The sequence below is a fragment of the Oryzias latipes genome, chromosome 7, assembly GCF_053564925.1.
Source record: "Oryzias latipes strain Hd-rR chromosome 7, Olatipes_Hd-rR_3.1".
Classification (NCBI taxonomy): Eukaryota; Metazoa; Chordata; class Actinopteri; order Beloniformes; family Adrianichthyidae; genus Oryzias; species Oryzias latipes.
The window spans coordinates 17904439-18047032 of record NC_136243.1 but is presented as its reverse complement, the minus strand read 5'-3'; the positions used below and the strand labels follow the sequence as shown (position 1 = coordinate 18047032).

Below are 142594 nucleotides of genomic sequence, written 5' to 3'. Positions count from 1 at the left end.
AGATGAGAACTGAGGGCCTCTTGTGTTGGACATATTTTACTTTAACAACAGGGGTTATGAATCTTCTGACAAACCAGAGGTATGTCTGAATAAACCCCTTTTGTAATCGAGGCCAGCCTTTTTTTCATTTTAATTATTTTTGAAATTCTTTTGTGTTGGACCGAACGGAAAAGGAAAGAAGGGAAGAAGAGAGAGGGATGTTAGAGAGAGAGGGGGGATAGGAGGGTGATCACAGGAGGGGGGGGGGTAAAACCATGAAGCAGCATAAAGCAACAAGCTACTGGATGTTTATCATTACGGTAAGGAACAGATAGAACACAAATCTCAAAGGGGCGTGGCCTGTCCACACACACACTCAAATGTTATAAACACACCTGTTAGCTGCAAAAATGTCCACATGTCAACACGTACACAATACAGATAGTGTTCACACACACATACTTATGCCTACAAGCCAACTAGTGTGAGATATTTCATTCATTCACGCAATTTGTTAGTGCAAAGGTGAGCTAACACCTGTGCTCAGTTGAGTGTTTATGTTCTTCTAAAATGGATGATGGAATGTGGAAAGAAGGAGGGGGGAGCAACCAGCCACCCCCACACCCAGTGCAAAATACTTCTTCATCAGCGGGATGAGGAAGACATCTTTAAGCTGGAAACAGACCCAATAACAAATGAGGATATTTTAAGCATCATTAAGGTAACTCCATTTGCTCTCACCAAATCTGGATGTTATTAAAATGATCTACACAAATGTTCAGAAAATGAAACCCAAAAGGTTCATTTTTGATTATTCTTGATTTGAGTCTCATTTGCAGGAAAAGAATTATGAAAAGAAACAGTTTGGTCAACTTGCAGATTGGGGTGGAAAACATTGAACCCTTTTCTAAGTGTGAAAACGGGAAATTGATTAAACAGGGAAGCAAACTTTATCCTCCAGACTCAGTCAGTGTCAAAGTTATAATGATTGATAGCAATGACCCTCCAGAGTTTCAGAAAACTAAAGTAGATGTGATTGAGAAAGAAGAGTCTGAAACAGGAAAGGTTCTCTTCACCCCAGAGGTTCATGATCCAGACTCTACTTCCTTCAGGTAAAGTGTCTGCATTCTGTCCATAGACGGAGCATCTTGCTTGTCTGCATAAAGTTTGAACACTAATTTATCCAATTGTTTCCAGGTTTGTACTTCTGGAAGATCCAGCTAACTGGGTGTCTGTTGATGAAAAAACTGGAGAAATTAGAGCAACTAAGAAGATGGACAGAGAATCACCCTTCGTGGATGCTGACAATGTTTACAAAGTCGTCATTGCTGCCATAGATGATGGTACTGAAACAAACCTGAAACAAAATCTAAAATCCTTTGTTTATCTGATTCTGTTTTTGTTTCTTGTTGTCATGGCTTTGAAGGTGATCCTCCAGCCTCAAGTTATTGCACCATCAGTATCCACCTGAGGGACACCAATGAACACAAGCCACAGCTGGTCAACAACAGCATCATCATGTGTGGAAATATGAGCAATAAAGTGATGCTTTCTGTGTATGCTGATCCACATAGTGGACCTTTTCATTTCTCACTTGATAACGATGAAGATAAGCAGCATTGGACACTAGATCCTGCTTATGGTGCGTCCACATCTGTCAATTCCCAAGACTAGTGCATAAAGCAGCTACATATCTGTCTTTGCATGTTTCACCTGGTCAGCAGGGTGGCCTTGTCAGCCTGAAGAAGCTACCCTATGGAAAATGTTCTATACCACTGGTGATTGAAGACCAACAGAACAATATTGGACGTGAGACCTTGGAAGTGGTTGTGTGTGACTGCGAGGAGAACAATACAGGTAATGTGAAAAAGGCACTTTCTTTTTCATCCTGGACAGTTCGCCAGTCGGTCACCCTGCGACAGTGGCCGGATAGGCTCCGGCAACCCAGTGACTCCGGAAGGGGAATGAATGAATGAATGAATGAATGAATGAATGAATGAATGAATGAATGAATGAATGAATGAATGAATGAATGAATGAATATTTTTAACAATGTATTGTTTACAAAATGAGACAAAATATATGAATGAGGTGATTAAACCACCTATTTAATTTATGTGAGGATTGAGTGCTTTTGTTTTTTTGTTTTTTGTTTTTTTATAATATTCTGTTTTCCTTGTCAGTATTACCAGGTTATGGTTGATTCTCCATAGTTGTCTTCATTTAGTTAATTACCTTCAGTGTATTCAAATGTCTAGTGTTCATTTCTGGTGTTCATTTCTTCATTGTCAGGTTATATGTTGTCATCGTTTTTCTTTTTTGTGTTTGTTTCACTCTCTCTCTCCCTATGGGTTTTTTCAAGGTTATTTATTAAATGTCAAAGTTTCTGTCACTAAGCCTGTCTCCTGCTTATTGGGTCCTAAATCACCAGTTCCTGACAAGTTATCCTATTGTCGGCAGGATTGTTGCTGTTTAACCTCCCAATTCTTACTCCAATTCTTACTCCAATACTGAAATTCACAATTAAAAAGCAGAAAATACACAAACATGTGGGCAGCCATTAGGAAACCTGTACAACCTGTTAAAGTGTTTACATTTGGTGAAACAATCCGCTTCTTTCACAGCCTCAGAAAAAAACAAATCAATGTAGTCACTGCTATGTGGTTATCATTTGTGACTGTCGTTAAATCACCACTAGCTGTACCTCTATGTGTTTCTGCTAATGATAAAAAGTGGATCACTGAACTCTCTTAATATGCAATCCTGCTAAATTGCTATTATTATTTCTATAATAGGCATTTAACATACATATTAGATGTCTGCTTTGTTAGATTGGAGCCTAAAAGTAAAATTTGAAGACAAATTGGCATCATTGCAAAATAATGCAACAGTTTTTAGTATTACATCATCTTACCGGCCTACTGGCCATCTAATAATAATAGAAGGTTTTTTTGTCTTATCAAAATAAAAATGTCTTATTGTGAAATAAAAACCAATAATTATATTAAAGCAGCTTGGCCAGAATCAGTTCTAGGAGACAAATAAAAAGACCAAAAGGAACCAAGAACTACTTTTAAAATGTTCTCAGGCTGCTAGATGAGATGAAACATCAACAACTCTAATGAAAAGGTTTCTCTAATATCTGCTTAAATAAAGTTTATCGCATCCGCAAATATGCAGCTGAGTATCATCATTCAGTAACACCAACATAATCTTGATAATATAATTATAATCTTCAAAAAATCTTTTGACTATTGCCAAACTGAAAGACACCATAAAAATGGCTCAGTGGTCTTATGGTAGTGTCCACCCTGAGATTGGAAGGTTATGAGTTCAAATCCACAGCCGAGTCATACCAAAGACTAAAAATTCCCTCCCTGGGAGGGTTAAATCACCAAATGGTTCCTGAGCTGTGTCTGCAGCTCACTGCTCCCCCAGGAGATGGGTCAAATGTGGAGAACAAAGTTCACACACCTATAGTTACTGAAGGAATTTATATTTTTGGTAATTTCATTAGGGTTGTCAGTCTTAAATTTTATTACATTGAAGATAAGTCATTTGCTGAAGTGTGTGCTTTAAAATCCTTTGAACCTTGAAGAAGCTTCCTTAAGTTGCATATGTGAGAAGGCAGCTCCACGTCCATCCCCCGTCAGGGGAAGAAACAGTCTTTGATCTTCTAAGGCCATTTGGTTGTAGGTCTGACATGGGCCATAAATTAACTATCTCTATACGGATTGTAGCTGTGGGAACAACTCCAGGCGTCCGCTCACGTGTGGAGGACCACGGGAAGCAGAGACCAGATGCTGTGATGGACTGAAGGAAGTAGGCGGGCTCCTCTGTCAGCCAATCTCTAGCGTCCAGAGGTGGAGATTCAGCGGCCATCATGCTGCATGAGGAGGGACTCTGACCACATGTTTAAAAGAGCCATGCTTTGGAAAAAGTTGTGTGTCCAGACAAGCTGCATGTGAATTGGATTGTAATGTCTTACGTATTGCAGGCCTTGATTTTGGACACCCAGATCGATCTGCTTTATTCTGTTTTATTTTTGTTTAGAGCTCTTTGTTAGGGAAATAAAACCTCTTAATCTTATTCCGTTCGCATTTTCTGGTCATTCTCCCGACATACGAACACGCATGGAAGAAATCTCAAAGCGACAGATTTCTCATTTTTCTTCAGTACGTAACAACTAATGGGACTTTATGAATTTGGGGAAGTTTACGAGAGCATTTGTGCCTTTTCGGTAAAATTATGGTGAATTGTTAAATAGTCATAATATTAAATACATTGAGTCTCCTTTGGTGAGCCATCATTCTTTTGCTTATTATTGCTTCTCATCTGATCCCAAACACTTGTGCAGCATAAAATAACATGTGCTTTAAATCTTTTATTTTTTGGTTTTAAAAAACAGATCTTGAAGAGAATCTCACTTTTTACCAATAATTTGCTCTGCAGGATTCACAGATCTCACACAGACCTGATGATTTAATGTCACCAGATAAACTTTACTGTTTCAGGAGATCCCCAGCCATAAATTCACAAATCTGACTTAATAAAAATTAACCAATGTTAAAAAAAGAATGAAAGTATGAATTATTGTTACAATTACAAAAAAATGAAAATGTCTTTGTGGGATCTTGAATTTGAGAAGATTGTGTTTCAATATTGTATTGTAAATGAGTGACCAGCAGAGGGCAGACCTGCAAGTTTAGTTGAGTTGTGGCATTGTGTGTTGAACAAGAGGAAGTTGAAAAAGACATGATGTCAGGCTGTGCAGAGAGGTTCGGTTATGCAAATTAAAAACTGTTGCACCCACTTATATGTTTGAGACCTTCTTTTTTGGATGAAGATGCAACAGTCAACCAAAGTTGCAAAGTTCATCCAAAAAGGCAAATTGAGGGTAAAAAGAGCTGGTTCGGTTTCTGTGCCTCGGTAGCTGACACCATGTTAGATAAATATGGCAATTTGATTGGTTAGGATCTAGACCAATCAGCAGCTGTTTGATGGCAGCTTTGTCACGTCAAATTGAAACTTAACTCAAAGATAAGAAAAAAAAGTGAGATAACAAACAACGCATGCGAAAACTTTGTCGTGGCAGTTGTGACGTATGCCAGTTTTTTGTCATCGTGAGATACACACTAGGAGGCGGTGTTGTACATGTGGCTGAAGTACAAGGTTAATGGCGAGTCTGTGTTATAATTAAAGCCTGTTCCAACAACGGAGGGCGTCCGGACTCATCAATATTACATGGTGTCAGAAGAAAAGCATTCTGAAAGAAGAGGAAATGGCGCAGTTTCAACCACCACCGAATCTAAGTTTGCAAGGAAACTTGACGGAAAACTGGAGGAACTGGAGTCAGCGTTTTGAGCTCTTCTGTACAGCCAGCGGCATCACGGAAAAGTCCGAGAAGGTGCAAGTGCAAATTTTCTTCACGTCGCGGGAGTTGAGGCGGTAAAAGTATACAATACTTAATTTGTAATTATATAATTTGGAGACGACGAGAAAGACAAAATTGAAGTGCTAAAAGAGAAGTTTAAGGACCATTGTGAACCTAGAAAAAACTTAACTTACATACGGCACATGTTTTTCACAAGAGCGCAGAAACAGGAAGAAACCATTGATGCATATGTCACAGATTTAAAAAAAAAAGCCAAGGACTGTGAATTCAAAGATTTACACGATTCCCTGGTATGTGACAGAATTGTGTGTGGAATTACGAATGACCAAGTGAGAGGCAGATTACTCAGAGAAGCAGATCTGACATTAGAAAAGGCCATTAATATTTGCAGTGCCAGTGAAATAACGACCATCCAGGTGAAAGCTCTCCCTGAAGAAGCAGAAGTGAGTAAACTGATGACAAAAGAAAATAAACGAACATTTAAACCTGTGAAAGCAGAGCTGAAAGAAATAAACTGCAATAGATGTGGACTCAACCATGCAGTTAAAGAAAAATTATCGTTTTGCTAAAATCTGCAGATCACAAGTCCAAAGGAAGCAGCAAGGAAAGAGTGCATACAGTGGAGCAGAGAAAAAGGGAAAATGACATGTTTCTGGGAGCAGTAAACACAGAGGAAAAGGCCATTGCTGTCATAGATTCTGGAGATACAAACACTGAGATTTGGACAGAAAACTTCAAGATCAACAAAAAACAGGTGACATGTAAGCTGGACACAGGAGCAGATTGTAACGTTATGTCTGTGAAAACTCTCACTGCACTTGAAGCTGCAGGATCATTGAAAGAAAGCAAAACAAAACTAGTCCCCTGTTTTGGTCACAAGGTGGCACCAATAGGCAAGAAACAACTGATCTGTAAGTTCAAAGGAAAAAGCACAAGATTGAGTTTGAAATCACTCAGGAAGATGAGAGCACTATAGCTGGAGGTGCTACATGCTTAAAAATACACTTAGTTCAGAGAGTATATGCAGTTGGAAGAGAACAAGACATTCTCAAAGACTATAATGATTTGTTTGACGGTCTTGGTTGTTTGCCAGGTCAGCATCTAATCGAAATAGACCACTCAGTCTCACCAGTTGTACACGCACCCAGAAGGATTTCTGTACCCTAAGAGACAGAGTAATTAAAGAACTGCAGAAAATGGAAAACATGGGAGTTATTATAAGACAGACAGAGGCGACCGGGTGGGTCAACAGCATGGTGACTGCGGTTACACCCAAGATAATTCGGATATGCATGGATCCAAAAGACTTGAACAGAGCAATAAAACGAGAACATTATCCATTGCTCACTGTGGAAGAAGTTGTGTCTCTTATGCCAAACGGCAAATACTTCTCTGTGTTAGACGCTAACCAGGGGTTTTGGCAGATCAAGCTGGCTGATGAAAGCTCAAGGCCTCTGTACATTTAACACACCCATCGGTCGTTACAGGTTTCTACGGCTGCCTTTCGGCATCTCATCAGCACCCGAAGTGTTCCAGAGAGGGGTAGCACAAATGATTGAGGATCTGGATGGTGTTGTAAACATCATAGACGATATGCTAGTATGGGGCGACTCGAAAGAGGAACACGATCACAGACTGAGAAACCTGCTGGACAGAGCAAGACAATACAACCTGAAACTGAACAGAAACAAATGTTTCATCAAAAGTAATGAAATCAAATATGTTGGACACACACTCAAAGATTAAGGACTGAAACCAGATAAAAAAAAGTAAGAGCAGTGACGCAGCCACCCCCACCTCAGGACAAACAAGAACTACAGAGGTTTTTAGGGACGGTCCAGTACTTGACCAAATTCATACCAAAACTGTCAGACATCAGTGCACCACTGAGAGAGCTGCTTGACGGAGACATAGAGTGGCACTGGGAAGAAGCACAGAAAAAGAGCTTGGAACATCTTAAACAGCTCGTCACCAAGGCTCCAACTCTGAAGTTTTATGATGTCAACAAGCCAGTGACACTCTCAGTCGATGCAAGTTCAAAAGGCTTGGGATCAGTTTTACTGCAAGATGGACTACCTGTAGCCTACGGGTCACGAGCACTAACAGATTGTCAGCAAAGATATGCTCAGATAGAAAAGAGCTGCTAGCAATTGTGTATGGCTGTGACAGGTTTCACCAGTACGTTTATGGAAAAGACATTCAGGTTGAAAGTGATCACAAGCCACTGGAGAGCATCTTCAAGAAATCTCTGCACCAAGCCCCCATGAGATTACAGAGAATGCTCCTGAGATTGCAAAGATACAGCTTGAAAGTGACTTACAAACCCGGCAAAGAACTCCATATTGCAGACACACTGAACCGAGTATTCTTAAAAGAGAAAGAAGATTTGATGAGAAAAGAGCTGGAGGTAAACATGATTACACCTCAACTTCCAATGTCAGAGGAAAAGCTGAACAAGTTTAAGAAAGCTGCAGCAGAAAATCCAGAACTACAACACCTAAAAGAGAGAGTTCAGAGAGGATGGACAAAAAAGCGGCATGCTGTTTCACAAAGAAATTCAGCCATATTGGACATTCAAGTAAGAGATCAAATACACAGCTGGACTGATGTTCAAGGGATCAAAGCTCATAGTACCACAAAGGTTGAGACAAGAAATGCTTGAAAAAATTCACGAATCACACTTGGGAATTGTCAAGTACAAAGAAAGAGCCAGATACATTTAAATTGGCCAAACATGTCCAAACACATTGAAGAGACAGTGTCAAAGTGTGCAGTCTGTAATGAGAACAAGAACAGTCACAAGTTCTTCTGCTCCAGGGATCCACTCCTTCACCAGATTGACATACAGAACACAACTTCTGTGGCTGTGATCTGGAACAGAGATTTTGTAAGTGGTGGGACCCAATTTTTGAATAACTTCAAAGGGCCCTTGCCACTTAGCCAGTAGCTTGCTCTCCACTGTTGGCAGCATCACCAACACTATCTGACCTGGGCAAAAACTTCTGGTGCGAGCAGCTTTGTCACACCAGGTTTTCTGGTTTGCTTGAGAGATCACCATGTGCTCCTGACCAAGGGCAGACATCTTCTCCAACTTTTCTCTCATCTTGATGACATAAGACACAATGTTAATTGGTTCTCTACCTTTTCCATCCTCCCAGGTTTCCCTCAACAGCGCTAGAGGTCCCCTCACTTCATGTCCAAACAGAAACTCAAATGGGGAATAACCGGTGGAGGCTTGTGGAACTTCCCTGTAAGCGAAAAGCAGATAGTGGAGCCACTGGTCCCAGTCAGAACCTGTGTCATTGATGAACTTGCGTAACATTTGCTTCAGTGTTTGATTGAACCTTTCCGTTAAACCATCCGTTTGTGGATGGTAAGGTGTAATCCTCAGGCCTTTGATGCCAAGTAACTTATACACATCCTTCAGCAGTTTAGACATGAAATTTGTCCCCTGGCCAGTCAGGATTTCCTTTGGAAAACCAACCCTTGAAAAAAACTGAACCAGGCAAAAAGCAACCGTCTTGGCTTTTACTGACTTAAGAGCAAATACTTCAGGGTGCTTTGTTGCGTAGTCTGTAATGACGAGCATAAACTGGTTACCACACTTGCTTCTCTCCACTGGGCCCACAATGTCCATTCCAAGGCGTTCAAAGGGGGTGCTGATGAGTGGCAAAAGGCTGCAGAGGAGCTTTAGGTGGGTATCTGCTTGAAGTCTTCTTGCACTGCGGGCAACTTTTACAGAAGTTAGTGACATCTTTCTGTAGACTGGGCCAGTGAAACCACCTCTGGATTCGAGCCAAGGTTTTGTTCTTCCCCAGGTGGCCAGCCCAAGGAATTGAATGGCCCAGAGATAAAATGGTGTCTCTGACGTCACGAGGAACCATTAGTTGTTTCACTGCTCCGTGCTGTTGGTAGAGGATGCCACTTTCAATGCAGAGGTCAGTCATGGCACTTCTGCAGTTGTTCAGCTTTTTAAAACACTCTGCTAAGGTCTCATCCTGGTGCTGGAACTCACCAATATTACCAGGGATTTGGTAACCAAGCAAAGTGTCAGGTTCTGGCAGTGCTGCAGTTGACTATGTTGTGCAGAAACTTCTCTCGCTTTTGCCGTTTGTGTGATTTATGCTCTTTAGTCTCCCCAACTTCTATGTCTGCATCATAGAATGGCACTGAGTTCAACATTTTGACAGTCTCATCTTTTTGTTTAGCTTGGGCCCGAGTTACACCAACATTATCCTGGAGTAACATGCAATGAGTCCAGTAGTACAGGTAGATCATGCCCCAACACCACTGGTGCAATGCAAACTGTCTGCAATAAAGCAGATAGATCTGTCCCTTCACTTTAAGGTAAACATTAGCAGTTGGATACTGCTTCTCATCCCCATGCACGCAGCAGATCGAGAGGGCCTTGGTAGGAGAGATGGTGTGAGGTGAGACATACCTTCTCTGAACTAATGTTTGTGTACTTCCAGTGTCTATGAGAGCTTTCAACATTTGACCATTTATTTCCACAGCGGTCTCCTTTAGAGGGCTCGTCACATGGGTTGGTTCAGGTGTTGCTCTGGGCACAAAACACATCTGCGTAAACTGTGCAATAGCTTGGGGGCACTTGGGCTTTGTGTGGCCCTCCTGTCCACACAAATAGCAAATGGACTTTCTAATAAAAGATTTAGAATGGTGTGCAGATGTTACTTTTTCAGTCAATGGTGGCTCACTCACACCCGAAAAAGCTGCTGAATCTTTTTGGGTAGTAGTCTGCCCACTCCTCTTGTGGCTACTGTAAGCTTATGATTGCTTCTTCCATCGAGCAGCCACGAATGCATCAGCTAAGGAAGCAGCTTCAGATGCCGTTTTTGGATCCCTTTCCTTAATCCACACTTGAAGTTCTGGTGACAACATTCGAAGATACTGCTACAGTATAATCATGACCCTAATTTCTTCACCAGTTTTACCTTTGGGTCGAATCCATTTCCCATACAATCCCATCCAATCCTACAGACTCGTGTACAGTTCCTTTGGTGTTTCATCTGGCTTCACATAGAGGGCGCGAAATCTCTGATGATAAGTTTCACAGTTGATGTCATATTTCTGGAGAATAGCACACTTAACTTCATCATAATTCATAGAATCATCAACATCCATATGAACATATGCGCTTCTGGCTTTGCCAGTCAGTAATGGGATGATATGGAATGCCCACTCTGACTTTGGCCATCTGCAAGCTGCTGCTATTCTCTCAAAAGTTATCAGGAAGTGCTCAATGTCATCATCTTCATTTAAAGGATGTAGCTTTGGTTGTTGCTTAAAATGTGAAGGAAGATTAAACACATCATCTGAGCCAAGGTCCCTTTGCGGAGATGAAGCTTCTGAGTGGGAGCCACTGGATGCATTCGTTTTTTGACACCTGGGTGGTGTAGTAGGCTCTTGGTCTGTAGTGTGGGATTGGACCTCACGTTGAAGAAGGCTGAACTGGTGTTGAAGAGCCTTAAACCTCTGATCTTGTCTGGCAACTTCTTTATCCCACATGGCCTGTTGGGCCCTTTGCTGTCCAATGTGGGTTTGCAGAATGTTTGCAAGGTCATATAAGCTGGGCTCCTTACCTTCTTCACCCGCAGTGCCACCTACAGCTCCACTCTCCTCAGTGTCAAAGTCCTTTTATATAATCTTTGTCTGGTGACAGGTTTGAAGCTTTGGCTCTGGCTCCTCGCATGACTTAAACTAATGTCCAATTGACTATCCTACTTCTGACACCAATTGAGAAGGTTCACAATTAGTCAATGGACCAATGGGGATTTTTTGCAAGATCTTTTAATATGTTTGTTTTTTTTGGTAGAGTTTTTTTTAAAAGAAGATAAAAAGGTACAAAAACAGAATAGTTTCAAAACTAAAGTAATTTGGGCCCAACTAAAAACATAACTAAATGAAACAAAACAATTGATAATCAACTGAAAAGGCCTGACCAGACTCCGCCCTGCACTGACACACTGGGGAAGCTTTATAGACAGGGACAAACCATACTGGAGACATAAGAGAGGAGAAACAAGCTAATCAAACATTCCAACCAATTAATCTAATTACAAAACAGGAAAACATAAACCAAACAAAATTCATACAATACAAAAATAGTCTTCAACAAAAAGTTAACGGAATAATTTCCTTTAAATAAGCAAAACTAAAGTCCATGAGGAGTTGTTAATCCCTGCAGTTCCTCAGTGGAATTTCCCAATCTCCTCTGCTGATTACTATGGATGGGCTCACCTGGGATGGAAACTCAGAAAACAAAAAAAAGTGAATAAACTATTTTTTCACTTAAAACAAATCAATCAAACGTGTGCACCCATTGTTAATTTATTTTAAGTAAACAAAGTAAAAATGATCGTTTTAATTTAAAGAAAAATAAAGAAATACTAACACCTATGTGGTGGTTTGAGGTTCAACCACCACACTCGTTTTGTATGTAAAGCCTGGAAATGGTCGTAGAGATTTGCTTGTTAACACGAAAGTTTTAAACATGGAAGCCAAAAACGCACATATACATTTAAACGCACATTTAGAAGTGATGGCTGGAGCAAGCATTTCAGAGGTCAGTGTGTCAATCTTTTGCTTTAGTAAGTCGGTGCTCTTTCACAAAGGTTTAAGTGGATAAAGAAAACAGAGACAGAAAGGCAAACAGAGAAAAAAGAAGGCAAAGTTATGCGAATCCCTTCGTTAAACACGATTGCTATGCATGATTTAGTCTGACAATAATGAAATGATTTTTGACTAAATATGTAACAGTAAGTGACATTTGGGATATGGGATAAGTCGTCTGAATGCATTCTTATAACAAAAAAAGAATTAGAAATTGGTTTTAGAAAGTAGATATATAAAAGAAGCTGCATTAATCCACTACAAATTAATTGTTTGATTCTTAGACATCTCATGATAAATGTCCCGCCTGTACATATCCATTTCATCTGGGCATTTTTTTAGGCTAGTTAACATATATTCGTGTTTTTTTCCACAAATCTTGCACCAGGTCAAACTGAATTATTTCAGTGTGATCCGTTACATTTTTTAAACACTGAATGTAACTTTTATTAAACTTTACATTTGAAAACGGAGAAATCACAACCGAAAATCAACTTTATGACTCATAATTACGTTGATCGGACACAATAATCCAGTTATTACAGCTTCAAGTGAACATAGAAACATATATTCACATAATGAAGTAATCGATTTTACCTGCTCCACCCTTGAAATTTAAGAATAACATCTTTGTTCAGACTGAAAAAATTTTATTCTGTAGTGTTATTCTGTTTTGTCTTGATATATGGTTTTTAATAATTATTATCACCTAGATTATTTTTATTTTTGAATTTTTGGCACTTTTAGATACAACAAGATTTAAAATTTATGTAATATATCAAATGTTACCAATAAAACTGTACAAATGTTTAAACATTTTGGATGACATACTATTCCTACAGACTGAAACAACAGACAACACCCTACAAAACCTAAATAATGAGTTTTTAAAAATTGTGATTGACAGAACCCAGAACTAGAGGAGCCTCTGGCATTATTCAAGAAATAAGTTGTCATTAAAAAAAAAAAAAAGACTACAAATTTACACTTCTCACGAAGTCACAATTTAGGAGTTGATGAAAAATGAAGACTTGCTTTGAACTTGCTCTCTGTGAAGGAATTTGTTTTATTATTATCATTGCTTAAATGTATTTGGTTAAATGTATGTTTAAATGTTAACTCAGATTGACCTTTTTACCTCTTCTGAAAACAGTTGTGTGTTTGTTCATCTGCTTCTCATCCCCCACCCAGGATGAGGGGTTTACGACACACTGTCCTGAGCTCATAAGGGATACTGTTTGAAGTTAGAATCCAACCAAAAGGGTCATTTGACGACACCCCCTAATGAACTTTTTGTCTTTGTCTTGAAAATGTTACCTCCTTCTTGTGTTCTTAATAAAAGCAGCACGGGGAGAGGCAGACTTTTGAGAAGAGAAACGTGGTGGACCTTTTCCAACACATTTGCTCCTCTCCCTCGTGCATGAGAAACTTGATTCTTGTTGTGGTTTGTTGTTTATAATTGTGTTTTTCTTTAATGTCTAGATGCATTTATCTGACATTTTTTGGTCCATTCGAGCCGGATGACAACATATCTGCGTCCTTGGGGGAGGACCATGCCGATTGAAGTCTGTGCACAGCCCGTGAGACTAGGTCTCCGGAGGAAAGTCCGTCGTAGTGAATTCTACGCCGGCCAATCGACTGGTCTGATCCCTGGGTCCGGATTGACGTTATTCGTTAACCAGTCAGACCACAACGACAAGGCAAGTACAGCGCTTTTTCAGGGGTTCAAGTCCCCGAAGTGGCCCAGAATTCTGAGGGACAGGTTCAAGTCCTGTTGCCTAAAACACGTGTGGGTTTGGAGTCCCGGAAAAGTCCAGAATTCTAAATAAAGGTGTAGGTTCGAGTCCTGCAGCCTAAAACGCGTTAGAGGGTTCAAGTCCCTAAAAGGCCTATTAAAATTTAAAAATAAATAAAAATAAAAACGTTTTTTTTGGTGTGAATGTGTGTGCGTGTGTGAAAGGAGTGAACTTGTTCGAAGCAGTGAGCAGCTGGAAACCTTGCGGTGTTAACACAAGGCTGCTTGTTGGAGTAGAACAAGATTTCATCTCATTAGGCTTTAGGTGAAAAGAACTCAGAGTCTAAAACGTGTTTTGCTCCTGGGAGGACCCTAAACGTGTGACCGGATCAGACAATAGGTCTGACCTAGAAGCTTGTTGCACGGGGAGTGAAATTCGGTCCTGAGAGAAATTCTCTGTTGGTTCTGATCACACTCTGTGACTAACATAATGAATAAAAAAAATTTAAAAAATGGGGGAATTCAAATAAAAAAGTTGAATTATCATGAGATTAAAAATATATGGAAAGAGGTTCATCCAGGTTCAACTACATTCTTGATAAAATGGGATAAAAACTACAATTTTAAGGGGAATGTACTGAATTAGTTCAAAGGTTACAAATTAAAAACAAAATAAAAAATACAAAAGAAACAAAAAAATAGTGAAGAATTAATTTGTGCAAAACTGTGCTTAAATGAAGCAACGAAAAATAAAGAATGGCATTCAGAAAAGTAAAACTAGAGATAAATCAGTTGTGAGACTCAGACCCCTGCAACAGCTGGCTGCAGCAGGGTGCAGACCGAGCAGGAGCAGGATGAAAAGGGGGGGAGAGCAGAAACCGGCTGATTTCTCACCTCCTCCCTACCAGGGGACAAATGCTCCTCTGTTGACGGGTTTTAACCCACCAGTGACTGATTTAAATAAACCAGAAAAAGAAAAAATAATGTTAGGAGGAAAAGGGAAAAAACTTGAATGGAGTAAAACTATGGGGGTTGGTTTGGAAGAAGCTGGAGAGTCATCTGAACCCAATGATTGAAGTGCCCAATCCCAGAGCTGGAGAAGATGGCCAGAGGCCTACACTTCTTGTGTTTAGCACCTGGACATTAGAAGATGTTAGGAAGGCAGTGAGGGGAGTTATCTCTCACAGGGAAAATCCACAGGATTTTCATGAGCAAATGATGGAATTTCAGAGAGCTTACCATCTGAATGGCATTAAATGTCAGAAACCATGTATGACTGCTATGAAGACTGGGCAAAAGTAAAGGAATCCTATGAATGATGACTATCCACCCAGACCTCTTCCACATAACAGTTTAAGAGTTGGTTCAAAGTCTTACACTTTTAGGACAAAGAATTAGAGAAGCCTTTCCAATGAGACCTGATTATGGAAAGATTGGTCAAAATAACCAAAAAGATGGAGAATTAGTGTATGATTTTAGGGTCAGATTTGAAGAAGTTTTAAAGCTAATAGTGGACTCAGAGATAATGATAATGATAAAAGTCCCTATAGACAGCAGCTGAAACAAGCTTTACTGCAAGCTATGAGACCAGAGATTGCAGACTAGATAAGGAAACTTTACGTTGATCTACCAACAGGAGCACTACAACAGTTTAGGAATTTTGCTGTTCATGCAGAAAAAGTGATGGTGAATAAAAAGAAATTTAGGAATCAAAGTGAACATACATTTTGGCAGGAGGAAAGTAGTGATGTGTTTTTTGGAAGGAATGTGAACAGAGGAAGAAATTGTGGTCGTGGAAAAGGAAATTTTAAAGAAAATTTTAGAAGAAGGTCTAGAGGAAGTAGCAACAGAGGGTCAGAGCAAATTGATGATGGATGTTGGATTTGTGGACAGAGAGATCATTGGGAGAGAGATTGTCCTGAAAGGAAGAAATCAGATTGATTAGATGGTAAAAGAAATGACAAGATAAAAGATGAATCAGAACTAGAAATTCAACCAATTAGTGATGAATTTTTAGATCTCACTGAAAGAGAAATAGTTTTTGTTGATGGGTCAGCAAAGAAAGATGAAACAGGCAGAAACAAAGTGGGTTTTGCTGTTGTAACTCAAGATAAGGTTTTGAAGGCAGGACCCCTGCCTGGAAATTACTCAGCACAATCAGCAGAGTTGACAGCCTTAACTGAAGCATGCAAACTGTTTAAAGATAAACCAGTTACAATCTACACTGATAGCCAATATGCATTTGCTACAGTGCATTTATTTTGTCAACAGTGGAAGAACAGAAGGTTTAAAACATCAACAGGAAAACCAGTAACGCATGTAGACTTACTGAAAGAATTATTAACTGCTGTAATGTTACCATCTAAAGTGGCAAAATGTAAACGTGAGGGACACACACAAAGAACAGATCATATTTCTAAAGGGAATGCCTTTGCAGATGCAACAGAAAAGCAAGCTGCAACAAAAGATGTAGAAATATGCACAAATGAGAATGTGACTGCAGATGCACCCGCTGATGTTTTAAAAGAAATGCAACACAGCGCACCGAAACAAGAAAAAGATTTATGGTTGAAAAAGGGAGCAAAGTTAGAACAAGGTTTTTATGTCAGCACAGAAGGAAAACCTATTATACCAAAATCCATGTACAAATGGGCAGCAATTTTGAGTCATGGGCCTTGCCATGATTCAACAGGGGGGAGGATGAATTTATCAGAGAAATATTATACAACTTATGGATTTATTCTCTATTCAAAAAACTGTTTGTAAACAATGTGTTACATGTATGCATCATAATCCCCAAGGCAATGTTAAATTTAAGAGAGGAAGATTTTCTGAACCACCTTTTCCTTTCCATACAATCCTTATGGATTTTATTAAATTAAATAAAAGCAAAAAAAAATTGAAATATTGTTTAGTGATTATTGATGCATTTTCCAAATGGGTTGAAATTTTTCCATGTGCAACACAAGACGCTATTACAGTAGCTAAAGCTATTTGTAAAAGAATAATCCCAACTTTTGGCATACCACAAGTGATAAGAAGTGATAATGGTACACATTTTGTAAATCAAGTGATAGACAAAATGGCTCAACATCTTTGTATTGATTTAAAGAGACATTGTAGTTATCACCCACAGAGTGCAGGATTAGTTGAGAGAACTAATGGCACTATCAAATCAAAGTTAAAGAAATGCATGGAAGAGACAAACAGACAGTGGCCTGACTGCATAGACTTAGTTCAACTAAGCATGCGTATCACACGCACAGCAGGTCAACCTTTAACGCCTTTTGAAATGTTGTATGGACGTTCTTATAGGTTACCAGACCTTGATCCTACACAGCAACATTCTCCAGATGATGATGCAAATTTAGTGGATTATTTGAGAAAAATGTTTACCACTAAAGATGTGCAAAGGACAAATCAAGTGCCAGATTCCTTTTTATCTCCACAGGACACTTCACCAGTGCAGGTTGGTGACTGGGTGTTTGTGAAGGCCATAAAAAGGAAGTGTTGGTCCAGCCCACGGTGGGAAGGGCCATTCCAAGTCCTGCTGACTACACCAACAGCCGTCAAGATTGCTGAAAGGACGTCTTGGATCCACCTGTCACACTGCAAGAAAAAGCATCTGGGTAAGGCTAATTCCAACTGCTAGGTGGGGAAGTCTGACTACAAAGGGAGGCAGCTGTATAGAAGCTGCTTGTCTCAACGTCAGCGAAGCAGGGGAATCCACCTAGTCTTAGGGAAGAAAGCACACCAGATCTCTTTTGCACTACACGGATCCTACACTGTTAGAGGACTTGAGGAGGTGATGTGCTAGTAACCTCTCCCTCCCGAAGATAGGTACATATCCACCATGGCGTGTCCAACTGGGCTAAGAGACATTTTATTGTTTACTGTTCCTGCTATTCCTGACAGGAGCCACCACGTGGATTTGGTTCTTTTGGAATCGTTATCCACCTACAAGAAGAACCACCAACGAGGAAAGACTAAATGTTTCTCGACGATGGCTGAGTATTGATGAACATGATGTTTTGAATAGTCCAAAAATGAACATAGCTCACCTGTATATGACAAATTCTTGGTATAGGTATGTTATGTTACTGGCTAAGGAAATGCATAGATCTGATTGCTATGTTGTTCTGTAATTCCAACTTCATCCCTACATCCTAATTTGCAGGCAAAGCAATTTTCTGAGTGGAAAAGCGACTGTGTTATTGAATATAGTACCAGAGGGTATATTAGTACTGGAGCCGTCACCACTTCAAATGGAACTCTTGTAAGACCGAGTTGTAAGAGTTTGTATCAGTTTAAAAAACTGAAATTGACAAAATCATTAGCTCCATATGTTAGTGTGGAACCAGGAACTGTGTTTCCACATTGCGTAACTAAAAATGGCACAGAGTTTTTAGGAACTTTGCCGATAAAGATGTGTCATGAACTTCTTGTTCCCTTCACAGTCCAGATAATCAATGACAGAGTTTCCCATGGTTATGCTGTTCCCTGCCCCAGAGGACGTTGTGTTAGATCTAATCCAGATTTAATTCCAGGTAACAATGGTACTTATGTGGTTCATCAAATGTTTTGGTTATGTGGGCAGGCCCTCTACCTCAGTCTGCCTAGAGACTGGAGTGGGATTTGTGTTTCTGTAAAGGTCACAGGTCACACTTTCATAGTTTCTGCAGTCCATGAGCCTCACCTGAGCCACAGACGTAACCTTATTGATGTCAAGCCACATGATTCCATTTGGGGATCACATGTACCTGAAGACCATAAACACTGGAATACTGGGGAAAAGGTAACTATGGCATTGTTTCCCTAGGTGGGAAATGCTAAAAACACTTTCAGAATTGAGACCATTGATTATCGATTAGGTTTATTTTTGATTATTTTTGAACGCTACAATTAAAGCATTTAAAGGCTATAATGAAGAAATGTCAAGCATGAGACTTATGGTTCTACAGAACAGATTGGTTTTGGACTTATTGGTTGCTCAGGAGGGAGGTGTTTGTAAAATGTTAAATGACACCTGTTGTACATTTATTCCTGACAACATCGATGAAGGTCACAGCATCACCGAAGCATTACATCAACTTGAAACGGTTCAGCAGGCAATTCAGGATGACAGGAAACCCCAATCTTGGGATTTCTTCTCCTGGTTTGCTTTTGGTTCCTGGTAGCAACTTTGTTAAAAATAGTGACACCTATTCTTATGGTACTGATCATATGTTGTGTATTCACTATGTGCATTTTTCCTTGTATTCAATCTATGATTTCCAGAGCAGTGAATGGTGGAGTACAGAGTGTTCTTCTGAGTCAAGAATACAACTTGTTATTGAAGGGAGAACAAGATGACTGTAATGATTTTGAAATTGAAATGACTTGAGAAAAAACAAAAAAAACAAAAAAACTTCTCATCTGAGTGTAAATTGAAAGTGTTATGAAAATGAAGATGTCACAGAAAACTGAAAAGAGATGTGATATTGGATGTGAGATTTTGACATTTATCAATGATAAACAGGTGGGAGTATGTGAAGGAATTTGTTTTATTATTATCATTGCTTAAATGTATTTGGTTAAATGTATGTTTAAATGTTAACTCAGATTGACCTTTTTACCTCTTCTGAAAACAGTTGTGTGTTTGTTCATCTGCTTCTCATCCCCCACCCAGGATGAGGGGTTTACGACACACTGTCCTGAGCTCATAAGGGATACTGTTTGAAGTTAGAATCCAACCAAAAGGGTCATTTGACGACACCCCCTAATGAACTTTTTGTCTTTGTCTTGAAAATGTTACCTCCTTCTTGTGTTCTTAATAAAAGCAGCACGGGGAGAGGCAGACTTTTGAGAAGAGAAACGTGGTGGACCTTTTCCAACACATTTGCTCCTCTCCCTCGTGCATGAGAAACTTGATTCTTGTTGTGGTTTGTTGTTTATAATTGTGTTTTTCTTTAATGTCTAGATGCATTTATCTGACACTCTCCTTGATCGTTCCTTGCTGGAGGTGATCAGCCTACATAGTTAATGTAGAAAGGCCAATTTAGTTGATTCCACTCCAAATGTATTCGTGTAAATAACCTCTATCAGGCTTGTAATCTCACACTGGAATGAAGCAGTGGGTAAACAAAGAAAAAAAGTTGTATGGTTAACATGTCAACACGTACTAACTCATTAAAAGAGTCTGCCCTAAGACTTGTTGGGTCATGGATTTAAAAAGTTTGAACTCATTCCATTTGAGATTGGCACTAAGCCTCATGGGAAGGATAGGGGGGGGTGAAAATCACCAAATGGTTCTTTGAGGGAGTGAGCCAAATTAGCATGTGTTAATGGAATATCAAATGTAGGTACAGCTCTCCAAGGTGAGAAGTAAGAATTCTTAAAGGGTGGTTCATGTCAACTAAATTCACTTAAAGTTCTTTAACATTACTTGACTGGGGGGCATTTAGACAAGGTGAAAACCCTAACCCTAACCCTAACCCACTGGGGGGCATTTAGAAAAGGTGAAAAATGTCACAGTTCAAACTCCACAGGAAGCAGCTAAAAGGCAAAGAAAAATGAAAGTGGAGTAGCATTTTACTTCTCTGAAATATAAAGATGCATTGTTTTTAACTTAACACATTTGGACTTTTTAAATATATAAAATTTTTGGTATTTCATTTGTCATATTTTTTTATTTTAGTAATGGGACAATTACTAAAGCTAGCTAACAAGATCATCCGTGATATGAAAAAGCAACTAAGATAATCTATTTAAAAATACTTCAGGTATTTTTCTTCTTTTTCTACTTTAATTTATTTCCATATAACTGTTTTTATTAAATGTACTTTTTCCATTTCCACTTTTTTTTAGCAAAAAACAAAAAGACAGCAGAGGTTGGTGGATGTTTGGTGTTGAAGTAAAATGCAGTAAAAAAAAATATTTTTTTATTGTTATTTAAATGGTAAATGGCATATACTCATATAGCGCTTTCCACCCTCTTTCAAAGGCCCAAAGCGCTTTACAGTCACAGTCCCGTTCACCCATGCACACACACTTTCACACACACTGGCGGCGGCTCCGCTGCCGAACACTGGCACCAACCTCCCACCAGAGGCAAGGTGGGGTTCAGTGTCTTGACCAAGGACACTTCGACACATGGGCGTGCAAGGCAGGAATTGAACCTGTAATCTTATGATCATGGGTCGACCACCCTACCGCTGCACCACGGCTGCCCACAGTGTATTGACATTCGCGACGAGCTAGCTAACAAGATCATCCGTGATATGAAAAAGCAACTAAGATAATCTATTTAAAAATACTTCAGGTATTTTTCTTCTTTTTCTACTTTAATTTATTTCCATATAACTGTATAAATATATAAATGTACTTTTTCCATTTCCACTTTTTTTTAGCAAAAAACAAAAAGACAGCAGAGGTTGGTGGATGTTTGGTGTTGAAGTAAATTCAAGCAAGCTAAACTCAAAAGTACAAAAATATCCAACTTCTGTTTATTTAACTTCTGTTTACAGAGGATGATGAAGACGAAGAGGATGAAGAGGCAGAGCGAGCGCCTCTGCAGCGACAAAGGGGAAATCTACCGTGGCTCACAATCCCGCATTTCTTCAACGTCGTCTGGTTCCAGTGACACCAGCGCCAGTGGAGCCGACACTCCTGTCATCCAGTCAGATGATGAGGAAGTTCATGCTGACACTGTTGCTGACAAGCGTCCCTCAGTTGAGGGATGAGGAATCAGAGGAGGACGAGGAGGTGAAAACAAGTCTTCCAACTGATCCTCTGAGAGACTGACTTTTATCTATAACTTTCTTTGGCTTTATGTGTAAATTTCTTTCTTATGGACCACAAACTCCAGCATGATTGAGCCTCACTGTGCTCCTCTGTGCAAACATGCCCTATACCTCTGTTAGCTTTACAAAACTATGTGGCAATCTAAAAGTCAATGCCAAAAAAAAACCTCTCAATGTGAATCATTCCGCTCACCTGCAACAACACGTTCAGCTCCTCTTTTATTTATCCTCTTGCCTGAGGGACAACCGTCCTCCAGCCTGCACACATTTCTCTGGAAATCACTGGTTTAGAACCCACAAAAAATGAACAAAAGTCGCTGGAAGAAAAAAATCCAAACCAGAATAAAAGTTCAAACGAATTCACAAAATAATACACATATTTTTGAATGAATTGCTGTTTGTGAAAACTTTAAAGACGTGCTACATGTGCTTAGAGTCACAATGTCTTTGTGAATCTGATAAAACTTAGAAAAATATGTTAGATATGAACCAAACCACCATATTTTCATAAATTAACCTTGAAACGGAGTAAACTTATCAAAAGGACAAACACCGAAACTTTTGTTCAACAGCTTTTTAAGAAACTAAAATAGTAAAAAAAGATGACGTTATGTTTTTGTTTTTGTTTTTAAACATCACAGATGTCTTTCCATGTGTAATTAGTGATCAATAAGAGGGCATAATTCAAAATCACAAATGAGCTTGTCAAAAGGAAAGACTTGATGTTCAAGCAGCTTGATGTTCCTTTTCACTTGAAATTATTAAACGGTAAAAACCTATCCTTATGTTAATATTTTTTTTAGAAGGCCCAAAGCGCTTTACAGTCAAAGTCCCATTTAAACACACATTCAGACTTTGTTTTCAAACGCTTGGGTCAACCCTATAACCACCAGGAGCAATGTGGGTTCAATGACTTCCCCAAGGACAATTTGACACAAAGGCGGGGCAATGTAAGATCTGTAGTGTGATCTACCGATCAGAGGTCGACCACACTACCTCTGAAGCATGGCGGCTCTACAGACAATATACTCTGAACTGGGTCTGCAAATTAAGAAAATGTTGACAATTTAATCCTTGTGCTATCTTAGATGACCCCACCCTTACATTGATGTGTTCTCCCTACCATGACAAAGGTGGATAAAGGTGGAAAGATTTCGTGTAATCCCTGGTCACCAGTGAAGATCACAAATCATTGAAGAAAAAAGGTTCAGAGCACTCTATTGGGTCTAGATGACCCAACTCCCAATGTTAAAGTGCCTTGGATAGTACAAGGGTTAAAGACCTGGATCTAGAATAGAATCTTCCACAAATAACAAATGTTGAGATGTGTTTTCAAATAATTTTAGATTTACATGTTCTGCTTTAGAACATTTTGGATATTAAATGTGTGTACTAATATAGCACTTTTCACCTTTCTTGGAAGAACAAAGAAGCTTCCGGGGAAAATTCTATAGAAAGAGGAGACAAAGCTGGAGACAAAGCTTTTTATTGGGGAAAGTCATCTTTAAAGCACAGCAACTTTACGTACAGATGCAAAAGAAAAAAGGAAACTAAAGAAGCGTAACAAGAAAATAAAATTCTTACTGTTACACATAGAGGAACAGGGCATTCTGCAAAACATGCAATGTGCTGCCAAGAATCAGAAAGCTTAGTCAAAGTTTGGAGATCATGGGTCAACCAAAAATCATCCAAGAATAGCGAGATCCAAAACAGTGGATTATCCCACAGTGGCCTGCTGTAAGGACCTGATCTACAGGAACTAAAATATGTTGTGTGCAAACATGTGACAATTGGAGCTGTTTACTCACAAGGTGTGGTCCAAAATAACTGTTGAGAGATGCAGACATCTAACTGACGGTTATAGAAGTTGTTTGATTGTAATATTTGTTTACAAATGTTGTGCAAGAAAAAAATTATAATCAGAGCATCATTATGGTTTTCCACGCCTGTTTCAATTGTCAATTTCTTTGTGTTGTTTTAGATGTGACATGGGTAAATACTGAAAAGTGAGATTTCAAGACTTTAGAAAGTCAAATTGGCTGATCTGCAGTCTATCACAATGAGGAAATGATGTCAAAGGAGGTTTTTTTTCATTCCACCAATTGAAAATTTGTGAAACTTAGGTAATGTTCTTTAGCCTGTGTTCTTATCAGAAAATTACGAGGCTTTGCGTGAACCACGCATGTACTTTTGAGATTGGTAACACACCTTCAAGTTAATAGGCAAATCTGTACTTGTAGCATGAAGAGACAGCCGGCAAACAGGTTGTGCGAGTGATAAGTTTGTATCAAACTGGATGATGCATTTTAGTCCGGCAAAGAGATCCACTCTCACAATCAGGGTTCAAAACTTTAGTGGGAGAGTGAGTGGGACTGATCAGTTTTCTCAAGGAAGCCATACATTTGGTACCAGATTCTCAGTACTTTATGGAGGATTTTCTGGACTTCATTCCTTTGTAAAATGTGTAGAATCACAGCTGTAAATGAGAAAGCCATTTGAATCCAAACGTTTTCAAAGAGAACCGGGTAGGAAAATGTGCTTTTGGTCATGGGTCAAGTATCTGTTTGGGGAGGATTAAACCTACTGTCACCCCTGAGCAAGACCCTTGGCATTCATTTCCCAATTAGAGTTGTTCAGTTGCCACGAGTGAGTTGTTCAAGGCAGCCATAAATGCCTTTTTCAAGGTACCTAACGGGTTTTGCCAATAGTAAAGACATTTTCTAGTGCTCCACAACTAGGACGGAAAAAGTGCTGTCCCTCCCAAATTTAATGTTTGGGGGGGACAAGGTCTACCTGTAAACTGAATATAATATAATATATCATCACTCCAGGTCTCAATGAAGAGATACAGCTTCAAATGTAAAAACAATGTTTGAGAAAAGTCAACTAAGAAGGTCCTACAACACCCAGAGCCTTAAATAGCTTTGCATGGATCGCTCGTCTCTAAGGGCCTTGTTTCTGCAGAGTTTTTAACCAACCCAGGTGGCCCAGTGCCCAAGTTCCTGCTTCTTATGAAGGACATGTGGATGGTAAGAAGAAGACCTTCATGGTATCCCAACCAGTGCCTGATGACATCATGAGTTCAAGAAAACAGTCATCGAACCTGCACTTACAAGGTTCTTTTCTCAGACAGATGTGAACATTTTCAGACTCTTATTTCTTGTTCAAAAACCCCCAAAGTTCAAGCCTTAGAGAAAAATAAGTCCAGTTTTATAGAATGAAAACTAAGATCTGCTCACGATTGAAGACTTATGTTATTCTTTCAAACTGTACGTGCAGCATCTCTGTAAAGAAGACACAGCACAGAAGATTGACATGATCAACAGGCAATCACGATGCAAAACAAAGTGCGTTGTTAAAAAAAAATGAATTCAAAGTTGAAAGAAATCCACGAGAGTAAGGTGAACCACAATATAGCAAAGGAACACTGTAATGTGGAAGTGGGTGAGACATAAGCCTGTCTTACGCATTTTTCCTTTTATTTTTACCCCAGGTAACTCTGCGCCATCCGCCGGGAGCAAGTGCTTTCAAGTGCAAAGTGAGCACTCTTATGTAGCCTGGCTGTTAGTAATCAAGAAATTGGGCAATCAGGGCATAGTTTGTTCGAGCATCTAACAGGCACTTACAAATCCACTGCACACCCCATGCATGCAGCATTGTGCAGTCTCAGCAGGGTGCCACTGCGGGGACATCACTAATGACCAGACCAAAGTGTGGCATAAGGACAGCCCATGACATTATGCCTCATTTACACTGCATAGCTCAAGTGACCCAATTCCGATTTTTTCCTCTCATGTGGCACAGATCGGATATCACCGGTGAACGTGTAAGCAGGACAAAAGCGCATGGATTCCGTTTTTCTCAGATCGGATTCAGGCCTCACTCATATTTGGAAATAAATCAGATACGAATCAGATACGTGCATTTGCGAGTTGTAGGTCAGTGACATCAATTCAGGACACCACCAACTGAGGTCACATGACTTATTAAGGTGCTTTTGTGCGCTGATTTTGCTGTCAGCGTGTTACCTTTCAGCCTCAGACTTCAGACCGTAGTCGGAAACCGCTGTTATTCCCGGTCCGGTCCCGGTCGGGACGCAAACGGTAACTTATCAAGTGGAACACCGTTGCTATGGAACAGGCTAGAAGCCGTCTATTTATTTGCTTGTGTTGCGGAGTGGGGGCGTGTATGATGGGGACCGCGCGTGCTGTGTGTGTGTGTGAGGGTGTGTGTGTGTGTTTGTGTGTGTAAGGAAAGGAGAGGGGGTGTGTCGGAGAACTGTAATAAAAAGGTGTCTCCTCCAAAAGTTTTGGAGTCTTTCTTAACCCACTTTGGAGGCTGAGGGTTCAGAACGGGAAAGTGAACCCCGAAGGAGAATCTGCCTTCAGTCCTGGAGAAAATCTCCCATGCGTTTCCACGGTCAGAAAAGAGAAGTCATTGCGCAGGAAAGGTTCAACACTTGGATCAAAGTGTTAGTACAGCACGTCTGCAAACACTTCCTCATTAAAAACTCAGAGAGAGCCGAGCAGCCCTCCTTTTTCCTCTCCCCTCTGGAGCGCCCAAGGCAAATCCTCCTTCGTCACTGCGTTGCCTCCATGACAACCGCAGTCACAAAAGTCCGAAAAAGGACCGCGGAAGCTGGAAATGCTGCTACGTAGTCCTTAGAACAGGGGTCGGGAACCTTTTTGGCCAAGAGAGCCATAAACGCCACATATTTTTAATTGTAATTTTGAAAGAGCCATACAATAATGTGGTGTCTCTTTCCCACACTGAGGCACGGAGACTTAACCTCTTTTAAGGTTCTTTATTCTGGTTACTGTAGACCGCAACAAACGCCGTACAATTAATTCAGCAACTCCTGAATCTCTCCCGCTGAGACGAGAGAGAGCGCGTCTCCCAACTTTATATTCCCTCACTGCCGCGTCAGCCCTCCCATTTCCCTTATTCGGCCCATAGCTGAACCCCATTGGTCCAAACTACCTAACAACAGGCTCAGCGACAGAACTGAGAGCCAATCAGATCTCTGCTTGATGCATTCATTGAACTCCAGAATTTTTAACGCGGCCCAACAGCCACCCAGCCCAACTCAGTCTGCGACAATATGTTTAAAACTAAATATACAAATGAATGTGTGCATTTGATTTAATTTCAACACTTTCAAAGTACAAGTCTGTGGATTCTGTTTAATAACATTGTTATGCTGTTGCTAATAAATGATGAGTATTTCTCGTGGTAGTTTTGCTGATGGTCTAGTCTGGTTTATATGTGGGGAGTTTCTGCTTCATGCAGGCGTTGAGACTTTAAACGTGATCTTAGGTTAGTATGAATGCTCTGTAGATGTGAGACAGACTGATCACATGCAGACCTGGAGCCAAATACACACTCACACGCTGCAGTGAGTGACGGGTAGCGGGTTTTACGTTATTACAATCCCTGCGCGATTCACCTGCTGCCGGTCCCCGCAACCCCTCACCCCCACCCTCTGCTTTTATGGAATTACGTTTCTGCCATAAACTGAAAGGGCGTAAAGACAACTAAGCAGGCGTATTTAGGAACTGAGTGAGTGAACCTTAAAACCGCGCAGGCGCAATTCTAACTGAGAAGTGATCTTGCGCGGTCAATTCCTTTTTGCGCGCTCATGTGGATTTACGCTCAGTGTTAAGGGGGCGTTTTTGTCACTTTTGGGGCAGGAACCTTTCTGGTTGATCTGATTGGCTGAAATTTGCATGGCCTATCGGCGAGGCAGAGGGGCGGGACCTTCATTTTTCAGTGCGGGGGGTGGGTTAACAGGCGGCTCTTGAGCTGCGTGCAGCTCTCTGCCTTTTATCATATTTTCTATATTCAGTACTTTCACAACCATAAGGCCGTGAAAGAAGACCCCCCCCCCCATAGTACAAAGGAGCAGATATGTGAATAATGCAGAACAGCTTCGTTTGGAAACCCTTGAAATGCAAAGAGACACGATTATGAGGCACAGTTTAAACTGCAGCTGTCAGCTACGCGGAGGAACACGGGAATAGAGCAGCTGTGGTTCGGTTAAATTAGATCTTCACAGATTCGGACTTCCTGCTTCAATAACTCTTCTGATAAACGTTCAAATGTGTCAGTAAGTATCTCACTCATTTTGTATTAACACAGAGAGTGAACTACAAAAGCATTTTTAAATAAAAAAGTTCGTTTTTATTGCCTTTTAATCAGAATTGTTCGTTTCAAGCTGTGAATGCAAACAGAGCAGCGGGCCGACTAAGGGACCGTCAAAAAAGTGCAACTTCTGTGAAACAGCATTCTGTAAAAATCAGTGAACTTTTAAAAAGTGAATAAATGTCTATATTTATATGAACTGGTAATGAAGACTCGTCAGCATAGTCATGCTACATTATTATTTATTATACTAAATTTTGTTAGAAAGTCAACCTCCATTTTATTGCTTATAGTTTTTAAAATTTAATAGAGATATGAATCATAACATAAATGGTCAATAGCTCTGAAGATACTAAAGCTTCTGTCACCAAACCTCCTGTACTGACTAATCATGACCTTATTGTCCTACTGCAATAAAGATTATGTCATAATTCACCTTGTTTATTGTTAGGAATTTTTCATATTAAAATGTTGATCAGATTTGGTCAAAAATGCTCAATGGCTTTGAAGATGCTGTAGTTACTGACACAAAACTTCCTGTACTGACTAATCATGACCTTATTTTATTGTATTATATTATATTTTCCTACTAAAATAAAGATTATGCAAAAAAAAAAATTTTTGGCATCTTCAGAGCTATTGAGGATTTTTGACCAAATCTGATCCATTTGTAAATATGAAAAATTTCTATAAATAAACAAAGTGAACTATTGACATTTATTTTAGTATGACAATAATGTCATGTCAAGTTACTGATAACTTTAGTCATGATTCATATCTATTAAAATTTGAAAAAGTATATGCAACAAGATAAAATGAAGATGGACTTCCCTACAAAATATGTATTGTAACAATAATATGCTTTATGATCATTTTATGATTTTTTTGTAAGATTATTGATTTTTACACAGTGATGTTTCACAGTTCACAGAGGTTGCACTTTGTTGACGGTCCCTTGGCAGCCGGCAGCGGCATGTCTGCATTCACAGCTTAAAGCGAACAATTCTGATTAAAAGGCAAAAAACCGATCTTTGTTCTTCAGAAATGCATTTGTGGTTCACTCTCTGTGTTAATACAAAAGGATTGAGATACTTGCTGACATATTTGAACGTTGATCAGAAGAGTTATTGAAGCAGGAAGTCTGAATCTGTTGAGATCTTTCTAACTTATCGAACCTCAGCTGCCAGAGAATTTAAAATACTGAATCCATGGTTCACAAGTGAGAACGCTGGAAAACCAACTCCGACAAGACAAGAAGACGGAGCAGCAGCTGAGTTTCCGTGAAAAGGGAAAGGCCTGTGTTGGAAGATCGACTCGAGGCTCAGCGCTGCTACTTCCAGCAGATGACCGTGAAAAGAGCCATCCTCCCCCCTTACCGGGACGCAGCGCCGGCAAGTTACTTTGGGACTGCAGGACTTAAACTTGGCCTGAAGAGTCTGCTTTCACTGTTCTTTGGAGCTGCATAGCAAAGAGACGGACTCTGATGATGAGGAAAGGGAAGCTGGCGTGTTTGATAGAGATGTAGTCCAGCTGTTCCAGATACAGAAGATGAGGACTTTGATGGATTTTAAATGCTGATTGATGACTGAAAAAATAAATCACAACCAACTCAGTTTTGTGCTCGCTGCCTTTTTTAAACACACACCAGCGTGCATGTTTCACCGGTATGTGTGTTAACGTTAAATACAGAAAAAACACTAAACTGAAACGGCGCCGTTGTAATGAGAGGAGGGGGTTATGGCACATAACATGGCTTTAATTGTGTGTTTGTGTGTGTGTCTGGCAGGTCAGTGTGTGGTGTGACTCTTTGACTATCACAGTTAGAAATGTCGGCTCTTTGTGTCAAACTTGTTTGTCTCCCCCCCCCCCCCTGTTAGAGGCAATCATAGAAAAAAAACGCGGATGTAACGTGGATTAAAACATTAACCAACAACCCAAAACTAAGGTAAGAAAGTGCAGCGGGTTTTTTTGTGCTGTATGATTTTCTCATGTGAAATTCACTGCATTTGTTATCGTTTTAATGCTTTTAATCCACGTTACAGCCGCCGTTCATTTCTATTAAAGCCCCAAAATGAAAGTCCCGCCCCGCTGCTTGACATGCAAATTTCAGCCAATCAGATCAACCAGAAAGGTTCCTGCCCCTAAGTGACAAACACACCCCTGAATACCGCCCCCAAGTGACAAAAACGCCCCCTTAACACTGAGCGTAAATCCAGGTGAGGGCGCAAAAGAGAACTGACCGAGCAGGATCACTGTTCATTGGGATTTCAGCCGTTCAGTTGTAAAATACGGGGTCGCTTAGTTAGAATTGAACCAGCACGGTTGTAAGGTTCACTCAATCAGTTTCTAAATACGCCCCCTTAGTTGTCTTTACGCCCTTTCAGTTTTTGGCATTTATGTAATTCGATATGCTTTCTTCTTCATCCTCCCGTCCCCGCAACTGAAAGAGCGCGCAGTATTAGGCACGGCAATTCACAGGTTTCCAGCTGCTGGTACAAACTCTGAGAAAAATTAGATAATAGTAAACTGATATGCGGTGCAGATTTTTCTCCCCAAGCACCGATACTGCTGCGCGCCTCTGGCATCGCATCGCGCACGAGAATGACTGGTCTAATGAAAAAAAAAAGTATAATTAAAGATTTGTCTGTGAGCCACATGTGACCATCAAAAGAGCCATATATGGCTCGCGAGCCATAGGTTCCCGACCCCTGCCTTAGAACGTCTACGTTTGATGGTTTCAGCATTGTATAGTGTATAGTGTAAATGCAAAAATCGGATACGGGTCACTTTTAAAAGATGATGTAAGCGGGTCGTCAAAAAAATCGGATATAGTCAGAAATTCGGATATGGGCATCAAGACCTGCAGTGTAAATGCAGCCTAAGAAGCATGCGTCACAACTTACATTATTCTTACAAATACTTAACGAAACACTTACCACTCGCACAACATTGTTGTTCCATTTCCCTTAAGGTGGCCGTACGAGCTTCAAGGGAACTGCAAGAGACACCTGTTGTCCTCTTAGGATGCAGCCTCTCCTCCTTACAATCCTCTATGGGTCTGGACAACCCAAAAGTCCACAGTATCCGTACAGGAGGACATGACTGAAGAATTAGGAGTTTTTCAGGGATGCCCATACCTTCATCAGCCACTCTTCAACACAACTTTTGAAATAAAGTACCGTAAATTACGCACTATAAAGCGCACCCGATTACAAGCCGCACCCACCCATTTTTACGTGTTTAATTACTTTTATTCATACACAAGCCGCGTCAGAGTACAAATCGCATGCGTTAAGCAACATGGTCATCCTGACAATTCACGTCCTGACTCCCAGAGTAAGTGTGATTCATTAGCACACTGTGGGAGGAATCGGCCTGGCCTCAGGCTCATGTATTTGAGTACACCCACATCTGCCAAACAGCATGGAGCTTTATTCTGTTCATAAGTTCCTCAAGTATGTTTTTTTTATTTTTTTATTTATTTTTATTTTTTTACTAATTGACAATCTAGGTATCATACATAAAATTACAAACAGTAACCATATAATCAACATTACATCCCTCAGTTATGATGAGGATATTTACATCCGCGATCGCCCATTTCCCATGAGTCTCAGAGGCTTAAGGCGGGGCCAATGCCCGGCTCGCCACACTGTTGTACGTGTGTAAGAATGAGCAAGTAGCAGCAGTGCATGGAGGGTTGAACGGGAACAGCTCTCCTTCCGCTTGTGTCGCGGCAGCGTTATGGGAGTAACAGGGCTGGTTAAAAAAACACACCGGTAAAATAAAGCAGCCACGCAGCGAATCGTGTCTGTGCAGTACACCCACATCTACCAAACAGCATGGAGCTTTATTCTGTTCACAAGTTCCTCAGTTATGTTTTTTTATTTTTTTTATTTTATTTTTTTTTTTACTTATTGACAATCTAGGTATCATACATAAAATTACAAACAGTAACCATATAATCAACATTACATCCCTCAGTTATGATGAGGATATTTACATCCGCGATCCCCCATTTCCCATGAGCCTTAGAGGCTAAAGGCGGGGCCAACGCCCGGCTCGCCACACTGTTGTACGTGTTTAAGAATGAGCAAGTAGCAGCAGTGCATGGAGGGGTGAACGGGAACAGCTCTCCTTCCGCTTGTGACGCGGCAGCGTTGTGAGAGTAACAGGGCTGGTTAAAAAAAACACACCAGTAAAATAAAGCAGCGGCGACTGAAAAGCACGCGCCTCAGCGCGATATGCACGCCTCTGTGCGGCAACCGGTCGCTGCGCGTGGCTGCTGGTGGACGGAGCAAATCGTGTCTGTGCAGAGCAATCGGACTTAATACTGAACGCTTTGTGGATGAGGGGCGGATGCGTTGTTACGTGTGGGAGCCATCAGACTGCCATCGGCCCCGCAGCTCAATGTGATCGAGCAGCAGGAGAACATATCTCCAGCTATCATGGAGGCTGTGAGCTTTTCAATGCAAAATTCTGCTCAGTCCTTAGGGGCGTGAAGCGTCTCTGATGATGTTCTTTGCTCTGTTGAGGCAGCAGGAGCTGTAGAGGGGTCCCAGTCTTTGGTATGGCTTGGCCATGGACACAACCTTCCAGTCTCAGGGCAGACACACTGGGCCAATAAGCTGGAATTTTTTGGAAATTTTAAAAGATATAATGTCATATAGGAGGGTATAGAAAATGGATGGATGGATGATTTTGTCTTTGTTTGGTAAAGACTGACTGTTTTCAAGAAAACATTCCACACAGGTAAGAGTTGAGATAAAATACATTTTATATTAACAATCCAACATCTTGCTTCATTCTCAGGCTTCACATATTGAACTTAAACTTGTTTCCTGCAAAAACAAATTTGATCTTCAATTACCCTAAGGCTGAATTAAAGAGGAGCACCTCAGCTTATTTTTTTGCCAAATATGTTCTTTGAGAAGCTCCAACAGCAGTTCCTAGGTTTCAGTTGATATTTTTCTTCCCCAGAATTCTTTAACACAACCTGTTAAAGAGAACTACTGTGTAACAACTGCAAGTTATGCTCACAGTTCATCAGTGTTTAAAGCATGCAGATTTAAAACAAATTGTTGTCTATAATATATATAATATGTTTTTGATCAGCCCAATTATATACTTTAAAATGGGGACCAACCTTAAAAAAATATACACATAAATAGATTTTTGTTATCCCAGCTTTGTTTTACTTTTCCCCATCAGTTTTGAAGAGGTATAAAAATAGAACAGAACTGACATACTGAAGACATGATATAGATTTGTGTTAAAACAAACAAATTGATGTCAATGTAGACGTCAATTGCATCTTTTCTGCATCTTGTTTTTTAAAGGGTTAAAAGCATGTATTATCATGAATGGTATTTTATTTTATTTATTATTATAGATTATATAAATACTCTTAATGTAAGCTCCACGGAACACGGAAACATGGTAACATTAACACTTGAGTCAAGAGGTTTCCCGAGCATGCTCAGATTAAGGAAATGCATTTACATAAAAAAAAAGCTTCTGTAACCTGTTGTTTTTCCAGCTCTAAATGTCTTTCTATTGATTGTAGCTGCATCTAAAGTTATAACTTCACCAAATAGCTGAAAAAGGTGCACCAACAAACAGGTTAATCAGTCGGTCAATTTGCTGCCTGGAGGCAGAGTGGAATTGTCTCCACCCATGTTTTTTTTCAAACTCCTTTCTGCTCCGCTGGGGCATTTCCCACAGTGAATAGCAGGCAGTGGAAACCAAGATGAGGACTGTTTTTCTGCTTCTCTTGGTAAGCATGACTTTTTGTTTTCTTATATTTTCTTAGTCACACACCTGCAATGTTTTAATTTATGGGTGCAATAATCTTTAAAGGTTAATAATTCTACTTGTATTTAAATCAGCCTACATGCTCAGTGTAGAAAATATTACTCCAAAAAGTTTTTTTTTACAAAATACATAAAACATACACCCAAAGGTATGCCGTAGTCTGTTCCAAGACTGTTCTCAATGGGAGGATTGTGGTTTTTAAATGCATTCGATACTTATTTATTGAACTGCAATGTGTATCACATGAATCCTGCAGGTAAATTCACCAAAAATGAAAAGAAAAATTGTATTTAAAAAAGGTTTTGCCCTGCTTGTTAGCTTTTCAGTAAAGGTACATTTTGTCAGACAGTCTCTCTTCTGTCTCTGAGTGGGAGAATCTGTAAGGTTAATGCAAAATAGAACACGATTCTTTTTTCTTTAATAGCCAAGCAGCTCAGTTGGAGATGAGTTGGAAAAGACAAAAAAGTTGTTTTATCCTTCAACAAACCATTTTTTTTTCTAAATAAATAGTCATTTTAACTGAATACAGATATTTCTAGTTTGCATTCAAAATTTATTCAGCAAGTACGTGTGCACGTTTCTTTTTTGTTGTAGTAGAGTCCATCTGACCATCTAGCTGTCTGGACTTCTTTTTCTGGGACAAAAACAGAAGGAAAAACATAAAATGTTTTATCTTTCAATGAACCCAGGGCCTCAGTTGTTAGATAAATAAATATTTTATTCTTGAAAAACTTAATATCAGGGTGGAATTTTCATGTTTGCTTAGGTGTGTGCTCATATCGGTTTCTGCAACGTGCAAACTAGAAACATTTATAAATGAGACCCCGAACAAAGACACCTTTGCAGAGACTCATTGTATTCTTACATTTGGCATGAAAAAGAAGAAAATGTCCTGAGTACAACATGTGCTGGTTTTGCAATGAATTTAAACTCTTCTGTGCTTTAAAATGCACTGTAATGATAAAATATACTAATGTTTATTAAATCCAGCCAACCATCATTGGTGTTTGTCTCTACTCACATTTCCTAGGCACAAAACTTGTTTTGCCACACCTCTGAAAAATAACTGGAATCAGCAGTTAGAACTAAAGCAGCTACTTGGAAGAACAGCAAAACGTCTTCTATATCAACTTCTTAAGTCCAGTTGACCTGAAGAACAAAATACTGTCTTAGTGTTCCTTTTTAAAAGATATCCTTTGAATGGTCCTTAAGTTGTCTTCCATAATACTAGTAATATACTTCTTATGCTACGTCGACACCGGGCATGTGATGCAAAACTGGAAAACTCAGTTGGTTAAGTGCAGAACTTACCTGTGGCGGCCAGGCTTGTGGGTATCCTGTCGGCTGCAGAGGTGGTCGGGCGTGCGGCGCTGGGGAGTCGGTCGGCCGGAGGGGATTACTGCGTGGTGACGGGGGGTGGAGGGCAACCAGAAGATTGTGAGTGTGTGTACGAGAGTGCATGGGTGTGACGGACCTGGGGGTTGGCTTGCTGGGTTCCTCTGGGGCTCTCTCTCCCCATCACAGAGTGGGGAAGGCATTAGGGGGGTTAAGGGATCAGGGGTCGGTTAATATGGCGGGTGAGGAGCGTTGTACAGGGTGGGTGCGCGGTGATTTCTGGGTTGCTTGGGTTGGGTGCCGGGGCTGGCTTGCAGAGACGGGGCGACAGTTGGGTGGTAGGCGGCTCATGGCCCGTGTCTCGGTGTCCGGCGCCCGGTGGCCCCCATGGCTGCCGCCTGGTACGGCTAAGCATGCCTGTCCTGTGGCTTGGGGGTCGGGACGCCGGGTTTGCCTATGCCTATCGCCGCTGGTGGGGCCCCTGTAGGGGGGCCTCCTCTGTGCCTGGCTGGGTGGGTGGGCGGTCCTCTCCTCCCCCCCTCCCGGGCTGCTTGGGTCCCGTCGCCGGGGGCGCTCCTGGCCTGGGGGTCTCTCCCCCCCTCTCCTGGTCTGGCTGGTCGGGCTGGGTAGGATCTGGTTCCCCTTATGATCACACGATTCACTTCGGCAGCATGTATCTCCACCCCCACGTGCACGTCATTACCACACTGCTCCCTGTCTGCTTCATCCCTCCTCCTAACCCACAGTGTATTGATGGACAGATATCTTCCACTCATCTTCGTGTCAGAATTTCACCTTTGATGTAATATTTGTCTTTCCAGCAGATCGGGTATAATTGTTACAGCTTAAAATAATAAATTATTCAAATCAGTGCTTGTATCCCCCACTTTCTCCACCTCTCCTCCTTTTACCCCCCCCGTGTCACATTCTTCCCCTCTCCCTCCCCACACACACTAAATGTGACAACTAAATAAAAAATAATTAAAAAAACAAAAAGGGTTTATACAAATTTACACTCTGGTTTCTCAAAATTATATAATCTCTTTTTGTAATAGTAAAACCTGCCCAACACAAAAGGCCTTCAGCTGTTTGCTCAGCTGTTGGACAGAACAAGTTAGAAAGAAAAAAAAAGTGCAGAACTGGCTCATGGGAAATCAGAGTTTAATTCACAAGGGTCGTAATGAGTTTAAGCCAGTGTGGGTTAACCACAAAGGGGCCATAGTCTGGCTCTCCCTGTGTCAATCCCCATCCCGGATTAAACCCAGGGATTTGTCAGGAAGGGCATCAAGAATAAAAATCTCCGCCAAACCGCCTGTGAATCATTTAAAGATGATTTGCTGTGGCAGCCCCTGAAGAGTTATGCTGAAAGGTGAACAAACAAACACTAGCGTATTAAAGCACTTCTTTAACTCAGGTTTTTAAATGCTCATTTAGAATATGGTGTTTACACTGGACAGTCGCTATTAGCAGTCGATAATAGCACATGGACTCACAGCTGGAGGAGGCTTGGTGCAGATGTTGAAGCTGCAGCCTTTTTCTTTTACAGCTCTATTAGGATATATAAAAGATTTGGTATCACATAATTCTGGCCAGGCGCAAACTGCAATTATTTTTTCTTCTTCTTCATGATGCTACCCATTTTTCACTACCAAATCCGAGTTCATGATTGGTCAAAGTTGAACTGGTTTAAACTTTCAATGCATGTGAAGAGCCTAAAAACTGACTTAGAAATGTAGTGATGCATGATTGCATGAGCCTGAATCGCTAAAAAAATTATTTAAACGCAATTACATCTAGGATCTGAAAATTTCAACTGCTGGTTTCAGTGTGAACTAACAAAACTTATATGCAAATAATAAGAAAAACAACGAATCAGTTACTGTTTTGTGTTAATTACTGTTTTGTCCATTCAGCCTTGAAACTAAAATTTCCACGTAAATAGTTTCAAGCCTAGATAAAATGAGTTGTTAAGCTGGACCCCTTAAGGCAAAGCGGTGGAGATAAAGAGAGAGTTTAAAATGCTTTACAGAGGCGCAGAAAGTGTTGGCAGGACATCAATAAAACATTGAAACAAAAAACTGAAAAACATATTAATACAGAAAATAAATGTAAGAAGGGAAGCTCAGATAGTGCAGCATCTGAACTGCAAACAAAGCCACAAAATGTCTAAATGTCTAACAAAGGCACCAAAGTTTCATGTGTAACCCTTGTGCTGTTTTAGATGACCCCACCCTTGCATTGACGTGTTCTCCCTAACATGACAAAGGTGGATAAAGGTGGAAAGATTTCATGTAATCCATGGACACCAGTGAAGATCACAAATCATTGAAGAAAAAAGGTTCAGAGCACTGTCTAGCGGGTCTAGATGACCCAACTCCCAATGTTAAAGTGCCTTGGATAGTACAAGGGTTAAAAACCAGGATCTAGAATAGAATCTTCCACAAATAACAAATGTTGAGATATGTTTTCAAATCATTTTAGATTCACAGTTCTGCTTTAGAACATTTTGGATATTAAATGTTGTGTATATTATAGCACTTTCCACCTTTCTTGGAAGAACAAAGAACACTTGCGTCACACACACCCACACAAGAGGCTAACCAGTATGCTGGGTTCAGCGTTTTTTCCCACTCACAGATAGGCAGAGCAGAACCTCACTGGGACACAAAGGTCAACCAAATACCTCTGCATCACAACCACCAATTAGTGGCCAAATAAAGGCTTTTTTCCTTTTTTCTACAGTTTAAAATATGTAAAAAAACAACAACATAAAAATACAGAAAATGTCATGTATATTAAAAGAACTGCAAAGAAAATATTTGTAATAGATTTTTGTACAGCCAAAAAAGACAATATACTACTTGCTCAAAAAGATGTACTTGTAGCAGTGTAAATGCATGCAATTTCAAGTGTCAAGTTGAGACTATATAGGAAATAGCTTTTGCTGGTAATCAGAATATCACAAACATTTATCTTGTAACCCATGTTCTTTATGCATGCAGGTTGCATTTCCAGCCTTGGATATCGGCAGTGCTTGCGAGGAAGCTCGAAAAAAGCGGGTACATGAATACTAAATGTTTGCAAGAGAACTATAACTAAAACTTCAATCACTGACCTCCATCTCACCAATTTTTTTCTTTTCCAGGATCTCTTGGTTCGAACTAAAAGAAGATGGGTCTTATCTACTATTGAACTTGAGGAGGAAATGATAGTGAACTACCCGTATTTTCTATCAAAGGTTAAACAAGTATAATCTAAAGTTAATCTGTTTTTGCAATACAAACATCTTAGTTTGAATTTGTTTCTTTTAGATGTATAATGACAAGATACAGGGACAAGACTTTAGCTTTGAAATAACCGGAGAGGCTGTGACTGAAGGGTATTTAGCCATTAATGGAACTTCTGGAGAGGTCTTCGCGCTTAAACCTATTGACAGAGAGAAGTACGACTGCTTCCATGTGAGTCAATATGAAATTGGAGATATATCTACAGTGGAGCAATAAAATATTTAGTCAGGCACCAATTGTGCAAGTTCTCCAATTAATAAAGGTGACAGAGGCCTGTAATTTTCATCAGAGGTATACCTCAACCATGAAAGACAAAATAGGAAAACAAAAATCCAGAAAATCACATTTTCTAATTGTAAAAGAATTTATTTTTGAATTATGGTGGAAAATACGTAAGTATTTGGTCACCTACAAACGAGCAGGATTTCTGGCTGTCACAGACCTGTAGGATCCTCTGTCCTCCACTTGTTACCCGTATTAATGGCACCTGTTTGAACTTTTTATCTATATAAAATACACTTGTCCACAACCTCAAACAATCACACTCACAACTCCACTATGACCAAGACCAAAGAGCTGTCTAAGGTCACCAGAAACAAAATATTTTACTTGCACCAGGAATCTGCAATAGATAAGCAGCTTGGTGTAAAAGGAGTCAACTGTGGGAGCAATTATTAAGAAATGGAAGACACAGAAGAACATTGATATTCTGCCTCGGTCTTGGGCTCCCGCCAATGTCTTACCCTTGAGGTCAAAATGAACACAAGAACAGTAATCAAAAATCCCAGAACCACACGGGAGACCAAGTGAAAGACCTGCAGAGAGCTGGGACCAAAGAAACAAAGGCTACCATCACACATTCTGAGGCTACCATCAGTAACACTCTACACCACCTGGGGCTCAAATCCTGCAGTGCTAGACGTGTCCCCCTGCTAAAGCCGGTACATGAGGAGGACCGTCTAAAGTTTGCTAGAGAGCATTTGGATGATCCAGAAGAGGTTTAGAAAATGTTTTATGGAAAAATGAAACCAAAATGGAACTTTTTGGTAAGAACTCTACTTGTTGTGTTTGTAGGAGAAAGAATGCTGAGTATCATCAAAAGAACACCATAGTTACTGTAAGGCATGGGGGTGGAAACATGCATTGGGGCTGTTTTCAGCAAAGGGACCAGAACGACTGATCTGTGTAAAGGAAAGAAGGATTAGGGTATCGTCAGATTTTGAGCTAAAACTTCCTTCCCTCAGCAAGGATATTGAAGATGAAACGTGTCTGGATCTTTTACTATCACAATGATCCCAAACACACTGCCTGCTTCATAAGAAGCAATTCAAGGTCCTGGAGTGGCCTAGCCAGTCTTCAGATCTCAACCTCATAGAAAATCTTTGGCAGGAGTTGAAAGTCTGTGTTGCCCAGCGGTAGCCCCAAAACATCACTGCTCTATGTGAGATCTGCATGGAGGAATGAGCCAAAATACCAGCAACAGTTTGTCAAAACTTTGTAAAGACTTACATAAAATGGTTGACCACTGTCATTGACAAACAAAGGTATATAACAAAGTTTTGAGTTAAACTTTTGTCATTGACCAAATACTTATTTCCCACCATAATTCACAAATAAATTATTTAAAAATCAGACAATATAATTTTCTAAGTTTTTTCTCCGTTTGTCTCATATAGTTGAGGTATACCTATAATGAAAATTACAGGCCTCTCTCATCTTTTAAGTGGGGGAACTTGCACAATTGGTGGCTGACTAAATACTTTATTGCCCCACTTTACATATAAAAACATTTTAATTGTAGCTATAATGAATGTAACCAGAGTGCTGTATTCCACAGGTAATTTTTGATGTGTATGACACAGACACCAATCAAAAAATAGACAAGGAGCTGGCATTTGATGTGGAAGTAAAAGACATCAACGACAATCCACCAAGGTTTATCCAATTTCCCCAAACTTTCACAGTAAGTGAAAGCCAAGTGGAAGGTGGGTTTCACTTAAAGGAATGAGGTGAAGTAGACACAGTTCTAAAGTTATTTGTTGGATTCTAATGAAACTAATAATAATAATAACAATAATGGATTGGATTTTTCTGTGCTTTTCCAGACGCTCAAAGCGCTTACATTGTGTCCATTATTCATTCACTCCTCATTCATACTTGGTGATGGTAAGCTACTGTTGTAGCCACAGCTGCCTTGGGGCAGACTGACAGACACATTATAACACACTATAGGTGGGCGGATTGATCTGAGTATTGATATTATAAACAACAAGGTGAAGTATTAATATAAGCATGATGAATTGATACTTTTGTTGCATTTTTTTCTTTAATAACCACAGTAATGAGCTTGAATTGACTCATGCAAGTTCATGCAAGCATTGTGCCTCTGTCTGCCATGTTGCCTAAATGGACAAAGAAGAAACAAAAAAATTCCCAATTTGAGCAAAAACCCACCCAATTTGAGTGGAAAACTGCCCAATCTGGCAGCTCATACCTTGCTCCTCCCTTTCCTGCTTCATCAGAGAGCAGAAAGAGCCACATATATGCACATAATGGTTCCAGAGCATGCTCATTGCTACAGCTCACTTCTCTCTCAGGGGAGGGGTCAGATGCATAGAACACATTTCACATAGATGTGTGATAACTAAAAGACATTGTCTTAACTTTATTACAGTAAATCTTTTATTTCATTATTATTATTATTTTTTAGTGACTTAGTTGTTTTCATACTGCCTTTAAAAATAAACATTTAGGGTGCTGTTTATTTTTGTTTCATTGTAGTAGCTTTTTTAAGAATGTTGTACTAGTTAATGTTTCTTTACTATTATTGTAGTATGACATTACTAATATACATGTTCTATATTTGATGCGTGTTCAGTTCAGATTGTGGTGATTAGTTAAACATATTTATTTGGTGAAAGCCTGTTAAAGCCTGTCCTGTGTTTTATTATACACTTAATTAACAAAAAAAATGTGTCTTTCCAAAATTATTCTATAATCAAACATTTCACTAAAAAGTATTGGTATTGATATCTGTGATATGGCCCCCTGTAATTACTTGGTATCGGATTGAAACCCAAATTCCCAGTATCGCCCAGCCCTAAAATACACATTAGCTGCATTTCCATTACATACATGCGCAAAACTTTATCAATATTCTAGAAATGTCAAAAGAACACAGTTTCAGAATTGCAATGTTTCCATTAAGTCATAAATTTCACGAATAAACACAAACCAAATCCTGCGATAAGCCCTTCAAAAACATGGTGACGGATGTGAAAAATACTTTGATTTATAGGAGATGTGTTCAAATTTTTGCCACAGCACTAGCGCTCATCATCATCTCTCAAAGGAGAATGTTTTGAAACTGGTGGGTGTTGCAGAATCAAATCTCTGACATGAAAATAGAGTGGTGAACAGGTTTTATTTTTATGAGGCAGAGGGGATGAATGGAGGAGAGGAGAACAGGCCGGCAGGTGAGCAGACTGACGGCGAGGCAAGGACACGGGCTGGCAGGAATTCATGAGGCACAATAATCTGACGTTTGCCGAAGGTTCCATCCCAGAACAAATAGTCCCTGTGATGAGCTGCAGGTGAAAAGATTAAGAGGAGCAGGTGTAGAGTAGTCACTGAGGAGGCACGGCCACTGAACCACAGCAGAGACGTTGGTTTCTTGACCAGGCCATGGAGCGCTAAGCTCTTTGCACGATTGCTCTTTGCACAACCACGATTTTGGGAAATCGTGGTTGGTGATCCAGCAATTCTGCATGATACACTCAACCTTTGCTCATATGACTCATTTAATTTGAAAACAGTGTTTCCATTGCAGTTTTGCAAAATATTGTATGTGCATTCTATATGTCTCAAAGCGCAAAAACTTTTTCCGATAAATGTGAGTCTTTTCAAAATTGTGGTACTTGCTTTAGGGAAAATTTATAGTCAATAGAAATTCAGCTATTGATAATGTAATGTCATTACGTGAAACTAAGGTTTGGAAATTATTGAAATCTGCAACATTAACTTTAGTTCCATTGATAAGTTTTATAAAATGAAGTTTGCTGTTTCTCTTCTGAAAGGATATCTGGGTGTGCAAGTGGTTGCTCAAGACATGGATGAGAAGAATACCAAAAACTCTACGTTCAACATCACTGTGATTAAGCAGACTCCACCGGAGCCCAAGATTCAGGCAAAATGGATTGATGAAAGAACTGTTCATCTTAGCTTCACTGGATGTTTTGATTATGAAGTAAACCCAATTGGTCCTTTTTTTTTTAAATCAGTAGTTCTTACACTCTTAGACTCATCTGAATTTCAATGTTTTAATGTTTTAGAAAGCAAAGGAGTACAACATTACTCTTGAAGCAAAGGATCATGGAACACCTCCACTGTCAAGCACGGAAATTATATCGCTGAATGTTAGAGACACCAACACACATATGCCAGAGTTCAAGAAGAAAGAGGTAAGTTTTGCTTATATATATATTTTTGTTGGTTTTGTAAAGTTTTTAAGATGTCACTGGTGGATGACAAGGTCAACCTCTTCTGGTTGAGCTATTCAGCCTCACTGTGATTTGTGTTTATGAAGCTGATAACAGTTCTAAATACCCAACCTTCTTGTAGTTGCTGAAAGGCGTCGTCTTTCTGGTCTTAGCTGTTCTGCTGGTGGACTTCAGTTCTTTGGACAGTGACAGTGAAATCAGGATAAGGGTAATTGGGAGGAACGTCCTCTCGGATCTGAATCAAATGGAAAATCACCCTCCTCCTTTACCTGGTAGGGTTAAGAACACTAGAGAGGAAAGTGTAGTTGATAGTAGAACCTCGGGAGAAATAGTTTGGGTTCAGTTCTGACCTTAGAATACTGTACCAGCTAAGCCCTTATGTTGTTGAGAGATACTGGTAAGTTTTTACCTTCAGCTCAGATGTACGTGGTGGAGTAGTATGCTTATTTAAAAATTATAACACTCATACAAAAGGGTGGTATACCATTTTCCGGTTAGAAGAGAGCTCCGGCTTCAACTAGAAGAGTTTAAAGTCCCACTGTGGTCAACCTTTGAGGTATTTTTAAGTGTTTCCAGTGGTCTTTTATTTTAAAATTATAATTTTCAGCTAAAATCAATAAGCCTGTGTTGTTTTCCAAAGCAGTTTCTAGGACAAAGCAGCAAAAGTTCATTTGAAATTCACCTGTGAGTTGTGGGTGAGAATTTTGGTGTGGAGCAAGTCTGTCCCCACCTCCCCTTCACCCATCTGTTTACACACTCTCCCGCTAGCTTACAGCCCCTTAGACCACAATCGGTGCAACAAAAATGGTGAGCAATATTGGAGCTATCCAGTCATACAGTTTTGAGCCAGATGCCAGCTCTGATGAGGAAAACAAAGAACTACATGGACCTTGTCATCCACAAGTGGATGTATCAGAAATGAGCGGAGCAGGGAGCTTGTGGCCTGTCAATTGTACCTTCTACATAACAACATCAAGCTTTTTCTAACTGTATTTTTTCATCCGCTCCCGATTCTCATCAACTTGAATAAAATAGTAATCAAAAATTCAATTTTGAGCTTGACTTTCTTAATAAATCTCAATCATCTGAAAAACTTACAAGAACATGTTAAAAAACACCAAAAAACAACTTGCATTGGAGTGGGTTTTGAGTATCATGGAGTCTTCATTACAACAAGGAGGGGAAAGGAGGGAGCATGAGACTGACTGGTGGATTGGTGCAGTAGTTGCAGCAAAGTAATCCTGTAATAATCGAGGCAAATGTTTTGGTTTACAAGTGAATGTCTGCTCCTACTCTCACCTATAGTCATAAGCTTTTGTTCACATTTAACAAGACAACATCCTAAATACAAGCAGCGAAAATTTAATTTCCTCTGCAGGGCTCATGGATAGAGCTCAAACAAGCTACAAGCTACTGCTTCTCCACATTAAGAAGAACCAGTTGATGTTGCTAGGGCATCTGTTTTAAATTCCTCCTTGGCAAAAATGGATAAGTCCAATTGGCTAGATGTCCAGGGGGAGACCAAAGACAGACCAGTGAACTCTCCCTTGCTTGGCCAAGCCCATGTCTAGAGTACTTCCATAGATCTGGAGAATGTGTAGGTGGAGAAAAGGGCCCAGTTTTTGCTTGGAACGCTACTCCCCTACCTGCCTTTGGATAAGCAAACTTGGATGGATTGATTGTCCCCTTAAGGCTGTTCATGAGTATTTTTTGGAAGTGAAGGAAGAATGCTTGAGATTGTCTGACAGGTCAGTGTGGCATCTGTAGCATTGAAAATACAAGTCCACTGTGGCAAAGAGAGATCAAGCTTTTTTAAATCTTTCCTATTAACTCCTTTTCTCCTCATTCAAAAGAATGTTGGATCAGTCCTTAATAAACTATTTAAAAGACATTAACAAGTCCTTAATAAACTTTTTAGAAGACATGAACAAGCACTAGTAATGTTTTATTAAGCTGCTTATAAGTACATTAATTGGCATTTGTAAATGTCTTACAACTGACTTACAAGTTTAAATAAGCTGTTTATAAAAACATTTAAATATTCCTTAATAGACTACTCATAAGACATTAACAAGCATGATTAACGTGGCATTAAGCTGCTAATAAAGAGATTAATTAGTATTTGTGAATCCTGTTCAAAGCTATTTATAAATTACTTGTATGGGATTAATAAATATATTAACAGTGTTTTTATTAACAGTTTAGTGAGGGTTTTGCAGTCCCCCAATCTAAAGTGTGACCAAATAGGGGGTGATCTTTACAAGCCATTTATAAATTGCTTGTGGGCTATGTTTTGTCACAAACAACCACAAAGTACAGAATATGAAAAATGACCTTTATAACACTAACACATATATAAGAACTCTTCAACACATCACAACAACATTGTGAAAGAATGTTTTTGTACATGTGTCTCTTCTTTCACATTGTTGTTGTGATGTGTTGAAGGGTTCTTATATATCTGTGGCTTTGATTAGTGTTATAAAGGTCATTGTTCATATTCTCTATTTTGTGGTTCTTTGTGACAAAACATAACCCACAGTTTAGGAGGCTGCAAAACACTCAAACTGTCAAAAAAGTATTTTTGCAAATGTAAATGTATTTTAATGTATTTATAAACAGCTTATTTAAACGTGTAAGTCAGTTGCAACACATTTACAAATGCTAAGTAATGTACTTAGCATCTTACTTAAACATTACTAGTGCTTGTTCATGTGTTATAAATAGTTTATTAAGGATTCATTAATGTCTTTTAAATAGTTTATTATGGACTCTTATAATAAAGCGTCCTGTTCTCATTTCCACTTTTAAAAGATTGTCTGAATCACCTGAATTCTATAGGAAAAAGTTCATCAGTGAAGAAGAGAGAGCAAGCAAATGATGGTCTTGTGAAGATCTATCGCAAATATCAGAACTACAACAACAATAAAAACAGCAAATAGAAGACACATTCTGTAGAAGAAACATGCTCCCTCCACAGCTCACTGTGTCGTTACTTTCTGTTAGGCTGTTAGCCACTCAGCCCAGTAGAAATTTCAGAATAAAAGCACTTCCATTGCAGTTTTACTTCCGTTGTGAGTTAATGTGTTGTGTTGTGAGTTAATGTGTTGTGAGTTATTGTGTTGTGAGTTATTGTGTTGTGTTGTGAGTTAATGTGTTATGTTGTGAGTTAATGTGTTGTGTTGTGAGTTAATGTGTTGTGTTGTGAGTTAATGTGTTGTGTGTAAAGTTAATGTGTTGTGTGTAAAGTTAATGTGTTGTGTGTTAAGTTAATGTGTTGTGTGTAAAGTTAATGTGTTGTGACCCTTCTGGGCCACCGTAGGATGGTCTGGGTTGTCCATGATTGAAATGAGTTTGAACAGTGACCTCCTCTCCATCACTGCTTCAAATGTTTCCTGTTTGTAGCCAATAGCTGCATTTACATGGGCAAAAGTAATCAAAAAGAATGCCTGATCGGAATGAAAACGCGTCATGTAAACACGCCGTTTGGAATAGTCTGCCCCGATCAGACTCGTTCGGATCAAAATTTTTTTCCGATCGAGATTGGTGGGTTATGCCGATTGTTGATTTGATCGTTGTACATGTAAACGGTTCATCGTGTGTCACTGCTGCTCTGGTTTTACGTCATGCATGGACGGTGTTTCACTCCAGAGAAAGCTTTGGAGCTAAAACTGACCGGCTGCGAAGTGCCACTCCGCCTCTCCTTTCTCTTATATCCCTCACGAGGGGGGTGCCGGGGAGGACCGGAACCCTGCGCGGTCTTGGCTCGTGTGCCGGTGGACCGAACCAACTGAGTCTCTGAGCAGAGCAGCTGGATTAATGGGGAGGATGCTTTGTTACGTGTGCGTTTTGTTGTTTGTGTGACTGCGATCCGTCCCGCCGCTCTCGGTCAGCTGCTATCAGGAGAACCGTGTGTCCAAGCAGAGCTCGGACTTCCAGCACACACAGCTCCTTTGGGGCGGTGTGCTAACTTTTCAAAGCAGAAATGTCGCTCAGTCCTTAATAACTGTTCAAAACATCACGTGGATCTGTGTTTCCAGTAAGCATGATGTTGTTCCCACATATTTACGTGCAGCCAAGATGCAGATTGCCGCATATCCCGCATGAGTTTATCAAACAAGACTATCAAACAAATCTTGTTAGCGCGTGTGTTAGCCTCTCCTGGGAGCTCCGTTCTTCTTCCACAATAAATGCACTGACCACACGGATTAAATATAAAATGATGAGCGAACAGGCGCTTCATAATATTCATAACATTAATGAAAGCACATTTAGAAGATCGTCTCGTATATTACCGAGCTGCTGCATAAATGTATATGAAAGCAAAGGTTTGTTTACTGTGGGACTCTTCCTTTTTCCGGAATTTTCGACGTTTATTCAATCGGAAAAATGTTTTTTGGGCCCATGTACACGGTTTAATTTTAATCCGACCATTGATCAGATCTAGATATTTTGCCCATGTAACCGCGGCTAATGACAGAACCCGCCTTCCTGATCAGCTTGTTCAGTCTGTTGGTGTCACTGACTGCAATAATGCTTCCCCAGCAGACCACGGAGGAGAACAAGACAGAACAAGAAGAATTTCTGTAGGTGACATGACTCTGAGTTGTGCGAAAATCTGAGGTGTACAAGGTGAACAGAAATGGAGAGAGCACAGTGCCCTGTGGGGTTCCCACACCACTCAGCACCACGTCAGACAGGACGGCGCCCAGTCGGACAAACTGTGGCCTGTCTGTCAGGTAGTCAGTGATCCAGGAGACAGTGGACTCACCAGCACCCATCAGCCGCTGCTTATCACCCAGCAAAGAAGGCTGAATGGTGTTAAAGGCAATAGAGAAGTCAAAGAAGGTGACACCGCTCTCTTGTTGTCCTGCTGGAGTTTGGATTCCAGCTTCCTCCTGTAGGAATCTTTCCCATTCCTCAGCTGATCCCTAAGCTGGTGCTGCGTCCTCTTCAGCTCCTCCTGGTCTCCAGACCCGAAGGCTCTCTTTTTCTTGTTAAGGAGGTTCTTCAGGTCACAGCTGATCCAGGGTTTGTTGTCAAGGAAGCATCGAACAGTTCGAGTAGGCACAACGGATTCCTCACAGAACTTAATATATTCCGCAATGCAGTCCTTCATGCTGTCAATTTCCTCCCCATGAGGCGTGCAAAGAGCGTCCCAGTCTGTGGACCCCAGACAGTCCTACAGGGTCTGCTCCGTTTCTGGGGTCCACCTCCTCACAGCCTTTTTGTGAACCCGTTCCCGCAGGGCAATAGGGACATAGTTTGGGATGAGGTGAACCAGGTTATGGTCAGACCTGCCGAGTGGGGGAGGGCTGTGGCTCTGTCATCACCTTTGTCATCCCTACTATGACAAAGGTGGATAAAGGTGAAGAGGATTTCATTCCATGGAGACCAATGAAGATCACAAATCATTGAAGAAAAAAGGTTTAGCTCACTGTCTTGTGGGGTCCAGATGACCCAACTCCCAATTTTAAAGTGCCTAGGATAGCACAAGGGTTAAGGAAGCCAGCTTGGAGTTTATTCACTTAACGCTAAAAATAATCCCAGGGAGGATTGATGGGCTGAGATCTGGATCCGGATAATTAAAATTTAGATTTTCCACCAATAAATAAATTCAAATTATTTTGGAAATATCAACTTTAGCTTTACTTGACATGTGTAGACAAGATTTTAAAGTTAATGGCGTATACTTGCTTAAATGGTAAATTTAAGTTTCTATCTTCTTTTGAAGGCCCATAGCGCTTAACAGTCACAGTCCCATTCACCCATGCACAGACACATTCACACACTGATGGCAGCTCCACTGCCAAACACTGGCGCCAACCTCCCACCAGAGGCAAGGTGGGGTTCAGTGTCTTGCCCAAGGACACTTCGACACATGGGCGTGCAAGGCGGGAATCGAACCTGCAATCTTACGATCATGGGTCATGGGTCGACCGCCTTACCGCTGCACCACGGCCGCCCAAAGTTTGGATTCATTGTAAATATTTCAATGCCAGCATATATGTATATGTATAAGGAGTGTGTTTGTGTACTTTGAATTATGTTATTAATGCAATAGCTAAACCAGATGGCCTGTGACCGCTGAAGGAACCATTTGGTCCAGTTTGTTTCTTAAAGCGAAACTGAGTGACAGCTGTAAAAGTTCACTACTATTTTTATAAAAATACAGTTTTTTGTGACCATAAGGTCATTTAGTTATACCATGTTACATTTATAGTATAACAGTGTTATTTTCTCAATAGGCCACATGCCGATTTGTATTTATTTTAATCTGACAGCAAGACACACAAGTTCCTTTCAAAATAACATTTTGCGTCAATAAAAATCCCCCAAAGCAGTAAATGTACTTGCACTTATAATGCATTTAAGAACTTTGCTTCTAAACAGAACCAGGTTCTGCTGTGCAGCAGAAGATAAGAAAATTTGTTTTAAACTTAATAACCGTTCTGACAATGGATTTAATCATCATTTGACTCAGTCATCTGATGTGTGTGCATTTTGGAGGTTTGATTAAACCTATAAGGCCTCTGAAGTTAGTGTCATGTCAGGAAAGGCTCAGGATATTAAAGAAATAGTGATGAGATGAGGCAATAAGGGAATAATCATTCCAAAGGTCTCGTAAAAAAGAAAACAAACTCAACATGAACATCATAACCCAATGTAAAGCTCTGAGAAGTATTAGTTAATCTACGGGAACACATTGTGACCAGAAAATAAATAATGTTTAATTTGTGGAATCCATGTACTCTTTTTCCTTGTGGAAAATATTACATTGATAACATCTATAACAAAATTGTTAAACAAAAGATTAAGTAAAACAAGACATACATGTTAGACAATGGTAACAAGAAGGCAAAAATGTTCACTACACTCAATTACCGGTATACTTCTTTGAATTGTACATGTTTTAACTAATCAATTTATATGTACTTCAATCTGCATTTTAACTCTGTTGTAATTGTTAAACATTTGTTGTATTTTTTTGTTGATTCTTTCTAGGGCTCCATGAAAAAAGAGGATTTATATCTCAATGGGACCCTCCAGGTAAAATAAAGGTTAAAAAAAAGAAAAAAACATAGCGGCAAAACCTATGGGCACCAATATTAGATTTAAAAAAAATTATAGATTGGTATCATATAATTATATGTTAAAAATAATTCAATTCAGACATTAAATAAATAAACCATTGGAATAAAACATGGAAACAATACCATCTGCTGTATAGAGAATGCAAAATCACTGTTATCCATGTGGGATGCTTTCTTCTGGGGACCACTGCCACTTAACCCTTGTGCTATCTTAGATGACCCCACCCTTACTTTGACATGTTATTCCTACCATGACAAACGTGGATAAAGGTGGAAAGATTTCATGTAATCCATGGACACCAGCGAAGTTCACAAATCATCGAAGAAAAAAGGTTCAACACACTTTCTAGTGGGTCTAGATGACCCAACTCCTAATGTTAAAGTTCCTAGGATAGCACAAGGGTTAAAGGGGGATGTCGTGAGTCGGACAGATCCTGCTACTTGATTCAACCGGCTACACCCACAGCAAAAGCTAATAGTGACAAAACTATCAAGACATTATCCATAAGCTACAGGCCTGAAAAGAACAGTCAGACTGCAAAAAGTTGTAGATAGAACAATTTAAGTGTCTTCCAGAGAAAAAGCCCCTTCTTCATCCCAAGTTGGAAAGGTTATTTCTCCTGACTGGCTCTGTAAACTCATATTAGAGCTCAAAAGGAGCCAGTAAGAGGAAGACTGTTTTTTTTGCCCCAGCGACAAAATTCTAAATAAGTGAAAGAAATGAACTACTAAAAGTATCGATAACTAATGGATAATCGTGCAATATCTACATTGTTGTTGTTGTTGTTGTTTTTCAGTTCCAAACTGAAGTACATGAGATGAAACTCTACAGGGATGTCTTCAGATTTCCAGTAGAGGACAAGGACACTCCCAACACTGATGGCTGGCGTGCCAAGTTCTTCTTCATCAGTGGAAATGAGGAAGGAATTTTCAAAGTGGAAACTGATCCAAAAACAAATGAGGGTATTTTTAGTATTGTCAAGGTAACTACATTTTTTTCTGTCCGAGAGAATCCTTAAAATGTGCTTTATAAAACATATTTGCTAAGTATCACATTACTAAACTATTTTTCTTAATACAATGCATTAGTTCACAATTTCATTTGATTTCTGATTCAGTGCCATTTGGTTAGCAATTGTTCTAATTTCCACTTTTAAAAATGTTCTTTGGACAATAAAAGACTACCGTATTTTCCGGACTATAAGTCACTGCGGAGTATAAGTTGCACCAGTCCAAAAATGCATTATAAAGTAGAAAAAAACACAGATAAGTCGCACTGGACTATGAGTCGCATTTTGACGGAAATTTTTTTGACAAAATCTGAGACCAAGATATAATAACTTGCACAAACTCATATGACACAATTATAGCAGACTGTTTATCTTATAATTTCACAGTAATTCTTTCTCATACTTATTTATTTATTCCTTTCATGAAGCATCATTGGCCAACTAATACTCTGTTTTCATCCTGTATTTGTAGAAACAATTGTCATTTTCATTGCATTTCTGAATCTATGAAATCATTGGAAAATAGAATATTATGTTTTTAGCCTTCAAGATCTTACTATAAAAAAAGGTTTGCTGATTCTCTGAGTCACTTAACATACTCTTAACACTTATCATACCTCATATATCAAATTGACCCAGGAACATCATCTCTGTTCTTCACAAATGAACATAACAGGAGGGTTATCAATGTATTTATTTCATTTTATTTCTAATATAAGTCGCTGCAGAGTATAAGTCGCACCCCTTTCCAAACTATGAAAAAAAGGGCGACTTATGTTTTCATGTGAAAACTAACAAAACTACAGGATTATTTTGCCTGAGAAAAATTATTTTGGAAAACAACTGATTTGTGGATTTATTGCAGCATTTTCAAAACTTTCTAACAAATATTAGTCCAATTTGTTAATTATAATTTTCTACATGTGCTCAAAAACGAGTTGGACCTCTATTCATTTCTGTGTGTCTTTTGCAGGAAAAGAATTATGAAAACACCACGATGATTGAGTTGAAGATTGGGGTAGAAAACATTGAACCATTTACTAAGTGTGTGAATGGCAAACTGATTAAACAGGACGGAAAACTTTATCGTCCTGACTCAATCAATGTCACAATTACTATGATTGATGGCAATGACCCACCAGTGTTTCAGCCACCAAAAGCTGATGTGTATGAGAAAGAAGAATCAGAGCCAGGCAGGGTGCTCTTCACCCCAAAGGTTTATGATCCAGACTCTTCTTCTTTCAGGTAAAATATTTGTGGACTGCATGTAAACTGTGAATGTAAGAAAGTCCCAAACAAATAATATTATTTTCTTGCTTGAATTTATGTAGTATTCGCTACTCTCAATTCTCTGTTTCCAGGTTTGAACTAGTAGACGATCCAGCTAACTGGGTCTCTATTGATGAAAAAACTGGAGAAATCAAGGGAACTAAGAAGATGGACAGAGAATCACCCTTCGTGGATGCTGACAATGTTTACAAAATCATTATTGCTGCCATAGATGATGGTACTGAAACAAACCTGAAACATAATTTGTTAATGATGTTTAATTAATTAGTTCAATTGAGAGATTTTCATTTTTGTGATTTTCAAGGTAAACCTCCAGCCAAAGGTTTTTGTAATGTCAGTATTTACTTGAGGGACATCAATGACCACAAGCCACAACTGGTCAACAATAGCCTCATTTTGTGTGGAAACAAGAACAACAAAGTGATGATACCTGTGCAGGATTTGGATGCTGACCCCTATAATGGACCATTTTCTTTCTATTTTGATGATGAGGAAGACGAGAAGCATTGGACACTAGAACCTGCTTATGGTCTGTAAACATCTGTTAATCCATTTGACTAAACTAGTGCATAAAGCAGCTACATATCTGTCTTTACATGTTTCACCAGGTCAGCAAGGTGGCCTTGTCAGCCTGAAGCCACTCCCCTATGGAAAATATTCTATACCACTGCGGATGCAAGACCAACAGAACAATGAGGGACATGAGACACTGGAAGTGGTTGTGTGCGACTGTGAGGAGAAGAATACATGTAATGTAAAAAAGGCACTTTCTTTTTCATCCTGGATGTCCCCTGCCTTTGCCCACAAGTGGCCGGACAGGCTCTGGCAGACCCGTGACTCTGGAAGGGACAAAACGGCTTAGAAGATGAATGAATGAATGAATGAATATTTTTTAGAATGTACATTTTAGAAAATGAGACAAAAATATATGAATGAGGCGACTAAACCACCTTTTTATTGATGTGAGGATTGAGTGCTTTTTTTGTTTTTTGTTTTATAATATTCTGTTTTCCTTGTCAGTATTACCAGGTTATGGTTGATTCTCCATAGTTGTCTTCATTTAGTTAATGACCTTCAGTGTATTCAAATGTATGGTGTTCAGGTCTTCATTGTCAGCTTATCTATGTTGTCACTGTTTTTCTATGTTTTTTTTTTGTTTGATTGTATCTCTCTCTCTCTCTCTTTCTCTTTCTCTCTCTGTCTCTCTCTTTCTCTCTCCCCATTAGTTTTTTCAAGGTTATTTATTAAATGTCAAAGTTTCTGTCACTAAGCCTGTCTCCTGCTTATTGGGTCCTACATCACCAGTTCCTGACCATTTATCCTATTGTCTGCAGGATTGTTGCTGTTTAACCTCTCAATTCTTATACTGAAATTCGCAAGTAAAAAGCAGAAAATACACAAACATGTGGGCAGCCATTAGGAAACCTGTACAACCTGTTTAAGTGTTTACATTTGGTGAAACAGTCAGCTTCTTTCACAGCCTCAGAAAGAAACAAATTAATGTAGTCACTGCTATGTGGTCATCATTTGTGACTGTCGTTAAATCCCCACTAGCTGTACCTCTATGTGTTTCTGCTAATGATAAAAAGTGGATTACTGACCTCTCTTAATATATAATCATAATTGCTAATATGATTTCTATAATAGACATTTTACATACATATTAGATGTCTGCTTTATTGGATTAGAGCCTGAAAGTAAAATTTGAAGACAAATTAGCATCGTTGCAAAATAATGCAACAGTTTTTACATCAACCTACTGGCCATCTTATCAATAGTTTTTTTCTGTTTTTCATATCACAATAAAAATGCCTTATTGCTAAATGAAAACCAATAATTCCATTAAAGCAGCTTGGCCAGAATCAGTTCTAGAAGACAAAAGATAAAAAGAACAAAAGGAACCAAAAACTACTTTTAAAATGGCTGCTGGATTAGATGAAACATCAACAACTCTAGTGAAAAGGTTTCTCTAAGATCTGCTTAAATAAAGTTGATCGCATCCACAAATATGCAGCTGAGAATCATCATTCAGTAACACCAACATAATCTTGATAACATATATATAATCTTCCAGCTGCAGCTGCAAAAGATCAATATTTTCATCAATTGTTATATGAATTTCTAATATGGACTAAAAAAATATTTGACTTTTGGCAAACTGAAATAAACCATAAAAATGGCTCAGTGGTCTTATGGTAGATTCCACCCTGAGATTGGAAGGTTATGAGTTCAAATCCACAGCCGAGTCATGCCAAAGATTCTAAAAATTCCCTCCCTGGGAGGGTTAAATCCCCAAATGGTTCCTGAGCTGTGTCTGCAGGTCACTGCTCCCCCATGAGATGGGTCAAATGTGGAGAACAAAGTTCACACACCTATAGGTAATTAACAACTAATGGGACTTTATGATGAGGGGAAGTTTACAAAAGCATTTGTGCCTTTTTTCGGTAAAATGATGGTGAATTGTTAAATAATCATTAAAATATTATATGAAAACATGAAGTTGCATATTGAGATAGAAGTAATAAACAATAGTTGCTCTGTCTGAATTGGTTCATGAAAACAGAAGTCACCAATAGCAGTCGCCCAGCATTTGTTTGTTGCATGTATATTTTAATGCAACAGTAGCTTTTAATGTTTCATCTTGTTACAAATATCATTTTATCCTCTTAAATAAAATCATGCAATAAGTAGTCCCAAAACACGATTACATTGAAGGGATAGCAAAAAGCAAAATAATTTAAACCACTAGAAGCAGAAATGATCCTGTGTTATTTAACACAACCTTTTTAGTCTTTTATTTTTCAAAAACACTGTTCAAAAGCAAGACACCTAAGTTCCTCTTTTAGATGGCTAGTCTTAACCCTTGTGCTCTCCTAGGCACTTTAACATTGGGAGTTGGGTCATCTAGACCCACTAGACAGTGCGCTGAACCTTTTTTCTTCAATGATTTGTGATCTTCACTGGTGTCCATGGATTACATGAAATCCTTCCACCTTTATCCACCTTTGTCATGGTAGGAAGAACACATCACTGTAAGGGTGGGGTCATCTAAGATAGCACAAGAGGGACATGTACCTATGATTTGTTTTAATAGGCTAACAAAGGACCCTGTTCCAACAAGTTAGGTTGAGGCTTCCACTACAAAGACACTCAGGGTTTTCTGGGAAAATGTCATGCCTCCATGATTTTTAGATATTCATGTGGGTTGATTCAGTGTCCCCTCCTATTCCAGGTGTCATGTTACAAGAGTCATAGCTAACTTACAGTGAAAAATTTTAATATCACATTGTGTGGGTAGTGTGCGGTGGACGGACCTCACAAATGACACAATTTCATGCAAAATGAACATAAGACACCTCATCTTCTTGTCACTGGTAAGAATGTATCTTTGCTCTTTTGCTTCTCAAATGAAGGCGACTTTTTTGACACAATTTCGATCTATAGTGTACTTCTATCTGAAGATAAAAATCAACATAAAGAGAAAAAAGATCTGGTTTATGTTATGTCTTAGTTTGGAATTTTCACTGTGCTGTTTTAATGATCCTGTCCATGCTGAGAGTTTACTACATTGTTCCTGTGTTGGTGCATTAACTGCATAAAATGTATTTAGCAACGAATATACTAATGGCAAATGTAGGTCATATCTGAGAAAATATGCATATAATGCAGTAACACACTTTTCAATAAAATGAAAAGTGTGTAGATTGAGACAGCAATTCATATTTTCTGGACCAAAATCAAGATGTATTTATGTAATAATGTGCAGTTTCTGGAAGTTCAGTCATCCTTCGCAGACATTTTGCAGCGACAAAAGAGAAACTGGATCATAGACACTTTCACTATTGATGAGGCTTACACTGGTCCTTTCCCATACAATGTCGGCCAAGTGAGTATTCATATAGCCTTTTAAAATGCACATTTCAACGAACATAAAATGAAACCAACATTTCCCGTCTTTGAATTCAGATTAAAGTAGAAAACAACTACACCAACTTTGAAATTCATGGTCAAGGAGTTGAGTTGGAACCTTATGGATTGCTAAGTATCAACTCATATTCTGGAATTCTTACTGTTCAGGAAGCTGTGGACTGCGAGAAATTTGATTTTTTAAAGGTTAGAAAAAAAAGTTTTCAGTGATTATATTATTTTGGGTGGGCTGTAAGAAAATATCTTACGTATGTTCTGTCTGTCTAATAATTGTTGTCTTTGCAGGTGAAATTTAAGGCTCAAAATAGAGAAAACAAAGAAGTTGTACAGTTGGGTGTTCTGATTACCGTCATCGATTCAAATGATAACCCCCCAAGATTTTCCCAAGATTCATATGAGATCACTGTCAAAGAATCAACACTACAAGGTAAGATTTATCATTTTAAACGGTTATTTTGATGCTATGTGATTAGATTTTTGTTTCTATTTGTGAAATCAACATAAATCCCCTCCATTGTTGTTTTATTGACAGGCTTTGATTTAATTAGTCTGCAAGCCACAGATGTGGACAGAAGTGAGGATAACAACAACTTTACTCTTCAAATAGTCTCGGTTGATCCCAAACCTCAAGACTTGGAGTTCTACTTAAAACAAATGGCTGATGTTGGGACCATTTGGTTTAAAGGATGCTTGGACTATGAGGTAAGAGTGTTTTATATTGTTAAAATGACAACAAAGAAAAAAAGAAATTTACAAGTAGAGGTGTTGTATCAATTACTATTCCTACAATCCAACCAGATCAATCTGTTGAGGCAAATTGTTAATCTAATTGACCTATATCATTATAAAATCATCTCAAAATGAAAGATTTAAAAAATATCCATATTGGAAAATACCATTTGGATTGAGGCACGGCAGTTTTATTTTATTATAGTGTTAAAAAACAACCAAGTGTCTTCACAGCAGACAACACACATGTGATGTAGCAAAAAATGATTAAGCCATCATTTCAGTCCAAAGTATGAAAACCATTTGAATTAAGCAAAGACATGTGACCATACAGCGTGGTAGAATGTTTTAAGAATGTTCCCTTTGTATTATTTTGATGGGGAAAAACAACAGTGGACTGAACTTTAGGAAACTAAAATGCCAATGGATTTCCCATTAAAGCTTGTTTTTTTCTTTGTTTGTTGTTACACATACCGTATTTAATTTACATTTGATTATCTTGTAAGAAAAACAAAGAATCTGAAATAAAATCACCTGCACTGTTCAGTACCCAGGTATTCACCTCTGAGTCACATTGGTTGAATTTTAGGCTAAAGATGTCCTTGGTCCATTTTGAGTCAGTGAATCAGATCAAATGGGATTGTTCAAACATAAACAATATTAACTATGGATTATATCAGAAACTTCTAATTTTTGATGAATCTAATCATTGTGAAAATGAATTATTACATTCCTATTCACAACGAATATTCCTCTTTAAAGAAGGGCAAACAGTCCTAATACTATTTTTTCTGTTCTGAACTTCTGGTAAAGTCAAAATATTTTGTTAGAATAAGCAAAAAAATAATTATCAGACAGAGTCCACTGCTACGCAAATAGTCATTCTAATATTCTATTATGATTATGTATATAACTTACCAGAAAGCAAAGAAATACACCATTATAGTGGAAGCCAAAGATAGTGGAAATCCAAAGCCTTTATCCAGCACCTGCAAGGTCATAATCAACATTGAAGATGGAAACAACCACCTCCCTGTGATTACAAAACAAACAGTAAGACATGCATTTTTAGACCTGGTATTTTTGGTAACAGCCGACTTTAACATGTGATTTGCAGTATTCTTTGGTGCTTTCTACCTTAGGACTCCAGGAAAGTTAAGGAAGGCGAGCAAAATGTCCTTGTTTCACGTCTAGAAGTTAAAGATGACGATGCCAAAGGTTCCAAAGCCTGGAAGGCAGAATACAGCATCCATGGAGACACAAATAACAACTTCAGAATCACCACTGACCCTGATACAAACGAGGGACTGCTGTATGTGCAAAAGGTACATTTTATCCATGTCAGCAATTAATTCAGTTGACCATGTCAATGTAAATAAATGCTGTTGGTTTTGAAATAGATAAATCAATGGTTCTTTCTATTGAGAGCATGACTTTTGAATGTCTTTAAGAAGTAAAATAGCTGACCTTCAGCAGCCCAGTTATGTCAACGATTCAACTAACATGTTAATTTAGTTTACCAGTTAATTAATAGTTGTCTATCAAATGGTTATAACTTGCTAAAAGATTTGTTAACAAGGTTGTAGTGCATGCTGCATTATTTTGTTTTCTTTTATAATGGAGGATTAGCTTTAGTTGTGGGAGAACACAAACATTTTGGCAGTGATCCTTAAACAGATTTTGTTTAAATCTTTTATTTCTGCTTTAATTCATAGTCAAAAATTGTTAGAGGTTGACCGTATGGAGCACCCAAACTACTAACCGGTTTCATCATCTGTTTGTGCCCAAGATTGAAATATATGAATATATGTTTTGAAGTACTGTACCTACTCTACTCTGTTAAAAGTGAACTGAAAACCAACTTTTATGTTTCTTTTTGTCTTCCAGCCTTTGGACTATGAAGAGGAGCCAATGAAGAACTTAACCATCACTGTAGAAAATGAGATCCCTTATTTCTCATGCAGAGTGGTGGCTAAATCAAATGATAGTCTTTGGAAAACAGATGTTATCACTGATGTCTTCTACACTGGGGCTGTCGATAAAAGTAGCACAAACAAACTACCACATTCACTCAGCTTTAGAGTAACAGTGGAAGTGGAGGACGTAAACGAACCCCCAGTCTTTGAGAAACCTGAGAAAAACATTTCTTTGAGTGAGAATGTTCAAGTTGGGAAGTATCTGGAGACCTTTACGGCTATAAATCATGATATCACAAAGTCAAAGGCAATTAGGTAAGACGTGATACAGTTTTCAGAGCTGAATTCCACGACTACATTGATTGCATTTCCTAATTGTAGTTTTTGAGACACTGTCAAGCAAAAGCAGATACATTTCAGCAAAAGCCATGATTTATTTTTGGCTCTCACCTGATTTAGATAACAACAGATCAATCTAAAGTTTATGACAATAAAAAGGGGAACATAGTTCACCAGCTCTAAATTTAAATCAGATGTGGCAGACCAAGGCAAAGCAAGAATAATCAGGGGAGTGGGTCTTATGAAACACTGATTTGGGTCAGGGTGTTCTGAAGGCCAAAGTTAGAAGTTTGATAGTGTCTTTTTTTTTTTAATCCAGATACCTTAAAGGGGAGGATCCAGCTAACTGGGTTACAGTGGACACCATCAGTGGAACCATTAAAACATTAAAAAACTTAGACCGGGAATCCCCTTTGGTTAAAAATGGTGTCTATGTAGTCACAATATGTGCAGTTGATGATGGTAAGAACCAGAGCACCACACTTGTACTTTATTACCATATTTCCTGCACCACAGAGCGCACTGGATAATAAGGCGCACCGTCAATGAATGGTCTATTTTTAAACTTGTGTCATATATATGGTACACCCAACTATAAAGCGCATTAACCAAGACAAAAGAGTCAGAGAAAAGTCCATCAGTCAGTCCGACATTATTGACTGAGTTCACAGTAACTCTAAAAATTATTTATGACACGCTACACAGTAGCCCCGTTAGAAACGCTTGCCGCATTAGCGTATTTAAATTCTCCCGTTCGCGCATCACTATTCATGTTTTTAAGTCAGTTTGTGGGCTCGACGTACAAAACACACTGTCAGCGTGTGCTGATAGTTAAACCGGTTAAACTTTGACCAATCAGGGTCTCGGATTTGGTAGTGATGCGTGGGTACTGTCCTTTTCAATACAGTGAAGTGTCAACCATACATATATTTTCATTTATCTGAAAAAAGATGGGGGGGGGGCGGGCGCCTGTGGCAATTTTCATGCGATTTGCACCGCTTCAACATTTCACACCAAGCCTCTTCAAACTGTGAGTACATGCGCTGGTATCAAGTAACGTCAGACCTGTGTGAACTCCGTATGCTAAAAGCGCATTCAAGAGCCTGCGATCAGTCCGTTCTTGAATTCCCCACACATGCCCACTGTGTACGAAGCTTTATAGTGCAGAAAATACAGTACACATTAGTTTTTTAAAATTGTATTACTCAAGCATGAACTTTCTTATTGTATGTGTATTCTTGATTTCCAGATGAACCCCCACAGACGAGCACTGCAACGCTCAGCATCTACATAGCAGATGAGAACGACAATCTTCCATACCTGGTTGTAAACCAAATGGACATGTGCCTTTCTGATAATCCCTCATTCAGCAACATCACAGCCTTAGACTTGGATGGGGATCCCTACAGTGGGCCTTTCAGGTTCAGTCTACTTGGGGATGTAAAGGACAAGTGGAGAGTTGAACCTGAGATAGGTCAGTCATTGCTATGACAAAGTCAAATGTTATCTTCAAAATAAGCTTGTTTAAACTTTCTCAATAATGTCACTAATGTCTAACAGCCTAAAAGAGATGATAGCTTTATTTCCGTTTTATGTCTCTGCACAGACTTTATTCTAACATGTATTTGTTTTGGGTGTACAGGATATTCTATAAATCTAGTGAATGAAGGCAAAGTTCATTCTGGATACTATGAGTTGCTGCTGGAAGTGTCTGATCTTCAAGGAAAGGCGGCTGTCAACAATCTGACAGTAACTGTGTGCGACTGTTTAGACCCCAGAAGGCCAAACTGTCTGACACGAAAAGCTACTAGACTCACAATAAGGGGAGGTCTCCTTGCAATCGTTTTTTTCTCCATGGTGCTAGTTGCAGGTGGGATTTCCAATGGAAATAATATATCTTTATTTTTTAAAGAAACATTTCATAAAATACATTAGCTAATTCAGAATTTTCCTCTTTCTGTAGGCATTCTTCTTTTTTCTCTCGTCTTTTCATGTAAGACAGAGAAGGTGTTACTTCCATTAGAGTTTTCTGAACAACGATTGATGCCCAGTAACATAGAGGAACCTGGAACTGACTGCAGGGTAAATTCCCCAATAGCCTGGATTTTAAGTGCTTAATATCACACACATTTAAACATACACAAGCGTCTATTGACAAAACGTATTGCGAAAAAGCAATATACTCAAAACTACAGATATATTTACAGGTGATGCCTCCACCAGTGCTGAAATGTGGGAAAAGAGAACAAACTGCAGTGAAGTCTCAAGATCAAACCGTGTTGATGAAACAAGTAAGTGTGGTAAGGAGCAACTGTTTGTGGCTCAGATAATAACAGTATAAAAAATTATTTTGTCACATCCTCTAATAATTGTGGACCCAATGCTCACAGATGAGCAACAACAACAATGCCATGACAACAACTGCAGTCAGTCCTGGAAGCTCTGAGAAGGGTTCAGAGTCCCAAAGTCAGATGTCTGTGAGTAAATATCAACGGGACATTAAAATATTGATGTTTGGTCAATTAAAAAAAACAGCAACAATAAGGCTGGCAACCTGTCCAAGATATCCCCTGCCTTCTCCCACAAATGGCCAGGATAGGCTCTGGCAGCCCCGTGACCCTGAAAGGGACAAAACGGATATAGAAGATGATGAATGAATGAATGAATGAATGAATGAATGAATGAATGAATGAATGAATGAATGAATTAATTAATTAATTAATTTTGTTTTTGCTCACTTTGAAATTTTTGTGGGGTTCTTTTTTGGTTAAAAATATTTGTTTTTCCCAGAAATTATGTCTGAGATATTTTGATGTATTTTTTTTATATTCATTTATCTATTTTCATCAAATTCAAGTGTCGCCGATCAAATCAAGCAATCAATCTCAAATTTGAAAGAGCTGCATCAAACCTTGGGTTATCACATCAGCAGCGGAAAGCATCCATTGATGGGGTACAATATTATCTCTCTCTGTTCACATACACATACATTGAAAAAAAAGATTTTAGAGCACTTACAGGAGAGATCCACTCTTGAATTCAATGATAGTTCAGAACAATAAGAGTAATAAAACAATGATATATTCTTTTAAAGGCAACAGTATTTGTATCATAATCCAAATTGCTTAATCATTTGTGTTGTTTATTTTTCCTTTTCTAGTCTAAACATCTGCAGAGAATGAATTCCAACTGTGGAGATTTTACAGGATGTCACCAAAAGGTATCTGGGAATTCTTTTTACATTCTTCTGAATTGTAATACTCCAATTACTAGAACCATAATTTTGTTTGAAAAAATGTTCCTTTAACAGGAAATTCTGTTGAAAAGGGCACTAATGACAATGATGGCTAATCAAAAGGCACCGAGCACGGAACTCTGTGATTATGAACCCCATGTGTTCTCTGAGGAGGGAGACTCAGAGCACAACTACGACCTTGATGATATCTCCATCCCTGAAGACTCCTCTGACACCGACTGGGACCTGGATAACCGGTTCAGTACTCTGGCATCCATAAGTATGCCCAGCAACATCACCATTCAACGCTGATCACTAAATGGCAGTAATGCATTTCACCCATCGGGTTGTTGGAACTCACAGAGCTGGCCACAACAGACGACGGGACAGCCTTTTTTTAATTTTTTTTTATTTACATTGTGAAGATGCTGTCCCTTCACCCTCACTGGATTCTAATGTATTCAGCATGAACATTTGCTGTTTCTGCTTTCTGCTAAGTCTTTGGTTTGCCAGCTGCTCTTTTTGTCCAAGGCTGACCTCTACAGGATGTCCACTGGGTGCACACAGAAGAGGATCAGCTGGGGGGTTTTACCTGCTCATCTTTCAATGGACTCACTAAACCATCAGCAGCTCTTTCCAGGTTTTATATGTGGTTTTGTTTCTGTTGTTCATGCCATTCTATATGTTGTGATGGGTGTTTAGTTGCTTTGTGTGTCTGTTTAGCCCATCAGTTATCCTGGTGCTGAACTCCCTCCCAATAAAGAGTTGATGCCAGAAAATAAATGGCTAGTGGATTATATGTTAAACAGATTAGAACTTCATGCCGGGATCTGTGTTAGTCCCAGCAAATGTCAGACATGTTGTGAACCCTGAAGATTGCTGCCTCCAGGTACCTGGTAATCCATTCACTAATTGAGTCATTTCTTCTATTTATAGACAGCCTTCTGGGTTTTCATCCTGGCTGGAGGGTTCAGCACAGAGCAACTTCACTAACATGAAATTTATTCTGTAGTTTTCTTTTTAATCCTAATTATATCCAATTAGCAAGTAAAACTGGACTTTGTTTACCAGTTATCACATTTTCTCCAAGAGGGTTCCTCAATACTGGAATACAGTGGGAACAGAGCTGCTTTATGTACTCCTAGGAAAAAGGCGTTTATGACATGACCTCTCATTCTACAGGTTAGGAGATCAGTAGGATAACAAATAGTCTAAGTCAGTATTTCCCAACCCTGGTATGTATTTCACCAGACCAGATACTGTATGTCTTGGGAATTTTGGTGAATATTCAGGAGTGAAATTTGGGTCGATACTTAAGGAAAGAAAAATCCTCATAATATAGATGTTTTTTCAGCCACAGGCTGGGTGTGTGTCTTGGTGTGTGTGTTTGGGTCCTACACACAGTTTGTATTTATTGGGGCATTTTCTTTTGGTTTAGGAACTTTTAGTACCTTTTGCAGTAACAGTATGGCTCTTCACACACTCTGTATGTTCTTGGGCCATAATGACAGCTGGGTTTCATGAAGGTCTATTATAAATTATCTTTTCACAATGCTTCTCAGTGTATTTTATAAACGTCTAGTACACATTTAGTAAATTATACTTGTTTCATAGAAGCGACGTGTTATTTGTAATAAAAAGTAATCAAATGTAATAACGTAACAACAGTAAATGGAAAGCAGTTTGTCACCAACAAAAACATTGATTTATACAAAAAAAGCACAATTACTGTCAAAATTAGTATTTTTAATAATAATTGAACACTCTTTCAGGTGCTATTTGTTAGGTTTTCCATGCCCGCAACCATCATATAACTCTCTGAGGTGGAGGATCAGCTCCTCTGTGTTTTCTCCAGTCAGCGCTGACACAGGGATGACCCTTTGGGTGACGCTGTTTTTGAGAATCTCTAGCTTTTCTCTGGCCTCGGGTAGGTCCATTTTGTTGGCTACAACAGCCTGAGGGCGCTGGGACAAGCCTGGGTCATACTTGTCCAATTCATAACACAAGTGTTGTAGCTGGGTCCAAGGCTCTGGGGCCGACAGATCCAGAACAAAGAGGAGGAAACGGCAGCGCTCTATGTGACGCAGGAAAGAGATTCCCAGGCCTCGATTTAAATGGGCCCCCCGAATGATGCCTGGGATATCTGCAACTGAGAACAGAAACACGTGAATCATTTTAACAAGTATACAAGCTGGAAATTGTTCAGAATGCTCCTGTAACTTTGAACAATTACCTGCAACTTGCTCGTGATCCCTGTACTGGACAATTCCCACATGTGGGTTGAGGGTTGTAAACGGATAAGCAGCGACAGCAGGCCTGGCATTGGAGATGGCTCTCAAAAGAGAAGACTTCCCAGCATTTGGAAAACCAATCTCAGAGTAGAAAGAAACAAGCAGCTCACTATATTTCTAATAGGTATTTCTATAATGTTGAAAACCTTTTCTTAAATCCCACTCCAATCATCTTTTGATCAATTGTAAAAGCATCTCCAGCGATCTTTTAATGATGATTATACCACTATTAGCCAAAACCTCCCATCATTCATCTATTTACATGCTCTCCCACTAGCTTACAGCCCCTCACAACCCCAACCTAACATAACCAGTGTAACAAAAATGGCAAACAATATCAGAGCTATCCAGCCGTATGGTTTTGAACCAGATGCCAGTTCAGACAAAAAAAACAAAAACATTCATGGATCATAGTTATTTGAATAAAGAAATACTCAGAAATGCTTATTTTAGCTTAATTTTCTTCAAATATGTCCTCCATCATCTGAAAAATCTCTCAAGAACATGATAAAAACACAATATTCACTAGAGTGAGCCGTTAAACCTCTCTTCAGAAGCAGAATATTAGCCTCACCAGTCCAGCATGGGCCATGGTGCGCAGCTCTAGTTGAAGGACGCGCTCCTGTCCGTCCATACCTGGGGTCGCTGTCATGGGGGCGCGGTTTTCGTTTGTCAGAAAAAAACGATTTCCTTTCCCTCCGGTCCCTCCAAACGCAGCCAAAAACTCCTGGCCGTGCTCGGCAAGATCCGCTACGGTGTTACCCAGCTCCTTCACCACCGTTCCTAAAGGCACCTTTCATGAAAGGAATACTTATGTCAGGACAGTTTTAGCATGCATTAAATGATAAAAAGTACAGACTCACAGAAATGTATGTTGTTTTGCCATTTCGACCGTAGCAATTCTTGCTGCCTCCGGCTTCCCCATTGTCTCCCTTGTAGACCGGAACCACCTGTGCCAAGGATTTCACAAATCTGTCAGCTGAAAAAATAAAGAATTGAGATATGTTTCAACAAAAACGATGGCTCAGTAAGTGATTAGTTAAAATATATATCAACATTTTTCTCTCTCCAAATACCAGCCTAATACTGGCTGGTATGGAAAAAACTAAAAACTGAAAATGAAAGAATTAGAAAATCTGTTTGTATTATGACACCTTTTATAATTATATTTCCTCCATCGCCTCCATTTCCTCCGTCTGGTCCCCCCCACTCTTTCCGAGGTTCGCTGTGAAAGCTGCAGGAGCCTTTACCTCCAGAACCGGCCACCAGCTTCACACGGCGATGGTCCACGAAGTGGCGGGTCTGTGGATCAACGTTTTACCCAAAAGATGTCAAACATCTACAAAGCTATTGATGCAGACAGCAGCTACTGATTAAGACTATTATAATAAAATAGAAAAATTTGGAGGAAAAAAATAAATTTTGAGTTTTTTTAATCATAATTTTCCTTTTTTTTTTTTTTTTTTGGAACATAAGGATGTTGTGGCAATTCTTTATAAAATTGTCTCATAAATTGTTTTGTTTAAAGGTTGAGCAGCCTTGTCCTCGTGCAGACATGTATGACCTGAAAGAGCATCAGCTCAGTTAAACTCACTAGGAAATGTGTGGGACAGCTTACTACGTCGATGAACATCAGACACATACCAGCTTCTTCTCAGACATCTCCCTCTTCTTGTGGCTAGTTTGGGGGACTTTAGCAGATGATAGGATTGTTGTGGAGGTGCTGACGTCCCTCACGCGGATGGCTGCCACCCCCCACAGTAACGAAACAGCACATCTCACATTTAACCAGCTCAACGCGTCTTTTCGAACCACTTCGTCCAAGTTAAATCTCGAAAGTGTCTCGGCGGAGGCCAAATGGGATAAGGCAACTTTCCGAAACAAGGTCAGCATCATGCCGGTTACACGTAAGCTAACCCACGGATGTTAATTAACCATTCATAAAAACATGTCGCTAAAGCAAATAAGACAATTATATATGGGGAAAATGACTGATGTGTGGTTTACACTAAACATACGATTATTGCATTCGTTAAATATTACTAATAAAATAGTCAGTACAGGTAGGAGCCCCTCTAGAAGTTAGAATACAAATATGTTGCCAGTAGACATGCGCGTGTAACTACGGAATCCACAAAGGTACAATTTTCCATTTCTTCTGGTTTTATTGATGTTAGTATTGGCCTTATGAGCGCACCACCGCCATCTACTGATCTGGAAGATAAAACAAAGAACTTTTCTATTTCACTGAAGTTTGGACATGATGGAAACTTCTCAAAATATGTCCGCGATATTGCTATTAATTTTTTCCCTTTTTTGTTGAAAGCAACATTTTTGTGATAATTATGTTGTGATTAAGACATTGCACTTCTTTATTCAATAAATAAATAAACAAACAAACTCTTTCTCTCTGGGAATATAGCTTTGTAATATACATTTTGCCAAGAGATACTAGCAAAAACCTTAAAATTAGTGTTGTAGCCTGCAGCTTTGAAATATATTATTGAAAATGAAAATGTTTTTTTTTTCATTTGAACACTTATTTTTTGCTGTTATAAATTTGGAAATGTCAGTGTTTGCTGCTTCTTTTATTCCTAATTTAATTTAAATTTCCAAAGAATATTTGAAAAACCTTTCTAACGAATAATTTAAAAATAAAGCACTTAAAGTAGTGAAATCCTCGTATTTTATCATTTTGACAAATGCACAAAGACCAAAAACCTGTCATTTTAATTATTATTTATAACAAGTAGTAACAAAAGACAGCAAAAAAAAAATCAGACATTTTGGTTTTACACACATGTAGATGACATTCATATTTGGGTTGATGCACATCAAACTCAACTCACTCTCCATTTCTAACAACTATAATTCAGACATACATGTGCAGATCCATACAAGTCATACAGGATCAACCATGAGAAGGTTAATTTATATAAATATGTAGAAGAGACTGTCCCATCAAACACGTGACACTTTAACAGAGTTGAGAGAACCCCACGATTGTCAGAGTTAAAAGGTACATAGTTCATCAGCTGTTTGACAGCCAGGTATTTCCTTTGCTTGATTAGCCCTGAAAATCGACTGACCCAGTTTTTTTTACCCTCAGAGGTAAGGTAGGTTTCAGGAAAATACTGCAAACCTGGACTTTAGCATTAGAGTTCATGAAGTGAGCAGAAAAACAGGTAAATTGTAACATTTGTTATGATCTAACCTCATTCCCTCTTATAATAAGTAATTTCTTTGACAGTGACCACAAACAGTCGTGCCTTAAAGTCACACAAACATCCACAAATTATTCTTAAAGATCACACAAATGAATACATTCAAGAAAATAATGTTTAGTATGTTAAGAGCTTTTAGAGATGAGCTTTCCATGGCTGTGCATCAACAGACGGAAATCATCGACCTGCAACATGACTGACTATTGCACTTGTTGAAGCTGAGGTGCTGTTCTCTTCCTGGCTTGTTTTGGCTTACAGACGAAAAATAGTCTGTAATGTACTACAATTTCACACGTAAGAAAAGTGTAAAAATAAAGAGCAAACAGATACATTTCAGTTTATTTATGAAGTGCCAACTGACATTAAAGTGCAGAATAAACTAAAAAACACACTCAAAGTCATCAAATAAATATAAAACATAAAAGATGCTCATCAACGTGCCTTAAAGACCCACAGTTTTTGGTGTTCTTAACATGTTCTCGTGTTTTGTTTTTTTTAATGATGAAGGACATAAATTAAGAAAATGATGCGGAAAATGGCATTTCTGAGTATTTCTTTTATTTGGCTCAAAACTGTTCGGCTAGAGACTGCACTTTTGATATTTCTCACCATTTTTGTTGCACCGGGTATGTTAGGTTGGAGTTGTGAGGGTCTGTACTCTAGTGAAAGAGCTTGTAAACAGAGAGCTCTCAGTTATGGGTGGCAGGAAAGGGGACCGGGGTTGCCCTGCGCCAAAAATCACACCCACAACTCAGAGGTGAATTTCTGATGAACTCCTGCCGCTCTGCAGAAACTATGTCCTAGAAAACAACACAGGTTTTTTGACTTTGGCTAAAAAAGGCATTATCACTTCAACGCTTTTACAATAGATCAAAAGATGATCAGAGTGGGACTTTATTAACTACTATAAACCCTTTTTGAAACTATTCAAAAAAAACACCAAGTGTCCCGACTACAGAGTCTTTTCATTGCAGCTGCGACCCTATAACACAGATGAAAGCATCACACTCATTTTGTTCTAATTACAATGCTGATTAATGGCAGGAAGATAAATCTAATGCAGCTAGATCCTCTAATTCACATCCGACTGGAGTCCATTATCGACGGGTCATTCCATCTCACATTTTCTTCCAACAACAAAACTCAGCAGAGCCTCACGGCTGATAATTCCCAAACTGACCCTGGAAAAACACCAACAAATTAGTTGAAAGTTGCATCCACTGGAACGTTTGTCCTTTCTTTTTTATGTCCCAGGATATATTTGAAAGTTCAGAAATGTTCCTTATTTCAACATTCAACTCTTGTTCTTTTTTAAATATTAGAATTTCAGATAAAAAAGAGACCACAAGGCTGCAAATCATTGAAAGTACGGGCAAAAAGCGATTTTATTGTTTTATAAATAGCACAATCAAATTAATCCTCAACTGCAAATAATAATCTGTATTTTCATGCGTGTTTGATGGGAGTTACCTGATCATACGAGTATGGCCTCTGGGTTTGAGCTCCCTGGGGTGTCCGATAGGATCCGTACTGTTGCTGATACTGGGAATACTGGGATGATCCTCCCTGCCCAGGACCTTTAATGCATGTTACTGTTTAGATTTGGTTTAATGCACAAACTATGACATCATATGTGCAACTCTCACCATATCCCTGTGGCTGCCCACTGTAGCCTTGCTGTGAGGAGTACTGCTGTTGACTGAAGGGGTGCTGCTGCCCTGAACCCTGTTGGTACTGGCCGTGCTGCTGACTGTACTGCGTGTTACCTGAACAAGTACGGTGGTGACTTTGTGTGTTTTTCCTTTAATTTTTTAACCACTTTCTGTGATTTTATTGGACTACACAAAGAAAAGCGCAGGGAAAAACTGCAGATGAAGAAAAAAAAAACAGTATAAAGAATCTCTACCTCCTTCATAGTAATGCTGTGATGCTTCATCAAACGGCCTCTCATAGCCTTGTTCACCACTTGAGGAAGGCAGATATGAGTATTCCCCGTGACCTGTCAAGCACATGTTTAAACACCTGGAAAGCACCTCGACCGAACATAGACACAATGAAAGAACTAGAAATTCAAAAATGAAAAACAATACAATCACATAAACACATAAAATGATTCCCGATACATCAGAAATGTTGATCCAACAGAGGGGTCAGTATGGACACAACTTGCAGGAACTGATGATTTTAAATAAATGATGGCTTTGAGGAAGGGCTCAGGTTTCATCAGTGAATCTGGCTTCTCAGGCTGATCAGTCTGAGTGTGCTGAAAGGATAGAGCACAGTAAGAACCGTCTTTGAGACATATAGTAAGTGAAGATGCACTCACCATCAGCGTAATACTGCTGGTTTAAAGGTTCACTGGAGCTCTGAATGTGGCCGTACTGCTCTCCGTAGAACTCCTCCTGATCATAGTACGGCTGTGCAGATCCTGCAAGACACAGAAGGTGACGAAACCAGTTGGTTGCTCAGCTACACGCTAAGAGGACAGTAACTACTTTTTTCAAGATATTTGTACGTAATAATTATCACAGGGACGAATACTTATTTCAAAATGATAACCTGTGCAAAATGTAAATTCTAAAGGAAGAAATCGCAATCGTCATTACTAGTTTAGGGGTAAACTAAAGAGTCATCATCAAGACAAAATGTTCTCTGACTGTTCACATACATTCTTCCTCTTTATTGTTCATTTGGTATTTAACCAACAAAAACATCTTTGTAGTAGATGCAACAAAGAGTTACGCCGTTAACCTTTTCTTAAAAGTGAATGTCCTTGACAGTTTCCAGGGTGAGCTGTACCACAAAACACGGAGCTCTGCGATTCTATTAAACTATCCACGCTTCCGTAAGTAAATGAAAGACCCTGGCAACAGCCTGAAAACCAATCAGGACCCATTTATATCTAAAACAGGAAAAGCAGCTTCACAACCAGAAGTTCAGTCTGACGATCAAATGTACCAGTAATAGTATGAAGTGGGTAAACTGCTGTCCCACATTGGATTTACCATACTTTTGATATACTTTTGTTCATTTTATTGTATCTAAGGAATCAAGAGGAAAAAGCTCAGCTCAACAAAATGCGTTTCTGAATGTTATTCAGTACTCAAACACCCACTCTGATGAAAATTGAATTTTTGTGTCATTAACGTGTTCTTGTGGCATTTTTCTTTTCTTTTTTTTTTTAACTTGTTCTGTCCAACAGCTGAGCAAACAGATTAGAGCTGAAGGCTTTTTGTATTGGACAGGTTTTACTGTCACAAAAAGAGGTTATATAGCTTCGAGAACTTGTGGCATTTTTCTGATGATGGGGGATATCTATTGAGAAAATTGAGTTTAAAATTGTATTTCAGAGTATTTCTTCATTCAAATCGTTGTGAATCTGGAGCAAAGGAAAAAAATGCCTTTGGAAAAAGGTTGAAGCAGTGACGTTCAACTACAATCTGATGCATCGCTTGCAGACAACTAGATCCAAAGTGCGTCTTTGTTTTCCTGGTCCGAGCTGGCATCTGGATCCAAATTATATGCATGGAGAGCGCCGATATTGCTCGCCATTTTGTTGCAACAGTAATGTTATGTTTGGGTTGTGAGGGGCTGTAAGCTAGCAGGAGAGAGTGTAAACGGATGGATGTAGGGGAGGTCTTTTAATCATATCTAAAAGACCTCCATTAAAGCTCTTAAAATAGATCAAAAGATGATCAGAGTGGGTCTTTAAACACAACACCTAAAAAACTCTTTGAGCCAAATCCCTTCCTAAATTAAAATCAGGGCATCTTACCTTGTTGAGAAGAACAGAAAGATCCCACGGACCTCTGGGACATGACAGTGTTTCCTTGACTTCCCTGACTCATTAAGCCCCTGGCATGCTGTCCCTGATAATGCTGACCCCCAGCCTGAGCTGAGGAGCAGTGTGGAGCGGCAGACTGATGGTGCATCATGGAAGCTATAGGGAAGAGGATGGCTGTAACTGGGGGAAGGATCTCACTGACATGTCAGCATTCAGATCACAGCACTGTCACATCGGAAATTGACAGAAACCTTGAGGGAAAAAGAAAAGAAAAGCTGAAGAAAAATGTTCATGATGTTGATCACAAAAGAAAAAAAAGCTCTAGAAATTAGTGCATTAACATAAAAACGAATTCAATGAATAAATTAATATAGACGTTGAAGAAGTAAAGGGCTGCATTGGTGGTTCAGCACTTCCCTGATGAAGTGAATGTAGGGAAGAACTGGCAATAGCTCCTTATCCAAGCAAGCATCTTGAGAAAAAGGAGATCTGGTGTGAAGAATATCTTGCATGTCCTGTGGAGTGCTCATTTGATCGGCCAGAAAGTTTTTTGTTTTTTGAAGTTCCACTCCAATCATCTTTTGATCTGTTGTAAAAGTGTCCCCAGTGGTCTTTGCACCGTAATTAAACCGTTTTGGGGGATATTTAAAAAACCTGTCTTGTTTTCTACAACGTTTTCAACCTAAATTAATACTAGGAAGCACAATTTCAGTTTCATGTTCTTAACATTTGTCCACCAGCATGAGAAAAATGCAACAAGAACAACAGGTTTTTCCTGGAGTGTGTCTTTAAATAATCTTGTTGATTTCTTAAAATACGAGTATTTTATAATTTAGAAAACAACAACTTGTTGATTTCTAAAAATGTAAGCTCCTCAACACCTGGCTTGAATGCTCAAGTTGCTGTTGGAGGTGGAGGAGGAAGATGATGAGACCCAGGTCATTGGATCAAGTGGAGGAGAGGCCTGTGTAGCTGCAGCAAGAGGCCTCGCTGCTATAGCTGCTGCTGAAGATAAGAGCCAAACGCATCTGACCAGAATGCTGCTGCATAAGAGTCAAAGTCCCACATTCACTTCACGGAGGTGAAAATGGCTTTAATTGGGGAAATTTCAGGGGTAAAATGCAAGGAATAGCTGCTAACAAGCATTTTTTTTTTTTATCACAGCAGCATTGAGTTGGCAGGCATGATAGAAAACAGCAGCACTGGTAAGGATGGTACAAAAAGGCCACAAAAAACAGTCTGGATTAAATTAACAAGCAGGTCACATGATGAAAATGGATTAAAAATCAGAGCAAAAGCTAACATGCGCATGAACTCACCATTGCTCATTTGGGTTTGCATCATGGATGTGGGAGGCAATCCCATCACTATGTTATCATTAATGTTACTTGCTCCATGTGCCCCACTCTGGCCAACAGACATACAGGACGTAGGAGGCTAAAAGGGAAGGTATATACTGCATAATTTGCAGTAGTAATCAAATTTTTCCTCCTTTGTGTTGCTAATATTTCCATATTTAAGCTTTTGAAATAGTCTGCTGCATTCACCATGAAGTCAAGAAACTTACAGCAGGAAGCAGTGACTGTAGGTTCTGATTGGAACCAGCGATTGTGGCCAAATAAACAAGATTCCTGTGCAGGATCTGCTGATACCTGCCAACGAAGGAAGCACTTTGACTTTAAAGACAGATAATATGTGTTATGAAGTTTAAAAGAATAACTTACTGTGTGCATTCAGCTTTTTTTCCTTTGCTTTGGTAATCCATAATGCATTGTATTAAATGATGATTTTCATCCAGCATCTTTGGGAGAGATAAAACATTTTAGTAGGCAGTTTCATGGACAACCTAAATGATATAACATATATGTGCATCATTAGTCATTGTCAGACTTTCATGGAATTCAAAGACAAACTTTATGGCATCTATAATACAGTTTATTGTATCTTATTTACGGAGATTTTCTTGACTTAAGCCTTTTTGAACATTTATATGTTAATTTAGGGACATTGTATATTAATGAACATTAAAAAACGTGTAAATACGCCAGATTTTGGCCATAGGCCAATTGCCGTCTGCATTTCCCTTGCAGATCGATGTAATTGAAGAAATAAAACAGATTTTAAGAGGAACAAACTACATATGATAATATAAAAAAGGTAAAAGACGGTAGAACTACAGTATAAAACTAAACCAAATGTGACATTTTAAAACTGTTAAGTCTGTTAAGTAATAAAATGCTCTGATTCCTGGTCATTTGGGAAAAGACCTTTGAAGCTACAGTTTCAATTGTTTTCAAAGATGACAAAATTTGTACTTTTTCTTATTTCATTGGGTAATGTGAAAGCTGAATCCTGGTAAAACAGACCATTTTTTGAGAAAGATGTTTGTCTGATTCAGAGCTTACAGACACCTCTAACAATGGCTTGAGTTACTCTTGAAGACCCCCTATAACAAGGGTGACTCGAGGGTCGGCCTCCTACTGTTTTTGTTTTTGTTTTGTTTCCATAAATCCTGCCTTATCTGCTGCTGATTACCTGGATCAGGTGTATTTATCTTCAATGGCCAGTTGGTTGGAAAACTTGTTGGACACCGGTCCTCTAGGCCTGGATTGTGTTTAATGAATCCCTAGTCATTTAGCAGTGGAGGGGCTAAACCAAGAAGTACCTTATTCACCAGATAGGCTGATTTAAAGCATTTAAAATGATTACCATTTAGCCGTTTGTATTTGTCAATAATAAAGAATTGCGTTTCTCATCCAGGATTTTCAATGATTTTTTCAACTGGAAAGTAGGAGCAAGCAAATTACGACGGAGTATTAGGGCCACCAAAAAAAAAAAATTAGAGCCACCAAAAAAAAAAAAAAAAAGTAAAATTACGAGATTTTATCTCGTAAATTTAGGAGATAAAAACTCGTAAATTTACGACTTTTTATCTCATACATTTACGACTTAAAATCTCATAAATTTACGAGAAAAAAGTCGTAGATTAAGGAAAAAACACCGAAGTTGTCCGTTTATCGGAACCTAGCTTGAAGATGAAGTATGTGGAGCCTTTTGTGAAGCTTCATTTCCGGATTATTATAGGTGTAAAACAAAGAGATTCTGAACCTTTTGGCGACTCAAAATCAGATTAGTTTCCGTGTAGCAGTCTTTCCGGGGTTCAGTGTCAGTAAAGCGGAGTTTAATATGTAAAATAAGGAGCTCAGAGACACGTTTGGGTGTAGACAATCGCTGCAGCCTTTATTCTCCTTTTCATTCACATATCCTGAAGTTCATTTGTCTCATTACGTCATGAACCTGTCATCCCAACACCAATGCGGAAGTAAACAGTCTTACAAACGCCCCCTCCTGCAGATGAAATGTCCGTTTCAGCATAAAACAATAAAGAGGAATGAAAATAGTGTTTTATATTGGCTTTGGAACGTTGAAAATGCCAAAAAAAAGGGCTCCTCCTTTTGTGTGACGGAAGCGTCACACAGACGTAGAGTCTTGTCTTTGGTGGAGAAAGGATTCAAGCGAACAGCTGCAGGGACACCGACGACGGCTTCATCGGGCTGCAGAGATCCTGCAAACCAACTATCAATAAATAAAACTTTAATGAATCGGAAATCAAACAAATGACCTTCCAGACATTTGGAACGTTATCAATAAACATTCAGCTCACCTGTTCAACAAAGTTTAGTCGGTCTGCTCTGCTGCTGCCCGGCGTTCACCTGCTGCTCTGCATGCTCACTTCCACTGTAATCTCCTAAATTTACGAGTTTTTATCTCCTAAATTTACAAGTTTTTATCTCCTAAATTTACGAGATAAAATCTCGTAATTTTACTTTTTTTTTTTTTGGTGGCTCTAAATTTTTTTTTTTTTGGTGGCCCTAATACGACGGAGTATTAGGGCCACCAAAAAAAAAAATTAGAGCCACCAAAAAAAAAAAAAAAGTAAAATTACGAGATTTTATCTCGTAAATTTAGGAGATAAAAACTCGTAAATTTACGACTTTTTATCTCATAAATTTACGACTTAAAATCTCATAAATTTACGAGAAAAAAGTCGTAGATCAAGGAAAAAACACCGAAGTTGTCCGTTTATCGGAACCTAGCTTGAAGATGAAGTATGTGGAGCCTTTTGTGAAGCTTCATTTCCGGATTATTATAGGTGTAAAACACTTTTAAAAGTTTGTTCTGACTATGGCAGAGACTTTGACATAAAATACAATCCCTCCAAAAGCAAAGTAATGATTGTAAGGACCAAAGACGACAGAAATGTAAACTTTCCTGTTTTTAAGCTTTGTGGAACGCCTCTGGAACAAACATCATCTATCAAATATCTTGGACATTTCATTACTGACGATTGGAGGGATGATAGAGACATTCAGAGACAGTACTGTAAACTCTATGCTCAGGCAAATATGCTGATGAGAAAATTCAGTGCATGTTCTCTTCAAGTGAAGTGTTCGCTGTTCAGAGCTTACTGCACTCCTCTGTATACGGCCCCTCTTTGGTGGAACTATGGACGTGGGACATTCCACAAATTCTTAGTGGCCTATAATGATGCTTTTAGGCTTCTGCTACAGGTGCCCAGGTGGTACAGAGCCAGTCAGCTGTTTGTGGACGCTCACATCCCCACCTGTGAAGCTCTACTGCGTAAGCTAACTTACAGCCTCATGGAACGCCTGGACAAATCTAAGAACTCAATTATCATGTCTCTGACTGATCCCAAAAGAAGCTCATGCCGCTACACTTCTGCCCTAAGGAAACACTGGATACAGCGATTATACTCTTTTTAAGTTATATCTTTTTACTTTTTATTATAAATACTGTATTTGTATCTTATGTTTTATTTTATTCTCTTTTCTTCCTATGGACCACCTGAGTCTGAAATAAAAGTTTGATAAAGAGATTCTGAACCTTTTGGCGACTCAAAATCAGATTAGTTTCCGTGTAGCAGTCTTTCCGGGGTTCAGTGTCAGTAAAGCGGAGTTTAATATGTAAAATAAGGAGCTCAGAGACACGTTTGGGTGTAGACAATCGCTGCAGCCTTTATTCTCCTTTTCATTCACATATCCTGAAGTTCATTTGTCTCATTACGTCATGAACCTGTCATCCCAACACCAATGCGGAAGTAAACAGTCTTACAAACGCCCCCTCCTGCAGATGAAATGTCCGTTTCAGCATAAAACAATAAAGAGGAATGAAAATAGTGTTTTATATTGGCTTTGGAACGTTGAAAATGCCAAAAAAAAGGGCTCCTCCTTTTGTGTGACGGAAGCGTCACACAGACGTAGAGTCTTGTCTTTGGTGGAGAAAGGATTCAAGCGAACAGCTGCAGGGACACCGACGACGGCTTCATCGGGCTGCAGAGATCCTGCAAACCAACCATCAATAAATAAAACTTTAATGAATCGGAAATCAAACAAATGACCTTCCAGACATTTGGAACGTTATCAATAAACATTCAGCTCACCTGTTCAACAAAGTTTAGTCGGTCTTCTCTGCGGCTGCACGGCGTTCACCTGCTGCTCTGCATGCTCACTTCCACTGTAATCTCCTAAAATTACGAGTTTTTTTCTCCTAAATTTACGAGTTTTTATCTCCTAAATTTACGAGATAAAATCTCGTAATTTTACTTTTTTTTTTTTGGTGGCTCTAATTTTTTATTTTTTTTTGTGGCCCTAATACTCCGTCGTAAGCAAATAACAAAATACTGATGCAATTATTTATACGGTATAGAATATTTGCATGTAAATTAGTGTGTGTGTGTGTGTGTGTGTGTGTGTGTGTGTGTGTGTGTGTGTGTGTGTGTGTGTGTGTGTGTGTGTGTGTGTGTGTATATATATATATATATATATATATATATATATATATATATAAAATAAAGCAAAGAAATACATAAACAATCATGTTTAAAGGACATCTAAAAGTTGTTGTTCTGCATGTAAAAATGTAAGAGCTAGTATGTGTTCAACAATCAAGGTTAGAATCAATTCCGTTTTACTTTATTCTCTCTCTAATTCATATGAGCATTTTTAAATGGAACGTTTGAATTAACCATATTAGGTTACATTTTCTAAAAACATAAGCTGGTTGCAGGCTGAGAATTTTAGAAATAACTAGTTTGCAAGTGCACATCGTTGACAGTCATCACACAACTTTTGGGACTTCATGCATTAGGCTACAGGCTAGAAACTGTCTGAAATATTGATTTGTTGTTAAGGCAGCTTACAAGAGATAAAAAAATACACACGGCCGGTTGACAACCACAACAAAGCTGCTGTGCACGTAAAGAAGCTGCGATCTATTAACAAAGTCGTGAATGACAGAGGGATCCAGTCTGTTTACGTTCTGCATCACCACCTAGGCGTTGTTCTTTACGCACTGAAGCCTTAACTACCACTGTACCAGTTGCCATTTCCCTGATATTCAGATACTTTCCGTGCGCAAGGACGCAAATCACTTCCATCCTCACTTAAGTACTTACACGCAACTCCTATTTTTTCCCTACATTTACTTTTTTTTTACCTTCTGAATGGTCTGCGGTGTCATTTCCGCTTTACTCCTGGGGCGCACAGATGAAAACGCCACCGACATTTTATCATATGGAAAAAATAAAAAAGTGCTGCTTTTATTCTAATGATGAGCGCAGCCCTGTTTTGGGCTACATCGTTTTTCTGTTCGGGGGAGCCGTCAACAGAGTCTCTGTCGCAACCCTACCACCAAAAGGATAAATCACCCTTTTTTTATCTGAATATGGCTAAATATATGTCAGTGTTTAAGATAGTCACGGTCAATATTTCAAATAGTGTCCCAGACATTAATTCTGCTCTAAGAAGGGAACTCCCTCCCCCCGCCATCTTGGTTTAGTCCAGGCATGGTCGTGCGCTGTTTTCCCTTATGGAGGGCATTCTTGAATCATCACAAGTCATAACAGAACATGAGAGGCAGCTGGATGAATCTCGATTCAAGGAGGTTTTAAAGCAAATTATGCCCATTCATTTTATCTTCCAAGAAATTCATATAATTGTTTTATTAATAAAGCAATACACCATTAACATATACATTTATAGCCAGTTGCATCAAAATTTTGACTTGATTTAGGAAACATTGGGATTTTTAACACAAGGTCTCATGTATGAAAAAAAAAAATTAAATAGTTTTTTTCCCCCATGAGAATATATTTAAATTAAAAAGTCCTGAAGATATGTACTATTACGAACAAAAAGAAGGAAAAAAAAAGAGGGGAAATATCTAGAGTGCTCATAACTTTAATATCCACAGACAGTTGGCTAAGTTGCATTATTAGGCAGCTTTCATCAAATCCCAATCTTTACATATGCCCTCCTCGGGCGCTGCTTGAAGCCTGTGAAGAACCTTGCCCTCTTCTTCCACCATATCCACCTCTAAAGCTCTGGCCCCTAAATGGGACTCCCGGGACCCCAAATGTCTCCAAATTACGCTTGCGCTCCTCTGCCCACGTTAATCTGAAACCATCCACAAAAGGGCTTAAACATTAGGCTGCATTTTAAAAATAGAGTAAAGAAATGACAAAAATAAAAGATGAATCACCTAAACCCATTATCAGATGGTATGTTGTCAAAGAATGACTTTGATTTGTCGTAGTAGCGTTTCGGCCCGCAAGGATCTTCTTCTGTGGTTAAATGCATCCCTTCTTTAGCATTTCTGTCTAACTCATAATTTCCATCTGGACAAAAAAAACAAGAAATAAACAGATTTAAATTAAAATAGAGTAACAGAGGAAAGTTTAATCAAACATCTATTAGAAATGACTGTCACAGAATCTTAGGACAGCTTACTCAACAGTCTCAAACTAGGGGGATTGGGGTGATGAAAAACGGAAAAATGACTTCAGAATTCCCGATTTAATATTTTTTTAAACTCATGAGCTGAAACGGAATTCACTCTAATGCTTTTGAAAGTATGACAGGATTAACCATCACAATACTGTTTGGAACAATTTTCCAGAATCTGCCTCCTTTGAGCTAAACCACTTTGGCCGATTACCCTTAATGCTCATGTTTTTCCTCTCCATCTCTTCTTTTATGAACTGTGCATTTGAGGACTCAAAATCAAAGTCTGTGTCAAACTTAAGGACAGGAGACGGAATGCTATTCATCATTAGCTGGCCTCGACCATGGCTCCTGCGCCTTGTTCCTAAGATTAAAAAAAATAAAATAAAAATTCATATTAAATGTGGTTTTTGCTTTATTAAAAAAAAAAAAAACATTTTTACAAACTAACTTTTTTCACACCTTGCCTTCTGCTGGGTGGTGGCCTGTTTTCAATATTCTGACGCAGCGATTCCTGCCTTGAAGTTGTAAAAGCTGGGCCTGACCTCACTTGAATTCAAAAAACATCTTTGCGTTAGTTGTTCACAACTGTAAACAGAAGCTTCAACTTCAGCGGCTGTTGACACCCAGTGGTCCACCTCACCCCCTTTATATATACTTTGCTCAAGCAAACTTTATAGCTTACTTCTGACATCGACATCCCTTCGATTCTGGTAAGTCTCATATCTTGGCCTTTGAAGCTGCCTCCTGTCCCACTGCTGCTCCTGGGATGGAGCCAAACCCCTCACTGGTCTAGAGCTTTCCATCTGCATGGTTTGAACGGCCTTTTCAACCATGGGGCCTCGCCTGATATGCATGTCTTGAAGCAAAGGCCCTGCAAGAAGATGGGGAAGAAAAAAAACCCAAAATGCATCAGGTTTGTACTAAATACATTTGCACTGGCAGACTTACCTATAGCTGAAGCATACTGATGGTTCAGTAAAGAGCTAGCTACAAGCGGATTGGATACTGGCATCTTCATGGGGCTGAGAGGTCCAAGCATTGAGGAGACATTTGAAGGGATTGCACTCGATGACTGTAGAACATTAAATTAGAACCATAAAAAAATGTCTGTGGAGGTCAGTGTACTGTGCTGTTCTTTACTGTACGTGTATTATTGCAGGATCTGACGGGAGGCTTGAGTGATGATACGCTGCAGGTTCACAGAGTCCAATATCCATGATATCACTTCCCCTGAAAGTGATGTACTCATAGACTTCATTTTTTGGAGGTAACGGTCGATCAGCGGGCCTTCCCTCTGTTCCAAAACACTTCACTTTAGAGGGGGGAAAAAAAAGTTTATTAAATACATTTTAGTCAAGTTGTACTTTTTTTATTTATTTTACTTTTTAAATGCACCCTTGAAGCTCTATCTGCACTACTCACCTTTTGCCAAAACTACAGTAGAATTGATTTTATCAATTGTATACAAAATCCCCTCATAACGATTTTGGGCTTTTGAGATTAGCCCTATTTTACACCCAATGTACGGTTTTGCTGAAGCCATAGCTGGAAAACAAACGCATGTGCAGCTGTACTATTCTTTAAAGACTCACGTCACATGGAAACAAACGACTGGGAAAAGAACCGGAAGTAGTTTATATGCGTTCACAGGTGACTTGAGGCCACGCCCTTTGATTAGGAAATTATAAACCACCTGACAATGCCACGCAAGCTTCTTTGTCTATCCTCACTCCATCAACAGTTTTCTTTAACATTGAGAAAGCATGAATGTATGGTTATTTATTTAAACATAGTGTCTTGTATTTATAAGACAATAATCTTTAAAGAAAAATAGGGGAAGGGGGTATTTAGGTTGCTTAAAAAGGAATGTGTTAAAAATTAAAGAATAAAAAACAAAAAGTTGTCAGTAACTTTACTAAATTATAAGGTTTCACTCAAGCAAATCAACGTTACTGCGCTTTTATCTTAGTTTCTGTTTTAACAACAAGGGGGAACCGATACAAACGCAGCCATTTTGAGCCGCTTGGAGTTAACAATAAAATGTGGCGCATACAAAAACATAAAAAAGGGCTTCTGTCGAGCAACACGGAACGTTATAATCGAAGATATTTGTTCGATTGAATCCCACGAAAAGGCACGATTGTCCGTGCACCACCTTTCTATCCTTTCGACCCACGAATAGGCTGCTAAGAAGCAGCACTCTGCCGATTTCGTCCATTTGCTCAAGGTTTTATTTTCGCCGACCAGCCAATCGCAACGCCCGTTGGCTCTGCGTAACACGAGAGGCATCCAATCGGCGCATGCGCTTCACGAACGAGCGTGGTTTGGCAAAGATGGCGGCGAGCTCCGATTTGCTGGGAGATGTTTTCTTCAAAACAGAGAGGGACGAAAAAGTGAAAAGTGAGCTAATTGGATCTCTGGACACCGAGTCAACAGAAGAAAGTCACGTTAACTCAGCGGGTGGAACGCAGTCTGAAACAAATCACGCTGACAGCTCGGCTATTCGCAGTAGTTTTAATATTCAGGGCAGCAAAATGGGACTTTCACAACAAGAGCTTGCTAAAGCAGGTAAGATAGCTGCGCTCTAGTACTATTAGCCGATAGCTTACTTTTTGGTCGCGTTGTTCGGCTTTCAAAGACTCACTTCTTTTTTTCTTCTCGAAGCTAAAGTGACTCGGACAGTTGTTGGGCGCTCCACTTGTTTTCATGTGTCTCCGCTGCCGTAGGGTCAGGAGTTCAAAGAGGTGTCAGTAGCAGTGCGGGGTGCCTCGTTCCGAGGATGGACGGAGCGGCGGGGGTCACCCCGGCGGCTGAAGCGGTCGGTAACCCCGCTCAGAGTCAACCTCAGCCGGCAACGGCCAGCGGAGTTGTTACGGCGGCATCAGACGCGGCATCCGGGCTGGAGAAACCCGAGGGAGCCCAAAGTTTGAATGGAAGCGCCGCGGTGACGAACTGTCACATCGCAGAGAGCAGAGCCGACAGTTCGCAGCCCAACGGACCGGCTCCCGCGTGCAAGGAAGAGGCAGCGGCTGTTCAGCCTAGCACTATCATTCGAACTACTTTGAGTGCTCAAAATGCTCCCTCCCCCGGCGTGGTTCCGGCTCAGCCCGGTGCCAGAACAACTGTACCCACGGTCACGCTGGTGAAGCCGCTCATGCAAACTTCCACCAGCAGCCCGGTTCTAACCTCCTCGTCACCGGGCATCAGTGTTTCCAGTAGCTCCCCTGTCACTAAATCGGACTGCACGAAAAGTGTCATCCTGACCGGCGGTCAAGCCGCGCCGCCGCCAGGCGCCACGGCGACCATCAGGAGCCCCGGGGTCTGGCCGAACCCCAGGACCGCCGCTCCATCAACGATTGCAGCAGCTCCGGGTGGAGTTCGACCCCCTGCTCCACAGGTGCTGGCTCCACGGCTCAGTCAGCCCCAACAAAACACCACAAACATCCAAAACATCCAGCTTCCTCCAGGTAATACAGTTTCTCCCTCCTGTTTACGCTCAGCTAAGAGGATTTGTCAGAGACCTGCAGGTAAACAGCACATGCTGGTACTTTTCAGGACACAAAACTTTTAAAAGATTATGATTGTCTGTTAATGACTCCCTCTGATGAAGGCTGTGTTTTTAAATTGTTTTAGTGGCATTTTTGTCATGATGGAGGACATATATTAAAAAAAAATGAAGCTTGAAAAGTCATTTTAAGTATTCTTTTATTCAAATCGTTGTGAATCAGGAGCAGACAGAAAAATACTAATGGAAAAGGTTTGTAGGTGGGACGTAGGTGCCACTATGGCCAAAAAGCAACAAGCTCCCTGCTCTTCTCTTTTCTTGAAAATGACTAGATACATGTCCGTCTGCGTTTTCCTCATTTGAGCTGGCTTTTGGCTCCAAACTGTACGGCTGGATAGATCCACGATTGCTCGCTATTTTTGTTGCACCAGTAATGTTTGTTTGAGGGTTTAAGGGGCTGTAAGCTAACGGGAGAGCATTTAAATAGATGGATGATGGGGATGGGGGCAGGCTTACTCCACGCCAAACAACTCTGGTGAATTACTGATGAACTACTGCAGAAATGATTTAATGGAAAACAACAGGTTTTTATTTGAGCAAAAAACGGCATAATCATACATAAAAGACCACTGGGAACGCTTTTAGAATAGATTTAAAAGATGATCATCGGGGTGGAACTTTAAGGCTGAGTAAAGTTCTGCTGCTGTATATAGTGCATTCTTGGATCATTTAGTTGTTATCTATTGATTATTCTTTCTCCTTGTGTTAAAATGTTGCATTCCTTTCTGTTATCAACATTTGTTTCTTTGAATGCTTGTCAGTTACTTACTTGTCTTCAAGATAATTAAGGATTTGATCAGTTTTAGTATTAACATTACAATGTTGTAACATATTTATAGAGAAGTTGTGTTTCAATCTAATTAATACAAATCAAACTACAATAATCCGGCATGAAATAAAGTAGAAGGGTGTTTTCTGTTACTAATTCTGACATTCAGGCACCTTTTGTTTATTTTTTCCGTTTGTTCTTTTTTGTTGTTGAAAGTTACTAGAATGTTTGTTGTTCCCGTGCAGGCATGGTCCTGATCCGCAGTGAGAGTGGGCAGCTGCTGATGATTCACCAGCAGACCCTGGCTCAGATGCAAGCCCAGTCGCAGTCACAAAGTGCCATGACGCCGCGGCCCGCAGCGCCCACCAGCACTCCTCCTGTGCAGACGTCTCTGCAGGTACCGATTCTCCGGACATGTCGGTGCAGAAAGACATCCCCAAAACATAAGGCCAATGGATTAGATTGAAAAGTACCCAACTGGTTTAGAATTATCCATCAGAACGGATGAATGTTGTGGCATTAGTGTAGCTGTGAAATTAACATCTACTCACAGAGACTTGTTGCACATGAGCTTATATAAGATAAACACAAGATAATCTCAATGCAAATGCAAGTCATTTAGAACATTTTGGTGTATTATGGGAAAAAAATCGTCCCTGATATTGTGCACTGATCCCAGTGACTCCAAACCGGATATAGCAGGTTAAGAAAATGGATGGATGACATTGTTGTAACCATATCATATTGTGGAAAAGAAGAACCACTTTAATCCTCAAATAAGGACTAATGGTACAGTTCAGTTTCCAAACCAGTTGCTGTGTGAAATAAAACAAAGATACCTGTGCAATAGTATTTGGTACAGCATTGTTCATGGTAAGCATTCGGGTTAATCTTTACTTCCATGGAGGTTGTTTTGAAATTGAAATGAAGTTTCACAGCTGCTGAGTTACTTGCAGAAGAAGCCAAATCCGGCAGATGCTTGTAGATGTGTGAGTAGTTGATGGCATGAAGCTATATATGCATCTCTTACCACCCTCTCCACAATTATTGTGCAGACTCCAGGTACTCCACTGCTGACCCGCCCTGTCACCTCCACCACTATTATAAAACAGGCCTCCCCAGTCCAGACCACAGGGATAGTCACCACTGCGCTGCAGAGGCCTCCTGTGCTGCAGGTAAAACCACTGCTACCTTTAAAGCTGTGGAGGATTTGATTCTGAAAAACCACTGGATTCTCCCCACCACATCTGCCTCATTGTTGATCAGAAGTCCATCTGCTACTTTCTTAACCCTTGTGCTATCCTAGGCACTTTAACGTTGGGAGTTGGGTCATCTAGACCCACTAGACAGTGCTCTGAACCTTTTTTCTTCAATGATTTGTGATCTTCACTGGTGTCCATGGATTACATGAAATCTTTCCACCTTTATCCACCTTTGTCATGTTAGGGAGAACATGTCAACGTAAGGGTGGGGTCATCTGGACCCCATAAAATTGCACAAGGGCTAAAGCAGCTGGGGCAACCTCTAAAGTGAAACCCTCAAGCTAGCAAAGTTAAGAAAAAACAAACGGATTTGGAAAGTTTCTTTTGGCTGAGAAGAGCCAGTGAGGAAACAGAAGAAGAAGCTTTGACTTCAAAATAAAAGAAAGCTGCATTTAACAGAGAAAAACCAGGAGTCTTTTCTTCAAATATGGATTTATTTTAACACTTGTTCCCATACACCATAATGCTGCTGATAATGTTGTTCAAATGGTGGATTCACGTTTATTATTATTTTTAGAAAATACAGGTTACGCTAAAGGAAAGTGAGCACATCTGACTTCCGGCCAAAATTCTGGAAGGACAAGTTTGTCTGGCTGTTTTGTACAGCGGCGGTCCCCAGACCGCGGACCGGTACCGGTCCGTGGGTCATTTGGCCGCAAAGAAAGAAAAAGTAACTTACATGACTTCAGTTTTATTTAGCTAGCAAAATGAATAAAAAACAAACGTCTTTGGAACGTTTCTTTGCCAAGGGGAAAAGGCCCAGCCAGGAGACAGAAGAGGAGCCTTCGACTCCCCAGAATAAAGAAAGCTACATTTAATAGACAGTACTTTTTCGCACCACAAGTGTGGGAACGGGAGAGGATGATGACACCTGAGCGATGTTCAATGTTGTGCGTGTCAAAATAAAAGCTCACGGTTGGTCTTGTCACGGATCTGTACTTCCTTCAGCGTAGCGTTGCTAAAATAATTCTCTGCCTACTTCTTAAAGACCGGTCCGTGAAACCGTCGTGTGACGTCGGACCGGTCCGTGGCGCTAAAAAGGTTGGGGACCGCTGCTGTAGTGTACTCATTATTTGTTTGTGGATGTTTGCTCTAGAAAGCATTTAAACTCTTCTATTTCTGTGGTTCATTTTCTTGATTCTTTCCTCATTTTTCGGACGCCACTGCCTGCTCCTTTCTGTTGTCCTCTGAAGCTTTTGCCTTTAAACTCAAACAAAAATCCTGTCAGACTAAAAGAAAAGTCCAGTATTTTTGATAACTTAGTTAATAAATAAACTCACACACCAACAGATTTTTTGGAGCTAAATAAAGATTCAAATGTCACTAAATGTCTGTAGTTATTACATTTAAGAATTAGAACCCGGAACTGTGTTGTTCACAGTCGGCTGCTTTGTTTCATTTTCTGTGCTATCTGTGACATTGGTGTGCTCAGTTTTCTTGTCTTTATGTGCAGTTTGTTGTGTAAAATATTGACCCAGACAACAGCTTTATTAGTGTGAAATGGCAAAATAAAGGATGGTTTGAGTGTCAGTTATACCACCAAAACAAAGATATGCATAAAGAAATTCCTCCTGTTTTCAAGCAAAGATGGAAAGTCCTAAAAAACCTGCGTGAAAAAAAATGTTACCAACAATCTGATGGGATTGCCTTGATTAAATACATCCCAGGTCTTCCTGGATTTGCTTCAGACAGTGAAAAATGATGTAGAATAAATCATTATTTTTGATAACACGTGTCTAGGATGTCATAGTTTTTCTCAGGAGGAAAACAAAGGTGAAATCTAAGCTAAAACTAAGCTGAGGGCTTCTGTTCCACACCAATTTATTTCATATTCTGCAATTTTTTGGAATGGAGAAGAGAAACAATCTTTGATATTACATATATGCATTAAGGCTTCTGTGCAGGAGGAATCTGAAAAGATAGTTGCTTCTACTATTTTATATAAATATATAGTTAAATTTTTCTACATTGCGTGACCACTCGTGTTTTGTTTTTTTGGTCCATATAGAACACGGTCATGCTGGGAGTGACGGCCTCAGGACAGCCAATGGGAACGGCCGCCAAAGTCCAGCCAGCGGCTCAGAGGGTGGGACCGCTGGGAGCCACGGGAACAGCCGTCGCTCCAACACCAGTCTCAGCTGTGAGAGAGAAATCCGAACCCTTTTCCCAGCAGAACCAAGCTCCTAATTTCTGTGGAGTTTCTAATCGGAAACCCTTGTTCTCACAGGAAACACTGGAGAATGTGAAGAAGTGTCGGAACTTTCTCTCCACGCTCATCAAGCTGGCAAGTGGAAAACAGTCGCCTCAGACTTCAGCGAATGTCAAAGAGCTGATCAAGAACCTGCTGGTACTTCCCCCTCACATGATCTGGTCTTCTGGGCTTTTCTTTCTTCTTCATTCATTTTTATTGATCCTCTTTTGTGCTTTTATTGAAATAGCAAGCAAAAATAGAGCCTGAGGATTTCACCAGCAGGTTGTACAAAGAGCTGAGCTCCTCCCCTCAACCGTACCTGGTTCCCTTTCTGAAGGTTAGCCCACACTACACTCTTTGAGGTTTTTGATCAAACTTTGGAGTATAAAATCAAACAAATACGACAAGTAAAGTCTTATCATCTTTATATATTTTTTCTTAGTATAGTAAATTTGAGGATAATGACCCCAGAGAAGGAAATAAAAACTTTGTTCAAACCAAATGTTTATGCCATATGTTTAGACAGAATGGTTCCTAGCAGAATGTACTAGTGCATGAGGAGAGTAGGCTAACCCAATGGAGAGTTGAGGAGAAATGGAGATCAGGAAATTGAGTTTGTCCAACCAGGATTCGTGTTGCAGTGGACCTGTCTTGTCGTGAAACACAAACATGGTTCAAGTCTTCTGTTGCCATGTTGACGTGACACTTTTGCTCATTTAGGATGAAACACCACTGATGCCAGATTTACACTGGTCTGTCTGCGGTGCAACTCTCTTGCGTCGCGTGGGGATGTGTTTTATGACCGTCAGTTAGTTCACTTTGTCTCCGTTCCGTCTCCAGTCCCCCCCCCCCTCGAGGAGCGGTTTGTCCTGCCGCCCCCTTGTCGAGTAGTTCATCCAGGGCGTGCATTAATTTCTGATAATGCACGCCTCGTCTGGCATGATCCCTTACTTATCGCATGAACACGTCACCTTAAATATAAAATAACAGTTTTATTTTTATTTTTTTACAAAAGCAACGGACGCTTTTATTTTGAAACCCGGACCTGTTTTCTGATTCTCCGGCTGCAAAATTGACGCATCGATGGACTGGAAATAGAAATTCCCGCGTAAGGCTTGTGTTGCGTTGTGAAAGGACAGACATCAGACATCAGACATGATGGACGCAATGTAAACATTCCAACTGATAAATGAACGTTCTATTGTTTTAATTTTTTTTGTTTCAACGCAACAGAGACGCAGTGGAAATCAGCCTTAAGATAAAGCCAGAAATCATCACCAGATGAGCTTTCTGTTATTGGGTCAAAATTGATCAAAACATGAAAACAGTTTTTTGGATGTTATTTACAGAATTGACAGGAAAATCCACTGAATTAGAATGGCAGACCATAATATTACAAACCATGAACTCCAGCAGAGAAGCAGCGACTTACAACCATGACAATGCAGAAAGAAAGATTCAGGACATTCCAATAGCTTTTTTAATGGATTTATAATATGTTAACTAAATTAGTATTTTGAGTGGTGGACATTTTAAGAAGTGAGATTCTCTTAAATGTGAGGAATATTTAAGGAAAAGATTATTTACTTAGCTTTTTAGTTTCTATCTGACCTCCACAGATATATTCAGTCTGGAGAGTCTGAACAACAAATCAAATGAGGGCTTTTTATACATACCGTAGTCAAAATGTTCCTTTGTGTGGTTTCAGTTCTCCAAAAATTATTTCCAGAAAATATTTTTTTATTTGGACTATTTGAGTTTATATACTGCTTTTCAAACAGAACAAACTTTTTTTCTTTACTGTATTAAAGCTAGATAAAGGTGAACATTATCTGCTACAGATACTTTCTGTTTTCTTTTTTGTTATATCACGTTTTAAATAATTAAATATACATTTTAAATCTCAATTGGATGTTTCATGAGATCAAACATATAATGTTTTTCTTCTTCTTTTTTTTACTCTTGCAAACAAAATATGAAAATAAGAATTGTTTATATCCCATCCAAACCGGAGTTTGGTTAAACAGGACGAGAAGAACAAGAAATGATTTCTACAGTTTTCTGAACACTTTTGTTATTGATAGTTCAAGATAAAACCTAATGCATTGGTAGAAGTGAAACAAGCAGCAAAGAAAATAATATTTCAAAAGGTCATTGAGAAAAGAACAATGCAGGGAAGATTGTTCAAGAGGAAGATAGCAAGTGAGGATGAAGATGTACACGCTGAAATTAGAAAAGAGGAAGAAAATGTGAAAGGCGGAGGTGCATTTTCTGTTTTTATCAAGTTCTTTAGTACAATAATCACTTCAAATATTTTTCCACAAAGCCCTGTCAACAGTTCTTCACTGCTTTTATCTGTAGTGCTGTAACGGTTCATTTGAACAAGGATTCATGTCATAATTGGTGGTCGCCGATACGATTCATGGTGGATATGAGTTTATTTTGAACGATCCGATTCACTGACCTAAAATCAATGGACATTTATGCAAAAATGGAGCCAGTGTAACTCAGAAGACTTCCAGATTCATTGTATTTCTTGCAAGATAAAAAAAATGTGTGATGGACAAACAAGTAAACAAGAATTAGTGATGGGTAAATTACTTTTAAAGAATAGTTGATTGCTTTATTTACTGGATGAAATAGTAATTAAATTACTTATCTACTACTTAGTAGTTTCATTTAACCAAGAGACAATGTCAGATCCAACTGTTCACACAAATTAGTTTTTTACCAATTGTTTCACTGCACCAAAATGTGATTAATGAAATAATGAGGGTTTCTGTAGTCTGAGAGGGACTTTCAGTGGAGAATCATTCAGTGCAGGGCAAACATCAAAGTTAGTCATGTTTATAGCAAGTGAGCTCTTACAGGTCATGAAGCCACAATATGTTTTAAATATTCTAATTGACTTTTTAATAATATTAAATATACAGTAATTTCCAGACTATAGAGCGCACCTGGTTATGAGCCGCACACATTACATTTTTAAAGGATAAACCATTTAGTACATTCATGGGCCATACCTGTCTATAAGCCGCATGTGCCCATATTGAAACATGTGTTCCAGAATGAGGATGTGTATGTGCTGAAACCGCGTGCGTGTGTGTGTAAGAAAGAGGGGAGAACTTGTGCAGCGCCAGAGGGAGCGCTCTCTCACTCACTCGAGCTCCTTCCTCTTACACACACAGCACGCTGACACACACATATACTCATTCTACAACACCTGTACAGTTAGTTCATTAGTTAGATAGTTAGTAGTTACTGTTATTTGTTAATACAGAATAGTGCGTTGTAATTATTACTTGTATAAAAAATCCCACACGGTCACAGCTCTACTCCAAACAGTGCCTGTAACACGGCAGCAATATGGTAGTAACAGCACTAATAGGGCTGGTTAAAAAAAAAAAAAACATACTGGTAAGAGTCACTGAGAGCAGCAGTAACTTGAAGGCACCTGCTCCCTCAGTGCGGCCTCTTGTGCACTGAAACCATGGAAGTCTTCCTCCTCAGTGTTTGATTGGAATAGCGTCAGACATTCTTCGCCACACTCTCTCTCCATCTCTCCTTCTTTGTCGCTGTTAGTGTCACTCTCATCCTGAGGTAAATTCTCTCCTGAGCTTGCGCTGTCCTCTCCGTCATGCAGCAGACCGGCTTTTCCAAACCCGTTGGTGATGGTGGATTTTTTCACACTGCTTTTAACGATTGCTTTTAATTTGAAAGCTGTCATATGCATTTCTTCTTCCATTTTCCATGATGAGGGTCTGTTCGTGCTGTTCATTCACAAAGCAGGAATTTACATTAAACTTCCGTGTTCCTCGACACATATACCGTACTCCCCCCATCGCATTCTTCACTTTCTGCTCGAGCGCCCCCTAGCGGCCGTCAGAAAAAATGCATAAATTAGCCGCATCATTGAATGAGCCGCAGGGTTGAAACTGTGTGACAAAAGTAGCGGTTTATAATCCGGAAATTACGGTAATGTGGTTGTTTTGATTTTTGATTTGAAATGGTTTATTTCAAGCAATCACGGGATAATGCATAAACCAATACAATAAGATATTAAATCAAAGATTGCTTGAAAGGAAGCAAATTTCTATAATCCCACCCCTGTTCTGCCGTAACCATTTTATTACATGATTTATCATTATCCGTTTCATAACTTTTCATCTGATATCAATGCCTCACAGGCACAGTTTCAGGTCGTTACGTATGCTTGAGAGCAGCCGGCAGGCAATACGTGTCCGTTTGTCAACCCGAAACCGGAAGATTGAAGACCTATTCATATCTTTAATACATATATTTTTTAATTTCTTAGCAAAATACACTTCATTTTTCAGTGTTCTACTACCATTGCTGTTGTTTTCATGTTAAAGCTCTTGATTTGGACGGTTTTGATGGTAAATGTTCCGCGGGTCCATCAACACGTTGAGTGTGATGAAGCTGTAGCTCCGCCCAAATGCTCACACTAACTGTGAAGGTTTTAGTGTATGTGGGTCTATTTGAAACCCGATTTTATCAGCGCACACAGTGTTCAGTGTAAATTAAAAGTCAATCCTGTGTGAACTTCTCTACAATTTCCCTTGGGGGGGGGGTCAGGACAGACCCAGTCTAAAGTCCTGATCTGGGATTTTGAGTCCCGGACATTTTACCAGGAACTTTTGGACAAAATTATTTTCAATTTAAAGCACTCCTTCATAAAACAGTGTAACTCAGTGAAAGCTGACCACAGATCATCCTGGTCTAGGAACAGGGTGATGTTGAAAGTGCAGAGTTGGTTCTTCTGTTCTGTTCTGCTCAGTTTGTCCTGCTTCGTCTTGGTCAAGTTTCATAGTCTGCGTTAAGCTATGAGACAAACAACAGTTGAAGTATTGGAGCCATGAACAAGCTCCAGCTTTTTGTTCCATTCATAAACCACTGGATCCCATGTGGAGGATCTCAAAACCGAATCAAATGTTTCATTCAGTCACAAATAAGCCGCTCTGTTAGGACTAAAAGAATCTCATAGCTGCTTGAAATCCCAAAAGGGACTCTTTTGATGTTTTTTTGCTCTTTTAAACATTAGTTGGAAGCTTCCATGTAGGTCTTTAGACATGTTTCTATTTAAAAATGTTGATAAGTACATCTTGATAGCTCATTATGTATTGATGTTCCACCCATTATGTCTAAAATCATAATATTATTTATGGAATCAGGTTATGGATTCTCGAGTTTTTGTCTTTTAGCCATTTTGCCTTTAAGAATAATTCAAAGTATTTTATTTTATTATTATTTATTTTATTAAAAGCAGCTTATTTCGAAGGGTTTAGCAAACAAAAATAAAGAGCTGTAAGACATTTACATGTATGTTTGTCATAGGAATTCCATAGATTTCAATTATTTTGGAGGCTGTTTGGCAGCTCCTATGTCATCTCTGCTGTGCCTCTACAGAATAGTTTATGTAGTTTTAATGGCAAAGAGCTAACATGATGTCAAAGCTCAGATAAAGCCATGAGTTTAAGTCAGACTCCCGGTCTTAGAGTCTATATTAAAGCAATGTGACCGTGTCTCAAATGTGACCGCAGTAACATTTAGTATCGGTTTCATCCACTGTGTTTGCTGTGCAGAGAAGCCTCCCCGCGCTGCGTCAGATGACCCCAGACCCGGATGCATTCATCCAGCAGAGCCTGCTGCCTCTGCCCAGCACTCAGCCGGTTGCGACGGCCTCCACGGCCCTCACCGCTGTGGTGCTGCGGCCTCCTCTGTCGACCACAGTCACCACAGCTACAAGCACAACCAAAGCCACGGTCATCAGCCTCACCCAGACTCCTCAGAGTAAACCTGGGCTGGTAAACGTTCTTCTACTTAGAATTTGAAATGATAGGATGGCCAAGCGTGCCAGGATGACGTTTTCTCCCCCCCCCCCCCCCCCCCCCCATTTCCATGAATGTGAACAGATCGTCTCTCAGCAACAAGGCACCATGGTGAGGCCACAGGTGCCTCTGGCTCAGTCTCCTGTGGTGACCATCAGAGGACAGCCTCATAGCCGGATTATTGTTGGTCAGCCACAGGTGGTAAAACAGCTAACAGCAGGTGTGTGTCCAGCAGGTGCTTCTGATGATTTCAGTCAGTGTTAAAAGTTTGCCTAGGATCAGTCTGATAGTGAAGCACTCACTCATTTCCAGTAAATACTAGAATAAAAGGTTTTTGGTTCCGCTTTAGATTTTGATAAAATGGTCATATTGACATTGCTGCCATCTTGTGGTTAGTGTGTGTCATTACATTTAAAACGTTTTATTCTTTTCTAAAGTTTTCAGTGTATTTTATCAATGTTTTATTATACTCAAAATGAACTTGTTTTTTGTTTATAACCTCCAGTTCCAGCTGTGAGACAGACTTTGGCTCCGGGGATCAGAGGAGTTCAGGTGCTCGGTCACGCTTCGGTAGCTGATGCTCACAGGAACAGGCTAAAAGAAGCAGGAGGGGGAGCTTTCAAGTTAGTCCCACTTGCAAACGTCTTTGTGCTCTTCGATCACATGCTGCACTAATTTGTTACTTGTTGGCGTAATTTATGCACTTACTTGGGAATTATTTACTGGATGGTAAAAAAAAAGGCTTTCATTTAAAACTTTATTTTTTTTGTTGTTTCTATGGAAACCAAATATTTAATTACAAATGATATATTTTATGTAATTTTGCACTAAAAATTAAAATCATTTTAAATCAAATCAAATGCATCAGCCTTAATTATCTTTAAATATGACTTTTTTTGTGTGTTTTTGCACTAAAATGATTTGCAAAATAATTGAATACACAAAAATTTGGCTAACTTCCCACACATATTGTTTGTTATTTGTACTTTTAGGATTTGTCTCTTATTTTTAGCATGGTTCTGAAGAAAGTTTGTGACTGATTCATTTGTCATAATCCCAAGTGTGTTTCCACCCACAAAGCTTCACACCAACTAAACATTATTTTTGACTCGTGGTCAAACGCTAACTGAGATTCTGTCGTTTCTTTACTTTTTAACGACACGCAGGGATGATGATGACATCAACGACGTGGCGTCCATGGCCGGGGTCAACCTGTCGGAGGAGAGTGCCCGCATCCTGGCAACCAGCTCCGAGCTTGTTGGCATGGTGACTCGTTCCTGCAAGGACGAGGCCTTCCTGTCCACCCCGTCCCTTACCAGGATAGCCCTGGAGATCGGTGAGAGGCAGGAAGTTGGGATATAAAGTCGTTAAGTCTTCCAGAACAATTGAACTTACATCTGTGGATCTCTTCCACCCTCTTCTGCTGTTGCAGGTAAAAAGTTTGGTGTCAGCGAGCTGGGCACAGACGTGATCAGTTACATTTCTCATGCAACCCAGCAGCGACTCCAGAACCTGTTGGAAAAGGTCTCACAAGTGGCTCACCACAAGAACGTCACCCTGAAGGTGATCAGTCATTTCAGAGCGAGCTGGGCTTTATGCCGCTTCTCCCGTTGTGACCCCTCCGTCTTTTGCATCATCAGGAAGATGAGCGATGTGAGCAGGTCAGCGATGTCAGAGGACAACTTAAGTTTTTTGAGCAGCTGGACCAGCTGGAAAAGCAGAGAAAGGAAGAGCAGGAGAGGGAGATCCTCTTGAAGGCTGCTAAGGTATGTCATGGAAATGTTGTGTATTTTCACTTTTGCTAGTTATGTAAACAGTAGACACGCATGACATGAGGTAAGTCCAGGACACAGATTTGCTTTCGCTCATACGGTAGATGAATTGTAGAGACCCAAACACTAACGCCAAATACTTGGGGGCTGGAAAGATCTGCCCTCCTGCATAAAGGATTCATTACAACAGGGTTTGGCAACCTAAGGCATGTGTGCCACAGCAGGCCTGCAGAGGGAAAGACGGTGTCACAACAAAACACACTTGATCTGTCTTCTGTTGTATTTTTGATCATCTCATCTCTTTTCCGAATCGGACGTCTGTGTTCTTCCTGGGCTTCATTTTTAGGCTGCTTACGTCACAGCGCCACAACAAGTGCTGTCTAAATTCAACTACTCCTTCGAATACGGCCTTCTTTTTCCCAATTTCTAGGATTGGTCTGGCACATCCTTACTGTTCTTATCCCAAGATGCATTGCAGCCGAACCCGGAGATTTTCTGACAACAATGGCGGACTGTTAAAAGATAATTACATCTTTTTATAATTACACCTCCAAGATTAAAAATTGGATCAAATAAGCCAGGAAAAGTTCGAGCTCCATGTTTGGTTCCCTACTCCTCTCTGTTTGGGACTCACGGTTGCTAGGCGACAGGACATTTGCCGATGTAACGGCTGGAATTATCTAAAGAATAACCTCGTCCAAATTCACAGCCGGCAACATCCGTTCTACTCGCTTCACGAAGGACCCGGCCAACGTCGCCCCGGGAAGGCCGCGGCCCCTTGAAGGATGCAGCCGGCGAATTTGGACACACCCATTGATCTTTTTGCCAATATGAAGTCGTAAGGAAAGGGTCCAATCACGCAGCGCTGTTACTGTGACCCCACCTACCTGTAGCCTATAAAAACTCATTTCGGCATCAGCCTTTAGAATCAGGCGATTTAACTCAATGCGCTGTTGAAAAAAAAAAAGAAAACGAGTAAATGAAAACGTAATACTGATCCCGGGATTTTGAAACTGTTGCCGGTGAGATGACAGGTGTGTCTGTGGATGAAACGTGAGCGCATGCGTGTGCAGGGAAAAAGCGTGCAGGCTGCTGTACACGTTTATGACTGCACCACTGTTTTTTTGGTCATGTTTTGGCGTCGCAGCGGCTGATTTTTGTGAAGGTATGAGTTCAGTTTGTTGAAAAATAACCAAGCGAGGTCAGATTAAACCCAGAATTTCTTTCTGTTATGCTGAATGTTAAAATGAAAAGTTTAAAAGTTTCAAAATGAATACTACAACTGATCACAAATCCGCTTACTCTGTGAAAAAAATGAATAATAACGTTGTCCAATTGTGGAAAATGTAGATTACTATAATTGTCAAACTGACAAAAAAGTTAAAACATTTAGTTTTACATGCATATAAAGCAGCATCAGAGAATTGACACTAAGTTCAGGCCCTCAATATGCTTTTATTTAATGTACTATTTCAACCTTGGGCGATTTTCCTTGTGCAATATTATTATGAAAGCATGTTTTGGAGTTAATGGCAAAATATGTTTTAAAAAGCTGTTTAACTTGTAGTTTGTGAATTAAATCAAACTCAGATTTATTAAAAAAATGTTTGTGTATTTCTGTGTAGTTCACAGTTTAGGTGGTGATGGCAAAGTTGTTAAGGAGAGAATTTCTAATTGGCACTTCATGTCATAAACGTTGCTGACCCCTGCTTTAGAAGATGAAAAACAAGACATTATGTCACATTTTCTTAGAAAAGTAGTGACTATTGACCACATATGAGAACTGGACTGTGTGACTCCTCCCCCTTGGCGTTCCAAATAGGAAGTATCCAATGGTTCCAAAAAGCCAAAATCCCAGAACCATTCTTGCTCTGCCACCTGTTTTTAATGTGTTCTTGTTGATCCTAATTTTTTGATGATATTTTTTCTTTATTGCAATCTATTCAAGTTATAAACTGACTGACCAATCAGGTGCCTCAATAAAAGCATGTGGTCTGAAGTTGATTAACAGATTCTCACTTTCAGTGGAAGAGGTTTGGACTTCCAAACAGCTCCCTTCTGATTGGCCAGAGTGGTTGCTATAGAACTGTTGACTCTGACCGATTTGGACCAATCACTGCTCAGCATGGTGACGTCTGTTGTTTTATTAAAGCCAAGAGTGGGCCGTTTTCTAGGGGTGACATCACACTCACTGGCTCCAGTTCTCATATATAGTCATATTCTTGCGTATGTAAAGGGAGGGTTTTATTGCATTTGTGTACCTGCCAGTCAAAAACGACACACCCCTGAATATGTTCTCTCAGTTCTCCCCGCCAACGGTCCCGCCCACAACTCAGAGACGAGATTCTACTAAAGAACTCTGTAGAGACTGTGTCTTAGAAAACGACACAGGTTTGATCATTTTTGGTTAGAAATGACATAATCATTAAAAGACCACTAGAAACAATGATAGCAAGTAGTTAATAATAGAAAATTCTTAATAACTGTTTTTGGTGCTGGCGCCTTTTTCGTTTTTTGACTACTTTATTATTCAGGAAACGTAATTGACATTATAGCTACTTTAGATATTATTCTAGGGATGGGCCGCTATAATTTTTTTTCTGTCTGATATGATATCTCCCCTGTAAACTGTGGCCGATAGCCCATATTTGCAGATACTTAAGTGTCTACAGTAACACAAAGTTTAGATGGTGATCACCTTTTTAACATACAGCAAAGGATCTCATAGGAACAAGTATCACTTTAAAACTTATCTAAATGCTTTCAGATATATTCATATGAAAGTTTGAATATTGGACATAACTATAAACCATAAGCTCTCCATTGGCAGGGATTTATTATGAACAACATGTATCCCTATCAAAAATAACATTTACTTGAAAACAGTCAATTACTGACTATGACTGTCAACATTACCTTCTTTATCTATTAGGAACATTCAGGAAATATGTTTCTGAAAACAGTCAGAAGAATATTGGTAGTTTTTTTTTTTTTTTATCAGACCGATACAGATAAACTTAGATTATGCAAATATCAGCCGATAACGATACTGACACTGATGTATCACCCATCCCTACATTATTCATGCTTTTTTTCTTTCTTTCTTATTCAGTTATATTTGTATGCAACTGTTAAAGAAGCGACCTGAACTTAATACCACAAAGTCTGTTTAGTTGAAATGGAGTGACTGGGCATTATCTAATGAAGGACGGAGTGTCACTGTCAGGAAGAAGCTTTTATTCTTTTGTGATCGTGTAGATAAAGAGCAGAAGTCTGGGCTCAGTGTCATTAATAAACATTTCATCTGCTGCAGGTCGGCACATACGAGCAGGAGAATGAATAAAACAGTCCGCGTAATGAATTGAGTTCAATATTTAAACATGCTCTATATATTTTGTCAGTCTCGGTCAAGGCAAGAAGATCCGGAGCAGCTCCGACTCAAACAGAAGGCCAAAGAGGTAAGTGTTCGCTCAAGTCGTGGCAACATGTTTGGCAATTTGAGGAGATTTGAGACGGGTGACGAAGCTGCGTGTGACTGTTCAGATGCAGCAGCTGGAGCTGGCTCAGATCAGGCAGAGGGAAGCCAACCTGGCAGCCCTGGCAGCCATCGGCCCCAGGAAAAAACGCAAAACGGACTCTCCTGTGAAGGGGGCGGGCGCAGACGTGAGCAGGACCATTCCCAATGATTTGACATTGATGAAGGACAAGAGATCAAACGGAGGCTAAATCCTCCTTGGGTTTTCTTCTCAGGGCTCAAGTTCGGGTCCCTCTCAGCCCGGAGGCTCCGGAGGAGCCGGCTCCAGACAGTTCACACGTCAGCGCATCACTCGAGTCAACCTGCGGGACCTGCTCTTCTGCCTGGAGAACGAAAAAGAAACCAGCCACTCCCAGCTGCTCTACAAAGGCTTCCTGAAGTAGCAGCTCCGTTTGGGGCTAAGGATGCGGGTCAGACTGCAGTCTACACACAAACACACACAGGTGTCCGCTTTAAAACTCCCACAAAAAGGTACCGCTTCTGATGTCATCGTGCCTCTTGCTCTGTTTGAAACCAGAACACGTCAAAAACGGCTATACGCTGTTTTTTTTTTTAACTCTTGAGTTTTGGCTACAAAACAGAGATGTTAACTTCTCCTTCATTTTTTATTGTACATTATCAATGCCTTTGTATTTGTTTTACAGAGACTAACCTGGTTTTGTCATCTGCACAGCTGCCTTTCTAACACTTAAACCATGTAAGCCATATGCTGTATGCATTTAATACCTGACATGTTTTCTTGCTAATCTTTTCTGAATGAAACAGAAAAGCTTTATACAGATATTTTTGTTTTAAATATTGTGGGGATTGATCCCTATGCAGAATCAGTCACTGGTTGTCATAACTTTTTTTTTTTTTAATAACGCCCCTATAACATTTAATTCTTAATTATTTTTCACTTCAATCTTGTAAATATTGATTTTTAAATCAGAAAATGTAAGTTAAAAATTAAAAAAAATTGATGCCTTTGTTTTTCTGCACATTTACAAGCCAAAATCTAAATTTGAACTTATTTCATTATTGCCAGGAAGTGATTTTACTTCCTTTTCTTATCGTCACTAAAAAAATGTTTATCAGTATTTATATTTTTTGAGCACATAAATTCTGGACTTGCTTGACTTGAAGAAGTATCTTAATTAGTACATTTTATTATAAAAATCAATTTGTAAATTTTTCAGGTGACAACTTGGATTGAAAAAAAGAAGTGTTTATTTTCCATGTAAATAAATGTGCCACAGATATGACACTGATGTGCTTTTTACCCATGTGTACATTTGTACAGCTACGTGTTTATATGTAAATATACATTTAAAAAAAGTTTTTAATGGCTATTTTATAAATAATAAAATGATCTCTATTAAAAAAAATAAACAAATTATTTATCTGTGTGATCTTTATTCATGTCTTTGTTTTGTCTTGTAGTTTAGTATTCAATGCATATTAATAAAACATTATAGAATTATCCAAAAAACTAGTTTTTATCTGTAGTTTTTGGACAAATCAATAGAAAGTGACAATATCCTGTGAAGCCAACAGTAAAAACAAATATAAATGACGGCAGCAATAAACTAGAAAAAAGACAGCAGGGAGAACAACTGAAGAGTATTTAAGCCTTTCATTTGGAGTCAGACTTCCTTCTGCTAACAGAAATGTTTAGATTTTATTCTACAACTTCTTGGGTTAATTCAATGGCTCTGAGGGTTTAAAGCGTTATGATTGGTCAGGCATAAATCCTAAAATAAGTGTGAATGTGCCCTGTGGATGTCTAGCCTGATTCTAACATTTGCAGTGATAAAACTCTCCATTTTAGGGTTTTGTTCTATGTGGGACTCAGAATCAGGATTGGAGTTTGGTTTACCATCCAGAGTTTGTAGTTTTTCTCCCGAATCTGAAATTTCTGTAGTGTAAAAGCGCACTGTCTAGTGGGTCTACATGACCCAACTCCCAATGGTAAAGTGCCTAGGATAGCACAAGGGTTAGGCTGTATCCCACCTTCGCCCAACAGTTCCAGGCCATGCACCATCAGCTCCGTGACCCCAGAAGGGTCCCAGCCTATTAAAAAATAAACAGACGGACGGTTTTGTGGTTACTGTGTTTGCGGCTCAAGCCTTTGTTCTGAACTGTCCTCAGTTCCACAGCGACAGCAGAAAATCGTATTTACAGTCTTTTGAGCTTTCATCCTTTGACCAGCTTCATGGAGATACTGATCGCCATTTTCCAGCAGGACTTGCCACCTGTTAACATTTTTTTTTTTAAAATTGCCCTTTATCTGCTGCCACAATTAATCCAAGCAGCTTCTGACATCAACAGAGCCAGGAATTTTCTCAATTCCAGACATTTCTGAATCTCTTTTTCACATTGTAAAGACTATTCTCCAATATCAAGACCTTCAAACATTTGAGCGGAGCTCTGATCAGGTTTTTTTTTTGTCCCTGAAACGACATTTCTCTCACTCAGTTTTCATGCATTCTTTTCAAAGGGGAAAAACAGCATCTTTTTTAATTATATTGAAGGGCTTTCATATCCTTAGTCATCTCCATCTCCCTCACATGCTTCTTTTTTTTCCTTTTATCTCATTAACAGCTACTCTAAAAAACATCATTTTGAATATTCCACACTTAAAACCTATTGAGAATGAAAGCAAAGCGAAAAGGATGAGGCCGTACCCTCAAAATGAAAGGATTTACAGACGGTTCCAGTGACATGAAAAAGGAAATCATTTACTTCTAACCTTGTTACACGATCGAAGGATGTTTGAGCAAAAATAAACACAATTTGATGACGGTCGCCATTCTATCTGCTATGACAGGCACTGGCAGCTCTGACAGTCTTTGACTGGGTTCAAATGAAATCTGACAAAACAGTTCAGATCAGGCTTCTTTCAGGTGTCGCATTCATCCAGAAACATTATCAGAATGTGGCTGATCACTTTCCAATCACCAGAAGATGAGAAGAAGGTTTGATCGTGCCAAGCAAATTGCACTTTAAAGTCCCACACCAATCATCTTTTGAGCTATTTTTAAAGCGCTGTCAGGATGATTAGACAATTTTTTGCCTATATTTAAAAAATTGTGTTGTTTTCTAGGACATAGTTTCTGTAGCAGCAACGGTTCATTAGAAATTCACCTCTGAGCTGTGGGTGGGACTGTGGGCGTGGAGTAAGCCCGCCTCCTTTTCCCATCATCCATCTGTTTACATGCTCTCCTGCTGGCTTTCAGCACCCTCACAACCCCAAGCTAACGTTACCGGGGCAACATAAAATATTAACCCAATACTTTTGTTATTGCTCCCATTTTTATGGTATGAACTCAAAGATGTGAAACATTTTCCACATACACAAAATAACCAGTTCTCTGAAATATTGTTCACAAATATGTCTAAATCTGTGATAGTGAGCACTTCTCCTTTGCCAAGACAATCCATCCCACCTCACAGGTGTGCCATATCAAGATGCTGATTAGACAGCATGATTATTGCACAGGTGTGCCTTAGACTGGCCACAAGAAAAGGCCACTCTGAAATCTTCAGTTTTGTTTTATTGAGGGGTCAGATCAGATCACAAATCATTGAAGAAAAAAGTTTTAACGCACTGTCTAGTGGGTCTAGATGAACCAAATCCCAATGTTAACCCTTGAGCTATCCTAGGCACTTTAACATTGGGAGTTGGGTCATCTAGACCCACTAGACAGTGCGTTAAAACTTTTTTTCTTCAATGATTTGTGATCTTCACTGGTGTCCATGGATTACATGAAATCTTTCCACCTTTATCCACCTTTGTCATGGCAGGGAGAACACGTTAATGTAAGGGTGGGGTCATCTAAGATAGCACAGGGATTAAAACAAACTCAAAAAGGCAACTTTTAGCATAATTTTTCTTTATATTTTTCTTCCATCATCAGAAAAAAAGAACAATAAAAACACAGTTTTCAATGGAGTGGGTCTTTAAGTGCTTTTCCTCATTTTTGACAAATGGTGAGTCTGTCGTTTCTCTATTCTTTACCATGCGCCATTATGACTAATCCCTTCCATTTCATTGTCATTTGCAATAAAAAAAAAGCAACTAATGGAACTTCAAACAGGCAAAGAGATCTCTGAGGTCTGAGAAAGACAATAGAGGTACAGCAGCTTCAAAGCTGCACTCTGCACTCGCTTCTACTCGTGACATTTCATAGATATGGGACATTTTAAAGTGATGAACTGCAGTCTGAGCCCTTCAGCTATAGTGTAACATTCCAGCAGAGATTCAGACAAGTGGCTCAAAGTCAAGTTCTCCATAAAAGAGTTCCCACTCATTCAGTTTTTCTATATTGTTTTTGCTGGCAGCCTTTTAAGTAAATGTCACGGGAAACAGATGCGTCTTGCGGCGCCGGTGCAGAGCAGACCGCCACCACATGAGAGCACTGCTGCATCACAGAGGATTGAGACTGGTAGTGCTGTTTTTGAGTCTGTTTCTTTTTTTTTTTTTTATAACAAAGAACTAAAATCTCAGATTAGAATTAATTAAAACGTACATTTCAGAGTTTTTTTTTAAATACATGTGACATCTTGGGCTTCAAATGGGACTAGAAGCCAACGCATTTTTTTTTGCAAATTTCTAATCCTGACTCCTGCTGCTCAGGATCCAAGAAGCTTCCCACATCAAGACACACCCACACAGATGGACATCTCATTTAGGATGATAATAAAGCACTTCCTCCGGTTCCTTCAGATCTGGTGGATTTAAGGCTTGGGACTTTGTTTGTTCTACTTCTGCTGCAGACAAGGTGTTCTTATGCCTGTCGCTGCCTAAACCCGTGTCTTCATTGTTTTGATATACGGGCATTGGTAGTCTTCTAATTCTTCTCCAATATGAGTTGTCAGGCTGTGTTTGCTCATGTTACCGTGGGACACCAAACTCAATTCCACTGCCTTGTTTGATTTTGCATAATGAGAGGTTGCTGGCTGTTCACACCATTATGTCTTTGAATGACAGATATGAAGATGAGTGGAGGAATTGTACGTGTTTTAATACATTCTGAGAGTGCCGTGTGTATTTTGCATTGCAGTGGGAGGGCTCAGAGATGAAGTTTTGGACCACACAGCACACAAATAAGGGAAAAACCATAATAGCAACATCAAGAAAGAAAAAGAAAAATACGTCTAATAAAATCATCCAACAGCTTTTCAAAATAAGACAGATTAACCCTTGTGCGATCTTAGATGACCCCACCCTTACATTGACGTGTTCTCCCTACCATGACAAAGGTGGATAAAGGTGGAAAGATTTCATGCAATCCATGGACACCAGTGAAGATCACAAATCATTGAAGAAAAAAGGTTCAGAGCACTGTCTAGTGGGTCTAGATGACCCAACTCCCAATGATAAAGTGCCTAAGATAGCACAAGGGTTAAAACACCATCAATCATCTTCTTTGCCATACACCAAATTCCTGAGGACAACCTAAGGAGATGGCTACACACCATGTCCTCACGTCAGTGTCTGATAACCACCGACACTCTGAGATAATTACACCACGGTTTGTAATTTCCACAGAGCGGAACTGAAAGTGAGCCGTCTTAGAGAAGAAAGGTAAAACTAACTGATCAATGCTGCTTTTTGTCTTCAAGCGTCTGCTGTCGGTTATTTTGCAGCTTGTCTGCGGCGGGAATTTACAGCCAGTAACAGCTTTTGCAAAGCAAAAAAAAAAACAGATTACACAACTGCAATAACTTGATGTGCAAATGAGTTCTGATAAAGCAATTTCCCATTGCAATCAAAAGAAGATGAGACTTTATGTTCAGGATTTTCTTCATTTAGCCAGAGATGACTTTTGACATATTCTTTTAGGCAATAAATGTTTCAGATACTGCGGAATCACCAAGCTGCATAGTATTTGTGATTTGGGCAATTGTGTTTATCCTTTGTGCTATCTTAGATGACCCCACCCTTACATTTAGGTGTTCTCCCTACCCTGACAAAGGTGGATAAAGGTGAAGAGGATTTCATGTAATCCATGGACACCAGTGAAGATCACAAATCATTAAAGAAAAAAGGTTCAGAGCGCTGTCTAGTGGGGTCTAGATGACCCAACTCCCAATGTTGAAGTGCCTTGGATAGCACAAGGGTTAAATGAGTTGAAAACTTTATTTACACAACAGAAAAGATCAGAAACAGACAAGAAGAAAACAGAACGTCAAATTTATTTAATTGCAAAAATGAAGTTGCTTATAAAATGAGCCAAGAAATAAATCAATTGCAGTTAATTTGTAAATTATCAATTCAGTTCCTCTTAATTAAAATTAAACCCCTCGCATTGTGACAAGTACAGTCTCCTGAGCTTTGAATGGATGCAGGGGTTGATGGCAGAACTGCAAATTAAAAAAGCCATATTGTTCCATTTCTGACATCTCTTGGTGACATGACTCCTTAAGCTCAGGTTGATTTGACCTTATAACTCATTACAAATATTATTCCAAATCCTATTACCGGTATACCTCCAAAATGTGAGCCGTGCCCGTGCCTTCTGAAAAAGTTGTTCAGAATCAAAGACGCTCAGAAACAATAATCTTCCACATTCAAACAGTCTTTTCTTTAAATTCTTTTCTTGATTAACCAATTAACTCTTATGCTGGGATCACAAAAGTACGAGTAACCTTGATGACAGCAGAAAACAACTTAAAAACCCTTGTGCCATCTTAGATGACCCCACCCTTGCATTGACGCGTTCTCCCTACTTTGACAAAGGTGGAAAGATTTCATATGATCCATGGACACCAGTGAAGATCACAAATCATTGAAGAAAAAAGGTTCAGAGCACTGTCTAGTGGGTCTAGATCAGTGTTTTTCTGAGCCACGGCACACTTTAACCTTAAAAAAATCCTGCGGCACACCAGCATCCAAAAATTAAAAAAAACAAGGAGAAACTCATAGTCTGTATTGATCTACAGCCCCTCCACAATCTCACATGCATTTTTTAGATAATTGTTGCAGAAAAAGCTGGAAACTGCAGCTGTTTTTTTCTAAAAGATGCAATAAAAGTTAAGTTAGAAGATTTAAAAACAGTTTGATGTGTGTTCATTGGTTTCAAGATGTTTAACAACAGATCTCCTTGTGCGCTGTCACTCTCACAACCCAATGCATCATGGGAGATGTAGTGCGTAAAACGGCCGGAGATCGCGTCTCTGAGCTTCATTGTTTTGTTCACTTGTTCCACGGTCTGATACCGGACTCTGTGGAAAGCTACACCACTAAAGACGAGCTTTAGCTGGTATTTTTGTTAGAACTGAGCGACTTTACGAGCTAAATCGGGACAAGGAAGTGAAGACTTTAACCACTTCTGATTGGTCAGACTGATGACATGTGATTAAGCCCCCCAAGAATGATTGGTGGAGACAGTTAAAGGGGCGGGACTTTTCCAAAATACAGCCGAAGCTGCAACTGAATCCCGGTACAGTCATTCTTATCAAAATGTCTTTAATAAAATAAAATAAACGCAAACAAAAAGTATTTTACGATCTTTTATATTCCTAACTCCTCAGTGTTTTATGAGGGCCTGTTTGGATGATCAGAGAGCTGAAATCCTGGAGATGGGAAATGTTTTTAGATCAGTTAATGAGGGCAATTTCCCACGGCACACTTGACCATCTCCCACGGCACACTAGTGTGCCGCGGCACACTGGTTGAAAAACACTGGTCTAGATGACCCAACTCCCAATGTTAAAGTGCCTAGGATAGCACAAGGGTTACAGATGAACGTCTTTTTCTGAACCTTGTTTTGTAGGTATTTCTTAAAATTTAAAGATATTTCAATTGATGAAAAGAAATGAAGATAGTTTTTGTCAGCTAATAAAACCCACAACGTCAATGTTGTATATGTTGATGGCTCCTGCAGAATCTGTGAAAAGTTGCTCCAAAAACTGTTGCTCAAGCACAGTACAGTTTATACTTAAAGTGACCTTTAAGTAACCTAGTTTGCAAATATGGGCAAACTAGAATACTTCTCTGTGGTTCTGCAGTTTTGCTCAGCAGACACAAAGCCAGGTGTCATTTATGGTCATATATGTGAGCTGAATCCACTGACTGTATGCAAGAACTGGATTGTTTTCCAAATAGGAAGTATCTGCTGGCTCCAAAAAGCCAAAATGCTATAGAGTTCTATTTAGGAATGAACAGATGTTACTCAGTCATCATGTTTGTCAATATAACAATTCCTGCTCTGATACTTTTTTTAACATGTTCTTGCAAATCCAAATTTTTCTCATGATAATTTTTTTTGCAAGTTATAAACTGAACAATCAGATGCCTCAAAAAAGCATGTGGTCTTGCAATGAACCTATGAAATGTTTGACAGATTCTCCTGAGCACTCTTTGGTAGCAGTGTGGACTTCCAATAAACTCACTCTTGACTGGTGAGAGTGGTTTTCAAAGAAACAAAGGCTTGGACCAATTTGCATCAATCCCAGCTTAATGACGTCGTCTGGCTCCAACATGGGGTCGCCAAAATTCCAATTGAATTGACTTAATTTGCTTGGAGCTGGAAGTAAGGTATTTTCTATGGGTGACGTCACATCTGCTCAGTCCACTTCCCAAATACAGTCAAAGGTAGAGTCCAGATTTAATTTGACAAAATCAACAAAAAAAATCTCAAGAAAAGGTCTCAAAAGCAGTTGGATTTAGTGGGACAAAAAAAAACAGGTATTAAAAGGAGATCACCTATAAGACATGCATTTGCAGGTGGTAAAAGTACTGTAGTTTTTTTTTGTTACTGTCAACCACTGTGTGAAGATGAAACATTTCAGAACCCTCAATTTAAGAGCAACTGTAGAATCATAATTCATCCAAACAGCTTACAGGCATGATGTGCACCATCAGTTTTGCATATCAATGTTGTTGTTTTTCACTTTTCAGCATATCCCATTCAGTGGTCGCCACAGCCAATAAGCTTTCACTGAAACCCACAGGTAGTTTGGCAGAAATGTCCTTCCTGACACGACCCTGTATTTTATCCAGGATAGGGACCAGCACAGGAGGATCCAGACTTGGTTTCCCTTGTGGCTACATTGTTAGGCAGTAGCACGAAGGGTCTTGCCCAAGGACCCATACTGGATGAGCTCATCACGCCCCCTGGGAATCAAACCCTGATTTCCCAGCTGCCAGTTCTGCGCTTCACCAGTTCTGGGCTTCACCAACTCGCCCATGAAAAGGCAAAATACTCACTTTTGCATAGCGCCATGAGGCCCACTGAGCAGAGTTTCTATACTGATAGACAAAACAAGAAAAACTCAATTTGAAATGTTGACATGTACAGTGATGGGACTTCTGCATGTCTAATTTTAGAAAACACTCAACAATATTGAATTAAGGTCCCGTGTAACAAACATCTAACACTGCACGAGAGGGCAACTAAATCTATTGATCACCATACAAAAATGCTAAATGTCGTATTTAAATTATTAAATCACATTTTGACTTTAAGCATGAACTTGCCAGCAAATTTACCTACTTTTTATTGTCAATCAACAATATTAAAACTTAAACATGACAAATACTTAGTACTTTTTACTTTGAGCCTTCATTCTTGACCAGTTACTTTGCATCTTCATAATAAGTAATTTAGTTAATGACTTCACTCTCAAGAGTTTTAATGTGGATTTTATTTCTTTGGCTCCTCTGCTAAAGCCCAATAGTAGAAAACAGGAAAACTATTGTCGCGTAATTTGTTATTTTTCAGGAGTTTTAGAGTTCATCACTTAAAAAAAACGTAATCATTTCAAGTGAGGATGGATGAATTGCTGTGGTTTTACTGGCTCCTGAGTGCTGAACTGACAATAGTACAGTAACTTGGCAGCGACACAGGAGGGCCGGTTCCCAAATCAAATCTTTCTGCAAAAGGTCATGAAAAGCCCATCCTGGCAGGGAAACTTTGTGGCATCCAATCGATCTGGGTAGACAAACTCTCATTGTTATCAATTACATTACAATTCTGAGTGATCGCCATCCTCCCATAATGCATTTTTCTGATGTATTGGATGATATTGGTCCTTTCAGCAAAGCAAGCTAGATTACTCAGATGTTTCTAGGGAATATCTTGGGTTGATTGCTTTAGGCTAATATCAGTCCAGGATGTAAGTGGAAAAAAATTTTGAAAAAACACTTGCTTACAAAAATAATTTTATAAAGAGCCCAGAGATCACTTAAAGTAATTATTTAGAGTAAAAAAAAGAAAAGAAACATTTTTGCATCGTCACAGCCCACAGTGCTTTTGTTGTCAGGTATGGATTTCCATTATGAACTCTGACGGAAAGGCGAGGGGAGAGAAGCCGGTCCCTCGGGACGGGAAAATCAACCTCCGCTTATATTCCATGCACATAATTGAACAAATTAGCAATGAACAGCTGTTACCTGTTAAAATGACCTGCATTCATTTCATCACTGTGGACAAGAGCTCTGATCACATCTGCATGCTGCAGCTGCCAGCCGTTCTGATTAGGTTGCCGATTCTTCCTTTCAATATATCATGACAAACATAATTACCTCAACATCTCTTTTTATGGATTCTACAATGATCGGGTGAGAGAGCGCCAAGTGTTCATCAATCGCAGACACGGATGGCCGCTACTTCACTTAGCTGCTGTGACCTTTCTTAAAGAGAGATTTTATTTAATGTTAATGCAACAAGTAATTTGACTTTTGAAAAAGAAGTTTGTAGAGCGATTATTGTGAAAGTGCACCAACGATATAGTCTGCGCTTTAAAGAACTACTTCCCCCATTGCAAGCCCCGAAAGAACACTTGATGTTGTTCTTTTACCAATCACGCAAAGTGAGACACCATTTGGCCTAGAAGGACTTCTTTAAAAAGTTTGTTCTCTTGAAAGATGAGGTTAAGTGGCACTAAAGGACTAATTTGAGACATGAGGAGAAAAGTTGATGCCCTAAAAAAAAGCTCAAAAACTGCTTTTGAGTTTCATACTCAATATAGAGTTGAAAGTTGTTTATGAATAATTGAATAAATATGGGAGAAAAGATCAAGCGGGAAGACAGTCAAGACTAAGCTACTGTCAAAGTTCTTATTTGTTAAAGTTTATTTAATAAAGTTGGAGCAATTAAATTTTCTGAACCAAAAATATTTGTACATTAAAAGATGGATAGTAGTTAGTTCAGTAAAACTATCCAGCAGTCATGATAAAAAGTTTTTTCTCCCCTATATGTTAGACTTGATTTTCTTACTTATCCCTTTTTTGTGCGTATTTGTTTTTCTTCCCATCAACACTTTTTAAAAAATTTAGATTCCGAGTCAGGATCACAGTTGTTTCAGACCCCTGCTGTAAGTCTTTGTCACATACACCCGTTTTGGGGTTGACCTGTACGTATGCTGCTGGTTTTTGGGTTGTCCGGGCCTGTGGAGGGTCGTAGACAAGGAGCGGCGGCATCTTATCGGGAGCGCATGTGTGTCTTGCAGTTCCATTTGAGACTCATTCATTCACCTCAAAGGATGTTATAAAAATGAACCGTACCGTTGTTCTGCGTGTGGTAACTGTATCGCGGCGTGTTTGTAAGGATAATGTGAGTTGTAAGCACTTATGATGAATGGGGAATGCTGTCTACACTCTAAATATGGATGGGGTGTGCAGACTTGTAAGTGCCAGTTGGATGCCCACACAAACTACACTCTGATTGTCTAATATCCCTCAATTCTAAAAGTCTGACTGCACATAAGGAGCCTGCAGGGATCCCACAGTATTTACGTGGGGCTGAAAAAAGGAAAACTCCGTACGACGTGGCTGTGTCTCACCTACCTCACCCTTACGTGCTGTATGTCTTCACGACCGGGGGTTTGCAGAATGAACATTTTTGCTCTATGGGCTCACTGAGTGGTCGACCACTTTGACATTTCAGCCACCTGCGTGCCCCAAACAGGTTTCCCTGTTTTGCCTGCAGACGGCCCGTATCTATCTATAAGGGCAGCTGTGACTGAGGTTTTATCAGTTTTGCATCACTGAACTTTTCTGAGCTGCTTTGAGTGAGTTGCTGTCTGTGGTCAAAGCTATTGTTTAAATTTTTAGCTTACCTTGCTTGAGTGACAAATTCGTCTTCACGTCATTTAAACTCATCAGGGGTGTATTCCTGTGGTTTGAAATGCTGCAGTGGAGTGTTTCTGTTTCTGTTTGGATGAATTTTGTTATGTTTTTATTTTTTTTGTTCGGCTACTTGTGTCATCTTTTTCGTTATACGCCAATTCCTAATAAAAATGGACTTGTGAATAGAAAATATGGACAGGCCTAAATCTGTTCAAAGATGTTATATCAAGTGCACGAATTTGTTGCAGGTTTTTGCCAAGTTAAGCGGAAAGTTTGCATGTTAAACAGTAGTGCTTTTCTTTATACCTGAGTCACACTGTTTTCTTGGTGCTAAATCATTAAGTATTTGTTGTTTTAAGCTAGAAACACAGATTTTTATGACTAAATATTCATTTGTTCTACTAAAATCAAACCTTTTGAGCACATTTAAAGTTTTGCTGAGGATATGGTTGAAGTAGAGCTTCCCCTAAGCTTCTAAAATTCAGAGATGACTGCAAGCACAGTGTTAACTTTCTATGTAGAAAAAAAAAGACAAAAACAACAAAGAGGAATCAAAGCTCCACAGTCTTCAGCCTTTAAAACAAGTGCATTAATCTTTGAAGTAAGTGATGGCTCATCATGGAGAGATCTTCAATCATCCTCCTCCCTGATTATGTGGTCACACACTACAACAATCAGCGGCTGACCTTCTGTTGCAGGAGCACTCACAAACACAGCGGGGAGAAAGGGAGGCATTATCTGTAAGTCCAGTAGCTGCAGACGACTGGGCCATGAAGAAACAACAGTCTGATTTATAGAGAATTAAGATTTAAATTAGATTCAATCTCTGTTGGAGAAGATACCTCCTGAATGAGAATGCATCCGTTACAAAAACCAAGAAATGGACTTAAGAACTTCGTTAAAACACAAAACAAGCCAACGGCAGCTTGAGGATCATTAGTTAAATCCTCATTAATTACGCCAAGGCTTTGCTTTCTGCTGGAATGAAAGAAGTATTTTATTTCCAAGCAAGAGAGCCAAAACTGAAAGAATTCAAATGACATTCAGCTAACAGAGCAAATGCTTTTTCCTCAGGTGTCATAGAAAAAAAAAAAAAACGACCCTCGGAATTCTGTCAAATGTGGCAAAAACAAGTCATAAATCAAACGTTCCAGCTCCCTTTTTGTTGAGCATTTAATAACATTTTAGCAGCGTGGACATGGATCAGTAATTTCTGCCACAGACGTACCTTCAGAAGCAGAGAGGAGCCCAAGATGCTGCCTGTCTTGAATGGAACTTCCAAGTATGTGTTTGTTTTCTAAAAAAAAAGAAAAAAGAAACAACATCACCGCTACATCAGCATATATCTGAAAGCCTGGTGCAGGTAAATAGTGACAGAAGGTAAAGGATCAGCTAACAGCATGTGTGTGTGAAAGATCCTTCTCTGTATGTGTAGAGATAATATGATATGAACGTAAGAAGGTCTAAATCTGATTTCAGGCTCAGACTTTCTTCCCTTTATGCCAGCTGTACTCCAACCATGACCTGATCAGATGCAGCTGACCATAAATCTTTATTTAATGCTTCTAATTTAACTTTTTTGATTACTTAATGCCACTTTAACTTTAACAATCCCACTCATGTGGCAACCTTGGATTACTTTTCGAGTTAATTGTACAGGTTTTTCTTTAGTCCAGTCCTGTCAATCAGCATGCCAAATTGAAAGGGAAAAATAGTTAATATTATTATAATGGATTGGATTTATCTGCCATTTTCCAGACGCTTAAAACGCCTACAATGTGTCCATTATTCACTTGGTGATGGTTAGCTACTGATGTAGCCACAGCTGACAGAGGCGTGGCTGCGAGTTTGCTCCATCACCGTGACATTTATGCACATTCACACTCCAGTGGAGAAACACTGGAGACTTCAACCGTCGTGTCTTGCCCAAGGAAACAACATCAGTTGACTGGGGGGAGCTACGATTGAACCGCCCACCCTTCGACCATTGGATGTCCTGCTCAACCACAGTTGCACTTCAGCACAATCACACTTCTGTAAACCCAAATATGTTAGCAAACACTCTTAAATGTCGGGAAAAACCTCAGATAACCATCAAATAGAAATGATCTTATTAGGAAAAAAAAGCATATATATATATATATATAAAACTCTTAATATACATTCACATAAAGCCAACAAACCGTCGTTTCTGATCCGACTGGAGCTTCAGGGTTTTGCTGTAAGATTCCTGCTGGGCCAATTATGAGCCAGCAAAGCACCTGACAGATATAATGACAGTTAACCACACTGTCTTACCTTGCAGTTTATTAACGACGATGAAAAGTCAACTGGGGATCCCCTTGAGTGTTCTTTGTTATCAAACTGCAGCTAACATTCTCTTTGCTGACTCGGCAGTTTCAAACAGCACAAATCATTGGAATGGGTGGGTTTGGGTTTAATGCAGCCCAGTTTGGTGGATCTCCCATGTGTCCTGGCCTCTGATAAGCTGACAGACCTGTCAGTCTTCACAATAGAGCTATAGATTAGCCAATATGGCCAACAAGTTCAACAGGACAACTCTCTGTTTTCATCAGTGAAATTACAGAAGCCCTAATTCCTTTTGGGAGTCTGAACTTTAACCCTTGTGCTATATTAGATGACCCCACTACGGTGGCCCAGAAGGGTCACAACACAACACATTAACTTTATACACAACACACTAACTTTACACACAACACATTAACTTTACACACAACACATTAACTTTATACACAACACACTAACTTTACACACAACACACTAACTTTACACACAACACATTAACTTTACACACAACACAATAACTTTACACACAACACATTAACTCACAACACAACACAATAGCTCACAACACAACACATTAACTCACAACACAACACATTAACTCACAACACAACACATTAACTCACAACACAATAACTCACAACACAACACATTAACTCACAACACAACACAATAACTCACAACACAACACATTAACTCACATCACAACACATTAACTCACTGCCCAGAAGGGTCACAACACAACACATTAACTTACCTCACAACACATTAACTCACAACGGAGGTAAAGCAGCAATTGAAGTGCTTTTATTCTGAAATTTCTACTGGGCTGAGCAGCTAATTACCTATCAGAAAGTAATGTCACAGTGAGCTGTGGAGGGAGGGCTATTCGGTACGACAGAATTTTAGGGCCACCAAAAAAAGTAAAATTATGACATTTTAAACCGTAAATTTATGAGAAAAAAATTGTATTTTTACGAGATTAAAGTGGAAGTGCGCATACAGGGCAGCAGCAGCAACAAGTGAACGCTGCAAAGCAGCAGAGCAGACCGACTGAACTTAGTTGAACAGGTGAGCTGAATGTTTATTGATAACGTTCCAAATGTCTGGAAGTTTATTTGCTTGATTTTTGATTTATTAATGTTTTATTTTTTGAAAGGTGGTTTGCAGGATCTCTGCAGGCGATGAAGCCGACGGCGACAGTTATGGAGTGTGCGCGCGCTCCAAACTTCAGAAAAGGCTCCACATAATCGATGACTTTTTTCTTGTAAATGTACGAGATTTTAAATCGTAAATTCACGAGATAAAAAGTTGTAAATTTACGAGTTTTTTCCTAGTAAATTTACGACTTAAAAGTCTTAATAAAAAAAAGACAAAGAGCGTTAGATACAGATGTCACTGTGGAGATCTGAGTAAATGTATTTTTTTAGACAAACGTATTTGTAAGTAATCTAATAAGAACCTGCGCGATAACTTCTCTTTTTTTCTTTCTGACCGTGGTCGGAAACGCAGGGGAGATTTTCTCCAGGGCCGAAGACGGATCCTCGTTTGGGGTTCACTTTCCCGTTCGGATCCTCAGCCTCCAGAGCGAGTTAATAAGACAAAATACTTCTTCTGGGGAGGGACACCATCTTTTTATTAAGGTTCTCAGTCCTCGATCACACAATATAGACGCAAACTCTCACCCCCCTCTTTCGCCCGTGCTCTCACACATGCACGCAGGGTCTCCAACACACACACACGCACGCACACACACACAGCAGCGCGCGCACACTCCATAACTGTCGCCGTAAGGTTCATCGCCTGCAGAGATCCTGCAAACCACCCATCAAAAAATAAAACATTAATAAATCAAAAATCAAGCAAATAAACTTCCAGACATTTGGAACGTTATCAATAAACATTCAGCTCACCTGTTCAACTAAGTTCAGTCGGTCTGCTCTGCTGCTTTGCAGCGTTCACTTGTTGCTGCTGCTGCCCTGTATGCCCACTTCCACTTTAATCTCGTAAAAATACAATTTTTTTCTCATAAATTTACGGTTTAAAATGTCATAATTTTACTTTTTTTGGTGGCCCTAAAATTCTGTCGTACCGAATAGTTTGAATCTGCCAGGCTTTTATTTTTTCCCCGGAAAAAAAAGTCCTCACTTCCGTTGTGCTGAGCTTAATGCTAATGCTGCGGTTATGTCGTCGTGCTTCGGGTAATGCCGCTGCGCTGTCTCTTAATGCAGTTGTGCTTCGGGTAATTTCGTCGCGCTTCGGGTAATGCCGCTACGTTTTTCCATTTGTATGTAGTGTGAGCCCTGTCGGCCACCGTATAAAAGGCTATAAGAACTTATTTCAAATCTAGTCTAAAAATGTCTGAACTTCTAGCTGGTATCAAATGGGTCAAAAAAATTACAAATTTTTACAATAAAATACAGCAAGTTAACTTTTTTTCAATCTATTTTGTAGAGTTAATGATCACAATTTACTTAGCTATTTTTTCAAACTAAAATACAGATTTTTTTCCAACATAACTCTGTTTGTTAACTAATACTAAAAAAATAAGAAATGACCTGGTAAATCCCTTTTGGTCAGTGGTTTACATCTTACTTATTTAGCCTACTAACAAAGAGCTCTTACATTTTTAAGAAAAATGGTCAATTAACCCTGCGGCTCACTACATCAAAGAATTACCACGTGTTTTTTTGTTGTTGTTGTTGTTTTCTATTTTTATTTTTTGGGGAATCAAGCTGTGAGAAAATTCTAAAAAAAATTGTTGAACGTTTTTGCTCACAACAACGTTAGTTTAAAATGCAAAAATATTGAGTGTTTAAGGAAAAAAGCACCCTTTTTAGCCACTGTCTCAAATTGTATCCACACATTTTTAACATGATGTAACTGTTTTATAAAGAATAAATCATTAATGAACTTTGCATTTTTAATACAGAAAGTAGAAAAATAAACAACAACAGATGAGCTATTCTCACCAAAAAGCTTAGAAATTAGCTAAACCTTTCAATGCCAAAAGTGTTTTTGAGATTTTATGAAGGCAGCCCTTTTGAAATGAGCAGGAAAAACCCTTCTACTGCCCCTATAATAATAATAATAATAATACATTTTATTTAAAAGCGCCTTTCAAAACACCCAAGGTCACTGTACAAAGTTAGAGGTAAAACACAATAAAATCACAAGTTAAAAACAATAAATAAATTGGATTCATTAGTAAAATCAGCTGACAGAAAATGAGAAACTGTGTTTCGGAAATGCAAGCTTAAACAGATAGGTTTTGAGTCTGGATTTAAAGATCAGAAAGGAGTCAGTGTTACGGAGGTCTGGTGGGAGAGAGTTCCAGAGTTGGGGAGCAGAGCGACTGAAGGCACGGCTCCCCATGGTGACCATACGGGCCGGAGGGACAGAGAGCTGAAGGGAGGAAGAAGACCGAAGAGAGCGAGAGGGAGTGTTAACATGGAGGAGATTAGAGAGATAGGAGGGAGCCAGGCTATGGAGGGCTTTATAAGTGTAGAGAAGGAGCTTGAACTTAATCCTAAAGGCTACTGGAAGCCAGTGCAGTTGCTGGAGAACGGGAGTGATGTGATGGAAGGAGGGGGTTCTGGTGATGATGCGGGCAGCTGAATTCTGGACTAACTGAAGCTTATTTAGAGTTTTGTTGGGAAGACCAAAGAGAAGTGACCAGACTATGAACTAAAATGGAGGCGGAGTGGATGGTGAGGGAGGGGCGGAGACGATTAATATTACGTAGATGATAGTAGGCTGACCGAGTAATGCTATTGATGTGGGATTGAAATGATAATGTACTGTCAAGGATGACACCCAGACTCTTTACTTGAGGGGAGGGGAAAACTGGAGAGGAATCGATGGAAAGGTTAAAATTAGAAACTTTGGAAAGGGTGGATTTGGAACCTACGAGGAGTAATTCGGTTTTATCACTGTTAAGTTTGAGGAAGTTTATGGTGAACCATGTTTTTATTTCAGACAGGCAGGAGGAGAGGGAGGCAGGTGGAATACAAGAGTTGGGTTTACTGGACAGATAGAGCTGAGTGTCATCCGCGAAACAATGAAAATCAATATTGAATTTACGAAATATATTGCCAAGGGGTAGCAGGTAGGTAATGAAGAGGAGGGGACCGAGAACAGAACCTTGAGGAACACCAGATGAAATGAGTGAGGGTTGGGATTTGAAAGAATTCAGTTGAATAAACTGAGTGCGGCTTGAAAAATAAGAATGAAACCAGCGGAGGGGGATGGACTCAATACCGAGGGCTGAAAGTCTGTGAAGGAGGATGGAGTGAGAAATGGTGTCAAATGCTGCGCTCAAGTCGAGGAGGATTAAGATGGTGATGAGTCCAGAATCAGCTGCAAGGAGAAGGTGATTGGTGATTTTTAGTAGGGCAGTTTCTGTGCTATGAAGGGGACAGAAACCAGATTGAAAGGGTTCAAAAAGATCATTTTGGGTGAGATGATGGGAAAGTTGGGAGGCGACTATTTTTTCAAGAATTTTTGAAATGAAGGGGAGGTTAGAAATAGGACGAAGATTATGAAAGGAATTGGGGTCTGAGCCGGGTTTTTTTAGGATGGGTCTGACGGCAGCGATCTTGAGGAGTGAGGGGACAATACCTGATGTCAATGAGGTATTGTGGAATGATGTTGAACTACAGGGCAGAAAACATGGAACAACCAATATACAATGGCTTCTTAAGGAATATTTTGATCATTCTAATGAGATAGGGGTCTAAGAAATGCGTTCATCAGATATGGCATGATTGGTTATAGGGTTACAATTTGCTTTGTGTTTTGTTTTCAGGCTTCCCACTTGGTCAGATGCAGCAGTAGATTTTTCAGTGACCACAAAGTTATTGTGTTTCAATTTTAGCTTTTGTGCTTCTTTAAATCTTTTTTTAAATAAAAATTACACACTATCTTCCACTGCTTCCAATCTTCTGTTGGCACTGCAACTGCTTGAAAGGCTGCTGAGAAGTTTGAGAACTGTTTTCCAGAGTATTTCTGACTTTGTGGTCCTGCTCTTATTTCTCTTGAGATCCCAATCCTCCCCTACAGCAGAGTTCCTCTCTGAAAGTAGATGTGGAGTTCACCAAAGGGGCATCGTGCTGTTTGCATACAACAACCTACCTAGGCTGGGAATAAATCTGCTCCGATGTCTGACAAATACCATATGCAGTACAGTTATTTGTTTATTCTTATTGTGTGGAGCAGTTTCTGAAAACTGTTAAACATCTACAGTGCTTCCTTCTTTTTCTTTTTTGTGGGTTTTGTTGGTTTTTATAGGTGGTCCTTCAGAACACTAAAGCAGCCATTACAGGGACAAGCAATCACACCCGATTCATTCCTTTCTCCTTGCATCCTGCCCACACATCCTCAGGTCATCACAGAGAAAATGAAACTCACTGAAGGAGAAAACATAATGGACAGGAAGAAGATGGCTCTGACTGTATCTACTGAGTTTGGTGAAAAGCATGTTCTTTTTGTACTCAGGAATTATGAGACAGTGGGGCTGACAGGAAGTCCTGGTATGGAAATCGTTCGTGAATCCGATCAGATGCTTTAAACGATAGTGAGAAACCCTTTGTTCCTTAAGGAGACAAAATTAGAAATATTCAGATCTATCGAGAACAAATAGAAACTTCAACAAATGTTATTCTTAAGCTTCAGTCACAAGGCTTTCTGCAAGGTGAGTTCAAGTGATTGCTTTTGATAAAAAGTCTATGAAAATGTTTCTACAACTGGTTTTAGGCTATACTACCAGTGGCCATTGAACATGCATTGATAGCTAAACCAGGTCGAACTTTGATCAATCAGGGACTCTACCTACCGTTTGGAAATTGATCGTGAAGGAGAAATTAACAATTGTGGTTTGTGTCCAGACAGAATTCTATGACACCAAGTCATATATTGGTATAAAGCTGTGAAGGAAAAAGCCTTGATCAAGATTTACAACGTTTGCACCGTTTGCCATTCCGCATCAAACCTCTAATTGGTGGCGGACATGAGCTAGTAAAGAGTAGAAAAATAAGAAGAAGCGCTTCCCTGCTGGGAACATGCCTGGTGTGAATGTAAGCATCAGGGTTGTGCAACTTTCTTGGTCGTCATCCTTTGCATCAGCCAGGAAGACTTCTCTAATCTCCACTTGATGAGCCTTCTGCTTGAACTTTAGAAAGTATTGATGTGGGGTGTAATCAAAGGTGTTGCTAATTTGATCGATACATCTTCAGCAGGGGTAAATCACTGTCTTTCTTTTCAGAGACACACATAATGAGTTGTTTTCATCATTTGAAGGCTCAATGACTTCTGGAAAACCTATCAATTCTTTGGTTGTACTTTTGAGGAAACACGTTCCTGAACACACGTTCAGAAACAAAAATGTAAGTGTGTGCATCTTAGCATGCACGTCTTTTGGTCAGTTGTGGGCCTTTTTTGTGTTTCCCAGATGTTTGAGTGTGTGGATGTGTGTGTTTTTTGGTGTTGTTGTAATCCTCTAACACATTCACACAAATATCTTTTTCATGTAACCCTTGTGCTATCCTAGGCACTTTAACATTGGGAGTCTGGTCATCTAGACCCCACTAGACAGTGCTCTGAACCTTTTTTCTTCAATGATTTGTGATCTTCACTGGTGTCCATGGATTACATGAAATCTTTCCACCTTCATCCACCTTTGTCATGGTAGGGAGAACACGTCAATGTAAGGATGGGGTCATCTAAGATAGCACAAGGGATAAACAAGGATAAATGACATTTTGCCACAAACACTAAATAGTGATCTGACTTCTGTTTAATTAAGCTATGGATGACAGAACAGTCCCACAAAAATGGTTCACCTTTGGAAAATAAAATACATTTAGTGTTTTGGGGGGAAAACAAACATTCAAACAGGAGTGTTATCTCTGAAAGGGAAGAGGATGACTGCTGCTTTTCTCCTGGACTACATATTAACCCTTGTTGCAGGTTTTTGCCAAGTTAAGTGGAAAGTTTGCATGTTAAACAGTATTGCTTAGCAGTATATTAATGACTTATATTTCATTGCTTTCATAAAATTAAAGAAATGCAATAAAGAAATCCGATTTTTTTATGTCATTTTTATTTTGAGGATTCGAACAAAAAAACAACTACAAAATGGAATGCATGATGTGCCCCTTCTCTGGGAACTAAACAGAGCGCAATAAAACACAGCCTGCGTTTATAAAAAAGAAAACAACAGCCTTTTGAGAAGGTAAAGAATATAAAATCAAATTAATACAGTTGAGTTTGATTTCTGTGCAAAAGCCAAGCAAGTCAGTGCAAGATTAAAACGCAGCAGCATCCTCTTCTCTTCTTTGCTGTACAGTCAGCTTGCGCTCGAATGGCAGAACAGCTTCAAGCATTTGCGGCGCCTGCAGACTTTCATTCAGCTTGTTTAGTTGGCTTGTCACAGTCATATGATCCACCAAAAAGTGCAGCTTTTCGGGCCACTCAGTATCTTCCAGTTGCGGGTAGTTCAGGTCTTTGCTTTTCAGGAATGTTTTCACGTGTTCGAAACAGACGACAAAGTGACGCAAAACGTCACCCCTGGACAGCCATTGGACTGTGTTGTGTAGCAGGAGATCGGAATATTCGCTTTCAACTTCATCAAGCAATGCACGGACCTGACGGTGGTTCATTTACATCAGCCACTTGCCTAGCGGTCCGCTGCCCTGTTAGTAGAAACGTGTGTCGCATACTATGACGCAAATCTTCGTTGACAGAAATGTTGAAATTTAATATTTATTCTACACATTCTTACAGCATTGGAAAACGTTAAGAATGTTTGTGTCTTTTTTTTCCTCCTACAGAAACCATATTAACCCTTGTGCTATCTTAGATGACCCCACCCTTACATTGACATGTTATCCCTACCATGACAAAGGTGGATAAAGGTGGAAAGATTTCATGTAATCCATGGACACCAGTGAAGATCACAAATCATTGAAGAAAAAAGGTTCAGAGCACTGTCTATTTGGTCTAGATGACCCAACTCCTGCTGTTAAAGTGCCTAGGATAGCACAAGGGTTAAAACATAAAATGTATTTCTCTCCCACATCTTTTTACATTTTCAAAGATTTTTCAAAATGCTCCAGGGAACCACTAGGGCAGCGCTAAAGAGCCGCATGCGGCTCCTGAGCCGCGGGTTGCCGACCCCCGGCCTAGACTGATTGTTTGGATCACGTAGGCACCCCTACAACTTTATTGAAAACAAAGGTAAACACACTTTCTTTTTTTTAATGCTTTAGACTCCTTTATTAAAGATGAAATCATGTATTAGTGTAACACATGAGAGTTTACGATCATTATCGACTTAAAACTGAATTAGAATCTCATTGGAGGGTCAGCAGTGCAGGCAGTGGTTAACTTCTCTTGGTTCCTGCCTCCAACCCTTGTTTTTTGAACTCAAGCCTCACCAGACAACTTCAGTGACTTTAACAATCCTCCCCTCCTGACATAAAATGTGTTTCAACTGCAGGAAGATACTGGGAAATGGTGGAGAGGCTGAAGATCAACCAGTTCTACGGGGCCCCCACTGCCATCTGCCTCCTTCTCAAACATGGAGACCAGTGGGTGAACAAATACGACCGCTCCTCCCTCAAGACTATGGGATCTGGTATGTGAAACCTTTTTTACGTATGATTTATTTATTCAATTTTCAAAAAAAAACAAAAAAAAACAATTCAAAACCACAATTAAAAAGAAAGAAAAGAAAAGAAAAAAAATGTACACAAATGAATGAATAAAATCATACAAACAGTATACTGTGCTACCAATCTATGAACAGCAGAGAAGGGCAGTAAAAAATTGTGTGCACCCTTTTAAAAGTAATCTAACTTCACATAAAGAGATTAACAAAAAAAATTGAAGTAATTATAAATGGGGGTTTTTGGAGGGGGAATTCACGTTGAACCACCACATGAAATTACAATCATTCAAATTTTTTCTTGTTTTTTAAAAAACTTTTGTTTCTCTTTGCAGACACTTTATCACTTTAATTAATTTGAATTTTCTTATTTTTCATCCTTCCACTTTCTTTTCAAATGACTAAAAGAGAATCTGCTTGGCAAACAATGGTAGAAAAATGTAGGCCAGAACTAAAGCATGAAAATGAGACTTGCTAGTGTTTTTCATTTCCCTTCCCCCTTCTTTAAAAAAAAAAAAAAATCTCTTTCATTGTTACAATCATGTCTTATCATTTTGCATGGAGTTTCATCACCTCATATTATGCCATTTATTTTTGTTGCTTTCACCCATAATGTCAGAAAATTACAAACCATGTTGAGTTTTCTCACAGAGATAGGATTAGTTGAGTAGACTACATATAAACTACATCTAACTGTTTTCCCGTTAAAAAACTAAAAAGGTGGAGGAATTACTGTTGATTAGCCACAAGGGGACCCCAAGTCTGAATATCCCTGTGCCGATCTCCAGCCTTGATAAAATACAGGGTTCAAATCAAATCAAATCAAACTTTATTTATAAAATAGCGCTTCTCATGCACTTTGTGCAGCTCGAAGCGCTTTAACACTAAAAACAGTAAACACACAACATTACAATAAAAACCCCAACCCACCCTTCACCCTTCCCACTCCCCTCCATTAAACCACATGACCCATGGCTCCCACGTACAATGAAATATGACTATGTAACTGTAAAAGAATAAATAAATAAATAAATAAATAAACAAACAAACAAGTATGGCTTGGCTCTGCTGTGAGGAAACAGTATCTGGGAATCCTTTCATACCAGGAGCCAGCCTGGCCACCGGAACATCGCCACAGTGCCCACCCAGACCGGGACAACACCGGGGTCCCCCTCACAGCCAAAAGCTGTAAAATTAGACCCCAGCCGCCCCAGCAAGGGCAACAACTGCAGCAACAACCGCTGACCAAGCCGGCATCCCTGGAGGAAAAGACCCCCTCAAGAAACACTGGGGCTAAAATCATAAGATGCTAAAATTAAAAACATAAAATTGAAAATAAGATGCGTAAAATTAAAATAAATACATAAAATAGCCTATACTAAAACTAATAGAATAAATTAGCAGTTAAAATCAACTAAAAGCTAAATTAAAAAGGTGGGTCTTGAGCCTCTTCTTAAAAACCTCTACAGTCTCTGCGGCCCTGAGGCTCTCCGGCAGGCCGTTCCACAGGCGAGGACCATAATGGCAGAACGAAGCCTCACCATAAGTTTTGGTCCTCACCTTGGGAACAACTAAGAGGCCAGCACCGGAGGACCTCAGGGTCCGCGAGGGCTCATATTTTAAAAGAATATCATTTAAATAAGAAGGCCCAAGACCATAAAAACATTTATAAACCATTAAAAGAATCTTAAAATCAATCCTGAAACGCACAGGGAGCCAATGCAGCGATTTTAAAACCGGTGTAATGTGTTCTCGCCCTCTGGTCCTCGTCAGAACTCGTGCCGCTGAGTTCTGTAGAAGGTGTAAGTTTGAAAGAGACTTTTTGGGTAAACCAGAGAGCAGGGCATTACAATAATCTAAACGACTGAAAATAAAAGCATGCATTAGTACCTCTGTGCTGGCAAGAGAGAGGAACGGGCAGACTTTGGCAATATTTTAAGATGATAAAATCCTGTCTTAACGACATTTTTAATGTGTGGGATAAAATTTAGCTCAGAGTCAAAAAGTACGCCCAGGTTTCTCACACATTGAGAAGGTTTAAAATTATGAAGATGTGGTAAAATCATCTCTCTCTTGTCTTCAGAACCGATGATTAAAACTTCAGTTTTGTCCTGGTTGAGCTGTAAGAAATTTTCTGCCATCCACAGCTTTATATCTAAAATGCAGTTTAAAAGAGTGTTGACAGGTTCAAGGTCATCAGGAGACACGGCGATGTAAAGCTGTGTATCATCAGCATAGCTGTGAAAGTCAACGCCGTGTCTCCTGATGACCTCCCCAAGAGGCAACATATACAAATTAAAAAGTATTGGCCCTAAAATCGACCCTTGGGGAACCCCACAACTTATTTCGTGGATTCTTGAAGAGCACGTATCCATACTTACATAAAAGTGTCGATCTGTCAGGTAAGAGTAAAACCACTTAAGAACATTTCCAGAGAGGCCCACCAGACTACTAAGTCTGTCTAATAAAATCTGGTGATCTACTGTATCAAAAGCGGCACTAAGATCCAGCAGCACCAGAACAGAAAGTTTCTGTGAGTCGTAGTTTAATCTTAGATCATTAATGATCTTTAAAAGAGCCGTCTCTGTGCTGTGGCTTTTCCTAAAACCAGACTGATATTTTTCTAAAATTTTTTGGGCATTTAAAAACTCATGCAGTTGAGTAGCGACACTTTTTTCTATTATTTTACTTAAAAATGGTAAGTTGGATACGGGTCTATAGTTATCCAGATTTTTTGGATCTAATTGACTCTTCTTCAGAAGGGGCCTCACCACCGCCATCTTACAGGCAGAGGGGAAGACCCCCGTCTGAAGAGAGCAGTTTACTATATTTAAAAGCTCTGACTCAAAGAATCCATAAAATGTTTTAAAAGTGAAGTGGGAATGGGATCTAAAAGGCAGGTTGTAGTGTTTACTTGGGATACAACTCGACCAAGCATCTCTGCATGAACCAGGACAAAACTCCCCAGTGTTTCTTCTGGTAAAAACAATGCTGGTGGTCTGTTAAGATCAGTGTTTTGCATAGATGACATGTTTGATCTTATAGCATTGATTTTACCCATGAAGTGGTCTGCGAAGTCCTCACATGCAGCATTAGATGATGGCATGGAGGACTTGTTGAAGTCTTTGTTTATTAAAATATCAATTGTTTTAAAAAGAAATTTGGGGTTGTTTTTATTTTCTGAAATGATTTTTGAAAAATAGGAGGTTCTGGCCCGTTTGACTGAGTTATTGTAGATTTTGAGTTGTTCTTTAAAAATGTCTTTATGAATGATTAAATTTGTCTTCCGGTATTTCCTCTCTGCTCTCCTGCAGTTCTGCTTCAGACCCTTAATGTCGTCAGTCTTCCATGGCATTTTAGGAGTGGCTCTTAATGTTTTTGTTTTGAGTGGAGCCACTGCATCTATGGAAGACTGAAGTCTGTTATTAAAATGATCAACAATAAAATCACAGGGTGCAGGTAAAATCTGAGCAGGAGTTTGCTTAAAAACATCAATAAAACTTGCAGCCACTTCAGGAGTTAAATACCGTTTCCTCACAGTTCTCACTGACGCTTCCTGCTGGATTTCACTGGTGACAGTAAAAAACACACAATAATGGTCTGATATGGCCAAGTCAACAACAGAGGACACCCCAGTGGACAGACCATAGGTAATGACAAGGTCCAGGGTGTGTCCTCTGTTGTGAGTCGGCTGTGTGACATGCTGCTGAAAATCCATGCTGTTTAGAAGATTTAAAAACTCACAGGCATAGATATCATCATGATTGTCAACATGCAAATTAAAATCACCAGTAATTAAAATCCTATTGTACCTAATATGAAGAGATGATAAAAGTTCCGAAAATTCTTCGATAAAACAGGAAGGAGGGGTTGGTGGTCTGTATACTGTGACAGTTAAAACAGGAGGGTCTCCAAAGACAAAAGCATGATGCTCGAATGAACAATATTTACCAAGTAAAATATTTTCAGATAAAATTCTTTTGTGAGCAATCGATGCTGTACCTCCACCTTTCTTTCCTTCCCTGATTGAAAATAAAAAGTTAAAATTAGGTGGAAAAGCCTGAGTGAGAATAGCTGGTGCATCAGAGCCAAGCCAGGTTTCAGTTAAAAACAAACAGGTTAAATCATGGTCTAAAATCAGATCATTAATGATAAAAGACTTATTTAAAAGTGATCTGACATTTAAAAGAGCCATCTTCATGGTTGTGGGTACAATCTGATGTGTGCTTGTCGTAGGTTTTGCGACTGATGTGTGAATTGGTCGGAGACAACAAACACGCGAGGCACGTGGATATGAATGCAAATGATTTGACTGTCTATTGGTGATGCGAACTGGTATGTGATGCTGAATGGCAGAGAATGATGAGTCAGGGGTGTGGATGTCCTGGTTCAACCGTCAGCTGGATATGGTTTTGAAAGAACGGAGGGTGAGATCAATGCTCACACTGAGAAGACGGGAACCACTATTGTTGGGGTGTAAACCATCTGATTTAAAGAGGTATGGTCTATTGTAAAAGGTTGTGAAGTTATCAACGTATGGAATGCTTATGGAATGACAGTATGTTTTTAACCAAATGTGAAGCTGACGGACGCGTGAGAACATGATGTCTCCATAACGGGGTGCAGGCAGTGGTCCAGATACGATACAGTTTATGTTTAACTGTTGGATGGTATGAATCAGATGGATGAAGTCCATTTTCAGAGTCTCTGATTGCTGCAGTTTCAGGTTGTTGGTGCCTGCATGTATGATAAAAGTCTCCGCAGAGGGGTGTTTGACAGAAAGTTGGTGAGCAGAGTTTTTAATGTAATTGACGACAGCTCCAGAGAGTGAGTGTGTGTGGCACCTTCTGACCCGGACATGCCGGACAACGGAGTCTCCCACGATGAGCACGGGCTGCTGCACAGGTCCGGGTCCGGGTTGTGGCATAAAAATTTCTGCCAGACCAAATGTGGGAAACACTGAAAGCTGATTTGCTATGGCGCTCCTTTATCCTCTTGTGCTATCCTAGGCACTTTAACGTTGGGAGTTGGGTCATCTAGACCCACTAGACAGTGCTCTGAACCTTTTTTCTTCAATGATTTGTGATCTTCACTGGTGTCCATGGATTACATGAAATCTTTCCACCTTTATCCTCCTTTGTCATGGTAGGGAGAACACGTCAATGTAAGGGTGGGGTCATATAAGATAACACAAGGGTTATGGGATGTGCTGAAAGGTGAAGAATCTTATTTTAGAGAATCATTTTGAAAGCTTGAAAACAGTTGTTGGATTTCTCAGGAAACAACTTTTTAAATGAAATATTCACATTGAAAACATAAGAAAAATGTTGTTTGGCTTTTTGAAAAAACAAAATAAACCATCTTGTTATCTTTTATAGAGTTTGAGCGGCTGCCGTTCTGCCCAGTCATTGAGCAGATACTACAGGCGTGTTAGGGTCAGGAACTTTAGAGGTCAAGTAGGGAAATAAATACAAGCGATGCCTTACATTTTATATTTCAAAAGTCTCCTCTTTCAAAACTTCCTGCTTATTGAGTCTTGCATTTACGTTGACTGACAGAAATTCTTTTTTGTGTCCAATATTTTGTGAACTAAGACAGGTCAGGTGTTTTAAGTCATCAGCTGGGTCGGCCTCAGCCAAATAAACAGATAAACAAACACCATGCGGCCTGAAAAGCACAGCAGGTTCACATTTTTGAAATAAGCTGCAGGGCAGATCAATATAAGCTGAGAAATCATCAATGTGTGTGAATCTATACAGGGTCAAAATACAGCATGAGGGATATCTGATAATTATGTGACTGTTGCCTGAATTAATCCATTCTGACTTCCCTGTCAGAAAGTCAGATTAGTAGCTCATCAGCCCTGGTGGGAGGGCAGGAGCTGGAGAGGTTTTTTGGCCCTTTTTTATTTTTTGCATATTGGGATTGTGTTGCGTTTGTTTTGTGAGAAGTGTGCATCTGCAGGACTCAGTGAGCACTGACGCGCTCTGACAGGTAAGTCGATGAGGAAAAGATGCAATGTGTAGTGGGTTTATAGACCTGCTGCGCTAAAAGAGATCATTTCATCGTGATCCTTTTGCCTCCTTGACTGCTTGCTGAATTATTTCATTTTATCTTTAATTTCTGCTTCTTTTTGTGCTTAAGAGTTGTGGAAGATGAGTCAGTTTCTGGTCGGTTTTCAATATTCCAGGTAGGGCGTAAAGACAATATGATTACAGGAATAATTTGCTTTCCCTTTCTTTCTACCGCAACATGTCAGCATCTTTGTGAGTCTTTTAAGTTTTTAGTTTTTTTGGATGTTATTACATTTTTTCACTTTTATTTAATACTTTTTGTACTATTGGACATGGTTTTAATGTTCTTTTTCTTTACACTCAGTTACACAGCACATCAGTCAAATGCTGCTAAAAGTAAAACTAAGCCAACCCTGTCATATTTGATACACACATTTCTGAGACTCATATCTCATTAATACGATCCAAACTTTCCTTTCAAACCATTTGCATGAAACTTAATCAGTTGGTCCATGTTTTCTGCCCTGTAGTTCATCAGCTTTCCACTAGGGGCAGTAAAAGGGCTTTTCCTGCTCATTTCAAAATGTCTGCCTCCGTCAAATCTGATAAATACTTTTGGCAGAAAAAGTTTTGCCCGTTTTCAAAACGTATAGTGGAAATATCTATTGTTATTCATTTTTAAGTGATTACTTCCTGTAGTAAAAACATGTGTTGATAATTAATTGTTCATAACACAGCTACACCATGTTAAAAATGTGTGGATCAAATTTAAAACAGTGGTTAAATAAGTTTTTTTTTCTTCCCCTGAGCATCAGTACAAATTTTTTTGCACCTTAAACTAACATTGTTGTGGGCGAAAAGTTACCAAATCTACAAAATGTGTCATGATTGACACTATCTATATCTCATCCAAAAATGACAGCCATTTTTTTCATTGGATTTTCTCACAATGTTAAAAACATCTTGATTTAAAAAAACAAAAACAAACATTTTCTGTTATTTCATTTTATTTAGAGGGCCTTACATCCACTTTTTTTATGGATACTCGCTTGTATCTCATAAAAAAACATTGTCTTAATCTAGTCACTTTTAACAAGTAGTTTAATAATTCACTTTTGGGGTCTTTTTTTTACTTGTATAACAAATCTTCTGTTTGTCTTATGTTTGTCATGGTAACCCCGGGAGTCCTCTCCCCCCTCCCTTCGTTTCCACTGATTGGACCCAGCTGCCATCATCAACGCCGCAGTATATCAGATGGCCAGTTTCCAGTATTCATCGCCAGTTCGTTGCCATCTATGGTGAAGTACCTAGTCTCAAGTGTTCCTCGTTTGTTTTACGAAACTCTCGTTGTCTCTGAACCCGTTACTCAAGTTACCCTTCCTGTCTGTGGGACAAGCTTCATCCACCAAGTGCCATCCTGGGTCCAACTCTCGTCAAGATTCCTCAAACCACCACAACATCAAGACCTCCAGCCACGCCACATCCTCAAGCCACGCTCCGTCAGTGATCCGCCAGATCCACCACACTCAACTCGCCACGAAAATCTCAAGTCAAAGGGAGGTGTATTTACCCACTGGATCTCCCCTCATCACGGACTCCTCCAGAACTTTCCGTCCCCTGATCCGCTCATCCATTGCCAAGAACATTAAAATCATTCACTGCCTAAACTCTCGAGCGTCATCTTTCCGGGGTTTCAGTGTCTGGGTCTGTTCTTGTCATTGTCAGTCATGACAATGTTATTTTTATGGTGTTGAAATTTGGACTGCAAGCCTGTAATACAGCTGTATTCTATTTCATTGTATTTTATCACAAGTTTCAGATGGTCTTTTTTGTGTTGCCTCTGCTTCGCCTGGGAAGGAGTTCATGACATATTCCCGGACACCCCTGACACATGAACAGCCTCATATGTGCTGGAAAAAAAAGCTAAATTTAAAACTTTCCCACATTTTTCGATTAAATATAAGTGTTCTTTATAATGCATATTATGTAAAGAAACACCACCTTGAGTATAGCTTTGTGAAGAATAGTTAGAAACTGCCTTTAACTTTTATTACACTAATGGTTTAAACTTAATTCACTGAGCCTGTATTGTCATCTCAAAATTATATTACATTTGAAGAAAGCACAGCCAAGCTATTGTTCTCAGAGTTTATTCTCATCCTCCCTTTTTCTGTGCATGTGTGATCTGCTGAGCAGGCCTCAGACTTATCTTCACTTTAGCCTTGGATCTTCTCTCCAGCAGTAACCTGTGGGCGTGATTTTCACACGAGGTCCATCGGACGATCTTCTGAATATGCAAATGCAGGGTTTTTATACCAAGCCCATCCCTGAGCTTGTGGGTTCGGACTTTGAATGCACCATGTTCATCTGTCTGTCCCCTTCGTGTTTGTGCGAAGTAAAACCTCCACAAAAGATAAGTAACTGTCTCTGAGTCTTATTCATTATTTCTGTGTGCAAGAAACTGACGGGGTCACGAACTAATATAATACAGTCCTTTCTAGAGAATCCAGTTTCTTCACAAGCTTTTTTTATTTGGTGAAGAAAATTTAGGCAGTAAAAAGTCCAATATTGAGTTCACACGAAACACAGTTTGGGCATCAAATCCGCTGCTCGAAGCTCTTCTAAAAGTGTGTTCATAAAGTTGGTGCTCCTGACATGGGTGGGAGGAGCTACAGTCAAATTTCTTTAGCCTCATTGCAACATTGCAGCACTGACTGTATGCAGTAGCTGAATATCTAATACACAATCAATGCATAGAGGATACGGATGATGCTGATATCAAATTTATTTATTTATTTTGAAGAGCTCTCTAAAAGCATCTTTTGAAGTAATGCTCATGAACCCATGGGTTCATGAGATCATTCAGAGTTTCTCCCAGTGCGCAGAGGTTTACCATCTACTGCAGAGGCTGCATCCGAATGACGACACCTTTCAGTGGAACTGTAATCTCACTTTGAGCCAGTTTGATGATTTGCTGTCCCGCATTAATCCCCTGACACATCTTCTTTGCAAGAGTTCAGGTATTTGAATTTTGAAAACAACACACAGGGCTGTCCAAAACGGATTACGATGCCTGAAACACGCTGCTGCCACACCGCCGAGCCGTGGTCAACCCTCAAAACACACCTCAGGACCTCTGATCGTGTCTGTACTTAACATTGAAACTGGACGTCCCTAAAGCTATGAACACACCAGGGATGTGATGCACGCTCAAGAATGAGCCAAACAAGAGTTCTTTGCCCATGTGTTCATACTGGACGGACTTGTTTTTCTTCATCTGCGGTTTGCTAGTACATGTCTGCCACCTACAGGTGGAAGGGGCTTGGTGCTTGGTGCACTATATGGACTTAACCCTTGTGCTATCCTATGATCCCACCCTTACATTGACGTGTTCTCCCTACCATGACAAAGGTGGATAAAGGTGAAGAGGATTTCATGTAATCCATGGACATCAGTGAAGATCACAAATCATTGAAGAAAAAAGGTTCAGAGCACTGTCTAGTGGGTCTAAATGACCCAACTCCCAATGGTAAAGTGCCTAGGATAGCACAAGGGTTACGCAGTCTGGCAGAAATGGAACAAGACATTACATGAATATCTGACTGAAAGTAACTTTGTCCAAAACCCAGCTGATCATTGTGATTACACAAAGGAAACAGAAAATGGTGATTATGATCACATGAGTGGATGATTTGATCCTTGCAGGTGACAATGAACATGCACTGAGAGTTGTAAAAGAAAAGCTCACGGTGAGATTCAAAATGAAAGATTTAGGAAGACTGAAGCTTTTTTTGGCATTGACTTTGACCAGACTGATAGCATTGTAAAAATGACAAAAAAAACAATAGCATGTGAAAAAGATACTGAAAAGGTTTGACATGCAGAATTGTAAACCTACATGAACCCCATGTGAACAGAAGCTGACTTACAACTGACTTACACAAATGTTGCAGAAAAGACAACTGATGTCAGAAAATACTGAGAGGCAGTTGGGAGCCTTATTTATCTTGCTACATGTACACAACCTGACTTGAGTTGTGTTGTAAGTAAACTGTCTCAGTATTTTAATGAACCAACAGAAGAACACTGGACCACTGTCAGACATGTTCTGAGATACATCAAAGGTACGATTAAAATGGAGCTGTGTTACAGGAGATGTGAAAACGTGAAACTGGGATTACATAGTGATGCGGACAGGGCAACAGACACAAATGACAGACGCAGCACAACTGCTTATTGTGTCAGTCTAAGCCAGAATGGTCCTTTAAACTCTCTTGGATGACAAAAAGGCAACCTACAGTTGCTTTCTCCACTTGTGAGGCTGAGTATATGGCATTAGCTGCCACTGCTCAGGAATGTGTGTACCTGGTACAACTGCTACAGGGCATGGATGGGTACCAGTACACCCTACCCAAGGTCTATGAAGACAACCAAGGAGCTATAAAGTTAGCAAAGAATCCTGTAAGCATACAAAAATGTAAAAATGTTGACATCAAGTACCATTTTTTAAGGTCAACTGTGAATGGTGGGGAGATCCTTTTGGAATTTTGTCCAGCTGACCAGATGGTGGCGGATGTGATGACAGAGCCTGCAACAAAACTTAAGCTGCATAGGTTTGTGATTTTTATGTTTGGAGTTTATTCTTATGTGCTGAGAATGATAAGATGAGAGAAGTTTGTAACTATAGTTAAGTTTGTATAAAAATATGAAAACATGAGAACAAGTGGGGGTTGTAACCCTTGTGCTATCCTAGGCACTTTAACATTGGGAGTTGGGTCAATCTAGACCCACTAGACAGTGTGCTTTAAACCTTTTTTCTTCAATTATTTGTGATCTTTACTGGTGTCCATGGATTACATGAAATCTTTCCACCTTTATCCACCTTTGTCATGGTAGGGAGAACACGTCAATGTAAGGGTGGGGTCATCTAAGATAGCACAAGGGATAAGTGCATTTACATAGACATTGAAAGTGGTTACTTGAACGTGCGTTTCCGAGGGCGGGGTTAACCTAGCTGCCTGAATCGGGTTCGGTGTGAACACAGTATTTGGAGATATTGCTTTGCAATAGTCTCATTTGACTTATTTCAGATACACATGGTAAACAAAAACAAAAAAAACAGACAAGAGGCTGTTTTAAAAGGTGGAAGTAAATTTTATTTATAACACATGATGCTGACAGGGAACCTCCAGCTCAGCGTCTATATTACAAGGTTGATCTGCAAGGCTGCGCATGTACTGTACGGTATTTGGAAACCAAGATTGCAGTGGCACTATAAACACACGCTTGAAACAACAGAACTCTCCCTTTTTTTGTTTTGTTTTTTTGTTTTTTACAAAATGGTACAAACAACAATACAAAATATTTGTGCTGTTGACAATTTACAAAAAAAAGTCTATTTGACATGGTAACTGTGCAATTCTTTTTTATGCTTGTTTTTTTTTGTTTTTATCGTCTGAATTTGATAGTGTGTGGACTATGATACACCAGAATCAGCTTCTGGACACCAGCCTCCATCATGCAGGCTGTGACACTTCAACTGTTGTATGATGGCTGTAACAGAGCTCAGCTGCCAATTATAAAAAGGACACATGCAAAAAGCTCAAATTGTACAGTAATAGTTTGTCTAAGTCAGTCTGTTTAGCTTAAAGCAAATATTACATTATGTACACTTGGACTTGAATAGCTGGAGAACTTTGTATAAAAGTTTGCTGCCTGCATGGGTTTCCGTTGTGATTACAAGAGGAGAAAAGTTTGGCTTCTTCGGGGGAAAAAACTTGACTTTGACGTCAATGTACAGCCAACATAAGCATCCCAGCACCATAGACAGCGGAAGAAGTTTTTTTTTTTTTTTCTAACCTTCCCCCCTTACTTAAGCCTTAAAAAAAAGAAAAGAAAATGTAAACAGTGCATCAACCTTTTTATTCCCCTCACAAACTTATGTACAGGGACAGACTTTTTTGCTGCATGCAACTTTCAATCTGGCAACATTCAGGGTCAGCATACGTGTACGTATGATGCAGCGGTACGTGTCTTGTTTGTGTATAGCGCATCCTGTTTACCTGTCTGAAGAGAGCACAAGCTGTCCTTTCGGTGAACACTTTTACGGCTTTCGGGGGGTGCTGCAGCTCAGCGTCTGAATTAAAACACTACTAAACAAGCTCCTATATTACAGAACACTCACATATATACAGTAAGGCCTAGGAGTGAGTGTGTGCTAGACTGTACAAGTGACACCCTCTTGTAAAAATGAAGCAAGACTTGAAAAGCTGATGTGCTGTCAGTATGGCTGTGAGCCCGAATAGAATCATACAGATTCAAGCAAAAGCACATGGCTTTTTTGTGAAACAGGTGTAATGGGTGGAAAAAAGGTAAAAAAAAAAAAAAAAAAAAACGCAAAAAAACACATTAAAAAAAATCTTTATGTATACTCCCTGTTTACTCATCCAATATATAATCTCAGACAGCAGAAAGTAACAGCTGTGTTTATTTCTTTTTTTAAGACATCCTGTAGGATAAGGAGCAGTCAGATGGAACCAGAATCTTTCTTCTCTTCTTCAGGAGGAATCATTTATACTCCTTTTTGAGTGAATTTAAACAACACTGTCTTATTCTTTTTATGTTTAAAGATCCACTCCGATGAAAATTGTGTTTTTACCATTTTCTTGTGGCAATTTTTTAATTAGAGGACATATATAAAGAAAATTAAGCTTAAAATGTCATTTCTTTAGTTAAACTGTTGAGAATCAGGAGCATAGAAAAATGCTGTTTGAAAACAGAGAAAATACAATCAACACTTAACTAGACGACTAGATCCATGTAGGTCTTTGTTTTCCTCGTCCGAGCTGGCATCTGGCTCAAAACTGAACGGCTGGATTGCTCCTATAATGCTCACCATTTTTGTTCCACCGGTAATGTTAGAGTGGGGTTGTGAGGGGCTGTAAGCTAGAGAGCGTGTAAACAGAAAGCTCTCAGTAACAAAGAGAGGAAGAGGGGGTGGGGTTGCTCCACGCCAACAATCCTGCCCCCAACAGTAAATTTCTGATGAACTACTACCACTCTGCATAAATGATATCTTGATTTTGGCTGTAATCTTTGCTATAAACCCTTTCAAAATAGTTCAAAAGATGATCGGAGTGGGACTTTAAATCACAACATCCGCCTTTATAGTCACAACTTACTTGATGAAAAATGAACTTTATTTTCCTTTTTTTTCTAAGACTTGGTCATGTTAACATTAACCACTGTTGGAGATATTGTATTTTCACATCACTACTGAAAAAAACGGAATGCACTTGGGCTTCTCTAGATCGTCATATTGAAATTCAATTGATGTGAATATAGTCTAAAATAAGATTTTCTGTTCATTCAGGAGCCTCTATTGGTCCTTGGTGATAAGCTCTTTAACCAAGCAGACTAAAGTTCCTATAGATTCCCTCCATGACAGACATCATAAGTAAGTCTCCTTTGTAGCAAGTCTGAACCAAACGCTCTTTTAAAACGCCTGTCAAGCAAAAAGCCTACAAACTACAACTTTTTTTTTTGCATGTTTTGCATCAAAGATCTGTACATAGATTCCCTGCTCCTGTAACTTTACCTTCAAATACTCTTAAACTTAATGCAAAAAAAAAAAAAAAAACCTTTTCCCTTCAGATCAATCAAAAACTTTCTGGCAGCGCCAGGATCCTGGCTGACGATCAGTTCCCCCCTCTGTGGCAGAGCCGAGGACATCTCATTTACTGAAAGTTTGTTGTCGAGCAAACTTGAGTCAACAAAGGAGTGAATTAAAAAGAGAATGTGACTCTGAGTGAAGCAATGAAACCAGCCCTCCTTTTCTTAATTTATAGGTATTTGGTTTCCTACGATTCTGGAGTGTTTATTTTATCTTTTAGGGGAAACGGAGTAACACAAACCCCGCAGGACTCATAATGAACGCTTCAGAGGGAACACGTGTGACTTGTCAATCTTCCAATTCAGTGACAAGTCTTTCTCGAAGTTTAGGTGCAAACACAAAACTCCAAACAAACACAGCTGCTACTGAAGCCACAAAAAACAAAGTCTCAGAATTCATTTCTTCTGTCAGACAGCCTCGTGTTTAGCTGTGATCACAGCAATCAAGTCTAATTTAGAAGCACAGATATGAAAACTTGATGATTTGTCTATAAACTAAAGGCCTGTGTACCGTCTGTTTACATGTTACCGCCCCTATCAAACCAGCACTGTCATTCCGCACAGCTACCACAGCCCAGCAGGACTGGAGAAACCAAAAGGGAGAATTTAAAGGGTCAGGGGTTCTGTGAGGGAATGCAAGCCCAGAAAAAAAAAGCAACCAATCCTGAGATAGCGGGAAGTCTGCTAGGATACGCACCACTGAAGGCACTTTTTTAAACAACAGTGCTTCTGTTCGAAGTAATTGAAGTTAAGAAAAAAAAAAATCTAAGCCTCTCCATGCAGGGAGGACTTTCATGTTAGTGTTCTTCTTTATTCCCCTTTTGTTTGCCTCAAATCAAGCTGCTCAGATGCAAAGCTTCTTTGGAGTGGCAAAAGAGAGCTGGGAGCGAGGGGGCAAATAAGGAAATGATTTGAAAAGAAAAAAAAAATAAAGCAACAGAGAACGAGACATTTTTGAAGTAACTGAAGGAAAAGCAAACATTTTAGGTACTTAAGTTTACATCCAACAGCGGACTACAAGGAAACAAAAGCACAGAAGATGGAGAATGCACACTGAGAAACCCGTGAATGAGAGCCGTCAGTGGAGATGTCGACAGGCTCAGAGCAGGACGGATTTGGCTGCACCGGTCATGTGTGGTGGTGGTGGTGGTGGTGGGGGGTGTTCTGATTGGTCGGTCGATGCAAACATTGTCTGTTTGGGATGTCATAGGAACATGGCAGGCCAGCTGACGGGACGAGGGTGCGTGTTTGTTTAATCGTCGGCCCCGCCTCCGTACATGTCAGCCAGCTTCTTGAAACGGGGGCCCCAGTCGTTGAGGTAGTCATAGTCCTGGTCCCCCGTGCTGGATGAGTTGAGGGAGCTGACGGAGCCAGCTGTGGAGCCACTGCCCTCGTAGTCAAACACCAGCAGGGAGTCATAGGGGGGCGCTGTGGGGTCGTTGTCTGCTGCCCTCAGACCCTGCAAAGGAAAAGACAGAGCAGGAAACAGGTGAAATTACATGTTTGCTGTCCGCCGCTGACCGGAGAGCAACAAGTTGTTAAACAAAATCCACCCAGGTACACCGAAGCAAATCCTACCTGTCAGAGGAGACAGCTGGGGAACAATGAGGGCATGTCGGCATAGCAACGCACACTCACAGGAGAGGAGCACAAATACATTCATAACAGAGGAGGCCCAGCAAGAGACTCAATGGAGAAATTACAAGAGAGATGTCCTAAGTGTTGACATTTTTCCTTTGGCAATTTTGAGAGAATTGTCTTCCATAAAAAAAAGAAAGTGGGGAGAAACAAATAAAATAAATCAAAGCATCCAATGTTTCATCAGTTGGGCCATTATTCCGTACTTTACAATCGTTGTAATTCAATTTGAGGATGACACAGCGGCAAACGTACTGCGGGGATGAATTATGACCGGCTCCACTTTTATTAATTCATTTTGATTGCTGCAGAAGTCTAAAGACATTTACTGCCGAGGCACATTATGAGATGATCCTAAAAAACAATGGAAGGACAGCTCTTTGCAACCTTTTACAGGTTTTAGTTATTTACTGCTGTCCACACTTTGGCTGTCTTATTTTGTAGTCACAGCTAAAAGTAGCACCAGTAACGATTAAACATTAGAACATTCAAAAAAATAACCGGAAGGCTATTTAAAGAGCCAATTCAATGAAAATAGTGTTTTTAACATGGTTTTGTGGTCTTTGTCCCATGATGGAGAACACATATAAAGAAAATTAAGATTAGACTGGCTGGGCAACATTTTTCTTTAATCGCTATTGTTTGGTTGTGGGTGTGAGGGGCTGTAAGCTAGCGCGAAAGAGTGTAAATAGAGAGCTCTCGGCAACAGGAAGGGGAAGAAGGGCAGGGTTGAACCGCACCAACGGCCCCACCTACAACTCAGAGGTGAACTTTAAATGAATTCCTGCCACACTGGAGAAACTATGTCCTAGATAACGAAACAGTTTTTTTGAATTTGGCTAAAAATGGCATCATCATAAATAGCAGACCGCACTTTAAAAACGCCTTTAAAACAGATCAAATAATGATCGGAGTGAGTCTTCAGAAAGTCTTATGCTTTTAAAATGTTTTTTCAAATGCAAACTTTAATCCAAAAGCAGTAATCAAAAATTTTAGCACTGCCCTCTGTCTTCAAAGGCTCAACAATCAATCACCGCATTTAATTTAAAATTAAAACATGTTAGCGAAAATATCGGCTTCCGGCCGAGGATTTCAGGCGCCATTTAGTGTGCAGCTAGGTGCCCTCCCACAAAAAACAAAAACAAACCCTTCATCCTCTCCTCCTTCACTGACTGAACTAGAAAATTGAGGCTTTTGGGGATCAGTTTAAAGATAGGGGAGCGTAAACAGGAGTTCACCTGCTGGCGTCTTGAACGCACTTCTGACAAACAGTCGAAGCCAGTTCTGGGTGAGATGTAAGATTTTCCTTTATTTCTCTTTTTGCGGAGCACCTTTAAACATATTTATCATAAATACACTTTTTTTTCTTTACCTGGATGAATTAATGGACATGGACAAAAAACGTTTTACTTTGTGCTTTTTAGGGTGGACTGGTTCTGTTGGGGGGGGGATTGTGTGTTTGGATAAAACAAAAAAAAAGGAATAATTGATAAAAAAGATTTCAATGATACAACGTTATTTATGATTATTGATTGTTTGTGGTAGTTGAATGTAACCGGAATTTTTTTTTTTTTTTTTTTAAATTATTTAAATTCATAGTAATCACACATGAATTTCTAAGGATGGAAAATTAGCATCAAAAAACAGCAGCAGGTCTTTCTGACTTCAGTGGAATGATGGATGGTGGCAAACTTAAAAAGCGCTGGTGGAAGCAGTGTGCAGCAAAACCTCAACATTCTCTGTTTGTGTTTAAGCAGGCTGCTGGAGCAAGATCAGGTGAGTGTGTGTGCCTGTGTGTGTGTGTGTGTATGTTTGTGTGAGTCAAAGTGAAACTCCAGGCTGGATGGATCAAAGCTGAACAGCTGCCAACACCTCTCCACTGTAAACGTGTTGTCACAAGTCTGTCAATCAGCATTTTTCTTGCATCAGTTTACTGATGTCAAAGTTGCATGCGTGGGTATGAGGTGTGTGTATTTGTTTGGAGGAAAAAGTGACAGTGGCTTAGTAAAGCAAAAGCCAACACTGCCACCTCCATGCAGGAGTAAACATATTAAAGAGCATCCAGAAACCCTGTAATCACATTAAATGTCAGACAGACGGGAAGTGAAGGTGAGGGGCCAGCAAACGGTGAGCTCATGTGACTGCTGAGGCTTTCCGTCTGCAACCGCCGCTCCTTTTCTACGTTTACCTCGTGGATGAAGTCCCCGATGTCTCCAGGGTGGGGCACGACAGGTCTGATGGGGTACTGTGATTCAGGGATGATGGGACGCTCATCCACTCGGCGGACACCTGGCGGCTTGCTGATGATGTGGTCTAAGGAGTCAGGCTGCTGCAGCTGGCTCAAGTCGTAGTCCTGCCCACGCCCAACACAGGAAAATACATCTCAGCAAAGAGGAGTGGTGCGTGAAACGACTGGATCTCTCCAGCCTTACCTGATCTTCCTCTCCTCCTCCCTCCTCGTCGTATTTGAGGATGTTGTCCCTCACGTCGTCTTCGGGGTCGATGAGCAGCTGCTTCGTCTGCCTTTCCTTCTCTCTGCGCTTGATCCACACCACAAACAGCAGCACCATACCTGCAGGGGGACGCACACGTGAGTCTCACAAAGCAGCACGTTGTGCTACAACAGCAACAAAAGGAAACAAACAAAAAAAAAAAAAAAACACAGGCAACTGCCTCATCTTTACTCGCTAATGCGGCCAGGTCCGCAGCCTCGCCCGGGGACTGCAGCGAGGCACAGCCGATGTTGGGCCCCAAATGTGGACATGATTTATTTATCAAGTTAAGTTCACCATGCTCAATATCTAGTTCTGTGTTGTAGGAGTGTAGTTTTCTAAATATCAGAAAACATCAAAGGATGTCAGCGTCATCACGTGACAATGATACTATACATGTACCAACAGCTGGAAGAGGCATGGTGCTAAATATCAAAGCGGTTTTTGTTATAACAAATCCTTCTTTGATAATGCCGATTTACAAATACTTTATGATATTTTTGAGTTTTTTGTCACACAGACAAACATTTTTTAAGATATTGACAACCTCCATCTTTATATAGGAAGGCAATGGTAGGAAGTTGATTCAGAACAAAACACTCACAGAGCAGTATGATGATGCAGATGAGGATGGAGATGATGGCTCCGGTTCCCAGACCAGCGGCGACCACGGCTCCCAGAGTGGTGCAGTCTCCGTGTTCATCGCACGGACAAACCTTCACTTTGATGACTGAGCGGTTAGACAAGGGGGGGTTACCCGAGTCGGACACGACTATGGGTACCTCGTACATTCCTGGCTTTAAATAGACTTGGTATCTCAGAGCCAGACGCGCATAATCACCTGTGCACAAGGAAAAGAAAAAGTTTAACCACTTTTTTTTATTAAAAAGAAAAAAAAAGATTCTTGCAGAATATTGTTGGATGTGAAAATTTAAATTTTTTGTGTTTGAAATATACACACCACCCAACATATTACCAACTTTAAGCATTTTTAAAGCTTTATTATCTGCATGTTCTACTTTTTTCTGTGACTTCAAACTTCTGAAAACGGTTTAAGCTTAGAGAGGAACGTACTTTTTCTGTCGCAGCTCCAACATTTTTTCTCCCTTCATTACCAGAAAGACTTCTTTACTGTGTTTTAAGTCGACCTTTAAAACTCTGCTGTTTTATTTGACTAAGCTAGAATTTTATAAATCTTATATACTTATTTAAGCTTCTTATTCTGTGGTTCATTGTATTGCTAATTGCTTATATTTTATATTTTAAAAAGTAAGAAAAATAATTGAATGAAAAATTAAACAAAATAAACTGAAAGGAAATATTTTGTTTTTTTGGGTCTAAAAGTCACAACTGAACAGTTTTTCAGTAAATTTGTAATGGATTAGCCTCTTGGAACTTAAGTTTATATGTAAAATACCTGAAAGTTTTCATTTAAAAGGAAAGTTGGTGTTGCAACTGCCTAAAGCAAATTGACGAAAGTCAACGAAAGCAGAAAAACAAACATTTGATTCTAATTTTTGACTTTGCTTTTCAAGTTAACGAATACAAATGTGATAACAATAGCAGGATTTGCTCCCTTTAACAAAAAAAATGTATGAAAGTAGCTGCAGAACAGATTCAAACTTTTCAGCCCAACCCCCCCTCACCACTTATCCGTGAAATGGTCCAGTTGCGTCGGATGCTGGTGGGGTAGTTGGGCAGCTCAAAGACAAAAGGTCCGGCGTTTGGGTCTGTGTCAGCATCTGCGGCGGTGATGTTGACACCGTTGACATTCTTGTTCATCCTCTCGCAGATCTGAGACTCCCTGGGAACGAGTGCTGGGGGGTTGTCATTAATATCTATCAGAGAGATCTGCAGAGTGCCTGTGCCGCTGGCTTCAGGAGAGCCTGGGAGCGAAAAGAGAGAAAAAAGAGGAAAAAAATCGATGACAGAGGGAACAGATGATAAGAGAAGATACATGGAGGCGAAGGGACGACTGAGACGGAAAGTGAGATGAGCTGAAGGCTGACAGAAGAGTGAAAAATATTAAAAGGGGATAAAAAAGATTTTTTTTTTCAAAAGGTGAAATGAGCACTGTTCATTTGCAATAATCCTTGTAAAGTAGGCGCGCTGCAGAGCTCGAGGAGAATTGAAACTTTTGATATAAATCCTTGTGACAGCAGTGTTGTTCGGGTCGCCATTCGGCCTTACAGCTAAATGGAAGCAATCACAGTTGATCTGGATGAAGGCAGAGCACATCTGATCGCCTTGAGACGGCCAAGGTACACTAATGATGACTGTAATACAGTAAAACAGGCCCTTGTCTGGCTCTATCCACAACTGAGCGTGGGAGTTCTGTAGGATCGCTAACATAAAGCGGTTTGGCTCAGTTTTAGTTGGATTTTCTTTTTTCAAAGGTCAATAAGGCGATAATATTAAACAAGACTATTCCAATGCCACACACAGAATGTTTAATTCAGCCTAAATAGGAACACTACGGTGGCCCTGAAGTGCAAATCAACAAACACCCATATTAAAGATCACAACGACATTTTAAAAAGCAAAACAAACAAGAGTTCCAACCTTTCCTGGTTTCTGTAAAAAAGAATAAAAAACGTTTTGGAAAACAAACGTAATTTCGAGATCAAAATGAATTGGTAAAGAAATGAAACAAAAGAAGAGGCTAGAAAAGGTAGATGATATGGGACATTGCTGATTGGAAAATAACCGTTGTCTTTTATTTTAACTGGAGGCTATTTGGCATGAAGCGATACTAGATTTGCTCGGTATTGATCATAAAGCTTTTATTAGTATCCAAACATTGAAGACGAATTCAGAAAAACTCAACTGTCATCATCCAATCAGTTATGTCTCATAGTAGCTACTTTTTCTGGTTTCTTATTGTGTTTCATTTTGTAACGTTTCATTTCTGAAAAATACTTTCAATTTCTGAAATGTTTCATTTTCATTTTGTCCCTTTTTTATTGTGTTTTGGTTTCTAAAATTTGGCTTTCTTTCTATAATGCAACGTTTTTTTTTTTTTAATTATCATTTGTTTCACTTTTTTGTTAATCGATTTGTACTTCAGGGCCACCGTAGAAACCAAAACCTGTAAACCGTTTTTGGCAAAGATCATCTTTATTGCCTCCCTGATAGAAACCATTTATTTTAAAGTGCAACATTGAGATCCTTCAACGACCTGCTAGATATATGCTGTGTATTTCCTCAGTCTTCTAAGCAGGTGGAAGATTTCAGGTATGACAGTGCCTGGTCTGACCTTAGAAGCTAAGCAAGGTCATTCTATTCTGTCTTTGAATGGGAGACCACTTGGGGACTTTTTCTTTGTCTTTTGGTTGCGCTCTTTAGAGATCACCACAGCAAATCATCTGCCTCCATCTAACTCTATCCTCCTCCGTTACACCATACACCCTCATGCCCTCCACTACATCCATAAATCTCCTATTTGGTCTTCCTTTCGGCTTCCTTCTTGGTAGCTCCAACCTCATTTCATCAACATAATCAGTTTTCCTCATCAGTCCAAATCATTTCAATTGTCTTTATTTCCAAAAGTCTGTGTGTCCCTCTGTATC

At 39.6% G+C, this 142594-nt stretch overlaps 7 protein-coding genes and 1 long non-coding RNA gene across 28 annotated transcripts in view; 4 read left to right on the top strand and 4 right to left on the bottom strand.

Moving 5' to 3' along the window:
- Positions 1-4068, top strand: part of LOC105354409 (uncharacterized) — a 6750-nt gene extending 2682 nt beyond the window's left edge. For 4 of the 11 annotated variants that reach the window (XR_013657473.1, XR_013657477.1, XR_013657475.1 and 1 more), the window contains 2 exons: positions 1-1322; positions 1406-2375. The exon at positions 1-1322 is cut by the window's left edge. This is a non-coding gene — a long non-coding RNA (uncharacterized LOC105354409). Of the gene's footprint in view, positions 1323-1405; positions 2376-3719 lie in introns of those variants that run through there. The other 7 variants (XR_013657480.1, XR_013657483.1, XR_013657474.1 and 4 more) reach the window with 7 other exon arrangements.
- Positions 4069-30922: 26854 nt separating this feature from the next.
- Positions 30923-53260, top strand: LOC101154865 (cadherin-like protein 26). Of its 2 annotated transcripts, XM_011477314.4 has the most exons (14): positions 30923-32413; positions 33386-33437; positions 37813-37869; positions 37956-38048; positions 38122-38268; positions 39935-40082; positions 42174-42343; positions 42429-42557; positions 49602-49646; positions 50488-50673; positions 51674-51945; positions 52062-52207; positions 52295-52519; positions 52599-53260. In XM_011477314.4, the coding sequence occupies exons 2-14, from the start codon at positions 33411-33413 to the stop codon at positions 52850-52852; spliced, it is 1899 nt and encodes a 632-aa protein (XP_011475616.2). In that variant the 5' UTR covers positions 30923-32413; positions 33386-33410; the 3' UTR covers positions 52853-53260. The 2 variants fall into 2 exon arrangements, with proteins under 2 accessions (XP_011475616.2, XP_078806547.1); XM_078950421.1 differs by lacking the exon at positions 49602-49646 and having other exon boundaries at positions 30926-32413.
- A 1909-nt stretch (positions 53261-55169) lies between these two features.
- Positions 55170-63668, top strand: LOC105354410 (cadherin-like protein 26). Of its 3 annotated transcripts, none has more exons than XM_020704788.3 (17): positions 55170-55364; positions 55757-55876; positions 55957-56103; positions 56203-56344; positions 56450-56619; positions 57568-57699; positions 57789-57971; positions 58534-58877; positions 59221-59363; positions 60151-60375; positions 60544-60771; positions 60865-60983; positions 61109-61201; positions 61292-61378; positions 61759-61854; positions 62062-62121; positions 62308-63668. In XM_020704788.3, exons 1-17 carry the CDS (start codon positions 55332-55334, stop codon positions 62446-62448), a joined length of 2463 nt encoding a protein of 820 aa, XP_020560447.1. In that variant the 5' UTR covers positions 55170-55331; the 3' UTR covers positions 62449-63668. The 3 variants fall into 3 exon arrangements, with proteins under 3 accessions (XP_020560447.1, XP_078805961.1, XP_011475620.1); XM_078949835.1 differs by having other exon boundaries at positions 55171-55364; positions 61109-61192; positions 62212-63668; XM_011477318.4 differs by having other exon boundaries at positions 55171-55364; positions 62212-63668.
- Positions 63669-63861: 193 nt separating this feature from the next.
- Positions 63862-66585, bottom strand: mtg2 (mitochondrial ribosome-associated GTPase 2). The gene is made up of 6 exons (XM_004070559.5): positions 66072-66585; positions 65582-65729; positions 65291-65406; positions 65002-65220; positions 64370-64508; positions 63862-64285 (listed from the first exon to the last, which is right to left on the bottom strand). The coding sequence occupies exons 1-6, from the start codon at positions 66321-66323 to the stop codon at positions 63912-63914; spliced, it is 1248 nt and encodes a 415-aa protein (XP_004070607.1). The 5' UTR covers positions 66324-66585; the 3' UTR covers positions 63862-63911.
- A 561-nt stretch (positions 66586-67146) lies between these two features.
- LOC101174593 (SS18L1 subunit of BAF chromatin remodeling complex) lies at positions 67147-78147 on the bottom strand. Of its 3 annotated transcripts, none has more exons than XM_078950418.1 (10): positions 77952-78147; positions 73160-73236; positions 73003-73111; positions 72755-72872; positions 71427-71591; positions 69978-70079; positions 69558-69650; positions 69298-69417; positions 69122-69228; positions 67147-68832 (listed from the first exon to the last, which is right to left on the bottom strand). In XM_078950418.1, exons 1-10 carry the CDS (start codon positions 78018-78020, stop codon positions 68806-68808), a joined length of 987 nt encoding a protein of 328 aa, XP_078806544.1. In that variant the 5' UTR covers positions 78021-78147; the 3' UTR covers positions 67147-68805. The 3 variants fall into 3 exon arrangements, with proteins under 3 accessions (XP_078806544.1, XP_020560448.1, XP_078806545.1); XM_020704789.2 differs by having other exon boundaries at positions 73003-73087; positions 77952-78143; XM_078950419.1 differs by lacking the exon at positions 72755-72872 and having other exon boundaries at positions 73003-73087; positions 77952-78054.
- A 277-nt stretch (positions 78148-78424) lies between these two features.
- Positions 78425-82019, bottom strand: LOC101155350 (protein LSM14 homolog B). Of its 4 annotated transcripts, none has more exons than XM_023956732.2 (8): positions 81885-82019; positions 80386-80552; positions 80189-80312; positions 79923-80111; positions 79700-79786; positions 79452-79601; positions 78996-79131; positions 78425-78910 (listed from the first exon to the last, which is right to left on the bottom strand). In XM_023956732.2, exons 1-8 carry the CDS (start codon positions 81946-81948, stop codon positions 78757-78759), a joined length of 1071 nt encoding a protein of 356 aa, XP_023812500.1. In that variant the 5' UTR covers positions 81949-82019; the 3' UTR covers positions 78425-78756. The 4 variants fall into 4 exon arrangements, with proteins under 4 accessions (XP_023812500.1, XP_023812501.1, XP_004070608.1 ...); XM_023956733.2 differs by having other exon boundaries at positions 81850-81988; XM_004070560.5 differs by lacking the exon at positions 81885-82019 and adding an exon at positions 80663-81481.
- Positions 81423-99558, top strand: LOC101174832 (transcription initiation factor TFIID subunit 4). Of its 2 annotated transcripts, XM_023956731.2 has the most exons (16): positions 81425-81808; positions 81967-82707; positions 83820-83971; positions 84630-84749; positions 86845-86976; positions 87064-87183; positions 87275-87364; positions 92631-92852; positions 92961-93096; positions 93382-93499; positions 94043-94212; positions 94309-94439; positions 94517-94642; positions 98050-98106; positions 98192-98311; positions 98399-99558. In XM_023956731.2, exons 1-16 carry the CDS (start codon positions 81541-81543, stop codon positions 98564-98566), a joined length of 2871 nt encoding a protein of 956 aa, XP_023812499.1. In that variant the 5' UTR covers positions 81425-81540; the 3' UTR covers positions 98567-99558. The 2 variants fall into 2 exon arrangements, with proteins under 2 accessions (XP_078806543.1, XP_023812499.1); XM_078950417.1 differs by lacking the exon at positions 84630-84749 and having other exon boundaries at positions 81423-81808.
- Positions 99559-132357: 32799 nt separating this feature from the next.
- LOC101175079 (cadherin-4) overlaps positions 132358-142594 on the bottom strand; it is a 336814-nt gene continuing 326577 nt past the window's right edge. For both annotated transcript variants that reach the window (XM_023957138.2, XM_078950415.1), the window contains 5 exons: positions 140672-140911; positions 139630-139866; positions 138966-139105; positions 138722-138886; positions 132358-136354 (listed from right to left, as the gene is read on the bottom strand). In XM_023957138.2, coding sequence (XP_023812906.2) covers positions 136148-136354; positions 138722-138886; positions 138966-139105; positions 139630-139866; positions 140672-140911 — 989 coding nt within the window. In that variant the 3' untranslated portion in view covers positions 132358-136147. The remainder of the gene's footprint in view (positions 136355-138721; positions 138887-138965; positions 139106-139629; positions 139867-140671; positions 140912-142594) is intronic.

Excerpts from the sequence above, each read along its gene's own strand:
- LOC101174832 (XM_023956731.2), top strand. The coding sequence starts at position 81,541 with ATGCGCTTCACGAACGAGCGTGGTTTGGCAAAGATGGCGGCGAGCTCC. Across the intron at positions 93,097-93,381 it reads GGTAAAACAGCTAACAGCAG|TTCCAGCTGTGAGACAGACT; the intron begins GTGTGTGTCCAG and ends TATAACCTCCAG. Across the intron at positions 98,312-98,398 it reads TGAAGGGGGCGGGCGCAGAC|GGCTCAAGTTCGGGTCCCTC; the intron begins GTGAGCAGGACC and ends TTTTCTTCTCAG.
- LOC101154865 (XM_011477314.4), top strand. The coding sequence starts at position 33,411 with ATGAGGACTGTTTTTCTGCTTCTCTTG. Across the intron at positions 42,344-42,428 it reads CTGGATGTTTTGATTATGAA|AAAGCAAAGGAGTACAACAT; the intron begins GTAAACCCAATT and ends TTAATGTTTTAG. Across the intron at positions 50,674-51,673 it reads GTATTTTTAGTATTGTCAAG|GAAAAGAATTATGAAAACAC; the intron begins GTAACTACATTT and ends TGTCTTTTGCAG.
- mtg2 (XM_004070559.5), bottom strand. The coding sequence starts at position 66,323 with ATGATGCTGACCTTGTTTCGGAAAGTTGCCTTATCCCATTTGGCCTCC. Across the intron at positions 65,730-66,071 it reads AGATGTCTGAGAAGAAGCTG|ACCCGCCACTTCGTGGACCA; the intron begins GTATGTGTCTGA and ends GTTGATCCACAG. Across the intron at positions 65,407-65,581 it reads AGGAAATATAATTATAAAAG|CTGACAGATTTGTGAAATCC; the intron begins GTGTCATAATAC and ends TTATTTTTTCAG.
- LOC105354410 (XM_011477318.4), top strand. The coding sequence starts at position 55,332 with ATGAACATAAGACACCTCATCTTCTTGTCACTG. Across the intron at positions 57,700-57,788 it reads CTGTGATTACAAAACAAACA|GACTCCAGGAAAGTTAAGGA; the intron begins GTAAGACATGCA and ends TTTCTACCTTAG. Across the intron at positions 61,202-61,291 it reads TGATGAAACAAGTAAGTGTG|ATGAGCAACAACAACAATGC; the intron begins GTAAGGAGCAAC and ends CAATGCTCACAG.
- LOC101155350 (XM_004070560.5), bottom strand. The coding sequence starts at position 80,783 with ATGGCTTCAGCAAAACCGTACATTGGGTGTAAAATAGGGCTAATCTCA. Across the intron at positions 80,313-80,385 it reads CAGATCCTGCAATAATACAC|TCATCGAGTGCAATCCCTTC; the intron begins GTACAGTAAAGA and ends AATGTTCTACAG. Across the intron at positions 79,787-79,922 it reads AAGGGATGTCGATGTCAGAA|TGAGGTCAGGCCCAGCTTTT; the intron begins GTAAGCTATAAA and ends TTTGAATTCAAG.
- LOC101174593 (XM_078950418.1), bottom strand. The coding sequence starts at position 78,020 with ATGTCGGTGGCGTTTTCATCTGTGCGCCCCAGGAGTAAAGCGGAAATG. Across the intron at positions 71,592-72,754 it reads GCAAACCCAAATGAGCAATG|CTTCCATGATGCACCATCAG; the intron begins GTGAGTTCATGC and ends TCTTCCCTATAG. Across the intron at positions 70,080-71,426 it reads TTTCTGTTCTTCTCAACAAG|GATCTGCACAGCCGTACTAT; the intron begins GTAAGATGCCCT and ends TGTGTCTTGCAG.